The following is a 144,179-nucleotide window of genomic DNA, read 5'->3' as shown; positions in this document are numbered from 1 at the left end:
CCCTACGCTTTCCAAAAACTTCCTAGATTGTCTATGCACCGCTGTATTGCTCTCCCAGCAGATATCAGGAAAATTAAAGTCACCCATGAGAATCAGGGCATGCGATCTAGTAGCTTCCGTGAACTGCCAGAAGAAAGCCTCATCTACCTCATCCCCCTGGTCCGGTGGTCTATAGCAGACTCCCACCACTACATCACTCTTGTTGCACACACTTCTAAACTTAATCCAGAGACACTCAGGTTTTTCTACAGTTTCGTACCGGAGCTCTGAGCAGTCATACTGCTCCCTTACATACAGTGCTACTCCCCCACCTTTTCTGCCCTGCCTGTCCTTCCTGAACAGTTTATAACCATCCATGACAGTACTCCAGTCATGTGAGTTATCCCACCAAGTCTCTGTTATTCCAATCACGTCATAGTTCCTTGACATCACCAGGACCTCCAGTTCTCCCTGCTTGTTTCCAAGGCTTTGTGCATTTGTATATAAGCACTTGAGATAACCTGTTGATCGCCCCTCATTCCCAGTATGAGGCAGGAGCCCTCCCCTCACAGACATTCCTGCCTGTGCTTCCTCCCGGTATCCCGCTTTCCCACTTACCTCAGGGCTTTGGTCTCCTTCCCCCGGTGAACCTAGTTTAAAGCCCTCCTCACTAGGTTAGCCAGCCTGCTGGCAAAGATGCTCTTCCCTCTCTTCGTAAGATGGAGCCCGTCTCTGCCCAGCACTCCTCCTTCATGGAACACCATCCCATGGTCAAAGAATCCAAAGCCTTCTCTCCGACACCACCTGCGTAGCCATTCGTTGACTTCCACGATTTGACGGTCCCTACCCAGGCCTTTTCCTTCCACGGTGAGGATGGTGAGGCCCCATCCTGCAGAGACTTGGACACGTATTTAACTTCATGCACTCTGAGCAGTTCCACTGACTCCAATGGCACTCCTCTTGTGTAAAGGTTAGAATGTAAGTCTGTGCAGGATAGGGCCCTACAGTCCAAAAGTCATCCATGATTCTGACAGGAAGCTACGCACTGCAGTAATTAGTAAATAATCTCTTCAATGCATTGTGCTGTCTGTAAAGGCCTATACTCTAAGAATTTAGGTGTATTCTTATCACTTAGCTAGTTATAGAGGCATAAAAGAAAGAATCAAAATCACTGCCTGCCGGTGTAAGAGCCTTCTCTTACTGTGACAGTCTGAGGCCCTGCGCTTAGGCTAAGATCTTTGGCTAAGCAGGAAAGGCAGCCATAAGCTGGGAAGCGAACAGTCACATCCTTACATTCCAAACTACTCACATTGAAAGAAGGTGCTATTGGGCTGTTAGGAATACAGTCCTGTCCTAGCACCTCCAGAGAAAGGGACGTGCCTAGAACATGTAAAAGGAATCTTAGTTTGATAGCATCCTGTCTGGCAAGAACTCACTTATCAATAGCTGGGATGTGAAATCCTCTGTATTGTTTTGTCATTATAGTTCCCACTTTGCTATTGTTTATTTGTGTGGTCTCTGTCTGGTTCTGTGATTGTTTCTGTCTGCTGTATAATTAATTTTGCTGGGTGTAAACTAATTAAGGTGGAAGGATATAATTGGTTACATAATCATGTTACAATATGTTAGGATAGGTTAGTTAAATTTCAGTAAAATGATTGGTTAAGGTATAGCTAAGCAGAACTCAAGTTTTACTATATAGTCTGCAGTCAATCAGGAAGTGAGTGGATGGGGGGAAATGGGAATAGGGAATTGGGGTGGGGAAATTGGAATAATGTTTTGCTAAGGTGGGGGGAATGGGAACAGGGACACAGGTAAGGCTCTGTTGTGTCAGAGCTGGGAAGGGGGACGCTAGGGAAGGAAACTGGAAGTTCACCCCAATAAACATTGAATTGTTTGCATCTTTGGACTTCGGGTAATGTTGCTCCCTGTTCATGTGAGAAGGACCAGGGAAGTAAGTGGGTGAAGGAATAAGCCCCCTAACAAGCCCCCTAACGTGTGCATTCAGGAACGTTTTTCATACGCTAAGGTATTTCTTTATTCCCCCAAATAATCAGCACATGCTTTCCTTGAATTCTCAATGAAAACAGTGGTCCAGATCCTCAGTTGGTGTAAACTGGCATAGCTCCATGGACCTCAATTGAACTGTACCAATTTACACCAGCTGAAGATCGGGTTCCAGTATGTATTGTATTGCATTTACTCACGCTACAAATTAGGCCATCTGCTCTCCTAGACACTCGTAACACTCAGAAAATGCCCTGGCTGAGGTGGTGAGCACTGTCCTCGGTGGAGAGGGAAAGAGAGAATTTACCAAGACAGACAGAGAAATGGAAACAAGACTTTTAAAAAAAAGTATTTGGGTACAGATTTTAAATGCTTTCCTTGCAGTGGCTGCTGCGGACTGCTTTCTGTCCATTGTAACCTCGTGTGGCTTGCCGGCTTACTCAAACTATTTTACACTGTAGTTTTGCCAAATTATGAGGGGTTTTTATTTCAGATTCTTTTGTGATTCTATAGTTCCAAAGCTGAGTCTTAACCTTTCAATCTGCTTATTAATACCCATGTCATGGCTCTTGTTGAGAAAAAGGTGTCACTGTCCTCAATCAGTGTCCTTTCATTAAGAACCATGCTTTCCTGACAAAGGATAACAAATGGACACTGTTGGTCCCTAATGTGCTTTTTGACTACAGAGCCTATACCATGTCTGTGAAGCAGTGGCAATTATTTGTCATTTTAATGTGACTTGGCAAGGAGATCCAAAACCATAGGACCATTACTCATCAATATGTATATTTTGTGCTTGCATTCATATTAGAATATCATTATTATTATCCTGACATTGTATGGGCTAGATAAAATTACCTCTTGTAAAAAATGTATTAAACTATGTTCAGCTATATTCATATAGCAAGGCAAAAGCAATTTAAAGACCTATAACATTTCTGGGTTGAATGCTGCAATTTATTATGATTAGTGGTGGAGCACCTTTACCTTTTGTACTAATACAGTTTATATCAATATTTCTCCACCACTAATTGGAAGTAGTGTAACCATATGTTACAACCACTATGAAAAGGTACACCAGAGTTTCATCCATTCTCTTCGTTCCTACAATGTTGTGACATCTAATATTTCTATCATTCTAAAGATTAAATTAGCATGTGATAAAAAGGCAATTTTTATTAATGTTGGAGCATTACAAAATGCCATGTATCTGTAGTCTTTCTTCTGTGCAAGAATTTCTGACCTGGGCTTGCGAGTAGTACTTGGGTTCAGGGGTGCTGAAGTTGCTCATTATTCTTCTCACTGATGCATTGTGCTTATTTAGCAGGATTTAGTTTAGAAATGTGTTAAATATAGCCATGGAGGAACAGCTATTGTTCTACTACTATGTAGAGAATTGTATGAAAAATGGATGGGGAAAACTTTCCATTTCTATTTTATACCCTTTCTTTTTCACCCTTTCTTATCACTCCCTGAAAAACAACCCTAGAAAGGGTGGCAATGTAGTCTAGGGGCTACAATTCTGGAAACGGAGTCAGGAGTAATGGATTCTATTCCTGACTCTGCTACAGGGGAAGTCTTCTTTACAAAGTTAATTCAAGTTACTTCTCTTCAGTTAGCCGAGCTCAAGTGAGAGCAGCCAAATGGCGAAATAACACTTGAGCTGCTGTAGCCACATTGGTATTGCAATGATTTGTCTATAATGCTAAACGTCCTGGGACACATCCCATGGTTCTTAGCACTACAGTAAGTTGAGCTATTCTCTGAATTCTTCCCAGTGAATTGTTGGAGAACTTAACTGTCCTTTCTGGACACATGATGTGAGTTGTGGGAAGCACACTGGAGGACTAGTAGCACTCTAGTCTGCACCCACATTATGGAGCGGGTTTCTTTGCAGCTGATGCATTGTGCTGACTTGAGTTTTAGCCTGTACCCACTCTCAGGCCAGCCAGCTCAAGGTAAAAGCCCCCCCCCCAACTTGAGTGATGGGTTTGTGTGTGTGGATGGCACTCAAGTTACAACTCAAGTTAACTCTGCAGTGAAGCCAAACAGATTTACTGTGTGAGCTTGTGACCACTTAACTTCTCTGTGCCTCAGTTTCTAACTCAGTAAACTCAGGATAACACCCACTTTGTGATCCATAGACAAAAGGAGCTGTTCAAATGCAATGTATTATTATTAAGGTTAAGATTTTGTCATGGATATTTTTAGTAACAGTCACCGACAGGTCTCCGGCAATAAAGAAAAATTAACAGAAGTCTGTGACCTATTGGAGACTGTTACTAAAAATATCCATGACAAAATGGGGAGCTCAACTGTGGGGTCCCCCACCCACCCATGGTAGCCTGGAGTTGCAGAGTCCTCCCGATGCCTGCAGCAACTTGGAGCTTGGAACTCCAGGGGCCCCCACTACCTGTGGCAGCTGGGAGCTGCTCAGCAACCAAAATAATTAAAGCTCTGGAGGAACTGATGAGGAAAAATTCAAAAGGACTACATATATCTGAGCAACATGCAGAGAGATTTGGACGTGCTGAGCATTGCTTGGTGCTCTGTATCTGCCTACAGTGTACCCACTGAGATGCACTTATAACACCCCATTGAGCTTGGGTTGCCATTCTTTGGCAGGAAGAAGGGTGTAAGAGAGAACTTTACGTATTGAGGTGTAAACAGACTCACTGTCACCTGAAACGCATCTGGAGATCATCTTCAAAGAGGGAAGAATGGTATAATAATAGACACACAAGACAAATTACCCTTCTCTCCTCCAATCCTCTCTGCTCACAGCAGCAATGACACCTGAAGACACATTGAATGTGGGGAGTGGTCCTGGCCTGGAGGCTTCCAACCAATAAACACAGTAAAGAGTATGTGGTAAGAAAACCCTTTGCTGGCTAATTGGGTATTCATTTGCTTTTTATCTTTTTATTTTTCTTTGTAACCAGTTCTGACTTTTATGCTCATTGCTTGTAATCACTTAAAATCATAGAATATCAGGGACCTTAGAAGATCATCTAGTCCAACCCCCTTGCTCAAAGCAGGACAAATCCCCAATTTTTGCCCCAGATCCCTAAATGGCCCCCTCAAGGATTGAACTCACAACCCTGGGTTTAGCAGGCCAATGCTCAAACCACTGAGCTATCCCTCCCCCCAAAATCTAATCTATCTGTCTATATTTTTGTTTTATTGTTTTACCTAAACCAGTGTGTTTGGTTTGAAGTGTTTGAGAACCTCCACCTGAGATAACAGGATTTATGCATATCATTTTCCATTGATAAAATGGTGACCTTTCTATGAACTTGCATTGTCCAGGAAGGTGCTGGGCAGTAAAAGACACATATTTCTGGGGATAAGTCGGTGACTGGGAGATTGCTGGTGTCACCTGTATATTAATTCATGAATGACTGGCCAAAGTATTCATGTAATTCATCTGGGAGTGATTTTACATGTTAGAGGCTGTGTGAGAGCAGGACCAGGATTGGTTGCTGTTACAGTGAAGCCGTGTAAAAGGCACACTAGGTTGGAGATTTGAGGGGACACAGCTGTCCATCTCTCTAGATTGTACCCTGGATAATGTTACAGATGTATAAAACAATACCTCTATAAGTCAGCTGCAAAAGAACTGAATGTGAAATGCTCATACAGATTCAAACTGATGTGATGAGATGAGACTTCTGCTTTTATGTTAAACTCTGCTCATTTATTGTTAACTTACCCCAATCGCCAAATAATAACAACTCTGTTTGCCTGTTTTGTCTCTTACATCCAGCCTGACACCTAAATTTTCAGCTCTCTGGTACAAAGGATGTCTTCTTTACTTGTTTAGTGGGACTCTGATCTTTGATTAGGGTTTCTAGGCACTACCGTAAAAGAAATAAAATGTACTATTATTATTTTGCAGTGGCATGAAAAGCTTTTTACAGCTGCAGATGATTCCATTTAAGATCATTTCTCTGTCTGGGTTTTTTTTCAAGTTGCAGTGTAAATATTTATATCTTTGGAGGTCAATGACTGGCAAAATAGAAATGGAATTTGCCACACCTGTAAAACTCAAGTACATACTGCTGCATTGAGAACATCTTCAAACTTGCTAGCCAAAGTACATTCACTGTCCTTGACCTCCACATTCCCTTAGGGAAGAGAGAGAGAATTCTGTTTTTAGCTTTTCTAAACAGCAGCAAAGTCTAATCAAACTCACTGTTACTTTATGTTATAGTGTGTGTGTTGCCTTATGATAAGGTCCGCTGTCCACTGGGAGCTTAATTTAAATCGAGGATATTTCCTATAGAATTTCTGATGGTGCTGAAATCTCAGCTCCAGCGGAAGTCCATGTCAAATAATTTTTAGCTGATCTGTGGTCCTCCAGATCTGCAAAGAAACGCAGTCACATTTCAATCTGAACAGCCTGATATTATATTATACCTTTTCAGTTGCAAAGTGATACAAGTCAACTTACTTGCCAGAATGGGAAATTTTCCAACCATAATAGGAAAGATTTTTTTAAATGGTCCTAGTATCTATTTAAACAGAGATATTGTTTATTGCATAAGAATGATCTTTATGTGCTTTCCATTGTGTAAAAAGGAGGGGGGAAAGCCCTACAGTTCTTTTGTCAGCAAAACTCCCAGTGTTTGCTCCCATTTACTTGCATCAGGACAAGTTTGGGCCTGATTTCAACACACAATTTTCTGGAGGTCTCTTAAATTATTTAGAGATGCCAGGGAGATTGCCAAAGACTGGCTGCTGGTGGTGATTATGACCAAGGATACCTTGTTTTCTCCCTGGTGGAAATCAAATAATTACAATCCACTCCACTGTTACTCTGCTATTATAATAGTTGCTTGTTGAGCTTCCCTCTTCAGTTCCAGATACTGTATTTTTAATTAATCTTACAGACTTCTAGACTGTCATCAAGGACATGAAGTTGAGTTCTAACCGGTTTGGAACCCTGTTTCCTGATGAGGAAACATCCAAACGATAGGCTTTCAATTTTCTATATTTTATTAACTAACTAAAAATTAAGCAAAACTATACAATTAGCTGGTTGACTAAATCTTATCAAATAAACCAACAGTCCCTTATAAACTCTATGTAATAATCTGAGAAGGCAGCAGTCTTGTTTAGCTATCAGCCTCAAGTCTCAATGCTAACCCTATATTTAGGTTCAGGGCCAAACAGCTGATAGAGGGAGGGTCAAATCACTTCTAGGTTGAAGCCAATGTTGAGACTACAGCTCTGATGCTAAGAAAGGTAACCTGTCCAAACTGCTGGTGACAGTGAAGCTCTTCTCTCCAAACATAGGGTTACAATGAAACCTTTCATTACAGCTCTAGATGATGGGGCTTCTTACACTTCATATTGAAATGACAAAGTTAAGTGAAAATAATAGGATCTCCAATCTCAGGATCAAACGTACAACTCCTAACCCATCAGATACATGCATATGATGCTTTAGACAGCAAGTTTGTTTAACCTATGGCTGTCTTATGTATTTGGGAAACAATTCTATAGGTTTCAGAGTGGTAGCCATGTTAGTCTGTATCAGCAAAAACAACGAGGAGTCCTTGTGGCACCTTAGAGACAAACAAATTTGTTTGGGCACAAGCTTTCGTGGGCTAGAACCCACTTCATCAGATGCATGGAGTGAAAAATACAGTAGGCAGGTATAAATATACAGCACATGAAAAGATGGGAGTTGCCTTACCAAGTGGGGGGGTCAGTGCTAACGAGGCCAGTTCAATCAGGGTGGATGTGGCCCATTCTCAACTCATTTTTTCATGTGCTGTATATTTATACCTGCCTACTTTATTTTTCACTCCATGCATCTGATGAAGTGGGTTATAGCCCACGAAAGCTTATGCCCAAATAAATTTGTTAATTCTATAGGTGCCATACTAAGATAAATTCTGTGGATTTTAGCCAAACACGGACGTGCATGCTCTCACTACCAGCCATCTGTTAAATGTTAAAAATAAGTGCAAGAATGCTGAGGTAGAGGTATCCCTGTACTAACAGAGATTGGAAAACAAAACCCTAAAGGTTGACACTTATGCAGGATAGTTATTGTGATGCTTGTGGCTTCATTCAGCTTCAGGAAGCTGGTATGTCGTTGAAAAGATAAGCCAGTGATTGGCTCTGATGTTTAACACATATTGGTTCTGTTTAACATTGCAGATTTGCTAAGTGGCTAAAGGTTACTTCCTTATAGATATCAAAGTAGAGACACATGTTGTTGGATTCCTATACCTCAGTGGCCAAGCAGGAGGGTACAGGAAGCATAGGCTTCTTTGTCAGGCATGCTGGCATTGCATAGCCAGAGACCAGCAGCCAAGGGCCATAGGAGCAGCCACTGCAGGCAAAGAAGCCAGAAGCAAGCTTCTTCCTTTCAGTTTTTGAAGATAGGAGCTTGGTTAGTTCCTCCCCTTTGGAATGCCTCTCGTGATCTTCTTGTGAAATCAGAATGGGGCTCTCCTCTTCTGAGGTCACTGGCATCACCAACTGGGGTCCGATTAGGTCACCTTTATGCAAATGAAGAACTTCGCCATCCTGGTAACTTTGGGCTCAGAAATTCCATGGATCCAACAATATACCCAATCAGCAGTTCCATAAGTATTTGGAGACATTTGCGGTCATGGATCACTTTTCCGGCATTATTCCAACCCCCTAAAAAGTCCAGATTCAAAAATAATATTAAAAATGCACAGCTAGCAAAAAGCTGGAATTGAAATCTTAAGAAAACCCCAATCTGACATTCACTCAGCTATGCCCAGAAAGGGACAGTGCCTGTTTTAGAGACGTAGGCTTATAATTTCCCCTTTATATTTGGGTACTCAGCAGCTCAACTTTGAACAGTATCTTTTGACACACACAATCTGGGAGAAAGGTTAAGACTTAAATTCAGTCACAGTAAAAAATATTTTCCTCCTGATATCACAATTTTGGGGTTCAGTTTTTATATGCAGTCCTATCTGCCTCACAGTGATAAAAGTGCCAGATCCTAAGCAGCTGATAGGGGTTAGATAGGGGTTAGATGCTAGAGTTGATAGGGATTTCAATTTTAATTTTAGAGATCAACCACTGAGTAAGGGCTGTAGTACTAGACCTAGAGGTAAGCAGCATATTTGTACTAAACTGCAAAATACAGGCAACTCAAGGGCTTTTGCATTTTATTAACTGCAATCAATACAGAACCTTTTCTAAGAAAACCCTTTCACTAAGGCATGCAAATGTTTTCAATCGGAAATAGGTCATTTTCCACTCAATTTTTCAAGCCAAAATTAGGTCATTTTAAAAGCGAGGAGGTCCATTCTTTAAGAAAAGATGCGTCTTACTTTTTCAAACATGCAAACATTCATATTTTTGGTGAAAAAAGATGAATCGAAATAACAAAGTGCAATCTGAAGGCATAAAAGCACAAAACCCAAACTGTAAATTTAACCTGCTGCCTCAGTGTACACCTCTCTGTTTAGTAGTATTAAATCAGTTTCTTAGAACTGGAGAATTCCTTTCATTAGCTCTCCTGTTTAATTGGGCAGGTGGATTAGCTATGGTGGACTGATCTAGCGGACAGCATGCAAGAACAACTTCTACTGAAGTAAGTGAAAGGGTTGTTTGTCTTACTGTAGTCAGTATTCCACATCATCTTTTCAATTCCCATTTAAAAACAATTGGTGAAATCTGGGCTCCACTGAAGTCAACAGGAGTTTGGCCATTGATTTCAATGGAGCCAGCACTTCTGAAATATCTAAATTTGTTGAACTGTTTAAATTGTGTGCTGGAAATAAAGAACTAGGAATGCAAGCATTAGTGAAATCTACCCCCAGTTTAGATTGTTTAATTAGACAAGTGTGGACTACTTCTCACTTTTTCTGTAAATAAGATCAAGATATAAACTGTTTAACACAAATCACTGAAATACATTTCAGACTTTGAAAGATGAAGGGGTGTAAACACTTCTATGAAAAAAATCTCTAACTATGACAAATTTACACATGCAAAGTCATAGTTGAAATTATTTTCAGGAATATTTTGTGCAGTTGAGGATAAAGTTTCTTTAAAAGGAATTGTCAATACTTTCTAAAATAGACCATAAAAATAACATAGACCTCCTTTTGATCCTCATGAGTATACTTTATTTGTCCTTGAAAAAATATACCCAATGTACCTTTCAAAATGATTTATTATGTGTTATTGTTACAGTGTTCAATATTGTTCAATACTGAACTATTGTACTGATTACCACTCTCCCACTCTGCTTTAGTTCTATCATGTGCTTTTATTTACCTCCTGAGGCAAAAACATTTTAATTGGTTTAGTGAAGCTTGAACTCTCTTTTGTCAATGACAGGTTTCATCAAAATGGAATTAACCCAGGAGCTGTATGTATTCTCCAAGTGTTGAAAAACAATTATTTGTTTTGGGGTTTTAAGGTTTAAAACTGAACTTTTGTAGTGTAGATTACTTAACAATCACTTAAATAACAAACAAAGAAACAAACAAACAATCTCTCTCTTTTTTTAATTTGGAGAATGCTTCTCCTAAATATAACTGGGCTAATTTATTTGTGGTTTAACTTCATTGAAGACAAATACATTTGGCAAACAGAGCATACAAATTCATACTGCAATGTGTACCAAAATTCCAGAATGCAATGCAAAATGATTTATAGTTTTGAAACTTATAAAAGGAATAAATAATTTATGCATTTTCTCCTAGTTTAATGGGTTGGGTTCTTTCCAAATTATCATTACACAAAACGTACAGAGCACTGTGATCTGATATGCAATAGTGTACTATTAATTACAATGGTAAAAACTCTTCTCACACAAAAAATTATCCTTTTAAAAGGCATCTGGTTTTCATAAGGGCTTATTTCTCAGGACTCAAGTGATTTATGAACAATAGAAACTGTCTCCAGTCCTCCTATATGATTAAAATTGTTTGGGTAGGCCTGTATGATACCTGCAGGTCCTCTTTGTGAATCTGAACTTTAGAAAAAGAAGTACAAAACAGCAAGACCTAATTCCAAAGTATGTGTATTATTGTAACATATATTTTAAATATAACATTAAAACAAGGAATTTATTCATGATCCTTATTATTCAGGTGTTTCCAACTGTGATCGTAAACCTTTTACACTGGGACCAGGTGAATATTAAAGTGTGTTAAAAAAACAAATAGAAGGTAACATTCAAACACAAAACCTACAAGGGAAGGCAACAATCTGGGTGTTGGGGAGAACAGGATTTACAGTCCCAACCTGAGGGCAGGTCAGGGGGTGGCATAGCAGCACTATTGCACTCTCTGTTTGCTCCACAGAGTCTGCAGCGCCTTCCTCAGTCCAATCCAAGCTTCCCACCTCCTCACCAGTTTAAAGTGATCCAGTGAGCAGCCCTTCTTCATCAGACAAGAGAGAGACTGCCAATATCTGTCTGAGACACCATTTGCAAATGATCTATAAAACCCCATGTGCACTATTTAAAAGTTCCCAGTCCTCAAATATGTTTTGCAATTGGTTCTTGAAAACCATTTCACTATACAGTGTTTTGTTGGCAGGTGCTGGGCTATGTAAATAAGAAAAAACATCTTTAAAATGGCTATTGTAAACCATTTAAACCTTAGGCTTTGGGCTTAACCTGACTCATAACTATTTATTATTTGTATTTGGCACATGTCCTACCATCCAGTGTTAAATACAGGAGAGGAAGATATTTTACTTATTAATGAGAACCATACTGGCAAGTAAGAGCTAATGAAATGTCTATTGGAAATGTTTAAAAATAAAAGCAGTAGCGTTTTAGTTGAAAAATGCTCAAAAACACACATGCACGTGGCTGGAAAGAATCCAGATGCAGGGAAAAGGGCCAGGTTTGCTCACACCCATTTCTGAGCTATAGCCTAGTGTGCTGGAATACACCTCTGTGGTCACACCCTACATGCTAGTGTAATAATCTTTGCACAAGGTATGCCTTCTAAGGCATCATTTGAAAACTCATAATTTGCTGGTCAGTATTGTCTGATTAAAATATGTGTGGCAACATTGAATGTGAAGTTATAATATGTTATGATGTTATTAACACGTTCCAAACCCCACAACCCTGCCCAAGTAGAAGTCAGGAAACAGCTCTGTCCCAAACAAAGGAATGTGTGCTTGCCTTAATTTGCATTTAAGTAGTAAACAGAGTCATCAAGCAGGAAGGGAAAACAAAAGAAGCTTCATCAGGTGGAAAAAACCAGTAGGGTATATCTTTCCACATACACGCTTTGTCTCATGGTTCTCAGCAGGAAATGTTTTTCAAGAGGGAGACTAAAACTATACAAAAGAGGAGCAAACACCCCAAAGTACCCCTGTCTTGCTCCCTGCCCACCTCATTCTCTGCACCTGAGAAGGCAAAAGGAAACAGCTGTTGGACTCTGGGGGAGGGGTACTGACTTGAAAGTTTAGTTAGTAATCTGCTGGAGCATGTGGTGAGAAACTTTGCTTGAATCTAATATAGTTTGTTAAGTTAAGCACTAGAAAGCATTTTATCTTTATTTTTCTTGTAGCTATGTCTGACTTTTATGCCTCATTATTTGTACTCATTTAAAATGTACATTATTATCTTTGTAGTAAATAAACTTGTTTTATCTAATCCAGTATGTTTAAATTGAAGTGTCTAGATAACTCCATTTTAGGTAATAAAGAGAGTATATTATTCCCTTAAAGGAATAATGGACTTAATATATTTGTATTTATATATGTTCTATCCAGGAGAAGACATGGAGGTACAGGACATACATTTCTGGGGGGAAATCCAGGACTGGGAGTGTGTTGTGGTCACCCTGCAGGATAACTGATGCTTGTGAGAATCAGGGTGTGACGGGCAGACTGCAGTTACACAAACACCTCTGGGAGTGACCTGCATGCTCATGGCTATCTGTGAGTAGTCCAGTTTGGAGGCTACAGCAGCAAGGCATTGCAAGGCATCCTACATTATAGGGCAAGGGTGACCCAGCCCTCCCCGCCCCCCATGCCCTCCACTGGTCTGGATTGTACCCAAGTGTGTCACACCTATGTACATCATTTCTAAATTAGATGATGATTCCAGTTTACTACTGGCCTGCTCCTGTTTCCATCAAAGTCAAAAATTTACATCAGACTCTAATTCTGTTTGGAAGTCTAGAACATTTGTTTGTAACTGGGATGATGTCAGAACTTAAGCATGTGCTTCGGTCCATCTTTCTTCAGCAAAGCATGTAAGCCTGTGTTTATGTCCCACCAAAGTCAATGGAACTTAAGCATATTAAACTTAAGCATGTTCTTAAGTGCTTTATTGAATAGAGATGGAATCATGCATGTGCTCTGCTGAATTGGGGCCTTAGAACCTAAATCAAAAATGAAGCTCAAAATAGAAAACTGTGCAAAAGAAAAAATCAATTTATTTCATGACATCTGTAACCTTTGATGCTACAGGCTAAATTTCAGTACTTTTATTGCCAAGTAACCTCCTTTCTTTAATGCCTCAAACAGATTCTACCCCAACCCTAAGTCTCTTATTATAGATAGGCACCACGATTCCTTATAAAAATAATAGCTTGCTTTGATTTCATACCACACAAAAGTGGAAGTGGAAACCAATTTAGATGTTATGATTTAAATATCTATCTAATCTAATCTATCTGTCTATATATATATTATATAAAATATTCATTTCTTGATTTATTTTTTTGAAATGGTATACTATTTCTGAAATTCTTTTCTCCTTTCTTTCTATTTGTTTATTCATTGCAATAAATTCTTATCCTTTCTCTTTTCTTAGTTTACAAGGTAAAAATTTTACTTAATGCCTTATCTTATGGGCAAAATAAATGGAAGTTGATGGAGTATATTACTGTGATTTATAGATCTTCACTCGGGACTATGCTTGTGAGTGTAGTCCCCTTGCGAGACTATAATGTTTTTTATAACTATCATTTCTTTCTGAATAAAATTATATGAAAAAAAAATATATAACCTCGAAAAAGAGAACTCCCCAAACGGCAAAACAAGAAAGTTAAAATGCTTCTCTGCTATCTATGGAGGCAATAATCCTGTCTGGAATCAGACTTTAACATGGAGGATACATACTGAAATTTCTGTCTCAGGGCTTGCCTTCACTGTAGTGTTAGCTCAAACTATAACTCGAGTGTTCCCCCTAACGAGGCTCCTGTCCACACATACACATCTCTATTTCAAATTGAAGTGAAGTGGTGCTTTAAACTTGAGCTAGCTAGCCTGTCAGGGAGTATGGGTTGGATCTCAAGTGCTGCTGACACGCTAGCTAGTAGTAATGCAGTGGGGATGAAGCTACAAGCTTGAGTTAGCACCACTCATCAGCTGCTACCCCACTTACTCTGTGCTGCTGTTCAAATCCTGTGGTGTAGCTCCCGTGTTGTTTCATGGGGTGGTCACTCTCATTTGAGCTAGGCTAGTTCAAGTAGAATAACTCAAACTAAATGCTGCAAAGAAGACAAACTCTCAAAAAACCCTGACACCAAACTTTCTTCAGTAATGGGAATAATTAGATACCAGAGACAGCTGAATGTAGGGTAATATGCTTAGTAGTATAGGAAGACAGTCTAGGCACCAATAACAGGATTGACATAAGTTCTAAATATTGCCCCAGCAAGGCCAAACATTAAATGAGAATGATTGACATAATCCGTAACTTTTTCACACACTGGCCTACAGACATATGCGTCAGTTGAATGATTCTGCTTAGATTGTCCAAATGAGATAAGGGGCTTGAGATTAACATATAGTCGGAGTGACCCAAGAGCAGTGAGACAACAGGAAGGATTCCACATTTATCTGTATTGGAAGGTACAAAAGAGAATAAGGGTCAAAAGAAATGTCCAGCAGATAATGAGGAGGAAGAGAGGTGAACATGAGGAAGGAGCTGAACAAAACATTTTCTTATTTTGAGAGACCAGGTATTGTCCATGTGCTGACAAGTCTGTGTTCTGAGAGACTATCTAGAGCTGGTCAGAGAAACGTCAATGGAACCATATTCCACTGGAATATGCAGTTCTCTCAAAATCAAAACACTGCACAGAACTGGGTCAATTTTGCCAGAATTTCATTTAGAAAAAAAACAAACAAACAGTGGGGAGTGGGGTGGGGGGAGAGTTCCAATGATGTCAGAACATCCTATTTTGATATTTTTGGAATGAAATGTTTTGATTTTTTATTTTGAAATGACTTTTCATTTTGAATTTTACTTGTATTCTAAGTCAAAATCAAAACAAAACATTTCAAATTTGTGAAACTGTCTTGAATGGCCTGAAACAAACCATTTTTTTTTTAAATTTTCCTTCACAGAGAATTTCAAAATTTTCAGTTTTCACTCTGATATGGAACGAAGTCAAATTTCAAAATCTCAAAATTCTTCATGAACTGGAACTTCCATTCTCTGCACAGCTCTGATAATATCCATTTCCTCTCAGTCTCCTCCATTTCTCTAGATGCCATGACCTTTATATTGTAGGCTTTGAGGGCCAGATTCTCTGACCTGCTCTTTCCCTTTTGTACAGCTTCAGAAGTGCAAAGGGGGCAGTATTTAGACCTAGATGTCTCCTGCTGGGGATACTCACAGCACATGGCAGTCCCTAGCTGGGGAAGAGTTGGCTCCTACACTCCCCCTCCCCACAACCTGCAATGCAGGAGATGTGTTGATGGCAAGAAGAGGGCATGTCAAGAGTGAGCGGGAGTTGCTGGAGCACACTGCACTCTGTCCGTACTCAGCTAGCAAATAGTCTCTTGGGGATTGTTGCCAGGTAGTGCAAATTTGAGCAGTCCCCAGGGCAGAGATCTGGGAAGCCGTAACCAGTTCCTTGATGGATGCTACTGTCTGCTGAGCACAGCAGAGAATCTGGCCCTGAGTATTTATTCCCACGCACATGCCCTGTTTTTTGGGGGGAGGGCAGGGGAGCGCATGTTCCAAAAGATGCTACACAGTGCAGACATATTGCTGAACTGCAAAGGAGACTCAAAAGATTAATTTGTTTTGTCAGTATGTCATTTATGTAGCTACTACAAACACAGCACCTTAAAGATGCAAAACTTAGGGTGAATATTATAACTAATTACAATAAGAAGGATCAGGCTTGTATGATGCAGTAAACCTGGTATGTCCAAAATTTATAAACAGATATTCTTTTTATAGCACTACATGAGGAAGGAGCTATGGAGAGAGCATGCATAAGTGAGTGATATTGTAACACAAAATCATGCCCACAAGCAGCTATTGGCAGGCACTTGTTTTACCCCTACAACTAGCCTTGTTCAGAATGAAATTGTGTAGTGGGGAGAGAGGAAAGAAGGAGGATGTCACTGGAAGCTGAATTTCTTATAGATTTTGCGGCCCAACAGTGAACCGACCCTAGGCACTTTGTAAAAGGCTGATGCCACTGAAAGTATGTTAATGGAAATCAGGGCGACACCCTCGTCTCTGTTTTTGTTAGAGTTAAGGGTTAAGAGGGAGAGATAGATGGAGTTTGAAATTCATCCCTAAACTCCCCATTCTATACTAAGTGTTGTAGAATACTATTCTAGGATGCATAGGTCAAAATGCAATACAATCTCTGATGCAGTTCACTGCCACTCAGTCTCATACTATTCAATAGAAGGTATTTCAGCTCCAGCTATTTCCAGTCACCCAACGGAGTGTCTGAATGTCAGGCTCTTTCTCATCTGGTCTCCAAAGGACAGCTATCTCGGGGAAAGATTGCCATAATGTCTGAGGTTTGTCTTTTCACTCTTTTTCTTTTAGAATAGTGTTTGCAGTGGTAGCTCTGTAGTTACAGTTGAATAGATGCTTTCCTTATTAGCCTCAGTTTCCAGGTGCTTCAACAGTTCTGAAAAAAAATTACCCTTTGGGCTGAAATTTCTCATGCTTGCTCTCAAACCAATGATGATTTCATTTGGAATGTCTGGTAAAACTCTGCTTGGTTGTGACACATGGTGTTTCACATTGGAAGATCACTTTGATTCTTTAAAATAGTTGAAATGTTTCAATAAATTCTTTTCACCTTTTAATAATTAATAATAGAATAGTAGAAACTGGTTGGGGGACAGACTTTTATCCTGATTAAGAGTGAAGTATTCTGGAATTTGCTTTTATACAGTGTCCTTTATTTGAAGATGTCAGAATGTTTTTCAAACATCAATTAAGCCTCATAAAACACCAGAGTTCAGTGAAAGCGAGATGTCTGTGGATCATTTCACCCATAGGTGAAATGTACTTGCCAGTAGGGTGGAACCTGATAGTTATTTAATAGCAACACAATAACACAACAACAATGAGCAGCAGTCTGGAACAGGAGGTGAAGAGCAACATATTCAGTTGAAACTTCAGGAGAAATGCAGGTAGACTATTTTTCCATACAATGGAATTTTACACAAGACCCCTAGTTGTATTAAAAGAGCCATATGATTTTTTTATATAAATTTTCAGAGAAATGAACTTGCATTTGTGTGTCTAATTGGCAGAGTATTACTGTCCTTACTCACACAGTCAGAGTAATTGTGATGGCTGTGACTACATGTCTAAATCAGACATAAAATTGCATGCAGTTTTTGAAAGTTTCTGCCTGAATGATCACAAGTGATTAGCTTTGTCTCATTTGAAAGATGGATTTGGCAATAGAAAACACACTGGATACAAATGAGGAAACTGTAGTTTCAGGAGTCTGGGTATCCTTAGTGCTAAACTCTATTATATTGTCTTTAAAGCAAGGTATGCTGTATATTGGATACTGAATAAGGTTGGTGATATTAGAGTTACGGAAGAAAAGGAAAGAAGTTAATCACATACAGAAAATATTGAAACTAATATTCTAATTTCTTTATAAAATGCCAATATGTGTGTATTGCACTTTACAAAATACATAGCTTAGAGAGGTCCCTGCCCATAAGAAATGTACAATCTACATAGATTGTAGATAGACAGATACAATACAGACAACTAAAAGAAGAGGCATGACAATAGAAACTAACAGAATTATAGTCAATAGGTATAGAAAACTAGGCAAAAACATGAGCTAGTTGACTCATTTGAAAGAGAAGTTGTTCCATGCATAGTGGGCATCATGAGAAAAAGTCTAGGAGTCTAGTGGAAAATGGTATAGGGTACTAAGCAGTTAGGTCTGGGCAGAGCTTAGGGCCAGAGAGTAGATAAAGGAGCAATATAAGTAGGATAGCAATGTTCAGGTTGTAAATTGAAGTGTGTCCCCCTTTCATTGCAGTTCCAAGGTGTAAGCAGTGTCAGGATGAGCTCCACCCTGACATCTGGTGGTGAGGTGTGGCAAGTTGTGGAAAAGAACTTCAGGGGCCGATCTCATTTGCATAGGCACACCCACCACGCCTAGAATGAGACCATAGCTGCCCAAATGGTCACTTTGGCTGCTGTGGGATCCCCAGTGTCTCTGTTATTGGGGCAAGAAGAATAAATTGTTATTACCCTGATTATGGGAACTGTGCTTGGAACTGCACGTGGCCTTTTGTTATGATGGAGGGATTCACCATCAACTAAGTAGCACTCGCTAGGCAAGGGTCATGGGTTCCAAAACTGTGTGAATGGAGAGAGGCTGGGGACAAGTATTAATACTTCGTGGCATGGGCCCCTTGGTGAGGGCCTTACATGCTAATTGCACTTCCTCCTCTCTCCACTGTGGAATATCAGAGCTAATTTTGATTTCATTAGAAGTCTAGTTATAGGCTGCTGAGCTCACTTTGGGCTGACAGTACACCAGCACTGGGGCTCCCCTATTATAAGCTGAATTCACCTAAGAGCTGAAATCACTGAGTGTTGTGTTAAGTAGTGGGGGAGCCTGAAGATATATTGTGGAGCAGTTCGATGCGGTGCAGTGTGTGGATGGCAGGAGCTGCTTGTGGGCCGTGGAGCTGAGCGAAGGAGTTCGCGGGGCGGCTGGCGGAGCGGAGCAGAGCGCAGCTGAGCGAAGGAGTTCGTGGGGCGGCTGGCGGAGCGGAGCGCAGCTGAGCGAAGGAGTTTGTGGGGCGGCTGGCGGAGCGGAGCGCCACTATGGAGCTATGGGGCAGTCAGCTTCAGATCACGTAAGGTGCCTCTTACCCCTGTCCCATTTCCACCCAGGTTGGGAGGTAAAGCTCCGCAGATAAACTTTCGAACTCTGGGGCTGCCCTGACCAGGGACAGAGACTTTTGGGGCATTGGACTTTTGGGACTTTGGGTGATTTGGGGTTGCTGGACTCAAGAACCAAAGGGAAAAGGGCATGCCCCAATTTGCCTGGGGTGGGTTTTTTTGCTCATGGGTTGTGTTATGAATCCTGTTGGTGGTGTTTCCCCAACATAATGCCACGTTGTTTCTCTCTGTTATTAAAAGACTTTTGCTACACTCAGACTATGTGCTTGCGAGAGGGGAAGTATTGCCTCTTGGAGGCGCCCAGCGGGGGTGGTATATATTTGTCCCAGGTCACTGGGTGGGGGCTCGAGCCGGTTTGCATTGTGTTATTGGAATGGAACCCCTAGATATTGAACCCGGCCCTTGTTGCTGCCAACTCTGACGGGCAGAAGGGTTACAGTATCCTCCCCTGAAAAGCTTTTTCCCAAGAATACCTGATGCTCTGTGAAGGCCAGTGTATTTCAAATGGCAGGAGAGCAGTGGGGAGAAAGAAAATCTCTTTCAGAAGCATTTTCATGAGGCCCATGGCTATGCCATCTCTGGCAGGGATGATTTTTCTGTATTCAAAGCCGTGAACTCTATTGAAGGACACCATCACACTCCTTTTGGTCTGATGGCAGAATTTTAACAATGTTCCCCTCAAGAGACCCCTCTCCAGTACATCCTGTGAGGGGCCCCACTAACAAGGCCTGATGATAGTCTTTGGCCTGGTCTACACTACAAGTTTGTCAGATTTAGCAGCATTAAATCGAATTAACCCTGCACCTGTCCACACAACAAAGCCATTTTTTTCAACATAAAGGGCTCTTAAAACTGCTTTCTGTACTCTTCCCCAATGAGGGGATTAGCGCTGAAATCGACATCGCCATTTTGAATTAGGATTAGTGTGGACGCAATTCGAAGGTATTGGGTTCCGGGAGCTATCCCACAGTGCACCATTGTGACCGCTCTGGACAGCACTCTGAACTTGGATGCACTGGCCAGGTGTACAGGAAAAGCCCCGGGAACTTTTGAATCTCATTTCCTGTTTGGCCAGGCGAGCTCTCAGCACAGGTAACCATGCAGTCCCAGAATCGAAAAAGAGCTCCAGCATGGACCGAACGGGAGGTACTGGATCTGATCACTGTATGGGGAGAGGAATCCGTGCTATCACAACTACGTTCCAAAAGACAAAATGCCAAAACATTTCAAAAAATCTCAGAGGCCATGAGGGACAGAGGCTACAGCAGAGATGCAACACAGTGCCCCGTGAAACTTAAGGAGCTCAGACAAGCATACCAGAAACCCAAAGAATCAAACGGACGCTCCGGGACAGAGCCCCAGACATGCCGCTTCTACGCTGAGCTGCATAGAAGCTGCCGCCAGTACCCCACCCCTGTCCATGGACTCCGATGATGGGGTACTCTCCACCATGGCTGAGGACTTTGCAGATGGGGAAGATGAGGAGGAGGAGGACGAGCTTGAGGAGAGCACACAGCACACTGTTCTCCCCAACAGCCAGGATCTTTTTATTGCCCTGACTGAAATACCCTCCCAACCCAACCAAGCCAGAGAAGGGACCTGTGGTGAGCGTAACTTTTTAAATATAATACATGTTATAAAAGCAAGTGTTTTTTAATGATTAAGTAGCCCTGAGGACTTGGGATGCATTCGTGGCCAATACTGCTCCTGGAAAACTCTGTTAATGTGTTTGGGGATGGAGCGGAAATCCTCCAGGGACATCTCCATGAAGCTCTCCTGGAGGGACTCTAAAAGCCTTTGCAGAAGGTTTCTGGGGAGAGCAGCCTTATTCCATCCTCCATGGTAGGACACTACCACGCCATGCTAGTAGCAAGTAATCTGCTATCATTGCATGACAAAACCTGGCAGCGTATGGTCCCAGTGTTTGCTGGCATTCAAGCAACATCCGTTCTTTATCTCTCTGTGTTATCCTCAGGAGAGTGATATCGCTCACAGTAACCTGGCTGAAATAGGGGAATTTAATTAAGGGGACATTCAGAGGTGGCCATTCCTACTAGGCTGTTTGCCTGTGGCTGAAAAGAAATCCTCCCTGCAGTTAGCCACGCGGTGGCAGGGGGGCATTGGCGCTGAGCTGTTCGCGTTTGGCTAGCAGGGATCTTCCCTGATACCAGCCATGCGGTGGGGTGAGGGGTAAAGTGATCATCCCAGAGAATTGGATGCAGGGGGGTTAGTTTGGTTTCTGCTGCTGCGCGTTAACGGGCTTTGCTTGGTATGGGAAAGGAGGGGGCTGCTGTTATGAAGGTTGCAGAAGCCAAAGGACTATGGCCGCCTGCAAGCCGAATCCTGTTGCCCAGCTCTGCATATGTGATCTCTAACACCAAAGCCGCAGGCACTCAATATAAGATGCAAAATGCGACCTTGTACCAAAATCACATGTGCTATGTAATCGTTCACCGTGAAAGAGTATAGCCATTGTTCTGTAAAATGTATCTTTTTAAATACTTCACTCCCTTTTTTTCCTCCAGCAGCTGCAAATGTTTCAAGCCTCCCTCCTCCGTCCCAAAGGCTATCTCAGATAAGGCGGTAAAAAAATGCACGCATGATGAAGTGTTCTCTGAGCTCATGCAGTCATCTGGCACTGACAGAGCTCAGCAGAATGTGTGGAGGGACACAATAGCAGAGTACAGGAAAGCGGCTGATGAACGTGAGGAGAGGTGGCGGCAGGAAGATCAGAGGAGGCAGGATGCAACACTGAGGCTACTGCAGGATCAAAAGGACATGCTCCAGCATCTGGTGGACGTTCATAAATGACAGCAGGATCACAGACTGCCACTGCAGCCCTTGTTTAACAACCCTCCCTCCTTCCCAAGTTCCATAGCCTCTTCACCCAAAAGCCCAAGAACACGGGGTGGGGTGGGGGAAGCTCCGGGCACCCAACCACTCAACCCCAGTGGACAGCTCAAGCAACAGAAGGCTGTCATTCAACAAGTTTTGAAGTGGCTTTTTCCTTCCCTCCTACCCTCCTCCCACACCCCACCTGGGCTACCTTGTGAGTTATCTCCCTATTTTTATAATCAATTAATGAAGAATACATGTTTTTTAAATGATAGTGACTTTATTTCCTTTGCAAGCAAGCTGTGATCGAAGGGGGGGAGGGAAGGTGGCTTAGATGGAACTTAGAAGCAATGAAGGGGATGGGTTTTCATCAAGGAGAAACAAACAGAAGTGTCACACAGTACCCTGGCCAGTCATGAAACTGGTTTTCAAAGCTTCTCTGATGTGCAGCACTTCCTGCTGTGCTCTTCTAACCACTCTGGTGTCTGGCTGCATGTATTCAGTGGCCAGGTGATTTCCTTCAACCTCCCACCCCACCATAAACATCTCCCCCTTACTCTCACAGAGATTGTGGAGCAGACAGCAAGCAGCAATAACAATGGGAATATTGGTTTCGCTGAGGTCTGAGCGAGTCAGTAAACTGCTCCAGCGACCCTTTAAACGTCCAAATGCACATTCTACCACCATTCTGCATTTGCTCAGCCTATAGTTGAACAGCTCCTTACTACTTTCCAGGGTGCCTGTGTACGGCTTCATAAGCCAGGGCATTAAGGGGTTGGCTGGGTCCCCAAGGATAGCTATAGGCATTTCAACATCCCCAACAGTTATTTTCTGGTCTGGGAAGTAAATCCCTTCCTGAAGCTGTTTAAACAGACCAGGGTTCCTGAAGACGAGAGTGTCATGAACCTTTCCCGGCCATCCCACGTTGATGTTGGTGAAATGTCCCTTGTGATCCACCAGTGCTTGCAGCACCATTGAAAAGTACCCCTTGCGGTTTATGTACTGGCTGCCCTGGTGGTCCGGTCCCAAGATAGGGATATGCGTTCCGTCTATAGCCCCACCACAGTTAGGGAATCCCATTGCAGCAAAGCCATCTGGTATGACCTGCACATTTCTCAGAGTCACTACCTTTGATAACAGCAGCTCAATGACTGTGTTGGCTACTTGTATCCCAGCAACCCCCACAGTAGATTTGCCCACTCCAAATTGATTACCGACTGACCGGTAGCTGTCTGGCGTTGCAAGCTTCCACAGGGCTATTGCCATTTGCTCCAACCCCTCAGACAGAGACAAACACCTACAAGATCTCTATCAAGCATTCTTACAACTACAATACCCACCTGCTGAAGTGAAGAAACAAATTGACAGAGCCAGAAAAGTACCCAGAAGTCACCTACTACAGTGCAGGCCCAACAAAGATAATAACAGAACACCACTAGCCATCACCTTCAGCCCCCAACTAAAACCTCTCCAGCGCATCATCAAGGATCTACAACCTATCCTGAAGGACGACCCATCACTCTCACAAATCTTGGGAGACAGGCCAGTCCTTGCCTTCAGACAGCTCCCCAACCTGAAGGAAATACTCACCAGCAACCACATACCACACAACAGAACCACTATCCCAGGAACCTATCCTTGCAACAAAGCCCGTTGCCAACTGTGTCCACATATCTATTCAGGGGACACCATCATAGGGCCTAATCACATCAGCCACACTATCAGAGGCTTGTTCACCTGCACATCTACCAATGTGATATATGCCACCATGTGCCAGCAATGCCCCTCTGCCATGTACGTTGGTCAAACTGGACAGTCTCTATGTAAAAGAATAAATGGACACAAATCAGACATCAAGAATTATAACATTCAAAAACCAGTCAGAGAACACTTCAATCTCTTTGGTCACTCAATTACAGACCTAAAAGTTGCAATTCTTCAACAAAAAAACTTCAAAAACAGACTTCAACGAGAGACTGCTGAATTGGAATAAATTTGCAAACTGGATACAATTAACTTAGGCTTGAATAAAGACTGGTAGTGGATGGGTCATTACACAAAGTAAAACTATTTCCCCATGTTTATTCCCTCCCACCCCATTGTTCCTCAGATGTTGTTGTCAACTGCTGGAAATGGCCCACCTTGATTATCACTACAAAAAGTTCACCCCCCCACCCCGCGCTCCTGCTGGTAATAGCTCACCTTACCTGATCATTCTTGTTACAGTGTGTATGGTAACACCCATTGTTTCATGTTCTCTGTGTATATAAATCTCCCCACTGTATTTTCCACTCAATGCATCCAATGAAGTGAGCTGTAGCTCACGAAAGCTTATGCTCAAATAAATTTGTTAGTCTCTAAGGTGCCACAAGTACTCCTTTTCTTTTTGCGAATACAGACTAACATGGCTGCTACTCTGAAACTTGCTTGTGAACTGTGAGGGCTGCTCTCAGCTTGGTATTCTTGCAGTTCAGGGCAGGGGAAAGTAAGTCACAAAGTTCCATGAAAGTGCCCTTACACATGCAAAAGTTTCAGAGCCACTGGGAATCGTCCCAAACCCGCAACATTATGAGGTCCCACCACTCTCTGCTTGTTTCCCAGGCCCAGAATCGGCATTCCACTGCATGAGCCTGCCCCAGTAACACCATGATCTCCAAATTGCTGGGGACCGCAGTTTTCGAGAAATCTGTGTTCATGTCCTCATCACTGCGCTGCCGTCGCCTCCTCGCCTGGTTTTTCAGGTGCTGGTTCTGCATAAACTGCACGATAATGCGCGAGGTGCTTACAATGGTCATAACTGCTGCAGTGAGCTGAACGGGCTCCATGCTTGCTGTGCTATGGTGCCTGCTTGGGAAATCCAGGGAAAAGGGAGTGAAATGATTGTCTGCCATTGCTTTCACGAAGGGAGGGAGGGTTGACTGACGACATTTACCCATAACTCCCCGTGACAAATTTTTGGCCCCATCAGGCATTGGAAGCTCAGCCCAATATTCCAATGGGCAGCAGGGACTGCGGGAACTGTGGAATAGTTACCCACAGTGCACCGCTCGAAATGTCGACGCTTGCCACGGTCCTGTGGATGGATGCACACCGCCGAATTAACGTGCTTAGTGAGGATGCATGCACTCAACTTTATACAATCTGTTCCCAAAAATCGACTTCTGTAAAATTGGAGTACTTTCGTAGTGCAGACATGGCCTTTGACTTAGTCTATGCTATCAAGTTTTGCCGGCATAGAATCATAGAATCATAGAATATCAGGGTTGGAAGGGACCCCAGAAGGTCATCTAGTCCAACCCCCTGCTCAAAGCAGGACCAATTCCCAGTTAAATCATCCCAGCCAGGGCTTTGTCAAGCCTGACCTTAAAAACCTCTAAGGAAGGAGATTCTACCACCTCCCTAGGTAACGCATTCCAGTGTTTCACCACCCTCTTAGTGAAAAAGTTTTTCCTAATATCCAATCTAAACCTCCCCCACTGCAACTTTAGACCATTACTCCTCGTTCTGTCATCTGCTACCATTGAAAACAGTCTAGAGCCATCCTCTTTGGAACCCCCTTTCAGGTAGTTGAAAGCAGCTATCAAATCCCCCCTCATTCTTCTCTTCTGCAGGCTAAACAATCCCAGCTCCCTCAGCCTCTCCTCATAACTCATGTGTTCCAGTCCCCTAATCATTTTTGTTGCCCTTCGCTGGACTCTCTCCAATTTATCCACATCCTTCTTGAAGTGTGGGGCCCAAAACTGGACACAGTACTCCAGATGAGGCCTCACCAATGTCGAATAGAGGGGAACGATCACGTCCCTCGATCTGCTCGCTATGCCCCTACTTATACATCCCAAAATGCCATTGGCCTTCTTGGCAACAAGGGCACACTGCTGACTCATATCCAGCTTCTCGTCCACTGTCACCCCTAGGTCCTTTTCTGCAGAACTGCTGCCTAGCCATTCGGTCCCTAGTCTGTAGCTGTGCATTGGGTTCTTCCGTCCTAAGTGCAGGACCCTGCACTTATCCTTATTGAACCTCATCAGATTCCTTTTGGCCCAATCTTCCAATTGGTCTAGGTCCTTCTGTATCCTATCCCTCCCCTCCAGTGTATCTACCACTCCTCCCAGTTTAGTATCATCCGCAAATTTGCTGAGAGTGCAATCCACACCATCCTCCAGATCATTTATGAAGATATTGAATAAAACCGGCCCCAGGACCGACCCTTGGGGCACTCCACTTGATACCGGCTGCCAACTAGACATGGAGCCATTGATCACTACCCGTTGAGCCCGACAATTTAGCCAGCTTTCTACCCACCTTATAGTGCATTCATCCAGCCCATACTTCCTTAACTTGCTGACAAGAATACTATGGGAGACCGTGTCAAAAGCTTTGCTAAAGTCAAGAAACAATACATCCACTGCTTTCCCTTCATCCACAGAACCAGTAATCTCATCATAAAAGGCGATTAGATTAGTCAGGCATGACCTTCCCTTGGTGAATCCATGCTGGCTGTTCCTGATCACTTTCCTCTCATGCAAGTGCTTCAGGATTGATTCTTTGAGGACCTGCTCCATGATTTTTCCAGGGACTGAGGTGAGGCTGACTGGCCTGTAGTTCCCAGGATCTTCCTTCTTCCCTTTTTTAAAGATTGGCACTACATTAGCCTTTTTCCAGTCATCCGGGACTTCCCCGGTTCGCCACGAGTTTTCAAAGATAATGGCCAGTGGCTCTGCAATCACAGCCGCCAATTCCTTCAGCACTCTCGGATGCAACTCGTCCGGCCCCATGGACTTGTGCACGTCCAGCTTTTCTAAATAGTCCCTAACCGCCTCTATCTCCACAGAGGGCTGGCCATCTCTTCCGCATTTTGTGATGCCCAGCGCAGCAGTCTGGGAGCTGACCTTGTTAGTGAAAACAGAGGCAAAAAAAGCATTGAGTACATTAGCTTTTTCCACATCCTCTGTCACTAGGTTGCCTCCCTCATTCAGTAAGGGGCCCACACATTCCTTGGCTTTCTTCTTGTTGCCAACATACCTGAAGAAACCCTTCTTGTTACTCTTGACATCTCTGGCTAGCTGCAGCTCCAGGTGCGATTTGGCCCTCCTGATAACATTCCTACATGCCCGAGCAATATTTTTATACTCTTCCCTGGTCATATGTCCAACCTTCCACTTCTTGTAAGCTTCTTTTTTATGTTTAAGATCCGCTAGGATTTCACCATTAAGCCAAGTTGGTCGCCTGCCATGTTTACTATTCTTTCGACTCATCGGGATGGTTTGTCCCTGTAACCTCAACAGGGATTCCTTGAAATACAGCCAGCTCTCCTGGACTCCTTTCCCCTTCAAGTTAGTCCCCCAGGGGATCCTGGCCATCCGTTCCCTGAGGGAGTCGAAGTCTGCTTTCCTGAAGTCCAGGGTCCGTATCCTGCTGCTTACCTTTGTTCCCTGCGTCAGGATCCTGAACTCAACCAACTCATGGTCACTGCCTCCCAGATTCCCATCCACTTTTGCTTCCCCCACTAATTCTACTCGGTTTGTAAGCAGCAGGTCAAGAAAAGCACCCCCCCTAGTTGGCTCCTCTAGCACTTGCGCCAGGAAATTGTCCCCTACGCTTTCCAAAAACTTCCTGGATTGTCTATGCACCGCTGTATTGCTCTCCCAGCAGATATCAGGAAAATTAAAGTCACCCATGAGAATCAGGGCATGCGATCTAGTAGCTTCCGTGAGCTGCCGGAAGAAAGCCTCATCCACCTCATCCCCCTGGTCCGGTGGTCTATAGCAGACTCCCACCACTACATCACTCTTGTTGCACACACTTCTAAACTTAATCCAGAGACACTCAGGTTTTTCTGCAGTTTCATACCGGAGCTCTGAGCAGTCATACTGCTCCCTTACATACAGTGCTACTCCCCCACCTTTTCTGCCCTGCCTGTCCTTCCTGAACAGTTTATAACCATCCATGACAGTACTCCAGTCATGTGAGTTATCCCACCAAATCTCTGTTATTCCGATCACGTCATAGTTCCTTGACATCACCAGGACCTCCAGTTCTCCCTGCTTGTTTCCAAGGCTTTGTGCATTTGTATATAAGCACTTGAGATAACCTGTTGATCGCCCCTCATTGCCAGTATGAGGCAGGAGCCCTCCCCTCACAGACATTCCTGCCTGTGCTTCCTCCCGGTATCCCGCTTTCCCACTTACCTCAGGATAGCATAGTTATGTTGGTTAGGAGTATGAAAAAATCACACACACCCAGCCAACATAGCTATGTCAGCAAAACCCCTGGTGGAGATGCATTGATGCCAACAAAAGAGCACTTTTGTTGGCTTAGCTAATGTCATTGGGGTGGTGGGGTAGCTATGCTGGCAGAAGAACTCCTTATCTTATCTCTGGGACTCCTTATTTTATCTTAACTATCACAATGCAACCTAGGAATAAAGGTGACTCCCTGTCTAGTCAGGGCTTTATAGATCATAACCAGAACCTTGATGCCCACAAGCAGACAGGTAGCTAATGCAGAGCACAGGAGGGAAGGAGGTTTTTATGGGGTTTTTTAAAGAAAGAAAACTAAAGACAAAAAAAACCAAAAAGTATAACGTTATAGTTGGGGAATTTAAAAGTACCAAAGTGAGGACATTCAAAGCCACTGTAGCGCAGTCACATTTTCCATGCAGTGCTACGTATATTGAAGGATAAAACTTATCAGCATATATGCAAACAGTATATGCAAAGAAACAAAGTCACAGCTGCTGTGGGAAGTCAGAACTTTGAAATTCTTTAATTTGTACATTTCAAATCAGATGCTTAGATGCTATAAATTGACGTAGCTTCCCGATCCTTAATTTCTTAGCCACCAGATTGTGTTAAGAGAGACTTTTGCCCTGAACTAAATTAAATAGTATTGTTAAGGACACCTATACTAAGAACTACAACTCCCTCTACTGGGCAGAAAATTCTGACATGAAGAGGAAAAAATTCAGCTAATTTGGATGATCTGAAGTTACTGCTAATTGCACTGTTTTCAAAATGTCAAGTTTTAAGGTGAGACAGGCAAAATTACTGTCATATAAACTATGATAATGCATCTTCATAAAATACTGTGAGTGAGTTTATTTTTCTTGTGGGGTGATGATAGTCCCCTTGGTAATTCAGCTCAGGATGGATAAAGATCAAAATGTTCTGACTGAAAAATGTCCAAAACTGAACCTTTTTTGCTTGGCAGTCCCTTAGCTATCATCTCCATCTCCACAACAGGTTCTCACTTTATGATTCCTTTTCCCAATGTTGCACAGAGGCTTCCTGTGAACCCACTCTAACTGGCTCATCATAATTAGGGCCCTACCAAATTCATGGTCCATTTTGGTCAATTTCACAGTCATGGGATTTTTAAAATAATAAATTTCATGATTTCAGCTATTTAAATCTGAAATTTCACAGTGTTGTAATTGTAGGGGTCCTGACCCAAAAATGAGTTGTGGGGGGATCGCAAGGTTATTGTGGGAGGGGATTATGGTACTGTTACCCTTACTTCTGTGCTGCTGCTGACGGCAGCGCTGCCTTCAGAGCTGGGCAGCTGGAGAACAGCGGCTGCTGGCCGGGAGCCCAGCTCTAAAGGCAGAACCACCGCCAGCAGCAGCACAGGAGTAAGGATGGCATGGTATAGTATTGCCACCCTTATTTCTGAGCTGATGCCTGCAGAGCTGGGCCCTCAGTCAGCAGCTTAAAACAAAAAAACTTCAAATCCAGACTCCAGCGAGAAACTGCTGAATTGGAATTCATTTGCAAATTGGATACTATTAATTTAGGCTTAAATAGAGACTGGGAGTGGCTAAGTCATTATGCAAGGTAGCCTGTTTCCTCTTGTTTTTTCCTACCCCCCCCCCCCAGATGTTCTGGTTTAACTTGGATTTAAACTTGGAGAGTGGTCAGTTTGGATGAGCTATTACCAGCAGGAGAGTGAGTTTGTGTGTGTATGGGGGTGGGGGGATGCGAGAAAACCTGGATTTGTGCAGGAAATAGCCCAACTTGATTATCATGCACATTGTGTAAAGAGTTGTCACTTTGGATGGGCTATCACCAGCAGGAGAGTGAATTTGTGTGGGGGGGTGGAGGGTGAGAAAACCTGGATTTGTGCTGGAAATGGCCCAACCTGATGATCACTTTAGATAAGCTATTACCAGCAGGACAGTGGGGTGGGAGGAGGTATTGTTTCATATTCTCTGTGTATATATAAAGTCTGCTGCAGTTTCCACGGTATGCATCCGATGAAGTGAGCTGTAGCTCACGAAAGCTCATGCTCAAATAAATTGGTTAGTCTCTAAGGTGCCACAAGTACTCCTTTTCTTAAAGTTATAGGCTCCTGAGTCCTGGCTATTCATGCCTGCTTTTTTTCCCCTTTTGCAGACTTCCCACTCCTCTTGATCTTTCTGACAAACGCCTCCAACAGGCTCCCCAAAAACCTCCAAGGTCCTGTAGCACTTCACATGGCCTCCCTGCAATGTTCCCACAACTTGTCCTCCCTCCCTATAAGTGCCCCCAAATGATCTCAGGCCCCTGTAATACTCCCTCTATGATTTTCACACATTCCTATGACACATCCTCAATAAGTTCCCATGTTCTCCTACCTGTCCTCTAGACTTCTAGATCCCACAAAAAGAAGGGAAAGTAAAACTTTGATTACAAAAATATTCACTTCTCACTTAGCTTCAGAAGAAAACAGTACCAGAACCCCAAGAAATTTTTAATGAGTTAAACTATATTTCAGGAAGTCTCTGGTTCTATTTGTATAGTGAAGCAACAGTAATCTTGGGAGAAACCTGCTGAACATCAGTTATCACTTAGATATTCAACTTCATGCTACATAGACATTCATTTTAAAATTAAAATCAAATAAAATACTCTATATAGTACTAGTAACATTAAGATACATAGAACTGGAAGATCCATAATTCATTTCTTACAAGAGAATTTGGCATGATTGATTGTTCTTTTTATTTTTTCTTCACTGCAGAGTTACTACAGGTAATTGGTGCAATTTGCTGAAGAGTATTGCATGCACATGAAGTTATTAGTTGATTCAACGTCTCCTAGAGCTAAAACTTTGTTTAAGCCACCTGTAGTCAAAGAAGCTGAACACACAATATTAATAGTATTGCTCATACATGCATTTAATTCTTGACATTCTTAACAATCAAAATCTTTACTTTTTTGGCAGTTATATTGCCAGTTTCTTTCTCTTACCATTCACAAGAATTGCAGTCCATAACCCAGAGCAATATGCCACAGGTCACATCCGGAGTAACCATGTGAATGTATAATAAAAACTGACTCTACAATATAATTTTATTTTATGACTTTAAAACTAGATGAAGTAGCACTAAGAAACAAACCATAAGCAATCAAGGAACTGAAAACTCCATGCTTGATAACTGAAAAAAAAATGTATAAGGAAGTTTGTCCAATTTCTTGTTTTCAGTGTGATATGTTTTGCCCTTTCTAGCTAGACAATTTGTATCATTCCCTCTGGTAATCCTCAGCATACCTGCTAGATTTTCATGTAACTGCTACTGTACAAATAGGGATATTAATTCTTGTCAATGTTTCCGCAAATGATAAAACTATAGCTCGGTAGGAATCAATTTCAATCAGTGGTGCTGTAGTTTAAACGAAACCAATGTTGTGAAAATATGCAAAAAAAGGTGGCATTCCTGCTTGGTTTGAAATTAAAATTATTAACTTTAATAGAAACTGAGCTATGAATCATATGTCAACATTTAGTAGTACTTCCCCCCCTCTGTGAGAAGGATGACTACCACTAATGCTAATAGCCAATATACACATGCATCAAGGGAAATCAATAGGTTGTTTTATCTCCTTGATAGGTAACACAATTATAATTAAACTGCTGGTGTATGGCTAATTTTATACTATTTCCTATATTAAAAACAATTATTTTCACAAAAAAAGATTGCCTGTTGTGCTTTTTTGGTTTCCGCTAGACCAGCAGTTATCAAATCGTGATACACGTATAATGGTGCAATCCAGTGAAAAATTAGTGGATTTATCAATGTAAGAATCCATTGTAATTACACTGATTAAAATTATGAAGGTGATACTTCAGGTACTTTTTAGGTTTTAGATATGGTACACTAAGTTTTCAAGTGTGAGAATTGCTGATCTATGTGTAGCACAAAAAAATCTTTGCCATTATATTGAGCACTCTTATCTTGTTTTTCTTCCAGCTTCCAAAAGCGCAATCCATCTAGAAAGAGCTTGTCGTTTACCTGAAATACTATTTTTTCTTAAATGTACATTACTTAAATTTAAGAGGATGGAGAGATAAGGTCTATCTTGCAGCCAGGGAACCAAGAGAAGTGATCCGATAATTACTTGCAGTCCAAAAGAGAATTGGGATCCAAAAAATGGGAGTTGACAGCCCTCAGCAGTTCACAGGACTGGGCCATTAGATAATGCAAGCACTTTTCAGGATTAGGCTTTTAATTAGTCAGAAAAAGCAAAGGGAAAAGGGGGGAAGAGGAAAGGAGAATGAACAAGGGCACTTGTACACATTCAGAAAGTATAAATTGTTTATATTTTTCATCCATTTCTTGTTTGCTGTGAGGTAAATTTTGGTTTTTAAATGATCAGAGGTGAATGCAGGAATATAAAGTAGTACAGAGAGGTTAATGGGGGAAAAGCAGACTGAACAAAGCGAGTTTGAAGTAGAGATTTGAAGGGGGAGAGTGGTTGTTTCTGTGTCCTTCTAAGAAAACAAAACAGAATTAAAAAGCAATTAACTGTATCTTACTGGCAAAGAAAAAATAAGTTGAATAGAATTTTGTGTATTCAATAGAAAGGAAAATAGAAAAATTGTGTGTATTGAAATGCAGTAGGTACATTGTAAATTAACAAGGCAAACAGCCACATGATGGCAGCATAGAATAAAAAAATGGGAAAGAGCTCCTATGCATTTAATATAAAAAACAGGCAAAAACAACTCAGATTATCACTATAAAGATCCATCCTTTGTTAAGAAGACTAAATGTGCACGTTAATTTGGAGATATTCAAGCAATGCTGCAGAGTAACAAAATGGCATTTATTTCCACACGTAACTGTCCTCTTCTTAAATTATATTTTCCATGCTGAGTCACACCTTTTACACAGAGCAGAGGTCAGATTCATACTATATACAGGAATGTTCTACTTGTGTGAAGCAGTACACAGTTATCATTATAACATGCAGATCAGTTGGCATATTAAAATTAAGTGAATTATTAGCTTCCCCACTGGACTTCAGAAGTGCCAATCAGTATTCAAACAGGAAAAATAAAAGTACTGGTACATTCTTAACTCCAAAACAGAGTAATAGATCCCTACTCACCTCTTAATCCCTTTGTCCACCAAGTCCAACCTCACCCCCTCCAGTAAATGTGCATGCACGCACCCCCCCCCACTCCTCCATCTAAGTTGTAAATGTCAATGAACAACCAAGACATCATTCACTTAGCATATATTTGAATTCTTTGAACTTGGTATCAACTTTATTGCCCCACTCTATTAAAGGCAACAATACATTTTCTGAGTATCTTGACCTGTATTGCATAAAGTGGCATAAATCTTCTCAAATGCATGTGTCATTTTAGCCCCGTGTGACTATGCAAACACATAACCAAGTGTGCACACAGTCCCATAACATTTATGATGGCACTGGAATTTGTGAGTGCACACTTTTTAAGATATGAATCAGTAATCCTTAGGCAGGCTAACTCAAATGACTTAGACAGCCAAGGCCTCACCTCTTTTATTTTGTATTCTGTGCTGCTGTTAATACAACCTACTATACTGATTGCCTTTTTTCATTGTTGTTACTGATACTGTGCACTGGCCTGATGATGTTTCCACAATAATTCCCTGATGCTTTCCCTGGCCAGTGTACTGGTTGATTGTTCTATTTGGCACATATTCCCTAGATTGGTTTCTTGCTCCCAGACTAATTATTTTGTATTTGTCTACATTGAACTCTATTTGCCATATACCGGCTTCTAGCTCAGCATTCCATGCACTAAATCAGACAAACTGGGGAGCGCTCCTGTGATCATCCTTCTCTCACCCTTATGTCCAGCTTGAAACATTTCCCTCTATGCCTACTCTTTGCCCCCTCCTCCACGAACTGTTTTTAATCCTACAGTCTGTTATATTTGTTATTCCATGACCATAGGCACTTGAAAATTGTAAGGAAAGTGCATTACAATTGCAGGGAATTAACCATTTTGTGTAACATTGTAAAGCACCTTATACACTATGCATCATTGATTCAAAATGGAAAAAAATTGCAGAACAAGAAGGAAAAGACGAATTATTGTAAGAAATATGGGGTCTGATTCTGTTCTTATACTGATCTTACAACAGTTTAATTCCATTAAGCTCCCTGGAGTTACTCCTGATTTACGTTAGTATAAGCGCAAAATTAGGCCAATACTTTCAAGACGCACAATGCCATTGCAGACAGGGAATAAGCTTCAGTTAAGCACCTTATGCAGTTATTCTGCGTAGAAAGACACTGATGAAATATCTTATTAATGTACCCAAACCAGTATCAGAAGTCAATGGGAATGTGGAAATGGCACTGTACTGGAAAACTCTGACACTTCTTACTATAGCAGAAAGAAGTACAACAGTGCCACGTGCTGTTCAATCCTCAGTACTTGCACCCAAAAGAGATTAACAATTCCAGCAAGCGGCTGCTGTACTGGTATCTGCTGAACCAGAATATTGGCAGGCTTGCAAAAGACACATAGGCTAAGCACACTTAGACTATCAATAAAACATTCAGAAGTAGTACTGGGTGATGACAAATTAGACAAGTAAAATATTACAACCCCATTTTTTCTGTCATCTATAAGCAGAACTTTCATTAAAGTTTCTGTGGTAGGTCCACCCACAGAATGGTTAGAAAACTAGTCCCTTTAGTTTTAGCTTTTACAGAAGGAAGACAGCGTTATCAGAACAGTTTTGTTAGTGATGATGATTATTACCTAGGAATATAAATGATTTAGATTAACAGACTATAAAGACAGAAGATAGCATTATCTTCTACATGACACAGGCCATTGGTTTTCCCTGAATTAATTCTTGTTTGACGTAGAACATTTATTGAAAAAAAAATCTGTCTTGATTAAAAAATTTCCAGTGATGGAGACTCAACCACAAAACTAGTTTAAAACTAGATAGTTCTATTCTTTAATAAAATCAATCAGCATATTGGTATATTTAGACAATTAAAAAACGTGTCTCAGACAGAAGAGACACCGTTATTAATTTCAATAAAATCCATGTAGGTCTTTTCCTTTTCATGCACCCATAATAGTACAAAAATGGGTGCTTCCCAGCAAAAGAGTAGTTCTGGAAATATTTTCAACAGTTTATATGAATAACCTAAGAAAGACCAAAATATTTCACTAACAGTCCCTAAAATATCTGCTACACAGACAGGTTAAGAAGCATTCCACTTTGAAATTCTGGTGCTTGAGCCCTTTAAGGTTCTAGTAGTTAGGAAGGCTTTTTGAAATTTTCCGATCAGCTAATACAGTATATATAGAGTATTCTCAAGATTATTAGAGTGTTAACTTTTTCCTTATTTCGCAATTAGTTTTCTGGTATTTGCAGGTCTAAAATTCGTAACATTCTTCGTTTCCTACTTTGTATTAACTGCTGCGTAGCTGCACCTCCTGTACCTTCAACCAAGCTTTGTGCATTCTTTGTGGGCATACTTGGATCAATACCACTTTTTTATTCCATCACAGATCCTTGTAATAGTGGACTGAAAATTGTTGGAGAGAACCCTCTCTTTAGAAGTATAGCTATCATGAAAGACTGCTTTTCTGAGTCACAACATTATCCCCAAATTAAAGCGATTGCTCCACAATTTCTGTGGAATGGTAGGTTTCTGACAAAGGGTCTGTGACAGGGTCTAGGCCCTGCTGTCTTCCAGCAAGCAGAGAGTCCACTCCCTGCTTACCCCTCACAGAGATATATAGCATAAACAAGGCATGGCTGGGGACTAAAGGTCTGATCCAAAGTCCACTGAAGCCAACAGGAGTTTTTTCATTGATTTCAGTGGGCTTTTGATCAGGCCTTAAAGCCCTAAGGCAGAGGTCCCCAAACTTTTAAGAGTTGTGCCCCCTTGCCCCTATCTGCGCCCCCCCCCGCCCCTCTTCAGAGCCAGGGCTCAGGGATGGACAGGGATAAGGGTGCCAAGGCTGCAGCTACAGCTGGGGTCGGTCTGGGTCTTGGAATGGGGCCACGGCCAGGAGCTGAGACAGGGGGTGGGAGCGGAGCCACAGCTGGGCTGTGGTGGGGGCCAGCAGCTGGGGCCGTGACCAGGTACAGCTCCACTCCCAGCCTTGGCCCCAGGCTCAACTCCGGGCCAGGAACGGAGCTGCTGCCAGTGGCCGAGGCGGGGCAAGGCATGGGGCCAGGAATGTGGCTGGGGGTGGTACAGAAGCAGATCTGAGAGCGGCGAAGGGCTGGATGGCGCTCCCTCCACAGCCCCCATGGGGGCTAGCCTGGGCCTCGCCACGCCCCCCAGATGTTCCTGTACGTCTGCCCTAAGGGAAGATGGAAACACTATAAGAACCATAGAAACGTAAGGCTGGAAGGGACCTTGAAAGGTCATCCAGTCCAGCCTCAAAGCCATACTGGTTAAAAAACTGACCTGGTTTAGAGGAGAAGTGAAGGCAGCTATAAAAAAATAATATATAACAAATGGAAGAAAGAGGTGTTGATAGTCATGAATATAAATCAAAAGTTAAGAACTGTAGAAAATTGATGAGGGAAACAAGGGACACAAAGAAATATGGCCAAAAGAGGTAAAGCTAATAAGAAGGTGTTTTAAAAGTATATTAGGAACAAAAAGAATCCTAACAATGGTATTGATATACTACTAGACGGAAATGGAAGAATTATCTATAATAATGCAGAATAGGCAAAAGTATTTAATAAATATTTCTGTTCTGTCGTTGGGTGAAAAAACAGATGATGTAGTGCTATTATATAATAATGACACCCTTTCCATTCCACTAGTATCTCTAGATGATGTTAAGCAGCAGCTATTAAAGTTAGGTAATTTTAAATCAGCAGGTCCAGAAAACTTGCATTGAAAAGAGATGGCTGGACCATAAATGTTCATTTTCAGTAAATTTTGAAACACTGGGGAAGTTCCAGATTACCAGAAGAAAGCTAATGTTGTGCCAATACTTTAAAAGGGTCAGTGGGAATGATCCAGATAATTATAGACCTGTTAGCCTCTCATTGATACCAGACAAAATAATGGAGTGGTTGATATGGGATTTTATTAATAAAGAATTCAAGGAGAGTAATATAATTAATGTCAATTAACATGGGTTTATGGAAAATAGATTCTGTGAAAGTAACCTATCTTTTCTTGATAAGATTCCAAATTTAGTTGATAAAAATAATAGTGTTGATGTCTTTACTTGGACTTGTGTAAGGCATTTGACTTGGTACCACACAACATTTAGATTAAAAAACTAGAACAGTACAAGATTAATATGGCACACATTAAATGGATTAAAAACTGGCTAACTGGTCTCAAAATGTCATTGTAAATGGAGAATCAGCATCATAAAGCAAGTTTGTTTCTAGTGGGGTCCTGCAGCAGGTCATGGCCTTATTCTATTTAAGAGTTTTTTCAATAATAGGGAACAAAACATCATACCATCCCGGATAAAGTTGCTAAATGACTCAAAGATTGGGTGAGTGGTAAATAATGAAGAGGACATGTTTGCGATACCTTGTGACTAGATGTAAATGTTAAAAAAACTTTCCTAGCCACAGCTTTTATTTGATCCTGCAAAAGCATCTTGGGCTCTACCAGCAAATTACACACTCAGATAACAAATGGTGGGTACATTCCCTCAGACAGTGGTTGGTATACTATAATCTGTACCTTATCACTGGTTGCTTCCTTCAACCAAGTATCATTATGTCAGTTTTGGGTGAATTGCGTCTCAACCAGTTTACTCGCAGTCTTGCCCCAATCTCATCCACACATTGGGAAAGACGGTCATCTTCACTCTTTGGAAAACTATTCCAGAATAAATCCAGATGGGGACACTCTTAATCTGGAATAAGAGTGCCTTGTTCCAAATTATCAGAGGGATAGCCGTGTTAGTCTGGATCTGTAAAAGTGGCAAAGAGTCCTGTGGCACCTTACAGACTAACAGACGTATTGGAGCATAAGCTTTCGTGGGTGAATACCCACTTCGTTGGATGCATGTAGTGGAAATTTCCAGAGGCAGGTATAAGTATGTAAGCAAGAATCAGGCTAGGGATAACGAGGTTAGTTCAATCAGGGAGGATGGGGCCCTCTTCTAGCAGTTGAGGTATGAACACCAAGGGAGGAGAAACTGCTTTTGTAGTTGGCTAGCCATTCCCAGTCTTTGTTTAATCCTGAGCTGATGGTGTCAAATTTGCAAATGAATTGAAGCTCAGCAGTTTCTCTTTGAAGTCTGGTCCTGAAGTTTTTTTGCTGCAGAATAGCTACCTTTAAATCTACTATTGTGTGTCCAGGGAGATTGAAGTGTTCTCCTACAGGTTTTTGTATATTGCCATTCCTAATATGTGATTTGTGTCCATTTATCCTTTTATGTAGGGACTGTCCAGTTTGGCTGATGTACATAGCAGAAGGGCATTGCTGGTACATGATGGCGTATATTACATTGGTGGACGTTAATTACCGTCAGCTCAGGATTAAACATAGACTGTGAACGGCTAGCCAACTACAAAAGCAGTTTCCCCTTCCTTGGTGTTCATACCTCAACTGCTAGAAGAGGGCCCCATCCTCCCTGATTGAACTAACCTCGTTATCCCTAGCCTGATTCTTGCTTGCATACTTATACCTGCCTCTGGAAATTTCCACTACATGCATCCGACGAAGTGGGTATTCACCCATGAAAGCTTATGCTCCAATACGTCTGTTAGTCTATAAGGTGCCACAGGACTCTTTGCTGTCTTGTTCCAAATTAGTTTACTCCACTTTGAAAGTGCCTCAAGATAAACCAGAAAAAGGCACTCTTATTGTGGAATAATAGTGTTCACACAGGGAAGTATTCCAGAATACTCTGCTTTAAATTCACACCCTATCTTACTCTGGAATAACTTTTGAATGTACACAAACCCTAAGAGAAAGCAATGGGCAGCCTTTTATCTTTCTCCATCCACAGCTGCCCAACTCCTCCCATGCTCTTTCCCATAATCCCTCCAAGACAGGTCTCCAAGTCGAGGCCATGTCTGCTTTTCACTTTTATCATACCACAGTTAGCACTGAAGCCCAATTATCACAATTGGAACTGCTGTATTAACTATAGCACTGCTGATTATTTTAGTAGAAATGTCCCGCTTTTGGGGGGTGAGGTGTGGGACAAGCAAGGGCAGATTACCATCTCTTCCCTCCTTTGGCCCCAGACAGCCAGAGTACATAGACTAGTAGGCCACAAGTCGCCACAGCAACACGACCTGCATCAATAGCTCTGTGATATGGAAGCTGCTCCTACTCATCTCTGGGGTTGTTAACCAAGCCCTTTTCAAGGCATACTGTCTCCCAATCACGGCTCTTCTGCGCTGGCAGGATCCCTCTGCTCCGATGGTTGGGGAGTAAGTCCTGCCTCCTAAGGCCTGGGCAGGGACCTGGGTACCGGGAGGAACAAGGCCCCAGCCTGTCCAGTAACTACTGTTTTTATTATTATTGTAGTGTCTAGGATCCCCAGTCATGGACTAGGACACTAGGTGCTATACAAACTCAGAAAAGACAGCACCTGCCCCAAACAGATAACAAGCTAAGATAACAAGTGTAGAGAGTTGTCACTTTGGATGGGCTATTACCAGCAGGAGAGTGAGTTTGTGTGTGGGGGGCTGGAGGGTGAGAAAACCTGGATTTGTGCTGGAAATGGCCCAACTTGATGATCACTTTAGATAAGCTATTACCAGCAGGACAGTGGGGTGGGAGGAGGTATTGTTTCATGATCTCTGTGCGTATATAAAGTCTGCTGCAGTTTCCACGGTATGCATCCGATGAAATGAGCTGTAGCTCACGAAAGCTCATGCTCAAATAAATTGGTTAGTCTCTAAGGTGCCACAAGTACTCCTTTTCTTTTTGCGAATACAGACTAACACAGCTGTTACTCTGAAAGCTAAGTATGAGACAATTTAAGTATGAGACAATGGATGGATACAGACAGATAGGGGAGTACAAGGAAATCGAGCAATATTATTCAGCAAGCTAGGCTGTGGTCTCAGTATACCACAAGCCATATCGTTGTCAAATTTTTCAGAAGCATCACAGCAAAGGATAATTTTAAGAAGGGGTTTAAAGGAGGATTATGAGTTAGTTTTGTGGACACTTATGGGGAACTCCTTCCAAGTGTGAGGGGCAATATAGTAGGTGTTTGTTTGAAATTTAACAAGTGAGCAATGGAGGTGGCAGGAACTGACTTTTTGACACTAAATGAAAGATATCAGGTCTGTGAAGGGCCTTGAACATGAAGACAAATAGCTTGTTTGACATGATACAGAAGAGGGAGCCCATGAAAGGATGCAAAGAGTGGGGTGACGTGGCCAAAGTGACAAGCTAGGACAACGATCTTTGCAACGGCATTCAGAATGGACGTGGGGTGGGGGTCAATATTGTTTTTGTCAAGGCCAAAGAGAAAGATGTTGCAGTAACCAAGGCAAGAGGTGATGAGAGCCTGGCAAACTTTTAGCAGTGTGGATGCATAGGAAAGGCTGTCATGTGTAGCCGTGTTAGTCTGTATCCACAAAAACGAGGCATCCGGTGGCACCTTAAAGACTAACTGATTTATTTGGGCATACGCTTTCGTGGGTAAAAAACCCACTTCTTCAGATGCATCCATCCTGCCAGGTACTCAAGTCCACAGCGTGGACATCATCTCTGACTTGACCCTCTCTCTAGGTCCTCATATCCAGGCTAGGTCTAAATCTTGCAGATGCTTTCTGCATAGCATCTGTTGAGATACAGCCTTTCCGATGTGGGTAAAAAACCCACTTCTTCAGATAGACATAGCCTGGATATGAGGACCTGGAGAGAGGGTCAACTCAAAGATAATGCCCACGCTGTGGACTTGAGCGCCCGGCAGGATGGTGGTGGACTCTACAGTGATCAATGGAGGAGGCAAGATGTTTTGTTTTTGTTTTTTTTGGGTGGTGGTGGTGGGGTAGATGAAGAACGCTGTTCCAGACGCATCGATCTTGAGCTGGTAGCTAGACATCCACAAGGAGCTCTCAAAGAGACAGGCTGAGGAGGCAGGTCTGGCACACACAGGTAGACCTGTGAAGAATCTGTGGTGAAGATTACCCAGGGAAGGGGTAGAGGCAGGGTGATGCCCGTGCTGGGCAAGTGGCCCCACAAGGGGTTATGCCTGGGCTGCCTCAGGCTGGCCAGGAGAGGGGCTCTGCCCCGGGACCTAGATCCGCTGCATCACAACCCCTTCCTCGGCCCACACAGCCCGAGCCGCCAGGGCCCACAGGCGCGGGGAAGGGTTTTAGGTGTATCTTCAGCTTCGCCGGGGCCCTCGGACTACAGACTCCGCACCAGCAGCCCCGCCCCGCCCCGCCCCGCCCGCGGGGAACGAGGCGCCGCGTGGCCGAACACAACACTCCCAACGGCTGCTCCCAGCCTCGCGCTCTCGCAGCCTGCGGCACCCAGGGCGCGAGCTGGGGCCACCGCCCAGCGAGAGACAAAACCCACGGAAGGGCTGTGACTGGGCAGCGTCACGGGCTGAGCGGCGCTTCCCCTTCCGGCTCACCAGGGAGAGGAACCGGAAGCTTCTTGTGGAGGCGAGTCCGCTGAGTGAAACCTAGCAGAGCCGGCTCCTCACCCCTCCTGTGTGAGCGGCCGTTTGCTGGACCCTTCCCCCGGTCCCGGCAGCCGCTTCTGCTCCGGCCCCTTCCTATGTTCAGGGAAAGCGGGTTGGTAGCAGCCCCGTCTCGTTCTAGCGCCAGGAGCTGCCGCCTCCGCCCGGCCCGAGAGCCGCCGCCCCGTCATGTCTGAGCTGAGCCAGGAGCTCGTCCACCTGGTGTGGGGCAAAAAAGCCGGGCCCGGCGGGCTCGCTGATACCATCTTCTGCCGCTGGGCGCAAGGTACCTGCCCCTCTCCCCACGCTCTGCCCTGATTCCTCCGCCCCCATCATTTCCCCCTCTCTGCCTCTTACTCTTCTCTCACCTCCCCCTCTTCCTCCTCGCTACCCTTCACTTTGCCCCTCCCCACTCCTTGCCTCTCTCAGCTGCCCCTTACTCTCCTGTGCCCCTCCTCTTCTCCCCCCCCCGTGCCTTCCTCTTCTTCCCCACCCTCTCGCTCCACATTCTTCTTCTCCTTATTCATTTGCCCCTTCCTGCCCTCCTCCCCACCCCCTGCACTTTACTTCTCCTTGCTCTCTTCTCCTGTGCCTCACTTACCTCCTTGCTCTGTGTACCCCTTCTGTCAAGTCCACGCCCTCACTTGCCTTCTCCTCCTCCTATCAGGAACTTGTCTCCTTCTGAATGAGTTCTTTTCTCTTTAGTCTTCTGTCCCTGATTTACTTCTTCCCAATTCAGCCTCCTGGTTAGTTTTACCCAAAGCTAAATCTTCCCTTTATCAACTCTCTATTTTATCTTTTGTTGTCTTGTCAGTACCAGTCCATGGGGTTTTGTTGCTCCTAAAAGGGGGGGGGGGATAAATTGGGAAACAGCATGCTTGGGGGTACCCATGAAACCAATATATACAGTAATGGTATTTATGTTGCTACTAGATCATTTGTGGCCTATGAATACATGATGAAGCAATTTCACAGCTAAAATATTTTTTGTGTTGTCTGGCAATCTCTCTTTAAGATACTGAAAGGGAATTAGAAGAGAAATGGAGGAAATTTACCTACCAAACTACATCCATACAGCAGTATATAAACGTTTTACATGGTCTAGGCTTTTGTTTCCACAATCAATTTTCCAGTGTTTGATGTTTATTCTTATGTGACTACAGAGAAGCACTGGGATCATAAGTAGTCTTACCGAAACTGGGTACGGACTCGGACCCAATCTTGTGTAGACTTTTGCACTAGCTCAGTTTCAAACTCTTATGCGAACAGGGCTGGATTAACTCTCCTGTGGGCCCAGGGCTATTAGATTTTGTGAGGCCCTGTATACAAGTCTCTTTCCTAATTTTAAAACAAAATGATCACAATTATGGCATTGAGGCTATTAACACTACTAAACTTGCCTTTTAATTAACATAAAGCCATTCTGTGATTTCATTTCATTCTTAAAACATGTAGAATATAGTTAAGTTAATTCAGAATAGCCTACTTCTTACCTTATAACATCTATTATATTAGTTTTGGGGCCTTGTCTACACTATGAAATTAGGTCGAATTTATAGAAGTTGGTTTTGTAGAAAGCATTTTTATACAGTCGATTGTGTGTGTCCCCACACAAATGCTCCGAGTGCATGTAGTCGGCGGAGTGTGTCCACAGTACCGAGACAACCATCGACTGCTGGAGCGTTGCACTGTGGGTAGCTATCCCACAGTTCCCACAGTCTCCACTGCCCATTTGAATTCTGGGTAGAAATCCCAATGCCTGATGGGGCTAAAACATTGTCGTGGGTGGTTCTGGGTACATATCGTCAGGCCCCCCTTCCTTCCCTCCGTTATAGCAATGTCAGACAATCGTTTCGCGCCTTTTTTCCTGGGTTACCCGTGCAGACGGCAAGCATGGAGCCCGCTCAGCTCACCGTCACCATATGTCTCCTGGGTGCTGGCAGACGAGGTACTGCATTGCTACACAGCAGCAGTTTATTGCCTTTTGGCAGCAGACAGTGCAGTATGACTGGTAGCCGTCATCAGCCTAGTCCAGGGTGCTTTTTTAACTGACCTCAATGAGGTCGGGGTGCCTGGGAAAACATGGGAGTGACTCAGCCAGGTCATTTCCCTTTTAAGTTTCGTCTCATGGCGATTCAGTCCTACCGGCAGCCAGCAGAAGACAAGGGCCAGCAGTCGTACTGCACCGTCTTCTGCCGAGCACCCAGGAGATGACAATGGCTAGCGTTCGTAGTGCACAGTCTGCTGCCAGCAAGATGTATAAAGATAGATGAAGTGGATCAAAACAAGAAATAGACCAGATTTATTTTGTATTCATTTTCTCCTCCCTTCCTCCGTGAAATCAATGGCCAGCTAAATGCAGTTTTGAGTTCTAGCCTTGAGGGGGCCATTCTGTTTCTCGCAAAGCTACCCCCTTCGTTGATTTTAATTCTCTGTAAGCCATGTTGTCAGTTGCTCCTCCCTCCACCAGAGCAACGGCAAACAATCGTTTGCACCCTTTTCCCTGGATTGCCCGATCAGGAGCAGACGCCATAGCACAGCAAGCATGGAGCCTGTTCACCTCACCACAGCAGTTATGACCATTGTAAACACCTGGCGCATTATCGTGCAGTGTATGCAGAACCAGCACCTGAAAAACCAGGCAAGGAGGCGACGGCAGCATGCCGATGAGGACATGAACACACTTTTCTCTAAAACCACGTTCCTCCGCAATTTGGAGATCATGGTGTTAATGGGGCAGACTCATGCCATGGAACGCCGATTCTGGGCCTGGGAAACAAGCAGAGAGTGGTGGGACTGCATAGTGTTGCAGGTCTGATGATTCCCAGTGGCTCCGAAACTTTCACATGCGTAAGGGCACTTTCATGGAACTTTGTGACTTGCTTTCCCCTGCCCTGAAGCGCAAGAATACCAAGTTGAGAGCAGCCCTCACAGTTCACAAGAGAGTGGCAATAGCCCTGTGGAAGCTTGCAACACCAGACAGCTACCAGTCAGTCGGTAATCAATTTGGAGTGGGCAAATCTACTGTGGGGGTTGCTGTGATGCAAGTAGCCAATGCAATCATTGAGCTGCTGCTATCAAAGGTAGTGACTCTGAGAAATGTGCAGATCATAGTAGATGGCTTTGCTGCAATGGGATTCCCTAATTGTGGTGGGGCTATAGATGGAACACATATCCCTATCTTGGGACCGGACCACCAGGGCAGCCAGTACATAAACCGCAAGGGGTACTTTTCAATGGTGCTGCAAGCACTAGTGGATCACAAGGGACATTTCACCAACATCAATGTGGGATGGCCGGGAAAGGTTCATGACACTCTCGTCTTCAGGAACCCTGGTCTGTTTAAACAGCTTCAGGAAGGGATTTACTTCCCAGACCAGAAAATAAGTGTTGGGGGTGTTGAAATGCCTATAGTTATCCTTGGGGACCCAGCCAACCCCTTAATGCCCTGGCTCATGAAGCCATACACAGGCACCCTGGACGGTAGTAAGGAGCTGTTCAACTATAGGCTGAGCAAATGCAGAATGGTGGTAGTGTGTGCATTTGGACGTTTAAAGGGTCGCTGGCGCAGTTTACTGACTCGCTCAGACCTCAGCGAAACCAATATTCCCATTGTTATTGCTGCTTGCTGTCTGCTCCACAATCTCTGTGAGAGTAAGGGGGAGATGTTTATGGTGGGGTGGGAGGTTGAAGCAAATCACCTGGCCACTGAATACATGCAGCCAGACACCAGAGTGGTTAGGAGAGCACAGCAGGAAGTACTGCACATCAGAGAAGCTTTGAAAACCAGTTTCATGACTGGCCAGGGTACTGTGTGACACTTCTGTTTGTTTCTCCTTGATGAAAAGCCGCCCCCTTTGTTGCCTCTAATTTCCTCTAAGCCACCCTCCCTCCTCCCTTCGATCACAGCTTGCTTGCAAAGGAAATAAAGTCACTATCGTTTAAAAAGCATGTATTCTTTATTAATTGATTATAAAAATAGGGAGATACCTTGTGAGTTAGGCCGGGTGGGGTGTGGTAGGAGGGAAGGAAAAGGCCACTTGTTGAATGCCAGCCTTCCTTTGCTTGGGCTGTCCACTGGGTTGGAGTGGTTGGGTGCCCAGAGCCTCCCACCCCGCATTCTTGGGCTTTTGGGTGAAGAGGCTGTGGAACTTGGGGAGGAGGGAGGGTGGTTAAATAGGGGCTGCAACGGGAGTCTGTGATCCTGCTGCCGTTCATGAACCTCTACCAGATGCCGGAGCATGTCTGTTTGATCCCGCAGTAGCCCCAGCGTTTCCTCATGCCTCCTCAGATCTTACTGCCACCACCTGTCCTCACGTTCATCTGCCACCATCCTGTACTCTGCTATTGTGTCCCTCCACACAGCTCTGTCAGTGCCAGACGACTGCATGAGCTCAGGAACATGTCATCGCGCGTGCGTTTTTTTCGCTGCCTTATCTGAGATCGCCTATGGGACGGAGGAGGGAGGCTTGAAACATTTGCAGCTGCTGGAGGGAAAAAAAGGGGAGTGAAGTATTTTAAAAAGATACATTTTACAGAACAATGGCTATACTCTTTTACGGTGAACAACGCTATCCACATTACATACCAAAATCTCATGTGCTACAAAGTTGCATTTTGCATCTTATATTGAGTGCCTGCGGCTTTGGTGTTAGAGATCACACACGCAGGGCCGGGCAACAGAATTCGGCTTGCAGGCGGCCATAGTCCTTTGGCTTCTGCAACCTTCATAACAGCAGCCCCCTCCTTTCCCATACCAAGCAAAGCCCATTAACACGCAGCAGCAGAAACCAAACTAAACCCCCTGCATCCAATTCTCTGGGATGATCACTTTACCCCTCACCACACCGCATGGCTGGTATCAGGGAAGATCCCTGCTAGCCAAACGCGAACAGCTCAGCGCCAATGCCCCCCTGCCACCGCATGGCTAACTGCAGGGAGGATTTCTTTTCAGCTGCAGGCAAACAGCCTAGTAGGAATGGCCACCTCTGAATGTCCCCTTAATTAAATTCCCCTATTTCAGCCAGGTTACCGTGAACAATATCACTCTCCTGAGGATAACACAGAGAGATAAAGAACGGATGTTGCTTGAATGCCAGCAAACACTGGGACCATACGCTGCCAGGTTTTGTCATGCATTGATAGCAGATTACTTGCTACTAGCATGGTGTGGTAGTGTCCTACCATGGAGGATGGAATAAGGTTGCTCTCCCCAGAAACCTTCTGCAAAGGCTTTTAGAGACCCTCCAGGAGAGCTTCATGGAGATGTCCCTGGAGGATTTCCGCTCCATCCCCAGACACGTTAACAGAGTTTTCCAGGAGCAGTATTGGCCACGAATGCATCCCAAGTCCTCATCTTGGGGATGCGTTTGTGGTTACTTAAGGGCTACTTAATCATTAAAAAACACTTGCTTTTATAACATGTATTATATTTAAAAAGTTACACTCACCAGAGGTCCCTTCTCTGGCTTGGTTGGGTTGGGAGGGTATTTCAGTCAGGGCGATGAAAAGATCCTAGCTGTCGGGGAGAACAGTGTGCTGTGTGCTCTCCACAAGCTCGTCGTCGTCGTCCTCCTCTTCCCCATCCGCAAAATCCTCAGCCATGGCGGAGAGTACCCCATCATTGGAGTCCACGGACGGGTGGGGTACTGGCGGCAGCTTCTATGCAGCTCGGCGTAGAAGCGGCATGTCTGGGGCTCTGTCCCGGAGCGTCCGTTTGATTCTTTGGGTTTCTGGTATGCTTGTCTGAGCTCCTTAAGTTTCACGGGGTACTGTGTTGCATCCCTGCTGTAGCCTCTGTCCCTCATGGCCTCTGAGATTTTTTGAAATGTTTTGGCATTTTGTCTTTTGGAACGTAGTTGTGATCGCTGTATGGGGAGAGGAATCCGTGCTATCAGATCCAGTACCTCCCGTTCGGTCCATGCTGGAGCTCTTTTTCGATTCTGGGACTGCATGGTTACCTGTGCTGAGAGCTCGCCTGGCCAAACAGGAAATGAGATTCAAAAGTTCCCGGGGCTTTTCCTGTACACCTGGCCAGTGCATCTGAGTTCAGAGTGCTGTCCAGAGCGGTCACAATAGTGCACTGTGGGATAGCTCCTGGAGCCCAATACCTTCGAATTGTGTCCACACTAACCCTGATTCGAAATGGCAATGTCAATTTCAGTGCTAATCCCCTCGTTGGGGAGGAGTACAGAAATCGGTTTTAAGAGCCCTTTATGTTGAAAAAATGGCTTTGTTGTGTGGACGGGTGCAGGGTTAATTCGATTTAACGCTGCTAAATCCCACATAAACTCGTAGTGTAGACCAGTCCTGGGAGGGAGTTTGGGTGCAGGAGAGGGCTCCAGAAAAATATGTATAGTGGTGGCAGTGCGCGGAGCCGCCTCCCACATCTCTCCCACCAGGAGCCGCAGAGGTGTGCCAGCAGCCAGCCATTTCCGGGATTGGCATGGGGCCACGGTATGAAGGGAGCCTCCCTGAGCCCTGCTGTGCCCCGCGGGCCCCCCTTAGCCCGGGACCCTGGGCTGCAGGCTCTAAAGCCCCTTCTTTAATCAGGTAGACTTAATTGGGTCTAAACATCTGTACAGGACTGAAAGAAAAGGAGTACTTGTGGCACCTTAGAGACTAACCAATTTATTTGAGCATGAGCTTTCATGAGCTACAGCTCACTTCATCAGATGTTTACCGTGGAAACTGCAGCAGACTTTATATACACACAGAAATCATGAAACAATACCTCCTCCCACCCCACTGTCCTGCTGGTAATAGCTTATCTAAAGTGATCAACAGGTGGGCCATTTCCAGCACAAATCCAGGTTTTCTCACCCTCCACCCCCCCACACAAATTCACTCTCCTGCTGGTGCTAGCCCATCCAAAGTGACAACTCTTTACATAATCAAGTCGGGCTATTTCCTGCATAGATCAAGGTTTTCTCACATCCCCCCCACCCCCATACACACACAAACTCACTCTCCTGCTGGTAATAGCTCATCTAATAGCTCATCTGATGATAAGCTATTACCAGCAGGACAGTGGGGTGGGAGGAGGTATTGTTTCATGATTTCTGTGTGTATATAAAGTCTGCTGCAGTTTCCACGGTAAACATCTGATGAAGTGAGCTGTAGCTCACGAAAGCTCATGCTCAAATAAATTGGTTAGTCTCTAAGGTGCCACAAGTACTCCTTTTCTTTTTGCGAATACAGACTAACACGGCTGTTCCTCTGAAACCTGTACAGGACTGGTGCTTCTTCATAGGAAAACAAGTAACGATAACCATGGAATCTGAGATCTATAGTATATTAAATAAGATTCTCTATACAAAATTATTAACAAGAACTTGCACAAAATCTGCATCTTATCTGGGAACTAAAATTGTAATGTTGGACCCAGATATTTATTTGGTGAAAATAATGAATAAGGAATGAGAAGAAGTTGAAACATTTATTTGGCTTGATGACTGATATGACAAAGAGAAATGCTAATCTCACAAATAGGCAGATTTACAGGAATGTGCTCATAAATTTGGGGGGGGTGCATGTATAGAACTGAATTTTGAAAAGCATCAGACAGCTAAATCAGCAGGAGTATAGAATAATTTTTCACTACTAAAAGGAGGGGTTTTGATGAGGGTGGTGGTATTAGACTGAGCAGAATCCAGATATAAAAGACTCAAAGGAGAGAACTCGGAAGAATGGAATTTTGCTGCTCTAAAGGAATTGAATTGTAGTTAAATAGATCTGAGTGTTTTTTTCAGATAACTGGAAACAAAGGGAAATGATTAATGAGGAATGGAATTGGATTGGGAGGATGGTCATAGAACTAGGTGAGGAAAGGTGGGAAAGCGTTGGTGATTCTGCACCACTGCACACACGCATAATGTGCTGTGTATATTTTTAATTTTTTGCACAGAAAACACTTTCTGCTTGAAAGTGCTGCATTTCTGCCTTTTGCCCACCAAAGGGTGTTGTGGCAATAGAGCAGAGCAGCAGCTTCTGGAAAGCTTGGGAAATCAAAGAGCCTGCCTTCTTCACAGTGCTTGTTTGGCCAGGTCAGGAGACAGCAGCATGGGCTGCGGGGGGATCACAGACTGGCTCATAAGGGCTAGTGAGGGAGGACAGTGGAAGTGGAGGTGCAGGGCCACAGCAGGGAGGGGGGGTGCAAGGCTGTATGGGGGAAAGGGGTGGTTGAGTAGGGGCACAGAGACATATGGGACCAGGGGAGGGGGTGCAGGGACACATGGATCCAGGGGCAGATGTGCCTGACTGAATGAGAGAGTCTAGGGGTCAGTCAGGGTCTGCATGGGGGAAGCTCCCTAACAATTCTGCCCCCCTGCCCCCCCCCACCAAAAACAAACAAAAACAAAACAAAACTGTTCCATACTTTTCCCACCCAAACCCAACAACCCTCCCAAAGTTCACACCTAGGCTCCTTTCCAGAAATTACTTCCCTCTTGCTCAGCTCCTCCGTTACCCCAACTCCCCCAAACCTTTGCATTGCTTCTGAGGGGTGCAGGAAATAAGATTTCGGTATTGTAATAATTCATTTAAACTACTCAGAGTTCTGTATTAATATACCTAGTAAGGAATCTATTTGTATCAAAACATTTTCTGAATCTTTTTTGTTGTCTGTATTGTTAGACATACTTGGTGACAGGTATTTTGAAATAAATTACCAAAAATAATTGAAACTGGTGTGAATATATTGTGTTGTTTTGACAAATGTGCAGAATTTTAAAATATTGTGTGCAAAATTTGTGGTGGTGGTGGTGGTGGTTGTTGTCGCCGAATTCTCCTAGGAGTTAAATAACTTTCATGTCATTACATGTACAGTATTGATTCAGTATCGGTTCACCATGATGCTGTTAACACTCAAGATTGCCAGCAAGGCAATAATAATAATTAATAATAACAACAACAACAACAACAACAGAACTAAATGGCAGCAATGGCTTTAATTAAAATGATATAATTGTACTCTACCAACTTAAATAAACATTTGCCAAATATTCCTTTAGTATAGTATGTCGTCTTAGGGCAGACCAAACTAGTTTGTGCAAATCTGACCTGACATTTTTAGGTCACACGGTTGACAAATGGTATAATAGTAAACAAAAAAGATTCAAACTCTCTAGCAAACCCCTGAAGAATGTAAAACAAATGCAAGGTTTCTTGTGTATGGTGGGATGTGGTACCCCATACTTTTTTTTTTCGTTGCAATTACTGAATCATCAACGCAACTGAATACTACCCTGTACTTTTGAGCACATTGCAATAGTTCTTTTTTTATTTTATTTTATTTTTTAAAGTTAAAGGAAAATTTTAGTCTATATTGGCTCAACCAGGTCAGAAGCTATCTCAGATTGTACATATGAATGCTAGTAGGCTATGGGGTGTTCCTAGCTCATAGCATTGGTGACAATCTATATCATCAGTCTCATTTACACCAGATGAATGAAATGACACCAATGAAACATTTGGCAGCAGGACAGAGTAATAGAGATTTTGGGTCAAATTAAGGGAGTCGAAGTAGGTATAACTTGCGTATACTGGCTCTTGGTATATAAATTATATCAATGTAGACTCAGATCATCTTGAACTAACACCCAGTTACTAACATGTCAGTTACACACTATTATACATCCACCTCTGGGTTTGGCTGACAGACTAAGTAAGATGTGATTTTAATTTCTAGTGAAGGAAGGGTCTAATTTACACAGTGAAGGGTGTCACAAATTACATACTTTTAGACTGGCCTATAAATTTAGTCCATTGTCTAAAAGATTATTAGCTGAATATGGTTCGGTGCTTGGAATACGCTAGTCCACCCTAATTTAAATGGTAGAGTGTTGGAAGTCACATTCTGATGAGACATCTTTATTATGTTCGCTGCTTTACATGTTACTATGTTAAAACTCTAGGGACTAGCCCTTTTTGGCCATGTGTCATTGCTGATATAGGTAATATTGTGGAATGTAATCTGTCCCCTTGTACTCCATACATTTTTTTATTTTCATGTGTCATAAATTAGACTTGATTGCTCTGTAAAAATGGTGTTTTCTGGTCTACAAAACTAACTTGATCTTGATGAATAAGGTGAGTGGAGTGGCATTGCTGTCAAGGAGAATATATGTAATACGTGTGCATGTTTAAGTACATCATTAACCATGGTCTTTTTCATTGTCAGGGTTTGTATATAGTGAATCTGAATCCACTGCATTAGAACAATTTGAAGGTGGCCCTTGTGCGGTGATTGCACCCGTTCAGGTAATGTGCACTGGTTACAGAAATGGTTCAAACTTAACAGGCACAACATTTCACCAGCTTTTACATAATTTATATGGTACCATAGCTGAATTAAAAAAACAAAAACAAAAAACAAAAACAAGCCAAAGATAGAGAGGGATCTCCAGCCAGTTGAATTTACAACATCTGATAACTACAACACATGAAACAACAGTCTAGGACAGGGGTGGGCAAACTTTTTGGCATGAGTGCCACATCGGGGTTCCAAAACTATGGAGGGCTGGGTAGGGAAGGCTGTGCCTCACCAAACAGCCTGGCCCCCACCCCCTATCTGTCTCCTCCCACTTCCCGCCCCCTGACTGCCCCCCTTAGAACCATCCAACCCCCACCGCCCCACTCCTTGTCCCCTGACTGCACCCTCCTGGGGTCGCACGCCCCTAACTGCCCCCCCCGGGCCCGTACTCCCCATCCAACCACCCCTGCTCCCTGTCCCTGACTGCTCCAACCCCTATCCTCATCCCTGCCTCCGATGGGCCCCCCAGGACTCCCACACCTATCCAGTCCCCCTGTCCCTTGACTGCCCCCTGGGATCCTCTGCCCCTTATCCATCATCCCTGCTTCCCGACCCCTTACCATGCCGCTCAGAGCACCATGACTGGCAGCTGTGCTGCCCAGTTGGACCCAGCCACGCCGCTGTCCTGCCTGGCAGGAGCTCGCAGTCCCACCACCCAGAGCGCGGGCGGCATGGGGAGCTGAAGCTGTGGGGGAGGGGAAAAAGTAGGGGAGGGGCCCAGGGCTAGCCTCCCCGGCTGGGAGCTCAAGGGCCGGGCAGGACAGTCCTGCAGGGCGTAGTTTGTCCACTTCTGGTCTAGGAACAAGAAGGGTCAAAAATAGTCTATCAACATAGAGACTTTGCAAAAGTGGTGATTTCCTTCTGGCAAGTAAGAGAGATGAAATTCAAGCGTAGGTAGCTTAAAAGAAGGTATTGAGCAGAGGCTGAGCGGGATAAAAGAGAGCAATTAATGTAGCAAGTGAAAAGAGAGCACAGATGAGGATGTAAGCAAGACTGCTATGAAATTGAAATTTCATAATCCTTTTTACCTCCAGTTCACCAATGCTTTTCTTAAAAGTATTGCTTTCACCACGGCAGTCACAGGCACCACTGCAATAGGTAATTCTGCTCAAAAAATGTAGAGCGTTGGAGTTTCAAGTGCTTACTGAATAAACAAGTGGAAATAATAAACTTTCATATTCCCAAATTATTGGGTCTCAAATCTGTGAAGTCAATATAATTAAGACATTAAAATTGATTATTGCCATTCTTGGGACTTTTATACTGGAAACGTTATATGAATTGCAGTACTCTTGATTGCCTGTGATGATGGTTTTCAAACTTTCATAGTGTGGGTTACATGTTAGTATTTTGTAGCCAATCCCAATGTGAATTAACATACCTGTGATAATTTAAGCAATTGTTTAAATGGCAAAGTAGTAATAGGAAAGTATTTAGTCTATTTTTTTTAGCTCTTTCTAATGTAGCTTCCATTGCAGTCTGTGGTCCACAGTTTGGGAGCCACGGGTCCATGACACAGGAATTATAATACAATTAAGTCCTCCTAATTTGGGAGAAAAGAACACAGGTCAGTCAGCTGCCTATAAATCTAAATAAATGGAAGGGGTGTACCAATGGTTCGAAATCTGTGAGACTGTTCTCATGTCAGTGTATATAGGCTCAATCCCCTTGTCCCTGAATTTGTGTTTAAAAAAAATGTATGGGTGAGTTAAATGGGTTTCAGTTGGGGAAGCTGGAAGGAAGGGATCAAACATGAGGAGTAAGGAGAGAACCTGGAGTAGCTGCTGCTAGCACTGGATGGCTAAAGAGCCCCAATAGGAGAATCTCTAGGGTAAGTGAGCCTGATGCAAGGAAAGGGAGACTATGGGAGTGCTGTAACACTCTGAAATACTATATGGTATGAATATTAATTAGAGCAGGAGCATATAAATCTATATTTACTTTTGCTTTGTAAGTGGCAAAAAGAACATTTTGCATATTTGCTTTTGAAGTTGGTAGTTTTGATATTTGATTTTTTTTTTCTTATCACAAGGATTTATAGAAAAACCTAGCAGATATGTAGAACTGCAATATGTTTTCAGACTGATATGGGGAAACATTGCCCAGGCACCCTTTTAAAGAAAAAAATGTAGCTTGCAAGCTGCTGAGCTGGTTAATTGCTGAAAATGTTAAGTTTGGTCTCTGCATGGAAGGAGGTTAGGGTAGTTTTCTATATAACTTAGGATGTAGAATTATGATATGGTGGTGTACCTTCACTTAAGCAAGAGTCCCATTGGGTAGTAGTCCTTAGTTCGGTATACAGTTTGGCATACAGGTGTGCACTCTGGTAGGCAGTATAGGTATACTTCACACTTGAGGTTTGTACTTAAAACTAGAGAAACTTATTCTGAAGTCACTGATGTAATAGGATTGAGTAGGGAAACCAGAGAACAAATGAAGTTCTGGTATGCTTTCATAGTTTGATCTCAAACATCTGACATTTCAACTGTATATTAATGCTGTCTTTTTAATATAAATATAATGTGAAATGTAGAATTGAATTGATTACTTCCTCTTGTAGTCTAATGCTTGTTGCTTTAATTACATAAAGGCATTCCTTTTGAAGAAGCTCTTCACCTGTGAGAAGTCTGCTTGGAGAGAGTGTCAAGGTAATTAGGATCTGTTTTCATATTTTTTATTGTAGTAATTTGCATTACAAAGGGGTTAAATATTTGTACATTTGCCTGTTAACTGTGCTGCCATGCTATCTTCATAGTGGGGGAAAAACTATACTTATACTTCACGTGGCACTAGTTTGTTAATTTTCATACTTTGATGCCAGTCTGCAATATTATTGATCACATTGGTGGACATCACTGATTGAAACATTCATCTTGGATTAGTTTAAATTCTTATAAATGAAACTGAAAGTGAGGAACACAAATCTTATTGAGATGTATCTTTGGAGGGCTGGTTTTAAATTTCTGTGCTTTAAGACAACTGCCAACGTTAATAAGTGGGTGCATACATCCAGTGCTAATAGCATACTTAAGACAGTGATAAATAGTAATTGAATTCATGCAGGATTCTGATCTTTCAGAGGAAGAACAGAAGAACCTCCTTTGTCATACGTTATGTGACATTTTAGAGATGGCTTGCTCTGATAATTCTGAATCCTACTCTTTGGCAACATGGATAAGAGGAAAAACAACTGAAGAGACTGCTAGTATTTCTGAGAGTCCGGTCGAGTCAAGTCATCAAGAGGAACAACCCTGTAAGATGTATTTCTCTCTAAATTTATTGTGTTAACTCCTGAGCAATAGTTCATTCTTTTAGAGGACCCTAAAAAAAAGGGGGTGGGATGGAAAAAGCTCTCCTGCCAACATAGTGTTGTCTAAACTGGCGCTTAGGTCAATGTAACTTACATCACTCAAGGGGGTGATTTTTTTACTCCCTGAGCGATGTAAGTTATATCGCATTAAAAGCTAGTGTAGACATAGCCTTAGTCTTAAAAGACATATGGTGTGAGGAAGGGTGCACCATCAAGGTAATAGTCATACATTATTTATTCCAGTTTTTGTTGCACATGCATGTACTTGTTTTTTGTAGGCAATATTGCAAGAGAGAGCTTTTAAGAACAGATAAGTCAGGTGACAGTATTGAATACAGTTTGGATCATAAGCTCGTTTTGGTAAGGGTTGTCTTTATTAGCTTCTACTAAGTGCCTCGGATGCTTTTGAATGCTCAGATAATAGTAGTTAAACATACTTGTTCCTAGAAGCTGCTTAATCAACAAAGTTCAACCTCACCATTTAGTGGTTATTAGAAAGATTATAAGTCTATCAGACAGGATCACTTATGAAATTTCTGCCCATTTTTGTCAACAAACATGTTTTTCCACTTAAGACGTAATGTTCATAAAGTTGTATTGGCAACTTATTTCTAGGGATTGGTAAATTCTTTCTTTGAAAGATTATTGTACCCAGGGCATAGTAATATCTGAGTAAAATATTTTCTGTATGGTTTCCGGTTTGTCATGAACATCTTCTTTGTGCTGTGAAATTTCTCTTGTAAGAGATTGGAGCAGATTCTGGTTGCCACAAGGCTTTTCCAAACTTACTCTCCTTGTTAAAAGAAAAGGAGGACTTGTGGCACCTTAGAGACTAACCAATTTATTAGAGCAGCTCTAATAAATTGGTTAGTCTCTAAGGTGCCACAAGTCCTCCTTTTCTTTTTGCGAATACAGACTAACACGGCTGTTACTCTGAAACCTCTCCTTGTTAAAATACTGACCTGTACTGAGGACGATGGAAACATGGAAAGTGGGCTTGCTCGCCACAAAAAGTCCTCTCCTTTCCCCTGCAGCAAGCTTGATAAAAGCAGGCCGGCCACTTAGGTTTCTCTTCACTGCACTGTCAACTCAGGCTCAAGTTTTGCCCCAACCACAACCTGTCCTTACACACAAATCTCTAGCTCAAGTTCAGTGGTACTTTAAGCTCCACCGAGCTAGTCCATAAAGGAGGGTGGTTTGGAGCTGAGTGCTGCTAAAGCTGGAGCTAGTAATGGAGAGGGGATGCAGCAATTCCACTTACAACTAATCAGCTGGTGATCCAATCATTCTCGTTCAAAATGTTCAGTAGTGTGGTCACTCTCACTACAGCTAGGCTAGTTGGAACATATGAGCTAACTGTTGTAGTGAACTAATCTGTCCCAATGTATTCCTATATATAATTTATATATATATATAAAAATATAATTTATTTATTTATTTATTTTTTTATGTTGCTGTACCAGTTTGGAAGTTGTGGTTGATTTTGTCCTTTATAAATGGAATGTGATTTCACATCCCAGCACTAGTCAAAATTTCCCTCTGTTATGAAGAACAGGAATCTTTAATGGCGAACCTCTCTCTCCACTCTTAGGCGCTGAACAGCTCATCTCTTACTTGTACTCTGGAATTTAAGAAGTATTTTGATTTTTACTTCCCTCCTGGTCTCAAGATTTTTTTTCTCCTGTCCTCATTTTCTCCTATTTTAGCTATAGCGGGCTTCCCAGTCCTTATCTGGCCAGACTGTGGACAAAGAGATGGGTTCCAAGGAACTGATGGCAGTGGAAAGTTTCACCACTGGCAGGGTTAAGACATAAATTGAAATTTTCTGCCTTTGCTGCTTTCACCAAATGAACGTTCAAACTTTGCCTTTTCATTTTTCAAGACTTTCGATGTTGCAGAGGACAGGATGGTTTCACAGATGGCAGTCAGCTTGACAGACAGGCTGCTGCTTTTGGGAGTCTAATTACATACTTCCAATGGAATAAAAACTGAAGTATATTCATAATGTTGTAAACATTTCTACTTCTGGCTTAATACATTAATACTATAAAATAATTCCAAATATTGTAAATATATAGTATTTTTTTTAAACTCAGGTTTTCTCTAATCACCTTTTTTCTTATATGGATTTTTTGTATTTCATCTGTTCTTTCCTCTCCTCTTTTTCTCACAACTAAATGTTGTTTCAGTGTGATCTCATCTGAGTTATGCGTGTCTCCACTATTTTTTTAGCACTACCTCTTCTCTTCCAGGCCTCTCATCTGTTATCTGCCTGTTTCCTGCTTTTGTTCCAAATGTTAAGTTTCTGCTATTCCACTCCAAGTATTGCAGAGTGAAATGGTCTAAAATACTATTCTTAGAACTGCCAACAAAGTGGACGCACATATAGAATGGTCACATTTGTTGAATCTGTTTTTGTGGTGTACACTAATGACTTGTTGAGTTTTCACTTTATTATAATAGTGCAAGCTCTCTGGTTCAAATGTTGATTTGTATATTTATTCTCTCTAACTTTTTTCTTTTCCTTTTTTTGGTTTTTAAAAAACTTAGTCTCTTTAGCTACAATAGCAGTTATGACGACTTCTTTAAAGTTACAATAATTTTCGTTATGAACTACTGTTCATGTGTTTTCCAAAATATGTTTTTGTGCAGGAATGTAACATGCATGATTTCTGCCCCCCCACCCCAATTTTTTTTTGACTATGTAAAGCTTTTTAGCCATTAAGTTGGAAGGATTAAATGATCATTTTCCTTTTTAAAAAAATATTCTGGGCAAGTCACTTTTTATGGGGATATCTATCTTGGTATGTGAGTGGTCCACTGACTAGAGAAAAAAGCTTGTACGTCATAAAACAAATAGCTCTGAATTTTTTTACTTATATTAAAAAGGAAATCTATTAAGACAAGGATCCACAGATAACTTAGCCATTTCAGGATTGATTTTAAGGTTCCAACTATTATCCGTCCACATTGCACATTTGTAGTATCTTCTGTTCTAGTTCAAGTATTTGACTTCATACTTCTTCAAAATGATATAGTAGGACATGAGACTTACGAAAAGGTCACATTCTTCTTATAAATATAACTTGCAATTCTTGACTACTTGTGATTTTTAAAACCATTAATATGTAGGTGACAGTGTTGAGGATACTGAAATCATGGTCCGCAAACTCCTGTAGTTCATAAATCTGACACTAGTCATTGCAAAAGTCACCTCTTGACTAGAGAGAGAGAAGCATACTGTGTATTGCAGGCAAACTAAAAAGACCCTTCAAAATAAGAATTTGATATTCAATTAAGCTATTCCTCTACAGATAAATGAGATACTTTGAGGAATGCTTAATGCTTTGTGAACCTTCATACTGGATTAGTAGTGTTGCTTATGACAGTTACACATGTAACTGATACAAGGCTCAATCATGCATCCATTGAAGCAAATGGAAGCACTGCTACTGACTTCTGTGCCTTCAGGATCAAATAGATATTCAGTTTTAATTGAAAGTGGAAGCATCTGTTATATCTATTATACACAAGGAATAAGATAAAACATTTAGGAATATTGGTGGAGTCAAAGCCTGTTAATGATGCTGCTTTTTGAGCGTCTCTTGTAATTTTAAATACTTGTTTTACACATTTTACAGGTATCAAAATAGATTTTAGAACCTACTTATTTAAAAGCAAGTGAAAGTTAAGAAAAGCTCATTTCATCTCCGTTTCAAAAGCTTTTACGAGGGACCAAAGGTCTACACTGAACCTGGGACGACACTGCATGCTGTATTTTTTTTTTTTTTTTTTTCCCCTCTAGCTGTAGATATATTTGAGGAATGTCTGAGGCTAGTTAGTTTAGAGCTATGAAATCTTGTTGCAGGAACAGTGTGCCTAAAACTGTCTGGAACCATTTTAATTTGTTTACAAAACTTAAACATTTGAAAAAAAAGTACAGCTTTCTTACATTGACACTGCTCTAAAACTATTCAAATAATTATGCTTGCTTTCCTCTAGAAAATAATACTTGCAGTTGACTTGCAAAATTATTTGTAGCATGCTTCTGCTTGGTGACTAACCATCATCATCACTTTTGCAAAATCAACAGTTTATATTTTCACAAAATTTCAAGACTACAAACTAGGGGCTCTTGATTTTTTTTGGTTTTGTTTTTTTAAAATTTAAGATACTTTTCTGTAATCTTAATAGTGGTGTATTCACTGATTTGTATGGTGAAGGACCCATATTGTTACAGTGAAGTAGATTACATCATGTAGATACAAAAATTGAAAATAAAATTGAAAATTTCCAAAGGAGGGGAAATTAAAAATATAACTGAAGCTTGAAAGTATACTAGCTTGCTGTGTGTATCTTGTGTCATTTTTTGCCATGTGTAGTGCTGAAAAGTGTCTCTTGTGTATAGCTGCCTTGGCTGCCGAAGAGCTTGGCTTTGAGCGATTTCATGCATTAATTCAGTAAGTAACATGTTGAAACATTTAAAATGCACTATTTTACAGTCTCACTAATATTCAAAATCAGATATATGGCAAAGTGTTGTAAGGGTAGGTCAAATTTGGAGTTTAAAACTTTGTTTTTATCTGTGTATTTATAATTCAAAAAGGAAGTAATAATTTGTTCCAGATTTTATCTAAAATATCTGATTAGCACATGATTATGGGCATCTCTTTGCAGTTAATTAAAAAGCATATTTAATAAATGTTGATTAAAAAGGATATGAATAATTCAATTTGTTGTGATATGGTCTTCACAGATTATGATGATTTTTAAAAAATGCTTGTTTGACTTGTACTGCAAGAAACAGTTTGCCTCACCTGATATCTTTCCATAACTTAGACAGGCCAGGAAATTTTTAAAAGAAATGTTTTGTCTTATATATAAATATAAAATTTGTAGTGACCTTTAGATTATTATATTAGTGACTTTTATTTTATCCAAAATATTCTTAAACTTCTATTACTGTTCTTGTTTTGTTCCTTACATTTTATTCCTGTAAAAGATATAACTTTTTATTTATTTATCTATCTTCAGAGACACATTCAACAGCATTTCATCCTTCAACCCGGCGTTTAGACAAAAACTAGAAAGGATAGGGGTAGAGCTAAAATAGAGGAACATGTATATCTATTTTAGCTTTAGCACTGTCCTTTCTAGTTTTTGTCTAAATGCCGGGTTGAAGGATGAAATGCTGTTGAATGTGTCTCTGAAGATAGATAAATAAATAAAAAGTTATATCTTTTACAGGAATAAAATGTAAGGAACAAAACAAGAACAGTAATAGAAGTTTAAGAATATTTTGGATAAAATAAAAGTCACTAATGTAATAATCTAAAGGTCACTACAAGTTTTTATCACCTTCAAGAGTGCTTACAATAGTCTATGCCAAGAAGTTTTTAAAACATCCTTTTGTGTGATGGAGGAGAGAGGAGGAAAAAATATAACATGTTGCCCGACCTCATAATCAACTCTTGTCTCTTCCTTGGTCCTATCCTAGGTCCCCAGATGTTTACCTAACACATTTTCTCACAAAACACCCCACTGGGAGTGGACATCCTTTCCCATGCCCTGTTGACCAAGTTGATTTGGTGGGTTAGGTTTCTGAACTTTCTGTGCCTCCTGTACCTCTTTTTCAAGGTTGCAGGATGCCTTTTGTTACCAGGAATGGCTTGGGTGAACCTTCCCCTCACAAGCAAATTTGCACCATTGCAATATACATTTCTTAACAATAAATAAGATTTATTAAAAACAGAAAATAGTGGAGTAAAAACAATGGCTTGTTTAGTATATTTAGATTTACACTTAGCCTAACCTCTAATGTATGTTATGCTTTCTCAGCTTAAGTGACAGAAAAGAAACCATGCATATGTGTTAAAAGAAATCTATGATTGTGATTCCATGCTGTCCCAAGAGAAAGCAATCACCTCCCTTATCTGCATTCAGAAATTTCTTCTACCTCTGACTTTCATTTAAGATCTGCCTGCACGTCCAGATATGCCTCCCATCATTTAGATTAGCCACCTTATTCTCCATACCAGTTTTTCCCATTACACTCACTCACACACAAGTTGAGGACTTTTTGCTTCGCTAAGGCTTTGTCTAAGAGGTGGCCCACTGAGGATATGACCTTTTAACAGCAGCCTTTCAAAGGCTTAATGATTCCTCTGAGGCTTCATTCTAAAGACCAGCTTGCCCCTCAAAGAAAGTGGTTTATAATTGTTCATTGAAGGGAAATAGTTTCACCTGGTTGGGTAGAGTTTTTCTTTAGATATAACTCTTCCCCTCTCCCTTCCTTTCATTATTAATTACTGTACCGACAGACCTATTCAGTCCACTGCAACTTCAGATTTGAAAAACTTACTAATTATTTATTCTAGCCACTTTGCACTATTTCAAGTGTACATAATTTATACTAAAATATTTGCATATCAGTAAAAATATAATACTGTAACCAGCTTCTCTAAAGAAACCATTTATTTGCTCTTCTGATAAGTAAATACTAATAGTTATGTCGCAGGTGTATTAACTGCAGAGATTGCTGTGTAACTGTCTGTGTGCAGTAACACGGATGTTACTCCTTTTACTTAAACAACTTAAATTTAGTACCTAATATCCTTTTTACTTTTTACACTATTCTAATGCTACATCTAAATTATTTCTCCTTTTTTCTGTCTTCAGCAAGCAATCATTCCAAAGCTTTCCAGAACTAAAGGATGCACTATGGGATCAGTATTCAGTGTGGACAAATAAATTTGGAGTATTGCTCTTTCTGTATTCTGTGATATTGACAAAGGTTTGTTTTTAAAAGAAAAGATTTGATTATTACCCCTTTTACTTAAAGATAAGCAGCAGGCTCAGAATTTAAAATTTGAGTTAATTCCAGATTTATAGGTAGGATGGGCTCCTCATTAATGTTGTAGTGGGGCATCCAGCACAGAAATAAACTTGTAAATTATTTTTAAGAAAATTCCTTTCTGAACGTCACAAGGTATTTTACAGGGGAGTAGGTGGAAAAGAATCTTTTTATAGAGTTAAAATGTATTTCTGTGTTGACTGCCATCCCATTCCTGCCTGTTTAGTAGGGACATTAGTCCCATAAATCTGTAGCTCCATTTTCATTTTAGTCTTCAGTTCAGCTGGTAGCAGTAAAATCCTGAGGAAGGGGGAAAGTCAGAGGATCTCCTTGCAGCGTTCCCCCACTGATTAACTGTGAGTGTAGTGATTGTTCCTTATCGCATAGACTTTAAGGTCAGAAGTGACCATCATAATCATCTAGTCTGCCCTCCTGCACATTGCAGGCCACAGAACCTCACTCATCCACTCCTATAATAGACCCTAACCTCTGGCTGAGTAAAGTCCTCAAATCATGGTTAAAAGACTTCAAGTTACAGAGAATTCACCATGTACACTAGTTTAAACCTGCAAGTGACCCATGCCCCATGATGCAGAGAAAGCTGAGAAAACCCCAGAGTCTCTGCTATATTTAGGGTCAGTTAAACCTTGAGCAGAGCATGTGGGCAAGACTTACTAACCAGACACCTGGGAAAGAATTCTCTGTAGTAACTCAGAACCATCCCCATCTAGTGTTCCATCAGCAACCATTGGTGATATTTACTGCTAGCAGTCGCAGATTAGCTACATGCCATTGTAGGCAGTCTCATCATACCACCCCTTCCATAAACTTACCCAGCCAGTTATGTTTTTTTGTCCGTCCCTCCTCCCCACAACTCCTCTTGGCAGGCTGTTCCAGAACTTCACTCCTCTGATGGTTAGAAACCTTTGCCTGATTTCAAGCCTAGACTTGTTAATGGCCTGTTTGTCTATTTGTTCTTCTGTCCACATCAGCACTTAACTTCTCTCCCTCCTGGTATTTATTTAATTTAAGTTATCCCCTAGTGATGTATAGAGAGCAATCACATCTCCCCTCAGCCTTATTTTGGTTAGGCTAAACAAGCCAATCTCTTTGAATCTCCTCTCATAAGGTAAGTTTTTCATTCCTCACATCATCCTAGGAGCTCGTCTCTGCACGTGTTCCAGTATAGTTTAATCTTTCTTAAACATGGAGACCAGAATTGTGCCCAGTATTCCAGATGAGGTCTCACCAATGCCTTGTGTAACAGTACTAACACTTCCCTCTCTCTGCTGGAAATACTGTGCCTTATGAATGCGAGGACTGCATTAGCCTTTTTTTCACAGCTGCATCCCATTGGCAGCTCATAGTCATCCTGTGATCAACGAATACGTCCTAGTCTTTCTCCTCCTCTGTTGCTTCCAACTAACATGTCCCCAGCTTATAGCAAAAATTCTTGTTAGTCCCTAAATGCATGATTTTGCACTATTAAATTTCATTCCATTTCTTCTATTCCAGTTTATAAGGTCATCCAGATCTTGTCTGGTGGTCCTCCATATTGGCAATACCTCCCAACGTTGTGTCAGCCACAAATTGTAGTAGCCCGCACACCCTTTTTTTGCCAATGTCAATAACAAAAATGTTAAATAACATTGGTGCCAAGACTAATCCCTGAAGTACTCCCTCCACGAGTAACCTCCCTCCAGCCTTAGATTTCACCTTTTTAGTATGGCCTGTTATAGTCTCTCCTTTAATCGGTTCCTTATCCATCTTGCAATTCTCATATTAATCCCCATCTTCGCTAATTTAATTAATAATTTCCCATGTGGAACTGTATGAAATGCTTTATTGAAATTCAGGTAGATTAGATCTCTACTGCATTTTCTTGACTAAAGAAATCAGTTACCTTCTCAATTAAAATTAAGTTGGTCTGGCACAATATACCTTTTGTAAAACCATGTTATATTTTATCCCAATTGTTAACCTCTAGGTCCTTAACTACTTTCTCTTTCAAAATTTGTTCTAAGACCTTGCGTGCAATTGAAGTCAAACTAACAAGCCTTTAGTTTTCAAGATTACTTTTTTCCCCCTTTGTTAAAAATAGGAACTGTATTAGCAAATCTCCAGTCATAGGGTACGACCCCCAAGTTTACAGAGGCATTAAAAAGCCTTGCTAGTGGTTTTACAATTTCATGTGCCAGTTCCTTTAATATTCTTGGATGGAGATTACCTGGGCCACTTTTAGTCCCATTAAGCTGTTTGTGTCTGACTTCACCTTGGATGTGGTCATTTCTACATCCATATCCTAATTCCCATTATTCAACCTGTCACTACCCCAAGCTCTTCATTAGCCTTATTAAAAACTGAGGCAAAGTATTTGTTTAGATGTTGGGCCATGCCTAAATAATCTAACCTCCACCCATCCTCAGTGCTTAGTGATCCCACTTTTTTTTCTTGTTTTCTTATTTATATGGCTATAGAACCTTTTACTGTTGGTTTTAATTCCCTTTGCAAGGTTCAACTCTGCTTGGCCTTTGGAAGTTCTCATTTTATCCCTACGCTTTCTGACCTCCAACAGGTAGCTTCCCTTGCTGATCCCTCCCTTCTTCCATTCCTTGTAGGCTGTCTGCTTTCTCTTAATCACCTGCTTAAGATGCTTTCTCATCCAGCTTAGTCTGCAGCCCTTCCTTATGAATTTTTTCCCCTTGCTTGGGATGCAGGCTTCAAATAGTTTCTAAAACTTTGACTAAAAGTAATTCCAAGCCTCTTCCACATTCAGATTTTTGAGTTCTTCAGTCTAGTTCACTTTCCTAACTAATTTCCCTTAATTTTTTTTAAGTTAACCATTTTGAAATCAAGGACCCTAGTTGCAGATCTATTTTTATATATCCTTCCATTAGTTATATTGAATTAGCTCATGGTCACTTGAACTAAGGTTGTCCACTGTAACCACCTCTTTTATTTGGTCCTCGCTATGTATCAATATTAGGGCTGTCCATTAATTGCAGTTAACTCATGCGATTTAACTCAAAAAATTAATTGTGAGTAATCGCAGTATTAATTGCACTGTTAAACAATAGAATACCAATTTAAATTTATTTAATATTTTGGATGTTCTTCTACATTTTCATATATATGGTATTCTGTGTTGTAATTGAAATCAAAATATATATTTTTGATTACAAATATTTGCACTGTAAAAATGATAAAAGAAATAGTAGTTTTCAATTCACCTCATACAAATACTGTAGTACAATCTTTGTCGTGAAAGCGCAACTTACAAATGTAGAATTTTTTTGTTACATATCTTCACTCAAAAACAAAACAATGTAGACCCTCAGTGCCTACAAGTCCACTCAGTCCTACTTCTTGTTCAGCCAATCGCTAAGACAAACAAGTTTGTTTACATTTATAGGAGATAATGCTGTCCTCTTCTTATTAACAATGTCACCAGAAAGTGAGAACAGGCATTTTGCATGGCACTTTTGTAGCTGACATTGCAGTGTATTTATGTGCCAGATCTGGTAAACATTTGTATGGATCTTCGTGCTTCAGCCACCATTCCAGAGGACACGCTTCCATGCTGATGACACTCATTAAAAAAAATATGTTAATTACATTTGTGACATAATTCTCCCCCCAAGGAATTCAATGTCCCCTGCTCTGTTTTACCCACATTCTGCCATATTTCATGTTATAGCAGTCTTGGATGATGTCCCAGCACATGTTGTTCATTTTAAGAACACTTTCACTGCAGATTTGACAAACCGCAAAGAAGGTACCAATGTGAAATTTCTAAAAATAGCTACGGCACTTGACCCAAGGTTTAAAAGTCTGAAGTGCCTTCCAAAATCTGAGAGGGACGGGGTGGGGAGCATGCTTTCAGAAGTCTTAAAAGAGCAACACTCAGATGCAGAAACTACGGAACCTGAACCACCAAAAAAGAAAATCTGCTGGTGGCATCTGACTCAGAGGATGAAAATGAACGTGTGTTGGTCTGCACTGCTTTGGATTATCAAACAGAACCCGTCATCAGCATGGACGCATGTTCCCTCGAATGGCATGAAAGGACATATGAATCTTTAGCTCATCTGGCATGTAAATATCTTGTGACACCAGCTACAACAGTGCCATGAGACTGCCTGTTCTCACTTTCAGGTAACATTGTAAACAAGAACCGGGCAGCATTATCTCTTGTTTGTCTGAGACATTGGCTTAACAAGAAGTAGGCCTGAGTAGACTTGTAGGCTCTAAAGTTTTACAATGTTTTATTTTTGAATGCAGGGTTTTTTACATAATTCTACATTTCTAGGTTCAACTTTCATGATAAAGAGATTACACTACGGTACTTGTATTAGTATTTTTCAGTTCACCTATTTCTTTTTCTTTACAGTGCAAATACTTGTAATCAAAAATAAATTAAGCACTGTATACTTTGTATTCTGTTTTGTAATTGAAATAAATATTTTTGAAAATGTAGAGAAACCCAAAAATATTTAAATAAATGGTATTCTATTATTATTTAACAGTGTGATTAATTACAATTAATTTTTTTAATCGCTTGACAGCCCAGGTCAATTTCAAATCTGTGGAATGAGTCATGGGGCTTCCAAGACACCAGCACAATCCATGTGGAGGCCCTGAGCTTTTGCCCTGGCTCTTAAACATCAGCATACATAGCCCTTATTGTCTCTTCTGTCAGGTATGCCACTCTGCTGCGAGGCTGCTAGGGCAGTCAACCTTGATGTTTTATTGTCTGATTGTTTTGTTTTATATCTGCTAGCTTTAAGCTTGTCTTCATTCCTTAACAGCATTTTTTTATAAATACTCCAGTGAGGGCTTCTGCTTTTTCTCTAGGGTATCGAAAACATAAAAAATGAAATTGAAGATTCCACAGAGCCATTGATAGATCCTGTTTATGGCCATGGCAGGTAAGTTATAAATAGTCATTTTAGTGAGATGTGTTTGCAACCTTTTTATATTTCACCAGAATAGCCAGATTATTCAATGGTCTCTGTAGAATGGACTAACACTTTCCCGTGTTTCTACAAGTGCTTATTCTTTTAGAAATAGTTGCTGAGCATTATTAGTCTGAAAAGAATTCAGTTGCTATTCTACAGTAAATAAAAGCAACAACTATTGCAGTAACTTTCTACTTGAATTTTTGGAACCCCTTTGTTCACACAGTTCGCTGCAATTTGGAACAAACCCTTTTAATACTGAACTTCCAGAGGAAGTATTCAGTCTCTTAAGATGGAGATAAATTGGCAATCTTGTGTTAAAAATGTTAGTTTTAAACTGTTTTGGGTGTCACTGAGATATATATTTAAACTGAATTCAAAGTGTTCAGACAGCAAATGCTTGCTAAGATATGAGTTTTCTCCTTTGTTCAGGAATAATTAGATTTGCAGAAATAAATTGCATGTCACTTTTTAATAGGCTATATCTTTCCATTACATAGCCAAAGCTTAATTAACCTCTTGTTGACGGGGCATGCAGTTTCTAATGTGTGGGACGGAGACAGAGAATGCTCAGGAATGAGTAAGTTACTTCCAATTTATAATTTTATCTGTTTTTACACAGCATAACTGTTCAGTGTTAGAAACTTGAGTTGTGCAGTGTTCCTGGCTCACTAGGTGAGATGCTATTTCACTGTCCTTAGGTTCAGTGTAGGCATCAAGGGAAAGTAATATTTAATCCTCCCTAGAATCTTTGAGGCTGGTATTGATTAATCCTCAAAATCCTTGTGAGGCTGGTGTTTAATCAGCCAATATTTATACAGCACTCAGAGATGAAAGGCTATACCTTTTATAATTTTTTAAAAAATCACTTGTCTAACTCTCTTCAATTATATTTTCTATGATACATCTCTGCACCCAACTATTCCTGGGGAAGAAAATATCATCTAAAGTCCTAAGTGTATAGGAGGAAGTAAAGGGAGTGCTTGCATGTATCCCAAAACTCTTCAGATTATGTGGGGTGGATAGTTGCTTGTAATTGTGTAGTAAACATATTTTGATTGGTTACATTCCACAGCCTTAGTAAAGAAAGCGGAGTTACAGCATTGGGAAAACAACTATGCTTTTCCCTTCTACCTCGCTATCTTTGTCCTCTCTCCTTCTTGCAGTACACCTTTTTTTTCCCCTCCTTTGGTCTGTTCACTGTCTTCCTCTGCTATCTCATCACATTTCTTCTTTAGTCAGTCTCCTCAGGGTTGGCAACCGTAAAGTGGTAGCTTCCTCATGTAGAAGGCCTGCAGAAGTTAAATACAAGGACTTTGTATGGTCGAACGTGACTTTTTTTGAAGTTGACTCCATAGGTATTTTCCTACTGTGATTACTAGCCAGTTGCCTAGCAGCAGCTACCAGTGAGAGAGCTGGACAGGGTGCTCCACGTATAGCTGATATCCAATGCCTTTTGGACATCCTATGCATTTGCACAGTAGTTGAGGAATACTGGTTATTTCAACAGTTCTATTTACCGGTTGCATGTGTTTGTTGCCTGACCCTTTTAATAGGTTAATAATCATTGTGATGATTGACAATTGATATGACTGTGATAAGGTTCTTCTCCCAAAATCAGGCTACACAGAACTAATACCAGTGAGTCCAATATCTTGTTGGGAGCCTCAGGATGAATGGCAAGGACATTCACACTGAGAGCAAATTAAAACCTTAGAGACCTTTATTAAAATAACGAATAAAGCCGGAAAAGATTCAAGCCACATAAAAAGGTAGAGATAATACAGTATCAGGGTATCTGTGGTGGTATTCTTTGCATAAGCTCTTAAATTTGCATACACACACCCTTCTTTGAGGACCTGGTGGTAAGAGACAAAGGATCAGCCCTGTCTCTGGCATGACAATGAGTCCAATGATCCAGGTTCCTGAATGAGTTGAAGGCTCAAATGGGGAAAAGCAGAAAAGCCTAGAAGAAAGAACTAATGCCACATGGTGGGTTGCTCTGTTATAGGGCCTAAGCTAATATCCAACCCAGTATGGCTAAATCTAACTTCCTTACCCACATAGTGTTAAGGTGTGCTTATTCTATAGGTTAACATATATTGATATGTGTTAATACCATTTTAGCTCATTGTCATACCCATCACTTCTTGCTGAAGCAGAGTTGCAGCTGTTACTTCCAAGTTCCTTGCAGTTACCATTTACTGTTAAGTTCCAACTTCTGCCATTGAGCAAGCTTTCCTCAGTTCCCAAAATCTGAAGGTAACCATTAGGCCATTTATCTATGCCAAAGGTTACAGGCCTCCTTAACTACGCTTATGTTAACTTGTTTAAGCTAATGTCTTACAGGATACAGACCCGTAGATTCCTTACAGGAATCTTTATATAATAAAGGCAAGCCAGCCCTGTGGGCTACACGTGGTGAGATTAATCAGTGGAAGGACTACCTAAGATATGATAAATTAAATATTGAAAGCACATACTGTTTAAATTAGATACTTGCATTAGCTTCTGAATAAAAGTGCACATTTACGTTTTGCAGACATTTTAATGATCTCCGGTTCAGTTGTTTGGTATAATTTTTAAAAGGAGCTGCCTGGCCACAGACTGCTACTACTATATTTTAAAATTTGTAACCCCAGAGTACACATTAAAGGCAAGACCAAAGTACATTTTTTTTATCTCTAGAAATAATGTCTCTTGTACCAGAATTATCTACTCACAGGTCTTAAGTATGTAAGATGAAGCAGATGCAAACAATGCACATGTTAAATTTATTCCAGTCGACTGATTATCTGTCTCTTCAGCCTCTCAAATATCAGAGAAACTTAAACTTCATAGCATTTCTAATGCTCAGCTCTTCTGAACTCTTCCATTGATTCTGCCTCCTGTATTTATGTTCTAACATATCGTTGAGCCTGGATAATAAAAGCTATCCACTGCTCCTAAATTTTTTTTGTATGCAATACTGTCAAGGTGTGCTTCTTTTAAAGATTCAAAAACCTAAGGTGGTTGTGTTCTGATGTTGTTTAATATTAGTTTATTGTACACATTTACTGTGTATAAAATCAGACAAAATAAATATCTTAATAGTTGATATAATTGTGATTTGGTTTCTGATAACCTGTTTTTGACACCTGGTATCTTGATTAGTTTCAGTGGGAACAGGCGGAGGTCCTAAATCTTAACACTAGAGATTCGTTATTTTAATCAAATTCATGCTTTTGCTTGGTTATTGAAAAAGATCAAATAACAATATTCAAAACTGTTCTGCAGATGGTATACAGTACTGACTTGTGAAATTCCATAAGCATCCACGTGCCATATGGGAATATTAAGTAATTGTTTTCCTGCCCATCTCTCGCCAGTTCAGATTGCCCTTTGTTTTAAAATTGTTTGAACCAGTTCCACTTTACCTCTTTGACTTCCTATCCGCTTACTTCCCACGCTTGCTCTGTTCCTCAATTCTTCTCTCTTCCATCCTATATTCCTGCACAGTTGGAAGATGCCTTTCAGTTGTGAGTACTAAGTTTCAGATTCACAGAGTAGTTACAAAATAAACTATCTTAACTTGCTTGATTTCTTTATGAAGCATTTTAGTGGTAGACTTTACCAGTTTTCATACTGGTTCCTTTTTGTTGACTCAAATGCTGTGATATAGAAAGTAGTAATTCTTCGAGTGCTGTTCCTGTGGGTGCTCCACTTTAGGTGTTGGTGCGTCCCGGCACCACTGATGGGAGACTTTTGGTAGCAGTGCCTGGTTGGGATGCATGTGCGCAGTAGCCTCCTTGTACCATTGGCGCTTGTGCGACCCAACCCCCTCAGTTCCTTCTGAACCATCCTGGGCTGCAGACGGAGCTCCAACAGCGGTGTCTTAAAACGACTGAAATAAAACAATTTAGATAGCAATTAGAGTTTAGTTGGTTATAGTCAGTGTAGAAATAGTCTTGAACTTCAGTTTAAAACTATTTCGACTTCCAAAAAAAAAACCTCTTGAGAGATCCCTCTCCTTTATTTCTGTTTAATTAGAAAATTAGATAAAGATAGTGCCAGGCTCTCCTGGATTCAAAAGATGCACTTTTTGCAAGGATGCGATGCCTGTCTCAGCCAGCCACTCGCAGTGCGTCCGTTGCTTAGGGGAAGCGCACATTCCCCACAAATGCGCCCACTGCAACAACCTCAAAGCCAGAGCAAGGAGAGACAGGGATCTTAAGACTAAAAATTATCCTGACAGAAAAATCCCTTACTTCTCCATCGGATGCTAGAAAGCCCCCAGGAAGGTACTCTCCAGGCACCTCCTCCCTGGATAGAGCAAGTACCCTTTCCTCCAAAAAAATAGAGGAAAAGAGAAGCATCACCAATGTAGAGATAACTGTTAAACAGAAAATGGTCTCCAGCGAGATCACTACCCTCAGTGCCGATGGCCAGCAGGGTGATCATGTTCAATGCTCCGGGCACCTCTGGCACCGCCTGCACCGGGAGTATGAATGGTAAAGGCAAGGAGTCGAGTGGCAGGCATAAGACAGCCTCCTCCTCCACGGCACCTGCCACTCCCAGGAAGGACATGGTGCCCACAGAACTGAAAAAGACAATGCCACCCCCAAGACGTAAACTGCCAACATCTGCACTGACCAAAGCCCCTCACTAGAGAGCGGCACCGATGCAGGTGCCTAAACGTATCTACTCGGCACCGACGACCTCTGCTCCACACATGCCGATGACCTCCACACCAGGATCTCTGATTCTCTGCACCAATGGCTCCCCAATGCTGCTGACATCGAAAAACCAGGACTCGATGTCCGTGCCACACTTCTCAAGCAATGAGGACGACATGGAGGAGGGAGTATTTTACTGCGGACACTCTTCCCCTTCTGGTACTGAACCCCAGCCATCCCACACAGGTACCAGGGACCATCCTCACAGAGACATACCCCCATGACTGGCTAACCAATGGATGTGCCCACCCTTTCCATTCCCGATGCAATGGGCACACTGGGACCCATGGTCGGCATACAGATCACAGTTACAAAGAATTCACACATCTAAAAGAAAGCAGATACGACCCCCTACGGAGATGGCCACAGAACCCTCGGAGGCACCTGAGGACACAATAAAGGAGTTGGAAGACACCACACAGGACCTCTCATCAGAACATAACTCCTCTTCATCACTAGATGAGTCTCTTTCCCCTGCTCCCTCCCTTCCCCCCACCCACAGTAGCAGATGACTCAAAACAATTCCAAGAATTGTTTAGAAGGGTGGCACAGACCCAAAACATCACACACGAAGAGGTAACTGAAAATCAACACCAACTATTAAAGATTCTACATCCAGCATTCACAACAAAAATAGCAGTACTGGTGAATGACGCATTGATGGAACCCGCGGAAACGATATGGCAAACGCCAGCCACCATACCACCTATGAACAAAATAACTGACAGAAAATATTATGTCCTCAACAAAGGCATGGACTTTTTATTCTCCTACCCACAACCAAATTAATTGGTGGTGGACGCCATAAATCAGGGGGATAAATTTAAGAACACACCTCAAGACAAAGACGCCAAGAGATTAGATCTTTTTGGCCAAAAAGTATACTCGTCTGTAAGACTCTGCACGGCAAACTGTACCACCCTATTGGTGAAGTACAACCACGTCAGCTGCCAGAAACTCAACGAGTTCCTACCAAATATTCCGGAGGAAAAGAAAGAAGCAGTTCCAAGCCCTCTTGACAGAGGGACAACTAGCAGCCCGAACAGCACTACAAGCTTCCCTTGATACAGCACACACAGCAACCCATACAACAGCTACTGCCATAGTCATGAGGAGAGCCTCCTGGCTACAAGCCTCAGGAATCCCATGGGAACTGCAAACCGAAGTAAAGGATCTCCCATTTGACCCTGGCAGTAGTAGCAGTATACTTATGCAGACAGGGAATTGTGATATTCCCATGCTTGGATGACTGCCTGTTAAAGGGTTGCACTCGAACAGAAGCAACTAACTTTACACAGAGAACTATAATGCTCTTCCATACTCTTGGCCTACAGATAAATGAGAAGAAATTGACGCTACTTCCGGTGCAACTTCTAGAATTCATTGGAGCTTACATACTCAATACAAGAAAAAGCTTCCCTACCAACGTCCAGATTTTACACAATGACCCGTCTCATATCTATGATCACAAGCAGTTAGACGATCTCTGCACACATCTGCCTGCAACTATTATGACACATGGTTGCCTCTACTTTTGTAGTCAGACAGCGCATGTGTAGTCATGTATCTCTCCAGGGGTGGCTAAGCATGGTATACATACCAGGCAGATATAACCTAAACAAAATCCTATCGCTACCCCTGAAAGTCACACAGTCCCTACAAGGGTGGACAATCCTGAGCAATTGTCCAACAAGTCCCTGCATCCATCCTAATCACCACAGAGTCCTCACTGATAGGATGGGGTGCACACTACAACCCCCACAAAATCCAAGGGAAATGGTCTCCCGAGTCAATATTACACATCAGTCTACTTGAACTACGAGCAGTTCAAAATGTATGCAAACATTTCCTACCGATGATGAGAAACAAATTGGTAAGAATAATAACAGACAACATAGCCTTTTATGTTCTACATAAGCAGACTGGGAGGAGCGCATTCTCATTCCCTATGCACAGAAGCCATGAAACTATGGAACTAGTGCCTTACCCACAATATTACTATTGCTGTGTCTTGCCTCCCAGAACAACAGAACACGATGGCAGACACATTGAGCAGACTGTTTTCCCAGGAATACGAATGGGAGCTGAACAACAAAGTAGCACAACACACATTCCACGTGTCCCACAGTGGGGACTACCAGTCATAGACCTGTTTGCAACAACACAAACGGCAAATGCCGAAGCTTTTGCTCACGAGCAGGACTAGGACCACACACTCTCTAGAAGATGCCTTCCTCATCCAATGGAATGCTTCCCTTCTGTATGCATTCCCACCAATCCAGCTATTATCCAAAGTAATACCCAAGATACAGACCAATGGAGCCAGGATCATACTGATTGCCCCAACATGGTTCCCACACCTGAACCACCTAACATGGTGCCCACCGTACAATTTTCCCATTCAACGGGATCTCCTGTCTCAGGACGAGGGTCTAATCTTTCATCTGAATCTACCAAAACTCCACCTGATGGCCTAGCTCTTTGATGGCTCCAATGCAACAAACTAGCCTGTTCAGAAGAGGTTAAAAATGTATTCCTAAACAGCAGGAAAATCACCACACGCACTACTTACCTGCATAAATGGAAGAGGTTCACTTGGTGGTGTCATGACAAACACATACCTGCACTTACAACACCAATCCATGAGATCCTGGAGTACTTGCTATACTTGAAACACTCAGGGCTGTCCATTAGTTCACTCAAGGTACACCTCGCAGCCATAACCACCTTCTGCCATAAGAATGACTGTTTCCACAGCCTTCATGCATCCAATTACAAAGCGCTTTCTTGCAGGAATTCAGAACATGTACCCTGAAGTCTGCAACCCTACAACAGCATGGGATCTAGACTCAGTCCTCAGAGGACTAACCAGAGCCACCTTCTAACCCCTTGCTACCTGTTCACTACTACACCTATCAATGAAGGTAGCATTCCTAATTACGATCACCTCAGCACATAGAGTGGGTGTGATCGGGACCCTCATGGCCCATCTGCCTTACACTATATTCTTTGTCTTTAAAGTGACTATGCAACCACACCCTAAATTAGTACCAAAGGTACCCTCGTCATTCCATATCAGTCAACTTACACATCTCTCTGCGTTCTGCCTAAAGCCACATGGGTCTACCCAGGAATCTGTTCTCCACACACTAGATGTTAGAAGACACTAGCATTCTACCTAGAGAGAACAAAACCTTTCCGTAAGTCACTGAGACTCTTCATCGCCACCACAACTGGATGAACGAAAGGCATTGCCATTTCGAAACAGACTATCAAAATGGATTTTGACTTACATCCACCTGTGTTATCAGCAACAAAAGATAGAACACCCAACAGGGGATCAGAGCCCATTCAACAAGAGCAGTTTCTACTTCGTCTGCTTTTCTACATAATGTCCCAATCAAAGAAATATGCCAGGCTGCCACTTGGGCTTCAATATACATGTTCACAAACAACTGTGCAATAACAAAAAGCTCTGAGAATGATGCAATACTCAGCCTTATGGTATTATCATCAACTGTGCAACGTACTCCGGAACCCAACTTTCCATAACTGGGTACTGTTCTACAGTCACCTAAAGTGGAGCACCCACAGGGACAGCACTCTAAGAAGAGAAGCTTACTCACCTTGTGCAGTAACTGAGATTCTTCAAGATGTGTGTTCCTGTGAGTGCTCCACTATCCACCCTCCTCCCCTCTATGGCATTCGCTATATGAGCTTCGTGATAGAGAAGGAATTGAGGGGGTCGGGATGCATGAGCGCCAATGGTACCACAAGGCGGCTACTGCGCATGCACGTCCCGACCAGGCACTGCTACCAAAAGTCTCCAATCAGCAGTGCCAGGACGCACCAACACCTAAAGTGGAGCACCCACAAGGGGACACATCTTGAAGAACCTCAGTTAGCGCACAAGGTGGGTAACCTTCTTTTTCATCTGAATGAAACAGCTCTAAACAGAGAATACATTTTATTCATATATACAATTTTGTGCCTTGTCAAAAACAATCTGTGTAATGTCAGAATTTCTGCATTATTTCATATCAACACAAGGTGGCATTTAAGTTACATTAAGCTTGAAGTAGTATCACTAGGTATAATACAGTAAAGGCCAGAAAAAAGTGCTCTTATATAAAGGCACTAAAAACTAGTTACCCAATAAAGTAATTGCAAAAATTCTTTTAGAAAAGGACTAATTTTCTGACAAGAAGCCCCAGACAGCATAGCAGGTTATGAGAAAGCCCTCAACTATCACAGGATCTCTTCTGTTTCCTGTCTGACATAATGTCTCAAAATAATAGGCAGTTCTCTGTCCTGCACTGGACCTTTCACTCAATGCTGGTTTCAGACATTCACTTTATAAAATCAGCTTCTTTAGATACTATATTGAAGCTGGAAGGGAAAGAATCTCTGCCTGAAAAATGTAGTTACCCTTAATCACTCACTAGTAGAGAAGCAAGATACTATACTATATTGCATTTGAAAAAGCCCTCATCTGATGGACTGTTTTAAGACTGATCTCAGTGTAAATTAGATTTTTTTTCACAAAGGGAATTTGATACATGGTATTAACTGGGATTACTATATTGATATGACCTTTTGATAGGCTAGATATTCACCTCTGTTTGTTTTAAGGTCTAATTAAGCTAAAATTACTTGATGGAAGCGCTCTAGCTCTAAACAGAGGCTACACACCTTCTATTAGATTGTGAATTGGACTTGCCACTTTACCTTCTTCCCAAGGAAAGTGTGATTCTGCTCAGTATATTGCCATATATAGCAATGAGGCTGTAAGTGAAGAAGTATGTTGTCTGAACTCCAAAATGTACCAATGCATGAGCAACTTCTTTCCTGTCTGGCTGAATGACAGCCTGGAAAGAATTTTAACAGCCTGTGGTCCAAAGGTACCTCCAAAATAAAGGTTAATCAGGAAGATCCTTTAGTGATGAGCTTTTGATTCTACAAGGTGTAGAATCTTCAGAATACATTTCTTGGGCAGCTCGGAGCAAAGAAGTCTGTCTGTGGGCAACATTGGGAAAGGGAGATCATGCATAATAACCAGATTATATAAATGAAACACACATCATGCCAAACTTACCCAATATCTTCTTTTTGACTTATTGGAATGGATAGATAAAGGAAATGCATGGAAAAACTAACTTCTTTCATGCAATTCCTGTAGTAAATTTACTGCACAGGTGTTGAATTCAAGTTCTTGAAAATGCATTGCACATGCTGTCCCAAGTAAATAAGAGAGCATACAGTGCTGTCACAAAATGCAGGATTGAGTCTAATTGAAACATGAGAGAGAAAATGAACTTTTTTTTCATTCAGAATATTTCCCAGTGTTATCCCAGAACTTGGCCCGTAGGTAAATGCATCAGTTTGTAATCATGAGTTACTATTACTAACAAATATATATTTAAGAGCTACAGTTTCCCAAAATCAAAGTAGCTTCAGTGTAATTCTCTGAAAAGTGACTTTGGATAAATGTCTACACAGCAGTTAAAAACTGGCCGCTGACTCAGCCTTGTGGGGCTGTAAAATTGTAGTGCAGATGTATGGGCTAGACGGGAGCCTGGGCTTTGAGACCCTCTCCCCTTGCAGGGTTCCAGAGTTTAGGCTCCAACCTGACCCCAAATGCATACACCACAATTTTAGAGCCTTGCAGCCTGAGCCTCCCGAGCCCAAGCCAGCTGAATCAGTTCAGCTGCGGCTGTTTGTTTTCTGTGTAGATGTTACCTTAAAGACTTTACCAAAGAGATCTGCTCACTGTATGTTCAGACGTATGCTTGCTTTAGTGTCACAAATGTTTATTGCTTTTGTTCATTTTAGAGTGAAAGCTGGATTCTACTCCTTTTGATCAATAAATTTGTCTACTAAATTTTAATCAGATAGACCTGTGTAAACCTAAGGATGCTGTATTTTTGGCTGCAGAATATTTATAACTGGTAGTTAGTGAGTAGAAAAGAACTCCGCTTGACTTTCAGATCCAAGAGAATGTCCAACTCAGGCAAATAGTTTCCTATTTGTAAATTTTGCACATGTAGTGTGGTTCATTGAGACAATAAACATGGGAGTCCAGAGCCATTTTTAGTCCTTTTCAGAGTTGAACTACATTTCTAAAGATGCTGAAGTCCAAGTTTTAGTTCTACGTAGATTATACTTTTCAAAGATTCATCGGCTTCAAAGTATTTTTCATTCTTATTGTGAGGCTTTCTTTAAAAATGGTACTAATCAGCTGAAGTAGTGCTGATACTTGAGTGCTGGTACTGGTGGTTGCTCGCAGTGAAGTTCTCCAGAGAAAAATGAAATGATGAGAAATAGACATTTATTAATAAAACATTTCAAAACCAGTTGATTTTGCATTGTCCACAGTGTCAATATGATTAAAGAAAAGTATGGAAAGTTTTGCTCGTTTCATTTTCTAAAATGGCAGTTTCAGGATGTAGGGGTTTTTTTTCTTTTTCTAAAGCATACTAGAATACTTCACAAGAATTTGCTTTAGCGTTGTAAATCTAAACATTTTTTTAAAAGGACTGTCAATAGCAGACTTCTAGTAAAATGAATTATTCATTTTACTTGTATTCATTTATGGAATAAACAATTTGGAATTTGGCTAAAGTCATCCTGGAATTTTTTTTTTTTTTTAAAGCTTCCAGTTGACCTGACCTCATTGCTTTTTCAACGCTTGTTTAAGTTGTATGTCTTTGTAAAATAAGGTATCTTATGCCACATCATTTTTTAAAAAATAGAAAATTTATCCAATAAAATGTTTTTGTTTTTAAACAGAATTACTTGGTATACGTAAGCAGGCAACTGTAGGTTTTTTGACATTAATGGAATCTCTAAGATACTGTAAGGTAAGCTGCCTTTTTCCCCCATAATTTTTAAAATGATATTTCTCGTGCGAGTTGCTCCTTAGCAGTATTCCACTAAGGCATCATCCTCTTCTGAAAATATTGCATGTAGGCACTTCATCCTAAACTGTTGAAGAGTACAGTCTAAGAGTTATTAGGTTTGTAGTATTTCTAGCCTCAAAATGAAACCAAGGCTAAAAGTCTGTAATAAAATACATGTCTAACAATAAAGAGAGCGTTAAATACATGTCTTGTGATGAGTAAACATTAAGAATGAATAGTTTATTCTCCATTAATAGAATAACTAATTTATGTATGTTTTGCCCTTTTCTCAGCCAAAAGAATGTTTAAATGTGAGATTCCAACCTTGCTCAAAAATACCATGCATTTTATGAAGTCTTGAATGCTTTAGTTTGTACCAGAATTAAAAAAATAAAAAAGTAGATACTAGCTACCCCATTTGTTAAATTAAAAAAAATCCATACCTTCAGTCATATGGAAAGTAAAGACAAAAATGTAATAGCTAAAATGTGTAACTTTGTCAGGTGTAGCATTTTTAGTAGTGATTTATTTTAAAGCTACACTGGAGTGGTTCATTATTCGTGCATTGGTAGAAAGCTCTTAGATTTGCTTTTTTAGAAATTTGCTTTGCAGCAAATTTAATTTAAGTAGAAGCTGGCACTGTTTTATATTTAAAGTTAAATCCAAGGTGACTTATGACTTTGTGTATGGTAAATTTCTTGTTCCAGTCTATGCTGTGACTTCTAGATTTTTTTTTTTAATTACTTGGATATTTACTTACTATGTCTTTATGCCAAAATATTGACATCAAAGGGCTGGATACTTACTTCATGTTTGCGTCACTGCGTATATCAAAATCTACTTAAATGCAAACTCTGGCTGTTTTGATATGTGGTGATGCAGAATAGAAGTCTTCAACACTAAGATTTTATTTAAGGGGCATTAGTATGCTTTTCACTACACTTGTAATATTTTGGATGCTTTGTTAATGTTTTCTGTCTATTTAGCATGCACTCTTATTATGGTAACATTTGTCAAAGGCTGGCGTGTTTTCATACTACATTGAATCCTTTTGTTTTGATTAATGCTGTATAGAGGATTATGTAGAATTTGCATATATTTAAAAGAATATTGACTACAAACCATGAACGTCTCTTCAAAGTTTAATCACTCAAATAAAAATAGATTAAAAAGATGCAGTGGTAGACTAAGGTAAGCATAACTGCACCCCACATATTGCATGTGGTGGTATGATGCCTTAAACTCATTAATACCCCCTTGGCTTTGTACGGAGAGCTTTCACTTCTGAAGTGAGGGACCGTTATGTTAGGTTGGCTTAATGAGGATGAAGAAATGCACCTGATTGATCTGTTTTGTTTTTTGTCAGGTAACATAAATGAATTTATAATCACAGGATCCATAGCCCAGTGCATAAACCAAATGGACTTCTACCTTAAGGGCCTGAATATACAAACAAACACAAGAGTACAGTTACTTGCATGAACATGTGAAGGATTAGGCTCGAAGATTGTAAGATGAGATATTGCTGCCTTCTCCGACTGACACTTTCCCTTATTGAAATCTCCCGATGTGCCAGTAGCAGCTATATTGTTTTCCAAATTACACAGAGGAGTTTTAACATCCTGAGTATCCGATACTACTTTTTCCTGGACAGTTTGGAGTAGGGTGTTTGAGCAGTACAATCTCTGGAGGTGAAACTGCCACATCTATTAAATTGGGCCAAATTATGTGATATGTGACACGTTCTTTCAGGGGACAAGGTTTAAAAACTTATTAAATATGCCACCTAAAATGTAGACTTATGATGTCTACAAACAAACTACTTTTGCATTAATCAAATTAAACACCTAACCCTTTCTTGTCATTTAATCCACCTTTTTCCAAACAAGTTGGTAATTGTAGCTTTTTTAAAAAAAATAAATAAAAAAAATAGTCCTGCTAAATAGGATCTTTTCAATATAAATAAACAGCATTCATGTTGTAAGGCGCTCTATTCAGTTGCTTTAACCCCCAAATCCCTCCTCCCTCTTTTTCCTACAAGCATAAACAGTGACTTAGGCCTCAGAGTTACAGTATACCACCAGCTCTTGACTTTGGTGGTGATTGAAGGCACTTGGCACTTCACAGTATTGGGCCTAGTGCCATTTAGTTTCCGCTGATGGTTGGATTTACATGGCTAAATCGCAGATCACCAATTATTAAATAGGGGATATGGTAATCAAAAACAGATTTAGTAAAGTTTTTAAATACTACCTTCAAATTGTGACTGAATATTAATTTTTAATATTACAAATTTTGGGGGTGGGGGAGGGTATTGGGGCTTCACTATAGCTGTAAGCTAGTTTATTTGTTTTTACTGCATCTCTTCTAGGTTGGCTCCTACTTGAAATCTCCAAAGTTCCCTATTTGGATACTTGGCAGTGAAACACATCTCACGGTCTTTTTTGCCAAGGTATGATCGCTTTGTTTTTTGTTATACAACTCCAGGCAGATAAATACCATACAAGTTCAGATCTTGCTACAGTGTGATTTTCAGCTGCCTTTAATACAAAAACTGAATCATTGAACATTTAAAATAAGTTTAACAGTTTCAGTGATATCTTTAAAGTGTCTTTAAGCTTAAGCTTGCATTTTAAAAAAAGAGGTTGTTTCAGCTACTAATATATTTTAGGCTTTTCAGTACTATAGATGTTACGTCTGAGATCTTAAATTGCTGCTGTTGTGGGAAGGATTGTTTGTTTGAATAAAATGTATGGGGTCTTTTTGCAACTCCATCTGTTTGAGAATGCTTTTACCCATTTTTAAACCATATGAGCTACAGAAATCTGTACTGTAAGCTCAAGGATACATACTAAATGTTTAGAATTAGTACATCAGGAAACACTTTAACTTTTAGGATTTAAGTTTTAACTACAAACCATTACACTTAAAGTATAAAACATTTGAGTTAACCGTTCCTAATGAACTCGTAAATCGTATGTTGAATTTTCTCTTGACACGTTGTGTTTCCATAGTTGTGGTGGAGACATTGTCCCTTGTAAGTTTAACTTTTTACCTCCTTCTCTGAAAAAATGCTTTCTGCATAAGTGAATCTTTGATTTTAGGAAATGGCTTTTAATTTGTGGAAAGCTTTTTTGCAGTTTTGCCCATTCCTAATTCAACATTTTACAGTGAAGTCTTCTTTTAGATCGTAATTCTGAAACAAAGGGCAAAGTTTAAGTGCGGAATTCTTTAGCTATTAAAAATGGTCTCTGTATTATAGTTTCCGGGAGACTTCTGCCTGCTCTCTGTTCAATCTTTGTGTTCAAATCCTCCTAAAAACTCAATTGTGATATGAAGCCTGCATGAAATGAAGGGCAGAATAGCTAACTTGTCAATAAATAAGAAGCTGGTTTATCAAGATATGTAGAAATGCCATTCTAACCAGTTAAATGATCTTTTTGCCATTTTGCCTTTGGTCTCCCTCTTTATCTGCTCCCTATTTGACCCTCACTTGTCATTACACAAGTGATTTTTGTGAGCGTAGAAACAGGGACTCTTTGCTTGTATGAGGAGTCTCATGTTGTTGGGCATTCAGAAAAGTACTACTTCTGTTAAAATGCCATAAATTTTCCTAAATTAGAATAATAAAAACAGGACTGGAAGGGACCTCAGTAGGTCATCTACTCCAGTCCCCTGCACTGAGGCAGAACTAAGTATTATCTAGACCAGGGGTTCTCAAACTTCATTTCACTGCGACCCCCTTCTGACAACAAAAAATTATTACATGACCCCAGGAGGGAGGACTGAAGCCTGAGCCCACCCTGAGTCCCACTGCCCCGGGTGGGGGCGAGACAGAGCCAAAGCCTGAGACCCACTGTCCCAGGTGGAGAAGGCGTCAAAGCCAAAGCCCAAAATCTTCAGCCAGGGGCCCTGTAACCTGAGCCCCATGGCCCTGGGCAGTGGGGCTCCGGCTTTGGCCCCGAGCCCCTGGAAGTCTAAACTAGCCCTGGCAACCCCATTAAAATGGGGTTGCAACCCACAGTTTGAGAACCACTGATCTAGACCATCCCTGAAAGGTGTTTGTCTAACCCGGTGGTTCCCAAACTTGTTCCGCCGCTTGCGCTGGGAAAGCCCCTGGCGGGCCGGGCCGGTTTGTTTACCTGCCGTGTCCGCAGGTTCGGCCGATCGCTGCTCCTAGTGGCCGTGGTTCGCTGCCCCAGGTCAATGGGAGCTGCTGGAAGTGGCGGCCAGTAGGTCCCTCGGCCCGCGCTGCTTCCAGCAGCTCCCATTGGCCTAGAGCAGCAAACCGTGGCCACTGGGAGCCATGTTTGGCCGAACCTGCGGATACGGCAGGTAAACAAACTGGTCTGGCCCAGCCCGCCGGGGCTTTCCCTGCACAAGCGATGGAACAAGTTTGGGAACCACTGGTCTAACCTGTTCTTAAAAACCTCCAATGATAGAGATTCTACAACCTCTCTAGGTAATGTTTCAGTGCTTAACTACCCTTGTAGTTAAGAAGTTTTTCCTAATGTCTAATCTAAATCTCCCATGCAGCAATTTAAGCCCATGACTACTTGTCCTGCCCCCATTTTCTCGTCTCCAAACCCAATTTTTCAATCTTCCCTCATAGTTTCTAGACCTTTAATCATTTTTGTTGCTCTTCTCTGGATTTTCTCCAATTTTCGCATCTTTCCTGAAGTGTGGTGCCCAGAACCGGACATAGTACTCTAGCTGAGGGCGTTATCAGAGCTGAGTAGAATGGAAGAATTACTTCTGGTGTCTTGCTCAAACACTCCTGCTAATACAAAAAAGAAAACATCATTCTGGAATGTAACAGTATTACATCGTTGACCCATATTTAGTTTGTGATCTGCTGTAACACTCTTCTGTAAAGCCTGTTCTGCAGTACTCCCTCCAAAGTAGTCCTTTCCCATTTTGTATTGGTGCATTGATTATTCTTTCCTAAGTGTAATACTTTGCATTTCTCCTTACTGAATTTTATCTTGTGTAATTCAGACCATTTCTCCAGTTTGTCAAGATCATTTTGAATTTTAATCCTGGCCTCCAGAGTGCTTGCATCTTCTCCCAGTTTGGTATCTCACACTGACTTGAAGTGTACTCTCCAGGCCATTATCCAAATAATTTATGAAGATATTGAATAGAACCAAACTCAGGATAGATACCTGTTGGATCTCACTCACTATACCCTTCCAGCTCAATTATGAGCCATTGATAACTACTTTGAGTGTGGCTTTCCAGGCAGTTGTACACCCAACTTATAGTAGGTTTGTCTGCTATATTTCTCTAGTTTATGAGAAGGCCATGTGAAAAAGTATCCAAAGCCTTACTAAAGTCGAGATATATGACCTCTGCTCCTTCCCCTATCCACAAGGCTTGTTTCCCTGTCAAAGAAGAGTCTGTTGGTTTCACATGATTCGTCTTGACAAATCCATGTTGACTGTTGCCTATCACCTTATTGTCTTCTAGGTGCTTGCAAATTGATCTTTTGATTATTTGCTCCATTATCTTCCTGGGTACTGAAGTTAAGCTAGCTGGTCTATAATTCCCTCGGTTGTCCTTATTTCCCTTCTTATAGATACTATATTTGCCCTTTTCCAGTACCTTTCCTCAGGTATCTCTCCCATCCTCCACAAGTTCTCAAAGATGATTGCTAATGGCTCAGAGATCTCTTCAGTCAGTTCCTTCAGGCCCTGCTGACTTGAAGACATCTAACTTGTCTGAGTAATTCTTAACATGTTGTTTTCCTATTTGAGCTTCAGATTCTACCCATTTTACACTGTTCTTCTGTTAGTTGTCTGATCACTGCTAACTTTTCTGGTGAAAACTGCAACCAAAGGCATTTAACACTTTGGGCATTGCTGCGTTTTCTGTTTTTTCTTCCTCATTGAGTAATGGGCTTACCATGTCCCTTGTCTTCCTCTTGCTTCCCTTGTATTTGTAAAATGCTTTCTTGTTAGCCATTATGTCCCTAGCTATTTTAATCTCATTTTGTGCCTTGGCCTTTCTGATTTTGTCCCTGTATGCTTATGGTGTTTTTTATATTCATCCTTTGTCATTTGGCCTAATTTTCACTTCTTGTATGACACTTTTTTCGAGTTTCAGGTGATTGAAAATCTCTTGGTTAAGCCAGGGTGGCCTGTTACCATACTTTCTCCTTTCAGGAGTGTCCCTGTGGGTGTTCCACTTTAGGTGTCTTGACACCCTGTGCTTGTAATCAGAGATTTGTGGTAGCCGTGCCCAGTTGGGCCACGCACACGCCGTAACTGTCTTGTGCTGCACCAAGTGGTTACATAGCAGTGCACAACTAACCGTCCCCCAGTTCCTTCTCTACCACCTTTTGGCTTGAGTCAGAGCGATCAGCAGCACCCTCTCTTACTTCAGATAATTTTTATAGTAGATAATTCATAGTGATAGTGTTAGCTTAGTTGTAGTTAGCTTCCCTATCCACTTGCCCTACTCTAATTTGTTTAATTTAATAAAAAATATATATATTTTTTTCCTTCTACCTCCCCTGTTTCTCTGGCAGGCATACAGCTTTAGCCTCAAACAGGGTTTACCCCTGTTTTTTCCTCTAAGAAACCAACACTCTCAGGCATGCCTGACTTGCAGACTCTCCATACCAGTTTCTGACAGCCATGCTCAGTGTGTCTGCTGCCTCAGCGAGACACACTTTACTCAAAAGTGCCCACACTGCAGAAAGCTGACAGCCAGGACAAGAAAAACCAGGGATCTTCAACCAGAGATGGAGAAATCTCTCAGGCCAGCTTCCAACCCCAAGTCCAGGCCACCCCCTGGTCAACAGTTGTCAGCAGCAGCAGCCTCTGACATGGGCTCTCCTCCAACAACAGCTGTCAAGGAGCCTACTCATAGAAAGGCTACAAAAAAGTTGTACTGGAGCAGATTTTTCAGTAGGAGATAGCTTTCTTTTGGGCTCAACGATACGATCCAAAGCCGCTGGTCCCCAGCGTAGTCCAACCTGCACATAAACTTACTGGAGCTAAGGGCAGTCCGAAATGCATGCAACTACTTTCTCCCTCTAATCAAGAACAGCGCCATCAAGATCCTCATAGACAATATAGCAGGCAAATTTTATATAAACTGCCAAGGGGGAGCACGATGATACTCCATATGTATGGAGGCAATTCCCCTTTGGAATTGGTGCATCACCAACAACATAAAGATATCAGCATCCTATCTGCCGGGATGTCAGAATTCAACAGTGGATCTACTAAGCAGGGATTTTTCACAAACCCAAAAATGGAAGATGGATCCTGGAATTTTCAAATCTATATTCATACTATGGGAATTCCCCCATCATAGATCTATTTGCAACAGCTCAGAATGTCAGACGCCCACAATATTGCTCCAGAGCAGGCTTGGGACACTTAGGCGACGCTCTCCTCATAAAATGGGAGGCGCCACTGATGTATCCATTTCCTCCAACTCCGCTCCTAAGCAGAGTCATTCACAAGATGAGGCAGGACAAGTCTAGGGTCATTCTCATTGCGCCCACATGGCCCAGACAAACATGGTTCTCATACCTACCAAAACTGCCTTGAACCCTTCCCTTAGTACCTCACCTTATCACAAGATGCAGGACCTGTCTGTCACTCCAGCCTTGGAGTACTCCACTTCAAGGCCTGGTTTCTCCATGGCTGACTGGGGTCAAGAGGGCCTGTTCTGAGGAAGTAAAAGATATATTATTGAATAGTCAGAGACTAAGCACAAGAAAGACATCTATCCATAAATGGAAGCGATTCTGTACCTGGTGCCAAGATAAACACATCTTAGCACAGTTGTCCCTCCTATGGAGGAACCTCAACTGTTTATTAGGACTTAAAATATCAGGGCAATCCACAAGCTCAATCAGAGTACACTTGGCTGCTATTACCTCCTTCCATGACAAGGTGGATGGGGTCACTATATTTGCTCACCTGGCAATTAAACGCTTCCTTTAAGGCATTGAAAACACTTATCCCACACTACACCCCTGGGGGACCTCAACCTTGTTCTACGCGGACTCATGGGAAAACCATTTGAACCCGTTACAACTTGTTCATTGTTGCATTTATTGATGAAGGTGGCCTTCCTCAGTGCCATCATGTCCTCAAGATGAGTGGGAGATTAAGTGCCCTAATGGCACACTTACCTTATGCAACATTCTTTAAAGATAAAGTAATCCTGCAATTGCTTCCTAAATTCATACCCAAGGTTGCCTCCCCCTTCCATTTAAATCAACCTATTTACTTACCTGTATGTTTTCCGAAGCCACATATGGACGGGAGGGAGGCCTCACTCACATGTTCGTTGTTCATAGAGCATTAGTTTTCTACTTTGAAAGGAAAAAAATCATTTAGAAAATCACCTAGACTATTTGTTTCCATAACAGAATGCTCGATGGGTCAAACCATCTCAAAACAGACTATCCAAATGGATATCTGGATGTATCCATTTGTGCTAGCAAAACACCAATCTATAACCTCCACCAGGAATTCACATGCGCTCCACAAGAGCACTGGCAGCATCTGTGACCTATCACTGACCTTTGCAGAGCAGCTACCTGAGCATCAGTCCATACTTTCACTAAACATTGTGCGTTAGAAAAACAGTCCGCATCAAATGATCACTTTGGAGTTACGGTGTTATCCACAGTCAATAGACCAACTACGAAGCCCCTCCCCTCCACTAAGGGGCACTGCTCAACAGTCACCTCAAGTGGAGCATCCAAGGTGACACTTGAAAAAGAAGGTTACTCACCTTGTGCAGTAACTGAGGTTCTTCGAGATGGTTGTCCTTGTGGGTGCTCCACCACCCTACCTCCTCCCCTCTACTTTGGAGTTTCAGGTCAATTCTCTGAGGTTGAGAAGGAACAGGGGGTTGGTTGGCTGCACACTGCTATGTAACCACTTGGTGCAGTGCGAGATGGCTACAACACATGCGCGGCCCAATCAGGCACTTCTACCACAAATCTCCGATTACAAGCGCAGGGCATCATGTCCCGGTGGGTGCTTCACTTTAGGAGTCAACCACCTCAAAGAACCTCAGTTTCTGCACAAGGTGAGTAACTTCTCTTCTATCTTTCCTATACATTGGTATAGTTTTCTCTGGTTCCCCTAATAATATCTCTCTAAAAAACTGCCAGGTCTCTTGAAACTTTTTTCCTTTGACTTGTTTCCCACAGGATTTTACTTACCAATTCATTCAGTTTGCTTAAGTCTGCCTTCTTAAAGTCCTTTGGCTTAATTCTGCTGTTTTCAATCCTACTGTTCCTTAGAATCATGAACTCATCATTTCATGATCAGTTTCACTGAAACTGCTTTGCACCTTCAGATTCTAACTAGTTTCCACATGTTTGTCAGGATCAAATCCAGAATAGCCTTTTCTTTAGTTGCTTTCTCCACCTTCTGTAATTAAAAGCTGTCTCCAGTGCATTCCAAGAACTGGTTGGATAATCTGTGCCCTGCTGTTTTATTTTCCCAACAGATGTCTGGGTAATTGAAGTCCCCGGTCACCACCAAGTCCTGTATTTTGAATGATTTTGTTAGTTGTTTAAAAAAAGTCTCATTCACCTCTTCTTCCTAGTTAAGTTGTCTATAGTAGACCTCCTACCATGGCATCATTCCTGTTTTTTACCCCTTTCAACACATCTGCCTCCCACTTCTGTCTCAACCTCAGTGCAAGTTTATAAATCTTTGCTATATGAGGCAACTCCTCCTCCCTTTTTTCCCTGTTGACCTTCCATAGCAAATGTAGGTGTTATACTTATTCTAAAAATATATGTGTAGGATTCTCACTCATGAGGTCTGTTGCTAGCCCTTGTGATTTCATCATAATGTAATTTTGGCCCCTGCTGGAGCCATTCCTATGTTGAGACTAGACACTTCAGCTTTCATGTGAATTTCAGCCCCGCCAGTGGTAAAACAACTGATTGCCTTCCCCCACTTTTCTGTTTCCTGAGGAGAAAGCAGCCAGTCAAGAAGCAAGCAGTCCCTCTATTTCCCCTGCCCATGACTGAGATGAGTTTATGGTGCGGGGGAGCAGGACCAGGTTGGCTCTAGACCTTCCTGCCCTCACCACTCCTGTGACAAATGAGTCTGCTTCTCTGGGCTCCTTCCCTTCCCGCCCCCTTCATCCCTGTAACACTTGGTGTGGAAAAGGGAAAAGGTGGTGAAGACCCCCTGGATTGGGAGTGGGTTGGGTAATGAAGGATAAGGGTGTTCTCAGCTTCAAGGATTCATTCCTGTTGTCATACTCCTTGGAGAAGGAGATGAGAACCCTGCTGTAGCTGCTCCCTAGGCTTAAGGGGGTGAAGGTGATGATCCCCTGGAGCTGCAGGAGGAGCAGAGTTTCACTTTGTGGCATAGGGCAGACTTGATGTGGGGGTGGAGGGTGCATGATTAATTGATGAGCTTTAAGATAGGCAGATGTGAGCACAGAAGGAGACATAACTATTTTGGAGTTCGGGGAGAAGCTTTACTCCATCAGGCAGCCAGTGAGAGCATCTGCAGTGGGGACCAAAATCACATTATTCTATAAATTTGGCAGAGCTGGCACCGTTTACTGCTGCATGCACACTGGGGGTTGACACGGGAGTTAAATCAAGATAGACCAAACCCAAACATCTCCTAAACAAACCAAAAAAACCCCCATGATTTTTTGGGAGGTCTGATGGATGACTTTTGAACTCTGGGGTTTAGCAGTACTGGGGTCTTGACTCCTTGGTATGAGACTGGGAAAACTTGAGTAGCTCTTAAGGTTTTTTGACTCTTGAAACCACAAGCAGAAGAGTAGTGTGATCCAAGTCCCTATGCACATTTATGAAGAGCCTTGAAAGTAAGAAAAAGAATCTTGAACCTGAAGCAGTAGAAAAAGGAGTCATTGGAAGGATTTATAGACCAGGAAGATGGGAACAGAACCATAGGCAAAAACGACTATCACAGTTTCATTTTGTATTGGCTGAAGTGGGTAATATATGGATGTCTAGGAGGCTGGAAAGGAGGATCTAGGGTCTAGATGAGAGGGACAGAAGGAAAAGATCTGGTGAAAGTGTTAGGATTAAGATGCTGAGTGGATATGAGAGAAGAGACAAAAATTGGCTGATTCTTGAAATCCTAGGCCTGAGTGACAAACAAGTATGTTGAGCACTGGCAGAGAATCATGGGAGTTTTGGAGAAAGATCATGAGGAGGTTTAGCTGTTAGCAGAAGTTCTGATTACTACCAAGTTTGAATTGGATCAGACTGCTGGGGCACTTGCTGCCTCTTGCAAACTTTACAGGTCCCCTGTTTGGATCAGAAGTAGACATGGCTTCATGAGGGATCACTGTCTAGGTATATGAAGAGGAAATACAGTCTCTAGCATTCTTAAGAATCAAGATTTACAAACTTCAACACAGAGGTCATTAAACTGAACAGGTACTGCATATTTTATTAAACAATCTTTGTGGCATTTGCAGTTAGAGAATCAAGTCAGCATGGTGAAAACATTTCTAACTGGTTTCAGAAATCAAAAACAAAGCTGTTGTGAATATGTGTGTTTTCTAAGGTTGCTAACTAACCTTATCACAATGTGCACACTCTAAGTATAAATGTCTACGGTCATTGTTCATGGTTGGGTGATGTAGACCGGGATTCTCAACCTTTTTCTTTGAGGCCCCCCATAACATGCTGTAGAAACTCCAGGGCCCACCAGGGAGGTGGGCCTTGGGGCTCCACAGGGCTGGGGAGCTCAGGATGCTGGGGCTTCAGTCCTGCCAGGGCTCGGGGTGTCAGCCCTGTGGGGGGAGCCATAGAGCCCTGGTTGAAAACTGTTGATGTAGACCATGAAAATGTAACTGTATATACCCTCAGGAGAATAAGCAAATTATTTCTTTTTGCAAAAAGATTTCTTATCCATCTGTTTTCTTTTGAAGATGGATTTTAGCTGTTACATTTAAAGATCCACCTTCCTGGAAGTCCAGACCTGACTGAAGAGGTGTGTTACATATTGCCACATGGAACACATTAACACTGAATGGCGCTGGATACAACGCAGCACTTGTCAAAGAACTCGCCCATTTCGAGATCAAAATCGCTGACATCACAGGACCATCTGTCACAAAGTGATTAAGTTACTGTGGAAGGATCAACCTTTCTCCACTCCAGCGGTCAACACTGAATTCAGGGTGTGGCGCTTTGTTAGAGGTGGTCTGACCACTCTAAGCACACACAACCCCATCTCTCCTCACTTACTCTATGCTTGTCTCCAACATCGTCATAGACACTTATCAGTCATTATGGCCTTCATACAATCAGAAGATCAATTACCTGCGGAAAAGGATGCATTCTGCCACCAGCTGGCAGCAAAGCCAGTCAACTCTGCTAGTGCTAGGAGACTTCAGTGCTGTGACTGGCTGCAAATTAAATGGGTATGAAACTGTGCCAGCTCCCTTCAGTTCAGGTTCCCCAAATAACAATACCATCCACCTTTTGACATTGTGTGCCCATGAGGGCTTGTCTATCACGGGTTTCTGGTTTAGGTACCTTAACCATCACTGGCCTTGGTTTTCAAACAATGGATGTACAATGAAGGAAATTAATCACATCCTCATCAGAAACCACTCCATAGGGAAATCTCCCTAGATTTTTGGTGGCACAGAAGCACCAGCAAACTCAGACCATAGACTAGTTGTGCAGCTCACTGCGTTTTCCAACTCCTCACAAGCCAGGTGTCCACCAACAGTACAATATCCAGCATCTATCCAAGGATCCTGTTGAAGCAGCGAAATACACAAGGCCATCGAGGATGTAACCTCAGTACCCTATCAGATGATGTGGAGATCACCTGGAATTGGTTTACATAATGCTATATTACATGCCAAGGCTGGAAAAATTGGCAGATGCTTGCGCAAGAAACCTTGGCTTTCTGAAGAGGCCTCTGATATATTAGCAAAGAAGATGGGAGCATGCAAGCAAGATGATGTCCAAGAAAGTAAAAGATCGAAAGGCATTTTCTGGGCCACAGCCACATATGACCATGAGATCTACATCAACTACCTGGCTGATGAAGCAGAGGACAGCTTAAAGTACAACAATCTGCCTCCTGCTTGCAGAGCCGTTGCACATAGCTGGCAGCCATAAATAGCCTTCTGACATACCCATCCCAAAACCAGATGGCTCTCCCTGCTCATTGATGGACAAGGCCCTGGACAGAGGGAAAACACATTATGAAAGTGTGCTGACCCACACACCTGCTCACAACTGTCCAGAGCTATGTGATCTAGCAAACAGTGTGGCTGCAGACTTGGGACAAACGCTAATACTCCATAACCTGAAGTAGGCTATCCAAAAGTTATGGAATAGATGTGCTACTGGACCTGATGATATTCCATACAAGCTGTTCAAAGATGCCTTGGAATCAGTGCGCATCGCCTGCATCGGCTGCTTTTAATTTGTGGGCATGAGCCAAAATACCAGCAGAATGGAAAGACGGCATTACGGTGTCCATGTACGAAGGAAAAATCTTGCACCGAATGTAGCAACTGCAGGCTGATCTCATTGTTATCAGTTCCTGGAAAGGTTTTTGCTCATGTTCTGCTTGGTAGGATGCAGATGCTCCTTAACAAATATTATCCACAGCAATCTGATTTCATTGATAAGCAGTCGACAGTGAAGCTGTCCTTACCCTTTGGCTTCTTGCTGAGCTGCACTGAGAATTTAACCACACACTTCCTGTGGCATATAGCAACATCAAAGTGGTATTTGAATCAGTCTACAGGTTAGCACTTTGTCTCATGCAGAGCCGACTTTGTGCACATCTGGAATGCCATCTTCACACCAGTACCAACACAAGAGTTTGCATTGGTATATTGTGTTTCTACACAACTTCAGGTGTGTGGCAGGGATGCATTCTCACCTCAGCATTATTTTGTCAAGGTATCAGCTAGATATTAGGGTTTGCGACTCCACGTGTCCGAATCCAGGTTGCACAAGAAGTGTTCACTGACCAAGATTATGCCAACGACACTAACCTGTTTATGGAGAGGTTATAGAATTTCAGCCCTGCCAACCAGGGTCTCCAGAGTCTGCCCACGCTATCAGGTTGAACATCTCATGGCAGAAGTCAATGTCCAGAACCTTGTTGCTGGGCCACCAGAACCCCAGTGCAGATTGGCTCAGGTATGGGTTCAGGTACCATGGACTATTGACAAATTCATCTATCTACTCTGCAAGCAGAGTTCAAACAGCCTCAGCAAATTAGACATTCTTTGAGAAATAGTTCTCACCGCCTCCTGTGCTAAGTTCATGTCTTCACATTGAGACAAAATTTAGGACCTATCAAACCTGTGTGCTTCCTGTATTGCTAATAGGCATCAGAAACCTGGACACACTCTTACAGGCAGACTTGGCAGCTAGAAACGTTCCATGTCTGCTGTCAGCACCAAATCCGGTGCATAAAATGGGTTGATTTTGTGCAGAATGTCGTCATCTCAGAGATCTGACTGTCCTCCTGTCACTCATTATGGTCAAAAGTGGTGTTGCATGCATTTCAGCTTTGTTGCCAGGATGGACAAAACACACCCCAATACATACTTCTCAAACTCTCCACTGATGCTTGAAGAGGTGCATGCATTGTCCCTACCTGGTGCCACCTGTGGGGCTGCCTCAGATTTGTTGATTTGATGGATTGAGCCAGATCTGGGGATTTCACTACCCTGCTATGATACCATCAACTATGATCACTCTGGTTGGCACAAAAGTCCTCAGTAGACTGTGTTGATTTGATGACTTGAAGTGGTTAATTACAAATGAAATGAATTACATTCATTTACTTTGGGGGATGGGAGAGTATTACTTTGATTAAATCACTTGTCATGCATGTGTGCAAGTTCAAGATGCCTTTAAAGACTAAGCTTTTTGGTTTTCAACTTGGATTCCCTCTCCAAAGCTGTACATCTTAGTACAGTCACACTTAGCTAGAATAGAGATGGAATATCGCTTTTACTGTATCTTCCCACAGGCTTTCCAAGCCCAGATGAAAGTCTTGTAAATCAAGAGTCAAAATAGCCCAGATTTTTTTTCCACAGCTGTTCCCATTTGATCTTCACAGGAACAAAGTTCATTCTAAAAATTCTAATTAAAACTCTTGCTCCAGTTTGTATTTCACAAGGCCCTTTCCAAAATAAACAAACAAATAAAACACCCTTTATAGATGAAACAAGATAATTTCCCATGAGCTGCTAAACAGTCAAGTAAATATAATTAAGAGGCACTTCAGAAATTTGCCAAAGTTATAGGAAAAATGTAATTAAGTGTTTGCTGAAATGTAACCTACTATTTAATCATTTGCTTGAGAGGTTTCTTAAACATTTTTAGTCTATTTAAAATGTGGCTGGAAAAGTGATTACAATTTTTTTTTTTCAGTATGGGTGCTGTCTTCAAATTATATTCTCTACTTAACTGTTGTCATTACAAGGTCTATACAAGTGTGAATCAAAAATATGTTCTGAATTTTCTAAAGCAACAAAATAGTCATTTTCAATTTGAGTTTTTAGTGGTGATATATGAAGGAGAGCATAGTTTAATTTCAGATCAGTTAGCAGTATAGCCAGTTAAAAATACATCTTCTGACTTGTGAAATGGGCAAATCTGATATTGAAGTACATTGAGAATAAATAATGGAACGCCACAATGTAATTTATGGTCTTCTCTGACTAGAACTAAAAGATTAATTGGCACATTCTGTTCTCATTTTATGGTTTGGTGTAATTTTTAAGTTCAATAGGTTGTAGTAATAAGAAATATGTAAAACTACTTTGTCATGAAAAATTTAGCCATCATATAAAATGGAATATTTGAATAAAAATCATTGATGCCAAATTTTTAATGGAAGTTTCTGCACATTTGTAAGCAAAGCAGTATTGAATATTTATATTAATCTTTGGATTTACTACATTGGACTCATTCATAAGTCATATCTCATTCTGTGCAAAAGACATCAGAAGTAGTCAGTTGTCTTAGTAATTAATTTTAATGTAAATTTAATAAGACAACTGAGGTTTTTTTGGCAGAGAATGAGGTAAGATGATTTATGAATGAGTCCAATGTAATTTGAAGTATTTGGCGTGGCCCTCTTTTAGTGGGTGAACAGCATACAATACCTCTATATACCTGACATCTGAGATGTTGAGTTATAAAAACAAACATTTCAGCATTCTCACTTTTTTTTGTAGAATACACAGAATGGCTTGCAAGTACTGAACACATCAAATGCACTGCTAAATATACCTTTCTTACTTGTAAGTCACTGTGTACAGTATATTAGCCTACCACATAGAAGAGAAGGCCGTGAACATCATTGTATCATTCTGTATCCTTTTTTAGGTGTCAAACCAATGTTGGTTCCAGCCATGTTTGGTACAATAGAAGATATTGGGCCTGACTCATCACATGACGGGTAGATATTTTGCTTTTCAAAGTTGAAAGAATAGACATCCCAGTTGACTGAAAATTGATGGTTCTAGCTTAAAATTGATATCTATAGAAACCCAGCACACAAATGTAAATCAATTGTTTCTGCAAATTTGTGCCCCACAAGTGGAAAAGCAAAGCCACTCTTCTGCAAGGGTCCTTTCCCCAATGGTATGTCTGAGTCTTGATTATCAGTGTGGTACTTTCAGTTTAAGTGCTATGGACTTGTGGGTCTTTCTGAATATTTTACAAAACTCCATCTCGTTACTCTAACTACCATTTCAGTTTTTCTCTGTGCATGACTAAGAAAAATGGTATTTTAAAGAAAAATCTGATTTTTTTTAAATTTGACTTTGAGGGTTCATTTAGCATTCTGTTTTTAATACTTTTTTTTTTTTGTGGTTCTCCTTAGCTCTGTTAATGGCTTTCTCCACTCCTAAAAGCTTTCTTGTGCATAGGGATAAAATGATTTTTTTTTAAAGGCAAAATGAAAACTCAGTCTTTGAAAGCCACTTTGATGACTGTCTTCAGAGATGCAAATCTAAAATGGCAGCTAAGATCTCATGGGAGACTACAAAATCCTTTAGCTCAACTGTTGCCTGCTTCAGTTTCATTGTAGCCTATAGGTATTAGCTAGGCAAGGCATACATATAAATTAAAGGAGTAACACAATGAGTTTACAATCCTCAAGACCTACTGTACATAGCTTAGCTAAGCTAATCAAGGCATAAGGCCAAAGCCTTAGTGTAAGCAGCTAACCAGGAGTAACCATAGATCATAACATATCACAAGATAGGATGCTGTAATGACTAAACTGCTCACAGGTAAATACAAGATGCTAGTTTATACCAGCTTGGGATATTTTAAGTTAGGAACATCAGCAGATGTCCAACCACAAGAATAACATAGTAACTAATTGACATATAAGCTAATAAACTTTAAGTAAACAGATTAGTTTCCTATGGGATGGAAGGACACTCCAGCATTCGTAGGGTGAGCAAATAAAATTGAGAAAAGGGGATGAAACACCTACAGAATATTCATTAGGCATAATGATGTTAATGTAAGACATTATAAAAGCTGTATCCCAGTCTGTGTACCTTGGGAGAAGCCAGGGTGTCAATCACTGGTGATGGTGATGTGGAAGATGACGATTGATGAGATAATCAGTATAATTCATATACAATCAATAGATTATGCCAACATGATGTCACTGTAATCCGGTTAATCTTCAGTATTTTTTTTCTATACTTGAGATTAGCCTCCATCTGTGGGCAGCAGCTAGCATCACTGCAAACCCCCCCACAAGAAAAGGTACAAAAGCCATGACTTGCACCAGTTGAGTTTACCTAATTTCAGTGCACAAATGCAGCAACACTGATTGCAGATTACTGTATACCAAGCATAGATAAGGCCTTAGTTCTTGTAAATATTAATCTAGTTTTAAGTGAGTGGAAGGCAAGGAAGTTTTAAGAAGACAATGTAACAATCACATCTTTACCTTCTAAATTTGAGCAATGCAACATTCCATCTTTCAGAGATAGGCAGGTCTAAATGAATGTCCTCGTACTTGTGAAAAGATAAGAGGGAGAAAAGAGAAGCTGTGTTAATCTGTTTCAATGAAAAGGCTATCTCAGCAACCATTGCTAATCTTTTCTCTATTTATCATGCATCGTCTTTCAACAAGCTTTTGAAGTCTGTAGTCTGTAAACTTCATCTAGACTGAGAGTACTCATGCTGCTATATGTATAGTGATTGGTTGTGTTCGTTAGATTATTTCAAATTAGCAAAAACACATTTTAGAAGAGTAAGAATTATTCAAACATTCCCTCTCTTTTCAAGAGATTTTAGAAGTATGTCACTGTACTCCAAAATACTGTTTTTAATAAATACTGTTTTTAATATTTGCTTTATATTTAATATAATATTTAATATTTTAATATTTTAATATTTTAATATTATTATTTTAATATTTAATAATTAATAAATATTTAATATTTGCTTTATATTTAATATAAAGTAAAATGCATACACTATGGGTTCTCAAACTGTCCTAGTGTGGGGGACACCCCTTCCATTCCCAATCGCATACACCACCTCCCCTCTTATTTGCGATCCCTATGGCCACAGCAGTTGTTTACATGATAGTGTTATTAGGAGGCTTTTTACCAGTCTCTTAAAGTTATTTAACAGTTGGAAATGAAGAGAACCAACACAGTGTGACCCGCTAACTCTGCCTGGACTACTTTGAAAACTGATGGCACAACCTCTCTTTGTCTTTTCATTTAGAAAATGAGTGTTGGCTAATGAGTCTCAGTTGGAAAGTGCTGACTATCAGTAGAAGGTTGTCCGAGATTATTTTTCTTTTTTTGATTATAAAATGAAATGGGACACCTCCATCAAAGATGTCTTCACTCCACTTAGCTGCAAGTCATAAATGTAGTGTATAGTTCCAAAAATAAAAGCCTTTGGAATATAATTACTGAATGTCCATGAGTAATAATTTGAAGTGAGAATTTATTGGTTTTCAGAATAAAAAGCGTTAATCTTTAGGGTCTGTCTACACCGCAATAAAAAACGCGGTTGCACCAAGTTTCAGAGCCTAGGTCAGCAGACTTGGGCTTATGGAGTTCAGGCTGCAGGGCTAAAAATTGCAGTGCAAACATTTGGGCTTGGGCTAGAACCCAGGCTCAGTAACCCTCCAACCTGTTGCAAGTGTCTGAGTCCAAACTCCAGTCTGAGCCTGAATATCTACACTGCAATTTTTAGCACCACAGACCAAGCCCTGCAAGCCGAAGTAAGCTGACTCAGGCCAGCTGTGGCTATGCTGCAGGTCTTTTTTTTTGCAGTGTAAACATGCCCTTATGACCACTTACTGTGCCTGTGAACTTTTTCAAATGTCTGTGTACAGTTCTGATATATTTTATATCTAGCCTATTGCCTTACTTTGTCCTTTCTTTTCTTGATCTTTCCTTCTGGCAAAGGAGGGCAGTAGACTTTTTCCTGAGCAGGTCAATGTTTCTCCTTGGTTAGCTGTAGGACATAGTGTGAGGTGACATTCCTTGTTCCGAGACTGCCCTCTCTGAGGCTAAGCCTGCTATATCTGCATTACTCAAACATTTCTGGACTAGAAGCAAGAGAATAAGCTCAGAAAACTAGCTTTGACCCCCAACATGGCAGTATACAATTCAGTGGAAAATCTTTTTTAAAAATCGTAACAAAGGTAGGTTTGGGCTGAAACTTTATGCCATGCTCTGTCCCAAATCCTCTCCTAGTTATAAACTCCTAAACATGTATCCAATGGAAATGCAGAAACACTATGGACATTAGTGCAATTATATGCATAGCAAGAACCTGACAGAAATCAATTTGTCTTTTGGCTGTTGTTTGATCATGAAAACCGTAATGCATGTGACAGCTGTTAAATCCACAGAAACATTAGCAAAAACCTGTATACAGCATCCAATTTCATCCTTTACAAGTGCAGTGACTAATACCCTTGGAAATCCATTTCAGACTCTTTTGAAGTGGTGGGAAATGAGTTTTACATTCCCTTCGTTGTCCCCTTTCATGGTGATAGGGACGTTCATGTGTATAGAATAACACCTTTGACCTCTTCTGATTAAGCAGTTTCACTTTCAGGTGAGGGCACATGAGGGAACACATTGAAAGCCTGAGCTTTTTTTAAAAATTGTAAAGAAAACAGTCTTTAGTGCTGCAGGAAGCTCTTAACCCTCCCTGGGTAAATTGGCAGTGTACGCAGTGGTGTCTGTTACTGAGACCAGATTGGTATTGATGCCTTACATGGCAGATGCCTTTATTTCTTCCTTCCGAGTAACATTAGAAGTCACATTTAATCAAACACCTGGATAACATTTTTGTGTGCCTGCATATCTAAGATTATATTCCTGAATTAAAATAGCTTTTTAAAAATTTTAAATGGTAAATATGGATTTATTTTGCATGTTATACATGAAATCCGCAAACTGTTCAGTAAAAAGTTTTATCAATGACATTTTGATACCATGCATTCTATCAATACAGAAAAAATTGTTAGTAGAAAGAGTCCCTAAACTCTGCAAGCATATGTATTGGCTAATTTACAAAACACATACTCTGAATACTTTGTGTAGTTAAGATCATGAGTGTAAGATATGGATGAGCTAAATACACTTCATGGTCCAGGACTGCCAAGTGAGACAGTTAACATACTCCTGTTAATATACCCCAGAAGGATATTAGCCTTTTTTGCAACTCCATCCCATTGTTGACTCTCATTCAATTTATGATCCACTATAACCCCCCAGATCTTTTTCAGCAGTAGCACCACCTCGCAAAGTTATTTCCCATTTTTTAGTTGTGCATTTGATTTTTCCTTCCTAAATCAAGTATTTTGCACTTGTCCTTATTGCACTTCATCTTGTTGAATTCAGACCAATTTGTCAAGGTCGTGTTGAATCCTAATCCTGCCTTCCAAAGTACTTGCAACCCCTCTCTGCTTGGAGTCATCTGCATATTTTATAAGCATACTCTGCACTCCATTATCCAAGTCATTAATGAAAATATTGAATAGTACCAGACACAGGACTGACCCCTATGAGACCCCACTAGATAGGCCCTCCCAGTTTGACACGAACAATTGATAACTACTCTGAGTATGGTCTCTTAACCAGTTGTGCAATCAACTTATAATAATTTCATCTAGATCACATTTCCCTACTTTGCTTATGAGACTGTCATGTGGAACTTCTTATTTTAGTGAGGTTTTTGATAATTATATCACACCTACTGCTTCCCCCCATGCAATAGGCCAGTAACCCTGTCAAAAAAGATTTGGTCCTTTTTCCAAAAAAAATTTCATCTTTCTGGATTGAAACCAAAGCAGAGTTTTTAATTCAAAAAGATGAATTGTAAATTACGAGCAAGTGGAAAATTGGGTTATGCTGGAAGTTGAGTTGCAACCTTAAATATAACTTTCATTACCATGAAAGTTGTAATGTAACATAGGCACAGCTGGATTCAAAATGGCTTTGATTTCTGCCATATATTTTCATTTACTTTGAACTCTGCTCACACATGACGTGTTCCTGTCACATTTGTTCCACCCCCTCCTGCTTAATGCAGGCTCACAAAATAATGAACATATCCTACCCAGCATGTACTGTGTATTTGATAGTGTGTGGTCGTGTAATCAATTTTATAGGTTGAAATGGTATTAATATCCTGTTACTCTTTACATCTTCAAACCATGTGAAGGCGCTTCTACGGCATCAAAGCCACTGTTTATTCTGAGTGAAGTATCCCTCAAGTATCTGCAACCTGGGGACCAAAAAATCTGCCCAACACTCTTTCAGTTTGGCTCTTAGGACTAAGACTTATGATACCATGAAATAAAAGTGATTCTGTATGTGTGGCAGATTACAAACACATGGAAAAACAGTGTCCTCTCAGGTCAAATTTTAGGCAGAGGGGGATGCTGAATTTATCAGGTTTCAGAGTAACAGCCGTGTTAGTCTGTATTCGCAAAAAGAAAAGGAGTACTTGTGGCACCTCAGAGACTAACCAATTTATTAGAGCATAAGCTTTCGTGAGCTACAGCTCACTTCCTCAGATGCATATCATGGAAACTGCAGCAGGCTTTATATATACACAGAGAATATGAAACAATACCTACTCCCACCCCACTGTCCTGCTGGTAATAGCTTATCTAAAGTGATCATCAGGTGGGCCATTTCCAGCACAAATCCAGGTTTTCTCACCCTCTACCCCCCCACACAAATTCACTCTCCTGCTGGTGATAGCCCATCCAAAGTGACAACTCTTTACACAATGTGCATGACAATCAAGTTGGGCTATTTCCTGCACAAATCCAGGTTTTCTCACATCCCCCCACCCCCATACACACACAAACTCACTCTCCTGCTGGTAATAGCTCATCCAAACTGACCACTCTTCAAGTTAAAATCCAAGTTAAACCAGAACATCTGGGGGGGGAGGGTAGGAAAAAACAAGAGGAAACAGGCTACCTTGCATAATGACTTAGCCACTCCAAGTCTCTATTTAAGCCTAAATTAATAGTATCTAATTTGCAAATGAATTCCAATTCAGCAGTTTCTCGCTGGAGTCTGGATTTGAAGTTTTTTTGTTTTAAGATAGCGACCTTCATGTCTGTGATTGCGTGACCAGAGAGATTGAAGTGTTCTCCGACTTGTTTATGAATGTTATAATTCTTGACATCTGATTTGTGTCCATTTATTCTTTTACGTAGAGACTGTCCAGTTTGACCAATGTACATGGTAGAGGGGCATTGCTGGCACATGATGGCATATATCACATTGGTGGATGTGCAGGTGAATGAGCCTCTGATAGTGTGGCTGATGTTATTAGGCCCTGTGATGGTGTCCCCTGAATAGATATGTGGGCACAGCTGGCAACGGGCTTTGTTGCAAGGATAAGTTCCTGGGTTAGTGGTTCTGTTGTGTGGTATGTGGTTTTTGGTGAGTATTTGCTTCAGGTTGCGGGGCTGTCTGTAGGCAAGGACTGGCCTGTCTCCCAAGATTTGTGAGAGTGTTGGGTCATCCTTTAGGATAGGTTGTAGATCCTTAATAATGCGTTGGAGGGGTTTTAGTTGGGGGCTGAAGGTGACGGCTAGTGGCGTTCTGTTATTTTCTTTGTTAGGCCTGTCCTGTAGTAGGTAACTTCTGGGAACTCTTCTGGCTCTATCAATCTGTTTCTTTACTTCTGCAGGTGGGTATTGTAGTTGTAAGAAAGCTTGACAGAGATCTTGTAGGTGTTTGTCTCTGTCTGAGGGGTTGGAGCAAATGCGGTTGTATCGCAGAGCTTGGCTGTAGACGATGGATCATGTGGTGTGGTCAGGGTGAAAGCTGGAGGCATGCAGGTAGGAATAGCGGTCAGTAGGTTTCCGGTATAGGGTGGTGTTTATGTGACCATTGTTTATTAGCACTGTAGTGTCCAGGAAGTGGATCTCTTGTGTGGACTGGACCAGGCTGAGGTTGGTGGTGGGATGGAAATTGTTGAAATCATGGTGGAATTCCTCAAGGGCTTCTTTTCCATTGGTCCAGATGATGAAGATGTCATCAATATAGCGCAAGTAGAGTAGGGGCTTTAGGGGACGAGAGCTAAGGAAGCGTTGTTCTAAATCAGCCATAAAAATGTTGGCATACTGTGGGGCCATGCGGGTACCCATAGCAGTGCCGCTGATCTGAAGGTATACATTGTTCCCAAATGTGAAGTAGTTATGGGTAAGGACAAAGTCACAAAGTTCAGCCACCAGGTTAGCCGTGACATTATCGGGGATAGTGTTCTTGACGGCTTTATCAGGTAAATGAGACTACCAGGCTTGCCCCTCTTCTGCAATTCCAGCTCTTCATTTGCAAAAATTTGCTTTCAAAGTCAAAGGCTTTCCCTATGTGGATAAAGATCATCTACTTAGCTGGCAAACAAAATCTAAAACAATACAATACCCGTCCCCTACCCCACTTTCTAAAAGTCTTTTTGTAATCTGTCCTCCAAAGAAAGAAATATGGAAATGAAAAGCCATCCTTTTGACAGTCCAGGGAATGAATTGTTGCCTTTGGTATTGGTTGGATATAAAATATTAGACTACTTTAACATGGCCACATATGTTAAATGTTGATGATGTATTCATTGTAGTTTAGGTCTCTTCAAAAGTTGTGCAATCCAGTGGATATTTTGTTGGCTCTCTAGTTAAACCATCCCTCCGGAATAGCAGATGTATTGTGGTTTCTGTAATTGTGTAGAGTGTCTGTTAAGAACATTACTTCCCAGATGGATACTCGGGCATATTATTCACTGCAGATTACTTTGTTACGAAGTCTTGCTCTTTTTTTTTTTCCTCCCCCCACCCCCCCTTTTGGATCATGCATCTCCTCCTTGGGCCGGAGATGTAGGTTGTAATGGATTCTGGCTACTACTTCTGTCCTTCCTTTATTAGGACTAAAGAACTGTAGGAATGTCTTTTTGTACAATAAATCCCAGTATGAAGGGGAGGAGGATATAGTACCTTGGTGGGAGCAGTTTTAAACATGTTCGCATTTTAAATGGTACTTTATTCTGAAAATTATGTATGTAAAACAAACAGTATTTTACTCAATGGATCTGTTCCATGTTTCCATCGAGTCCTGACTGCTTGCTTTAGTCACTAAAGACCCATGTTAGCCTCTCCTCTGAAGAACCCATAGGAGCGGACAGTAGTGTTAATTTAGATGGCATATATGGACCTGAAGTCAATTATTAACATAACCTGGTCGCTGTCCAACATTAAATAGTTTAAACAAGGTTTGTGGTTTGGTATACAGAGACTTCAGCTTAGTACCATAGCAAACACATCATTCAAAATCCTTTTAACCTTTTATTAAAGATACAAAAAAGAAGGAAAACAATTAAAGCATTTGTAATGTAAAGTATTAAGTAAAGCTTTCATTTTAGCAACATAGCTTGTTCCCATTTCCTTTCCCTTTAGTTGAAAGGATTTTTTAAGAAGAAATGCCATTTGACAGTCTCTTAGATATTGTAACTGTCTCTTAGATGGTGTAATAACTATCTGATTTGGGGGGAAGAGAAGAAGGTAGTTGAAATGGGATGGAGCTGTTCTTGCTGCTGCTAAAGTCAGATTCCATTTTCTAGAAGACAAAACAAGACGTGCACAAGAAGGAAGAGAAAAGAACAGCAAAGATTAGAAAATGCAGCTTCTGTCTCTGATGTTGACTTTCATTTGCAGCTTTATGGCTGGCACAGCACGCAATCTTAGCCAGTCTGAGACCTGGCAAACTTGTACTAGTATTGGGCTGTTTAGGACATTGCTTTTAGCTGCCTCTTTTGGTCAGAGCCATACAGCAGTGTTGCAAAATATAGATTCTTGACTGTCTATTCCAGACCCTTACTAAATGGAAGGTAATAGGGGAGAAAGATAGTGAAGAGAAGAAATAATGTGAGGAAGAAAAAGGAGTGGGAGTGACAGTCTCACATCTCAGTGTTTGGGATTCAGCCAGAGCCATTAGAGGTGGCGATGTCACTGGGTCCCTCTCTATGGCCTGGTCTGGTCAGTACATTTCTCTGGATCAAGATGATGAATGTCCAGTGTCCGAGGAGATGGTGGCGGTGGCAGCCATGATGGTGAAACGGACACTTTCCCCATCTCTTGTTTTTCAGCCAGCTTCATGGTAGCAACCTTTTCCTCCCAAAATCTGTGAAGACCCCAAAAGGGAAGTGATATATGGAATAGCTTGTTCACTCAATTAGGCTTAATTTCCAATGCACCAATTTTGGTTAATTGATTTCTAGTCTCCCACTGTTCTGTTTACTAGGCATGATCTTAATACAGTCCTTGAATTATATCAGTAGGCCTTCTTGTTTGGGCTAATCCAGTCTTCCTTTTTATTTTTTTTTCACCTTTCTCACCAATAGTTGTTATAGGTTATTGTGAAATTTTGTTAACTTTCACTCACTCTTCACCGTTGAGCTCATTTTAGGCCCAATTATTACAACAGAACTTAGCAGGAGAGCCTTCATGAGGCTTCAAGAGATCCATTTCATACATGGAGCAGGGGAGATTTGGAAATCCCCCCCCACCCCCCATTTTATTAGACTATGTATCTACTCTTCCAAAGGTGGTGATCCATATAGAGGCCCTCTGCCTCTATAACTAACTCTGACATCTGATGTTCCACCCTGAGTCCCTCAACACTGGTAGTCTGTTATGGGACGAGTCAAAACTAGTAGTCTAGGGCTTGTCTACATAGAGCAGTTGCTGTGGAGTAGCTAGTGTGCTAAATTCACATCCTCGCATGCTGTGCGCTAACTTTCTCTATAGACCAGCCCTAGGATTATGCACTGCTGGGTCCATTTCTGGGAGAGCACTTTGCAGTCAGGACAGCACTAATATTAATTAGTGTAATTTCCTTATGCTTTATAAGGAACAGAATTTTGTGAATCAGAAATTCACCTCTAGGCTGAATAAATGAGACTGTAATTTGACTCCTCAATCATAATTGTAGTGGAGAGTTTTGACCTTTCTTAAGCACTAGTATAGTTAATTGCATTAAGATTTGTTTTATCCTCCTAAGGTGACTAGTTCTTGTGACTTTATTAGGAATAATAGTAACGCATGTATTTTGTAGATCTCTATTACTTGGTGGTCCTTTTGTTCAAAAGTGCTGAAATTGAATGTCATTATTAGTGTTAAGTTATAAAGAGGCACTGTTGAAGCATAGCTTTTCAGAAAGTGCTTTCAATAAGCAGCAATGCTAATCTGTCAAATACAGTGATACTGGATTGGTTTACTTGTTTGGTGTTTGCATTGTTTCACTTATTGGTTACAGAACAGATTATTTTATCGTTACAAATGTAACTTATGTTCGTGTTCAGTGAAGGTAAGAAAGATGAAAACTAATGAATTGGCTAGGAAGCCTTTGACTTTGCTAGGAGGAAGTACTAAAGCCAACCCTGTGTATGTTTCTGATCCGTTTGTACAAAGCATGAACACTTACATCTTGATATGACTATCGGATATGGATATTAGCATGTTTTGCCATATTGAAGTAGACTTGTGGAAGTCTGAACAGATGTAGAATCCCAGGATGCCACCTTAGCAACTTCTGAGTAGAACTGCATGTAAAAGGGGAACCCACACAAATTAAATGAATTATATGAATGCACTCAACTGCTCTTAACACTCTCTTTAGTTTCCCTGGTAGGTTCTTATGTTTTCTTATTTCTTAATGTGACAAAGTTCCTCCTCTACCTTGGTGGGTCTTGTGCTTATTGGTGGATTTGCTCACCTCGGAAATTCACAGCAGCCCTCAGTGTGGCCGTTTTCATGAACCCACAGTCCAGGTCAGCTCCTCCTGTGTCTAACCAGGAGTTGGGAGGTTTGGTGGGAACTTGGGCCTGCCCTCTACTCCGGGTTCCAGCCCAGGGCCCTGTGGAATGCAGCTGTCTGGAGCGCCTCTTACAACTCCCTGGGCTATTTTCCCATGGCCTCCTCCCAACACCTTTTTTATCCTCACCATTGGACCTTCCTCCTGGTGTCTGATAATGCTTGTACTCCTCAGTCCTCCAATAGTACACGTTCTCACTCTCAGCTCGTCACATGTGCACCACAAACTGAAGTGAGCTCCTATTTAAACCCAGGTGCCCTGATTAACCTGCCTGAATTGATTCTAGCAGCTTCTTGATTGGCTGCAGGTGTTCTAATCAGCCTGTCTTAATTGTTTCCAGAAGGTTCCTGATAGTTCTGGAACCTTCCCTGTTACCTTACCCAGAGAAAAGGGACCTACTCAACCCGGGGCTAATATATCTGCCTTCTATCACTCTCCTGTAGCCATCTGGCCCGACCCTGTCACATTACGTTTTGCTTATAAATTGGTTCTCCTGTGTGTACTGTGCTTAACAGTAGAACCTCAAAGTTACAAACACCTCAGGCATGGAGGTTGTTTGTATCTCTGAAATGTTGGTAACTTTGAACAAAATGTTATGGTGGTTCTTTCAAAAGTTTACAGCTGAACATTGACTTAATACAGCTTTGAAACTTTTCTACGAAGAAGAAGAATGATGCTTTCCTTTTGTTTTTAGTAGTAGTTTACATTTAACACAGTACTGTACTATATTTGTCTTTTTGTGGGGAGGGTCTCTGCTGCTGCCTGATTATGTACTTCCTGTTCCAAATGAGGTGTATTGACTGGTCAGATCGTAACTCTTGTGTTTGTAACTCTGAGGTTCTACTATATTTCCTTTGTGGCAGATGGTCTCCCCCCTTCCTTATCTTTTTCAAATAAGGACCCCCAAAATAGGCGAATATTTCACAGTATGGTACAGCTTTTTTTCCAAAGACTGATCTCTAGATTATGTTTCTGAGTCTCTCTTCTGTCCCCTCCAGAGTGCAACTTTCTCACTGGAAAATGCAACATCTCTGTAATAGTGCCTCTGCTCCTACATGGTATGTTTTCCAGTGACGACAGCAACATTTTGAAACCGGTATCACAGGCCTGTGCACTCAAACTGTGCTGTGGCATATCTGGGAAAGTGCAATTGTGTATTGTAGAGCAAGAGATTTTGTTGCTTTACAGATTGTTAACCTAGTAGAAAGTAGTGAGTAAAATGCAGGCTCCCTGCTGTCTGTGATTCCCCTTTAGAGCTCTTTCAGTAGCATACCCTTGTGTCAGACCTTGATCAAGTTACTCAACTTCCACCCTTAAGCAAAACTCATGTTCATGGGCAACAATATGGAGCAACTTTGAATTCAGTATTAAGATTGATCAAATGTGATCATTCAACTTTATTGGTCATGGAGATGTAGTTGAAACTGGGATCAGCTGTGACATGGCCCAAGGTGGAGATATTGAGTAAAATTACCAGACGTTTCTGAAGAATAAAGAACACTGTTGTTTCAGCTTACCTGTTTTTAAAATGTCTAGAATCCATATTTTTTCTGCCTGCTTTTTTGTGTGACAGTAGTATCGTAAAATACTGGCTACTGTGCTGGTGTAAAAAAGCTGCTTTGTTTTTTATTGTGTATTGATGCACATAAACTGCAGAATATCTGCAATAAAAGGTATAGCAGAAAGATCGTGGGTAGTGAATTGCTTATCTATCTAGCCAGTGAATTGAAGGCTAGTATTTTCAGTAGTTATTTAAGAGCAGCTAATGTTGCTACTTTATAAAAAGGTGTAGTGTAGGTAGCTTTTAAACTTTTATACTGATGATGGAGCTACAAGTCTTGGGCATTGAAGAGGTTTTTATTTCAGAAGTTTTAGGATTACAGGAAATTAATTATATCTGGTTTTAGTTTAAATGTGTGAATTAGTCTTTATTTGAATTTTACCAAAGCAAATTTGAAATGACATGGTTAGTCTAAAAAGTTCCCCAGTCAGTAAGAAACTTCTCTAGTTAAATTGTTTTATCAAAAAGGTTTAAGACTTGGAGACAATCAATCACTTCCTGGTGGCCTTACACTAAAGATTTAAAAAGGCAGGCTTTTAAATAAAAATCGTATAATTAAGCATATTTAATCATTACATTACTTTTTAAAATCTTGAGCAGTTGTTAAAGTATTCTGCCAACAAGTTAAAACAGTATCTTATAGAACTTATAAATCTCCCCACTGTATTTTCCACTGAATGCATCCGATGAAGTGAGCTATAGCTCATGAAAGCTTATGCTCAAATAAATTTGTTAGTCTCTAAGGTTCCATAAGTACTCCTTTTCTTTTTGTGGATACAGACTAACACGGCTGCTACTCTGAAACCTGTCATTATGGAACTGAGTGTTGCATTTGAGTTTCAAGATCTCATTACCGGAAATAAAACATAGATTTACCGTGTACACACTTTCACAAGCTAGTATCGCCTTTTTTCACTAATAAGGGTTTCTGTAGCTCCTGTTGGCATTTACAGTGAGTTGCAAACAAACCACCAATATTATTGGAAAAATAAACCTCTAAAAAACTGCCATAGCACTGCATGGAGATTACTTTCTTTATTTTTAATGGGAGAATTTCACACCAAAGCAAAATTGAAAACCGGATTATTTAACCAAAAATCCTCCTTGTTTGTGTTGCATTTTATGCTACTAAACTTTTGTGTTTTAATAAACATTTTTCCTCTCATAGACCAGCTTCTCCTGTTTTATCCTTCTGTGAAATCACAGTCCTGTTCTTAACACTGGTCTGTTGCTATGGAAACAATTGTGCTGACATTGATTCACTGTGGGAATTGGTCCTGCTTTGAGCAGGGGGTTGGACTAGATGACCTTCTGGGGTCCCTTCCAACCCTGATATTCTATGATTCTATGATTCAGCATTGACTATAAGGTCAAATAGAAATGGGCTCAGAGCTTTAGTTAAACAGAAACAATAATATTGGCTATACACACTTTTTTTTGAAAGTGAAAAACATAAAATATGTTTGAACTACATGCTTCTCTTCGTCAAATAAGGTGTTCGTTTGAATGCTACTGATTTGTTACTGATGAACACACTTCTATATGTAATGCAAATCAACCACATAAAAATAACGTTAACTCTTATAGGTACAACTGAACTACAGCTAGTAGACAGGAATTGGCCTTAACTTCCTGTGTATTGGCAATTAGTGCCATAACTGAACTGATTACATGTAAGCTTTTCTGGCTGACCCAGTCTTTTAATGGTAGGGTAACTTGCTACCAGGTAAGGTGATCAGTTTGAGCTTCAAGGGTTTCCGAGTCGAAGCCGTGTTACTCTGTATCCGCAAAAAGAGCAGGAGTACTTGTGGCACCTTAGAGACTAACAAATTTATTAGAGCATAAGCTTTAGTGGGCTACAGCCCATTTCATCGGATGCATAGAATGGAACATATAGTAAGATAAGTTGGAAGTTACCATACAAACTGTGAGAGGCTAATTAGTTAAGATGAGCTATTATCAGCAGGAGAAAAAAACTTTAGTAGTGATAATCAAGGTGGCCCATTTAGACAATTTACAAGAAGGTGTGAGGATACTTATACTGAATCTATTTCCTTAAGTTGTGTAATGACCCAGCCACTCCCAGTCTCTATTCAAACCCAAGTTAATGGTATCTAGTTTGCATATTAGTTCAAGCTCAGCAGTTTCTCCTTGGAGTCTGTTTTTGAAGCTTTTCTGTTGCAAAATTGCCACCCTTAAATCTTTTACTGAGTGGCCACAGAGGTTGAAGTGTTCTCCTACTGGTTTTTGAATGTTCTGATTCCTGATATCAGATTTGTGTCCATTTATTCTTTTGTGTAGAGACTGTCGGGTTTGGCCAATGTACATGGCAGAGAGACATTGCTGGCACATGATGGCACATATCACATCGGTAGATGTGCAGGTGAACGAGCCCCTGATGGCGTGGCTAATGTGATTAGGTCCTATGATGGTGTCACTTGAATAAATATGTGGACAGAGTTGGCATCACGCTTTAACCCAGGAACCTATCCTTGCAACAGTGTTTTTGGTGTGTGGTTGCTGGTGAGTACTTGCTTCAGGTTGGGGGGCTGTCTGTAAGCAAGGACTGGTCTGTCTCCCAAGATCTGTGAGAGTGAAGGGACCATTTTCAGAATAGGCTGTAAATCTTTGATGATGCTCTGGAGAGGTTTTAGTTGGGGGCTGAAGGTTGCAGCTAGTGGTGTTCTGTTGTTTGTTTTGTTGGGCCTGTCCTGTAGTAGGTGAGTTCTGGGTACTCTTCTGCCTCTGTCAATTTGTTTTTTCACTTCAGCAGGTGGGTATTGTAGTTTTAAGAATGCTTGATAGAGATCTTGTAGGTGTTTTGCCTCTGTCTGAGGGATTGGAGCAAATGCGGTTGTATCTTAGAGCTTGGCTGTAGACAATGGATTGTGTGGTGTGTCCTGGATGGAAGCTGGAGGCATGTAGGTAAGTATAGCATAGGTAAGGTTTCCGGTATAGGGTGGTGTTTATGTGACCATTGCTTATTAGCACCGTAGTGTCCAGAAATGAACCGCTTGTGTGGATTGATCTGGGCTGAGGTTGATGGTAGGATGGAAATTGTTGAAATCATGGTGGAATTCCTCAAGGGCTTCTTTTCCATGGGTCCAGAAGATGATGATGTCATCAGTGTAGTGCAAGTAGAGTGGGGGTGTTAGGGGACGAGAACTAAGGAAGCGTTTTAAGTCAGCCATAAAAATGTTCGCAAAAAGAAAAGGAGGACTTGTGGCACCTTAGAGACTAACCAATTTATTAGCTCACCTTTCCACCTTAGTCTCTAAGGTGCCACAAGTCCTCCTTTTCTTTTTGCGAATACAGACTAACACGGCTGTTACTCTGAAACCTGTCATAAAAATGTTGGCATCCTGTGAGGCCATGCGGGTACCCATAGCAGTGGCGCTGACTTGAAGGTATACATTGTCCCCAAATGTGAAATAGTTGTGCGTGAGGACAAAGTCACAAAGGTCAGCCACCAGGTTTGCCATGACATTATTGGCGATACTGTTCCTGATAGCTTGTAGTCCATCTTTGTGTGGAATGTTGGTGTAGAGGGTTTCTACATCCATAGTGGCCAGGAGGGTGTTTTCTGGAAGATCACCAATGGATTGTAGTTTCCTCAGAAAGTCAGTGGTGTCTTGAAGATAGCTGGGAGTGCTGGTAGCATAGGGCCTGAGGAGAGAGTCCACATAGCCAGACAATCCTGCTGTCAGGGTGCCAATGCCTGAGATGATGAGGCATCTAGGATTCCCAGGTTTATGGATCTTGGGAAGCAGATAGAATACCCCTGGTCGGGGTTCTAGGCATGTATCTGCACAGATCTGTTCCTGTGCTTTTTCAGGGAGTTTCTTAAGCAGATGGTGTAGTTTCTTTTGGTAATCCTCAGTGGAATCAGAGGATAATGGCCTGTAGAATGTGGAGTTAGAGAGCTGCCTAGCAGCCTCTTGTTCATATTCCAACTTATTCATGATGATGACAGCACCTCCTTTGTCAGCCTTTTTGATTATGTCAGAGTTGTTCCTGAGGCTGTTGATGGTGTTGTGTTCAGCACAGCTGAGGTTATGGGGCAAGTGATGTTGCTTTTCCACAATTTCAGCCCGTGCAGTTATGGGGCTCGTTCACCTGCACATCTACCAATGTGATATGTGCCAGCAATGTCCCTCTGCCATGTACATTGGCCAAACCCGACAGTCTCTACGCAAAAGAATAAATGGACACAGATCTGACATCAGGAATCATAACATTCAAAAACCGGTAGGAAAACACTTCAACCTCTGTGGCCACTCAGTAAAAGATTTAAGGGTGGCAATTTTGCAACAGAAAAGCTTCAAAAACAGACTCCAAGGAGAAACTGCTGAGCTTGAATTAATACGCAAACTAGATACCATTAACTTGGGTTTGAACAGAGACGGGGAGTGGCTGGGTCATTACACATATTGAATCTATTTTCTTAAGTATCCTCACACCTTCTTGTCAGCTGTCTAAATGGGCCATCTTGATTATCACTACTAAAGTTTTTTTTTTCTCCTGCTGATAATAGCTCATCTTAACTAATTAGCCTCTCACAGTTTGTATGGTAACTTTCAACTTATCTGTGTGTGTGTGTCTGTCTTACTATATGTTCCATTCTATGCATCCGATGAAGTGGGCTGTAGCCCACAAAAGCTTTATGCTCTAATAAATTTGTTAGTCTCTCTAAGGTGCCACGAGTACTTCTGTTCTTTTTGAGCTTCATACTGCACTGAAAGACAGTGAAGCACCAGCAGGGATTAACAGCAATCCATCCAGCCCATTCGGTAGCGGCTTGATAGGCTTCACTGGGTATTGTCTTATTTCCCAGCCAATCATTTTAATATAGGTTTATAGCAAGTTGCTGAAAGACCGTAAGGATTTGGGAGAAGGAAAGAAATTCTTGAAATGAGAACAATCTAGAAAAAACACACTCTATTTCCTTATATACTATAGTGAAAAACAAATCACTCTTTCTTGAATAGTTGTAAAGCAAGTCTGCCTGGCTAAAGTCCTTTAAGGAAAATGCAAGCATGGTGGGAAATCCTCCCTCAAAGCCACCTTCGACCTTTAACTTGTAGTAGTTTCAACTGCCAATTTTTAATACGATCTTTAAGTTTAGACTTATCTCTGCAAGCTTTGTGGGCTCGCAGATCAACCAGGTATTTCTGTTTGGTGTTAAAACACTGTTTCTACTAAAATATACTTTGTATAGCATACCAATATTTCATGTAATTTACTTTGTATTTATACCTTGATGTATAAAAGGACACTAAACAAAAACTTAAACACAAGATCTAGATTTTCTGTGATGCAATGAGTTATATCTTTAGAGGTGAAAGGTTTAGTGCATCTAATTAAAATCATCCTTTTGGTTACACATGATGATCACTTTTAGTCTCAGTCTAGTTTGTCCGTATTGCAAAAGCACTGTATGCTTTTATCACACTTGGTATTCTATATATACTATGATGTTGCCCCGAGCTGGAGTAGCATGGTGTCACTGGTCAGTATTGTGCTGAATTGACAGAATTTTGTGTGTAAGCTTGCACTGAATGTGCTTTGCGTATTGTTCTTGATGTCATCGTGGTTTGCTGGGTATTTAGCACTCTTGAAAATTAGGCTGCTTAGGAGCCTAACCTTTTGGAATCCATTTTTTTAAAACAACCTTCACATCTGTGTCCCTCAAGTGAGAAGACTTGCTGTATTGTATCTTAGAACTAACAACTATCTATTTATTTGAGTGTAGTGAGATGAAAGTTGGTGTGAGCTACACAAAAGATGGCCTTTGTAATACTTTAGGAATGATGTAAATCTACATATTAGCTTGGAATAGTTATTAAAAAAATTACATAATCTATCAAATTTAGGCACTTCTTACATGTATTAATATTTTAATTTGAAATTAGGCAAACAATGTAGAAAAATATTTTACAAGATATTTTAATAGGAATAAAATATTAATGTAAGTCATATACTTATTGTAACAAGGAGTCCGGTGGCACCTTAAAGACTAACAGATTTATTTGAGCATAAGCTTTCATGTGTAAAAACCTCACTTCACTTGTTGTTTTTGTGGATACAGACTAACACGGCTACCCCCTGATACTTGACACCATACTTACTGTAGTATGTTTAGAACTTCTAAATATTTCATATCCAAGTGGGTTTGAACTGAAAGGGTAATAGGTCCTTCAATGAAGTGTGTTGTTAAAACCGGCATGTCAGCGCAGCTTAGTCATTTATAGCAATTCTTATGAGCTGTTTTGGATTTGCAGGACAAACTTCTGGAATGTTTTCATTAGAACTTACTAAGAATATATTTTGCCTTTAAGAATAAACATGAGATCTTAAAATAACTGGTATTATTGAAGAGAACTTTTTGAAAGTTGTAAAAATGGCTATTTGTATATCACCAGAGCCACAGGGTGAAACATAAAAAGAAAAGGAGTACTTGTGGCACCTTAGAGACTAACCAATTTATTTGAGCATGAGCTTTCGTGAGCTACAGCTCACTTCATCGGATGCATACCGTGGAAACTGCAGAAGACATTATATACACACAGAGACCATGAAGATGTCATCAATATAGCGCAAGTAGAGTAGGGGCTTTAGGGGACGAGACTTTGTCCTTACCCATAACTATTTTACATTTGGGGACAATGTATACCTTCAGATCAGCGGCACTGCTATGGGTACCCGCATGGCCCCACAGTATGCCAACATTTTTATGGCTAATTTAGAACAACGCTTCCTCAGCTCTCGTCCCCTAAAGGCCCTACTCACGCTATATTTGATGACATCTTCATCATCTGGACCCATGGAAAAGAAGCCCTTGAGGAATTCCACCATGCTTTCAACAATTTCTATCCCACCATCAACCTCAGCCTGGTCCAGTCCACACAAGAGATCCACTTCCTGGACACTACAGTGCTAATAAACAATGGTCACATAAACACCTCCCTATACCGGAAACCTACTGACCGCTATTCCTACCTACATGCCTCCAGCTTTCACCCTAACCACACCACACGATCCATCGTCTACAGCCAAGCTCTGCGATACAACCGCATTTGCTCCAACCCCTCAGACAGAGACAAACACCTACAAGATCTCTGTCAAGCTTTCTTACAACTACAATACCCACCTGCGGAAGTGAAGAAACAGATTGCTAGAGCCAGAAGAGTTCCCAGAAGTCACCTACTACAGGACAGGCCTAACAAAGAAAATAACAGAACACCACTAGCCGTCAACTTCAGCCCCCAACTAAAACCCCTCCAACGCATTATTAAGGATCTACAACCTATCCTAAAGGATGACCCAACACTCTCTCAAATCTTGGGAGACAGGCCAGTCCTTGCCTACAGACAGCCCCGCAACCTGAAGCAAATACTCACCAACAACCACATACCACACAACAGAACCACTAACCCAGGAACCTATTCTTGCAACAAAGCCCGTTGCCAGCTGTGCCCACATATCTATTCAGGGGACACCATCACAGGGCCTAATAACATCAGCCACACTATCAGAGGCTCGTTCACCTGCACATCCACCAATGTGTTATATGCCATCATGTGCCAGCAATGCCCCTCTGCCATGTACATTGGTCAAACTGGACAGTCTCTACGTAAAAGAATAAATGGACACAAATCAGATGTCAAGAATTATAACATTCATAAACCAGTCGGAGAACACTTCAATCTCTCTGGTCACGCAATCACAGACATGAAGGTCGCTATCTTACAACAAAAAAACTTCAAATCCAGACTCCAGCAAGAAACTGCTGAATTGGAATTCATTTGCAAATTGGATACTATTAATTTAGGCTTAAATAGAGACTGGGAGTGGCTAAGTCATTATGCAAGGTAGCCTATTTCCCCTTGTTTTCCTCCCCCCCCCCCCGACGTTCTGGTTAAACTTGGATTTAAACTTGGATAGTGGTCAGTTTGGATGAGCTATTGCCAGCAGGAGAGTGAGTGAGTGTGTGTGTGTGTGTGTGTGTGTGTTCCCGTGGGGTGGGGGGGGGTGAGAGAGCCTGGATTTGTGCTGGAAATGGCCCACCTTGATTACCATGCACATTATAGGGAGAGTGGTCACTTTGGATGAGCTATTACCAGCAGGAGAGTGAGTTTGTGTGGGGGGTGGCGGGGGGGGGGGGGGGTGGAGGGTGAGAAAACCTGGATTTGTGCTGGAAATGGCCCAACTTGATGATCACTTTAGATAAGGTATTACCAGCAGGACAGTGGGGTGGGAGGAGGTATTGTTTCATGGTCTCTGTGTGTATACAATGTCTTCTGCAGTTTCCACGGTATGCATCCGATGAAGTGAGCTGTAGCTCACGAAAGCTCATGCTCAAATAAATTGGTTAGTCTCTAAGGTGCCACAAGTCCTCCTTTTCTTTTTGCGAATACAGACTAACACGGCTGTTACTCTGAAACCTGTCATTATGCAAGGGTGAAACATGATTTTCTTGCCTCTTGGGACATGGGATACTTTAAAAGTGTTGAATAATTGTTATGATAAACTGTTGATGAGATTTCCTTGTATGGAAGTTTCAATGTGTGGAATGTATCAAATGCAGTTCACAAGGTTGGAGCTTTGTTTTTCATATTTTGGCAGAAATGATGGAATTTCAATTTGGGCAGTTAAAGTACATTTTTGTTTGTCACATTTTTAAGCTTTACTGACTGAAGTTCATATTTTCCATTTATTTTCATTACAAAAACATGGGAGAGGGGTAGTTTATTTTTTTGTCAAGGTCCAGATTTCTTGGTCAAATGTATCGTCAAGGGCCAGCCTCCAGAGAAAATAATAATAAAAAACAAACAATAAGTAAATAAAAAGATTATGAGGTCCGTTCAAAAGTGTCTGGCGGTCCGGATTTGGCCCACATTCCACCTATTGACTATCCCTGCCATAGGGAATGCATATCATATACATATGAAGTTGTTTTAATTTGTTTTTACCTGCTATCATAGCACAATATTCCATCTGAAGTCCAAAGTTACTATGAAGTTTAGGGTTTTTTTGCACTTCTAAAAAACGTACAAGTTTATTTTCTTGACACTTCTCTGTGGTAGCTATTGGTGCTTTTCTGATCTTGCTATTTTAAACAGTGAAAACTGTAGTGTAGAATTAAAGCTTCATGTAAAGCAAATTATGTAATTTCTTTTTGAATGACTTACGTAGAACATCAAATTCCATACTTTAAAAATGTAATGCATAACAAATAGCTGTCTTTATTCCAGTTTACCATTTGGCTTAAAATTGTAGCCATTTACTGTACAAGCATACAATTTATTTCAGATGCCAATTAATGAATGGAAAGACTCATTCCTTGTGTTCTTCCATGGTCACACATATTGAAACTAGAAGACAGACCTGTACATACCCAACACAAATTATGTACGTACATGCCCAACACAAATTGTGAATATTTACATTATTGCAGTTTTGTTACCAAAGGAAGACCATTACACAAGTAATCAAGTCATATATGTGGGAATTTGCAGGGAGATATTTTGGGAATGGGGACTCTTCGGTATCCCGTGCAATTGGAAAACGTTAAACAAGTATAAGATCATATTGTGATGGGTTCAGTCACAGAGACCCCCTTGGGACTGTCACGTGATGTGCTGAAATTACCTCGGTCATAAACATACAGCTAAGGGTAGCATAAATTCCCTCCTTTACCTGTAAAGGGTTAAGAAGCTCAAATAACCTGGTTGGCACCTGACCAAAAGGACCAATAAGGGGAGAAGATGCTTTCAAATCTGTGGGGGAAGGTTTTTGTTTTGTTTTTTCTGTGTGTTCTCTCCGGGTCAGCGAGGAATTAGAGCAGGGAATATACATCCCCTAAAGCCATATCTGAACTAAGCATCTAAGATTACAAATTGTAAGTAATAGGAAGGAAATGCATTAGATTATCTTTTGTTTTAGCTTGTGAATTTTCCCTGTGCTAAGAGGGAGATTTATTCCTTTTTTTTTTTTTTTTTTTTTTGTATCTTTAAAGTTTTCCTAGAGGAAAATCCTGTTTTGAATCTGATTACCCTGTAAAATTACCTTCCATCCTGATTTTATAAAGATGCTGCTTTTATTTTGTTTTTATAATAAAGATCTGTTTTTAAGAACCTGATTGGGTTTTAGTGTCCTAAAAACCCAAGGGGCTGGTCTGTGCTCACCTTGTTAACCTAACCTGTTTGGTTGGTATATTATTTTCAAGCCTCCCAGGAAAGCGGGTGAAAGGGTTTGGGGGGATATTTTAGGGAAACGGGAACTCCAAGTGGTCCTTTTCCTAAATCTTTGTCTAACTCACTTGGGGGTGGCATCAGTACCCTTCCAAGAACAAAAAAGGATTTGTGCCTTGGGAAAGTTTTTAACCTAAGGTGGTAAAAATAAGCTTAGGGGGTCTTTCATGCGGGTCCCCACATCTGTACCCTAAAGTTCAGAGTGGGGAGGAAACCTTGACAATCTCTGAGCCCGTTTTCCCTGCCAGCTTGGGACTCCAGAACCCTTCCTTATTGAGCCAGACATGCTACATCTGCTGCAACACAGACCCAGGTCTGCACCATGCCCCCAAAGCTGCAGACTTTAATCAAAAACTGCTCAGCAAGTCACCTATCTCCAGCACCCAGACATCCAGCTCCCAATGGGATGCAAACCCCAAATAAATCTGTTTTACTCTGTATAAAGCTTATACAGGGTAAACTCATAAATTGTCCACCTGCTATAACATTGATAGAGAGCTATGCACAGCTGTTTGCTCCCCCAGGTATTAATCACTTACTCTGGGTTAATTAATAAACTAAAGTGATTTTATTAAGTATAAAAAGTAGGATTTAAGTAGTGTTAAGTAATCACAGACAGAACAAAGTAATTTACCAAGCAAAATAAAACAAACATGCAAGTCTAAGCCTAATACATATAGGAAACTGAATACAGGTAAATCTCACCCTCAGATGTTCCAATAAGCTTCTTTCACAGACTAGACTCCTTCCTAGTCTGGGCCCAATCCTTTCCCCTGGTACCATTCTTATTAGTTCCAGCTCAGGTGGTAACTAGGGGATTTCTCATGACTGTAGCCCCCATTGTTCTGTTCCACCTCCTTTTATGGCTTTGGCACAAGGCAGGAATCTTTTGTCTCTCTGGGTCTCCATCCCAGAGACTAATCAATTTATTTGAGCATAAGCTTTCGTGAGCTACAGCTTACTTCATCGGATGCATGTAGCTCATGAAAGCTTATGCTCAAATAAATTGGTTAGTCTCTGAGGTGCCACAAGTCCTCCTTTTCTTTTTGTGAATACAGACTAACACGGCTGCTACTCTGAAACTCAGTAGATTATAAGCTTTGTAATGATACCTGATGAGACCTTTTGCATAAAGCATATTCCAGTTACCTTATTCACATTCCAAGCATATTTTCATAAAGCATATGGAGTACAAAGTCACACATACAATGTAACTTTGGGGGAGAGAGTGGGGCATGGCTTTATCCACAGCCACAGTTTACATCAAGTTTTAAAGTAAAATGAATGTTTATAATGTATAAATAGAAAAGATCTTTAAATTATCTTAAAAGGGGGTGTGCTATGAGTTCTACCTTAAAGTGACACTAGCTACAGTCTCCCATAACTTGCCATCATAACTAATTCCACAAATTAATTCCATAATTAAGTTGACGTCACACGCTGTGAAAGTATGAGAGAAGATCGATTAAAAGCATTTGTGTGGAATGGTTGAAATTTGGAAGGGTCTATATGGATTCATACCAGGAAGGAGCATAGTTGATGCCATATTTGCACTATTAATCCTTATGGAGTAGTTCAGAGAAAAGAGATAGCAACAGGGTATTGTCTTTATAGACTTGGAGAAGGCATACAATCGTGTACCGAGAGAACTAGTTATACCTCTTTAATACTGCAATTTAAAAAAAACAAAAAACCTTCATTCATGTATGGGTTTCAAACAGTTGCTTTAGGGTTGGTTATATTGGGTAGTCATTTATCGTGTGTGTGTGTGTGTGTGTGTGTGTGTGTGTGTATATATATATATATATATATATATATATATATATATATATATATATATATATATATATATATATATATATATATATATATATATATAATGTACTGGATGAGATTTACAGGTGACTAAGTCGAACACCTTTGGTTTGAAATAGCTTTTCTTCTACTAGGGGAGCTTCCTACCAAGGCTTATAATCCCCACCAGCCCTGGCAAGACTTATTTTAAGGCAGTCTTTATTTGTCTTGACATCATATAGTGGTAGCTGTACCACCAGCTTACCGCACAGTGCCCCACTGAGAGATGTCGTCAATTGGTCTAAAACTTCTTATTGAATATTCCCAGCTGCCCTGCATATCTGCAAGGAGTTCCCCTGTTCAAGACCTGGGGGATGCATGTGATGAGATTTGGTCGCAGCTGATGCATGGAGGACAATTGGTTCAAACTTAAGTCACCTTTGCTGGAAACAAGTGAATCCACTGTTGAAAGGGATAAGAAGGGAGACTTGGGGGTGGAATACTCATGTTAAAGAATCCATTAGGGGAAAAAGTAACCTTCAAAAAATAGCAGGCCAGGGGTTTGAGGAGTGATAAGATGGCATACATGGGGGCAAAATAGAAGGCCAAAAGAAATGTGACAGCAAGAAGTATGGACTGTGATGCATATATAACTAACTAGGATTACAGGAGGGAGAGAAGACTATTTATGGACTCAAGGCAAGAGAGAAAATGATGAGAGATTTGAACAAGTTTGCTTATGTTAGAAATGAATATAGTATATTGCAAACAAAGGGTCAATCAAAATTTGGAGTGATTATTTTGAAAGAGTGATGCATGAGAACCTAAGGGGGGAATTAAGAATATGTGAGCCAAACTGGAACGCAATAGATTACCTCCAGGACAAAGTGGTTGCAGAGGCATTTAGGAATATGAAAAAAGGAGAAGTGGATGCAGTGAAATCATTGGGAAGGAAAGGCATCAAGTATCTTACAAGTTTGTTCAGTGATATTCTTAAAAAAGGGAAAATGCCAAATGAATGGCATAAAAGCTCTGTTGCCCATTTTTAAACTTTAACACAGGGTTAACATCTCCTTTATTATTGCCCAATTAAGCTGACATCACATGTTATAAAAGTAGGGGAGAAGATTACTGAAAAGCTTCTGTGTGGAATGTTTGAAATTTGGAAGAGTCAGTATGGGTTCATGCTAGGAAGGAGCACAGTTGATACCATACTTGCACTATGAATCCTCATGGGGTAATTCATAGAAAAGAAACCACAACTGGGTATTGTCTTTGTGGACCTGGAGAAGGTGTACAATTGTGTGCAACAAGAACTAGTTGGTGGAGTTTTCAGTGGAGAGGTGAGTGAGAATGATGTGTCAGTCTTTTCCAGGATACGCATGCTGCAGTGACTACCACAGCCAAAACTAAATGAAGCTACAGTAGAGAACTTTTAGTAAAAGCTAGCCTACATCAGGGCTCAGTGTCAAGCCTCATTTTGTTGCAATTGTCCTGGATACAAGTGAGAATATACAAAGGGAGCTGCCTTGGAACATGCTGTTTGCTGATGATTTAGTGATGTGTGAAAGATTGTGAGATCCTGCAAGCTAACTTTAAACAGTGGCAACATAGTTTTGAGCAGGCTGGGCTTAGGGTGACTGTTGGTAAGACCAAGACTCTGATAACTGAGGAAGGAGAACTCCCCATAAAAGGATATAGCAGGGAGAGAGCCAAGAGTGAAAGAATTTAAATTTTAAAGGCCAGTGGTTGCTGACAATAGTGCCTTCCTGACTGATGCCTGGCATCATACCAGAGCTGTATGAAGTAAATGGCCAGTGCGGATTGAAGTTCTCTGTGAATAAAAGATAATGATAAAGTTAAGGTAGCATGTATAAAACTGAAATTTGACTCCTCTTACTGTACGGAATGGAGACTTGGCCAGTTACAAGAAAGGGAATCTGTGTGCTCTTCACTGAAGAAATGAAGACATTAAGATGGTCTTGTGTTTGGACATGCCCTGATATGAAACAAGGTTTAAGCAACCTAAAAATAGCCTCTCCAATCCTGAGTCTATCATTCGCCAGGAAAGAACCCAGCAGCTCCTCAGCCCACTTGCCTTGACAAAAGTTTCTGTTAAACCGAGTGAAGAGTCTTTCAAGCCCTGTATAAAGTTAGGAAGGAGTTGTGTTTGAAAGGTTCCAGCCTGAGTGTCTTTGTGTTGTGTCCTCCACCCCCAAATACAGTTCTGTTAAACTTAATCAGAGCATTCTGGATCTTCATTATTGCTGCAATGTTTCATCTTCTTCGTACCTGACGTTCTTAAGACTGGGTTTTTTCAACTTTTTCAAATATTATTTATTTCTATACTGTAGAGCCTAGGGGCCATAGTCATAGACCAGGTACTAGGTACTTTACAAATACAGAACAACAAGACAGCCCCTGCCTCAAGGGACTTATAACCTGACACGAAATGACAGATGGATAAATTGGTTAGTCTCTAAGGTGCCACAAGTACTCCTTTTCTTTTTGCGAATACAGACTAACACGGCTGTTCCTCTGAAACAAGTAAACAATGAAATAGTATTGGTCATGATAGGCACATGAGCAGCCTAACTATTGTAAAGTTTTTTGTAGGCATTGTGGCAAAGGAGGGATTTGAAGGTGGGTAATCAAGTACGTAGCTTTGTATACATTTATGGGGAGTGCCTTCCAAGCCTATGGGTCAGCATGGGAGAAAGCAATGAAGGTGTGTTAGAAAATTGAACAAGTGGGCAGTGGAGGCAGGCATCACAGGTCAACAGGAGATGAGTGTCAACAGCAAAATAGTGAATGAAAAATGATAGGGTGGGGATTGGCTGAAGGGCCTTGGAAGTGAATATGAGCAGCTTGTTTGATGTATAAATGGGGATCAAGTAGAGGGATTCAAAGTGGGATAATGCGATCAAAGTGATGCCCTAGGAAAATGATATTTGCAATAGTATTTTGCCTGGAAATGAGTGGGGCAAGATTGCATTTGTCAAGGCTAGAGAGAAGGGGTGGATAAAGTAAATAAGGAAGTGTTATTTACTCCTCCTTCTCATAACACAAGAACTAGGGGTCACCAAATGAAATTAATAGGCAACAGGTTTAAAATAAACAGAAGGAAGTATTTCTTCATGCACTGCTCAGTCAGACTGTGGAACTCTTTGTCAAAGGATGTTGTGAAGGTCAAGGCTATAACAGGGTTCAAAAAAGAACTAGATAAATTCATGGAGGATAGGTTGATCAATGGCTATTAGCCAGGATGGGGAGAGATGGTGTCCCTAGCCTCTGTTTTCCAGAAGCTGGGAATGGATGACGGGATGGATGAGTCGAGGAATATCTGTTCTGTTTATTCCCTCCGAAGCACCTGGCACGGGCCACTGTTGGAAGACAGGATACTGGGTTAGAATGACCTTTGGTCTGACCCAGTGTGGCCTTTCTTATGTTAAGGACGTTGCTGTAATGGTGGTGCAATATAAAGAGCTAATCTTGTTCCCTCCATTAAATTTCTGTTACAGTCTTTGATTGGAAGAATTATTTTTTTTTAATCTTATCGTTTGGTAGTGTAACATTTGGTTTTTTGCAAAATGTACAGTTGGGAAAGGGACTCAGATAAAGTAAATAAACATGAGAATGTACTGCTAAAAGTACTGAGATTCTATAACATTGTTCTAGTTATCAGACTTATTACAGTGCCTTTTTATTAGTTTTCCTTAAATAGGAATGCCATTTATTTTAAATTGTACAAATTGTTTCACATATGGGGATTCCTAATATGTCATTGTATGCCAATAAAGAAGTAAATCCTTTCCATTCAGGGAGGTATTTAAGCATATGCCAACCTTAAAAGTTAAGCATATCTTTAAATATCTTGTGCTTTTGGAGCATTTGCAATTGAGACATAATATAAGAATGAAATTCTAGTTGAATGCATTTCACTTCTGTTTTTCCCTGAGCTAGCTTTTTCTTTCCTTAGTCTAAGATGTGGGTCACTGTACTGAAATAACATACTTTATTATCTTTATGTAGATGCATGGCTTCTATTTATGTCTACTTAGTTAAATTGAACAGTAATACAGGCCTGCACAATCCAGACTAAAACCATTTGTCACATACTGAAATCTGCTGACTGAAAGTGTTGTCTTTGAGTTTCTGCTTTAAGAAAAAGAAAAAAATGTTTTGTACTCTGTGGCTCATTTTAACTGGGTAGGGTAACTTTTTTTTTTTTTTTTCACTTGTAACAAATTATTTAGGTTTAATGCAATGTAAACATTAGACTGGAAAGGACCTCCTGGGTCACTGAGTCCAGTCTCTTGCTGTTGCCGTCAACCCTGTCATATAATCCAATTGATAAATTTATTCAGATCAATCTTAAAACTATAGTTAGTTTGTTTGCCCCCACTACACCTGCTGGAAGGCTGTTCCAGAACCTCTCTCTTCTTATGATTAGAAATCTTCTAATTTTCAACCTAAATGTATTCATGGCCAATTTATGCCCATTTGTTCTTGTGCCAACATTGTCCTTTATTTTTAATAGGTCTTCTCCCTCCCTGATGTTTTACCCCTTGCCCCCCAGCGCATTTATAGAGAGCAATCTTATCCCCCCGCATCCTTCATTTTGCTAGGCTAAATAAGCCAAGATCTTTTCTCTAGTAGGATAGGCTCTTCAGTCCTCTGGTTGTCCTAATATCCCTTCTCTGCATCTGTTTCAGTTTGAATTCATCTTTCTGGTTACATGGGTAACCAGAATTATACACAATATTCCAGATGAGGTCTTATCAGTGCCTTGTGCGATGATATTAATACTTCTCTAGCTCTACTGGAAATACCTCACCAGATACATCCCTAGGATTATATTTGCCTTTTTTACAGCCACATCACATTGGTGGCTCAGTCATCCTGTAATCAGCAAATGCACCTAGGTCTGTCTTTCTCCTCTGTCATTTCCAACTGATAAACTCCAGCTTATCGCAGGTATCAGGGGGTAGCTGTGTTAGTCTCTATCCACAAAAACAACTAGGAGTCCGGTGGCACCTTAAAGACTAACAGATTTATTTGAGCATAAGCTTTCGTGGCAGAAATTCTTATATGTCTAGGAATAAGGAATGTAGGCCATACTTTCAAGGTGGAGGACTCTATTCTGGTAATCAGTGATTCTGAAAAAGATTTGGGGGTGGATAATCCCCTGAACATGAGCTTCCAGCATGCTTTGGCCAAAAGGGCTGATATGATCCTTGGGTGTATAAACAGTAATCTTGAGTAAGAGTAGAGATATTTTTATCTGTGTTTGGCACTGATGTGACTGCTACTGGAATACTGTGTCCAGTACTTGTTTCCACAGTTCAAGAAGTCCATTAACTGGAGAGAGTTCAGAGGACAGCCATGAAAACGATGGAAGGATTATAAAACATGATACTCAGTTTAGTTTAACAAAGACTTGATTAGTCTAAGTACCTACATGGGGAACAAGTGTTTGATAATGGGCTCTTCAGTCTAGCAGAGAAACGTATAACAATCTAATGGCTGGAAGGTGAAGCTAGACAAATTCAGACAGGAAATAAGGTATACATTTTTAAATGAAGGTAATTAATCATTCGAATAATTTACCAAGGGTCATGATGATTCTCCATCACTGGCAACTTTTAAATCAAGATTGGATGTTTTTCTAAAAGATCTGTTCTAGGAATTATTCCTTTTTTTTCCATTTTAACTAATCTCTGTATCAAATTCTTTACTAAAGTCCAGATTAGACCCATTGCATTTCCCTTGTCTAAAAAACTCAGTTATTTTTTCAAAGAAAGTTATTGGGTTAGTCTGGCATGATCTATCTCTGATATACCCATCTGCATTTTACCAACTTTTCTGTTTTTTTTTCCATGTCTTTAGTTATTCTTGTCTTTAAAATTTATTTTGAAGAGTAACTTTGATTTAAAGGTGTATACCTTTTTAGGTTCAAAAAGATCTAGTTGCCAGTATAAGCATCCCAATTATCGCACTCTTCGCTCTTGGAATCTGCTATTTCTATGCTAGGACATCTGCATGACAAGCTATATCCATACCAGGATAGTTGTGTGGAAAGCCATGTAAATAAACCGTAACACGCTAACACAACCTTGAAGAATACCACCAATGTGTGGAATTAACTTGAAGCTAATGCTCACCTCTGCCATTATTCTTCATTAATTTAAGGTTTGAAATGTTTCAGTATGGTCGTGTATTTCCATCGTGAAACAATATGTAGTGGTCTGAAATAATGAATCTTGTGGAACTTTCTTGTTTAGGATTTGGCCCTTGTTGCTCCTGAAGCTCCTTCGGAACAAGCCAGAAGAGTTTTTCAAACCTATGACCCAGAAGGTAAGGCTGCATTGTTTAGCTTTGGGTTGAAATCTTTATATTGAGTGGTTTTGAGTGTGAAGAATCTCTCTCGAAAAATAGGGCAACAGTTTTACAATATATGCAAAACACTGCACCTCCAATAGTACAGTCCCCTGCATTATAAGGCACATTGCTCATGATGAGGCTTAAATACTGATCACAGGGTATGTGTACACTACTGCTGGAGGGTGCAAATTCCAACTTGGGGAGACATACATCCGCACTAGCTCTGATTTAGTGAGGTAGTGTGCTATAAATCATACATGGCTGCCCTGTGTATGATCTCATTCAAGACCACAGGTATGTATTTGGCACAGCTAGCCCCTCCCATTGCTTGCACTGCCATGACTATGCTGCTATTTTTAATGAGCTAGCACAATCAGAGCTAGTTACAGGTATGTTTCCTCAGGCTGGAATTCACATCTTCCAGCTCTTGTGTAGACAGACATATCCATAGGGAAATGTGCTACCTACTGATAAAACAGCAACACTTCATGATTTGTTGGTTAATCAACCTAATAATAAAATGGACACGCCCCTTGAAAACTACAGAGCATGAGGAAGTCAAATATAGTGATAGTAGGAAGTAGGGTTCTCATTGTAAGCTTTTCAACGCTGGGGACTTTCTTTGTATGTGAGCCACCACTTTCCCTAATCTTACATTTTCAGAAATGTAAAACTTTCATACTTGATTCATCGTGATCTGATAAGTACTGAAAAATTCCTTAGTTTCATTTTAGAACTCAAAGCTGGCTGATATTCACATTTTATTTTAATTAGAAACAAGTTTAGAAACATTCTCTCACCATTTTAAGGTGGCATTTATATGTCTATTAGTAAAAAATCGTTTTAAGTTTAAAAGGTTCGCATTTACAAACGTTTTAGAAAAATGGCATTTTTAAGATGTGTAAGCCTGAAATTTTTTAATTGGGGGAAATATGTATGGAAATCATGTGTTCTAAGACCTCATCTTGTAACTTTACAGTGCACTCTCAAATTCTAAGATGTGGCTTTGATTACCAGTATTTTGGGTACAATCCATAATCTTGAAATGTTTTCAGTTTATTTTCCCCTACTGAGAAAATTTGTTCCTTTTGCAGATAATGGATTTATACCTGATACCCTTCTAGAAGATGTAATGAAGGCGTTGGACCTTGTATCAGATCCTGAATAGTAAGTATAATTTGTGTAGCTAAATTTTCATTTAACAGATTAGTTATGGGTTGGTTTTATCTTGAATTGTTAGTATATCTAATTCTGTGTAGTGTCCTAAGGATAGTGTCTCAAAATATTGAGTCAGTTGTAAAAGAAAGAAAAAAGGCCTAAAGATAAGATTCAAAATCATTTTTGATTTAGAAAGAAGAGCGTCTTTCCTAGCTCCCAGTTACTAGCTATTTGTGACTCGCGTTTCTGTAAGTGCATGTATTTGCCTATGACAACCCAATACTGCAAGGCGAATCAGTGTGCTGGAAAAAACAAGGTCTCTCAACAGCTGACCACCATGTTACAAGAAGATTTAATACCATCCTAGAGCTCAAAGTTCAAACTGCTTTTCAGATTTTGTGTTTCTGTATGGTTGCATTTTATATAGTTGTACTTTGTTTCCATCAATACCAGATATGTACAGTAACTCCTCACTTAGTCGTCCCGGTTAACATTGTTTCGTTGCTGATCAGTTAGGGAACATGCTTGTTTAAAGTTGTGCAATGTTCCCTTATAATATCGTTTGGCAGCTGCCTGCTTTGTCCACTGCTTTCAGGAAGAGCAGCCGGTTGCAGCTAGCTGGTGAGGGCTTGGAACCAGGGTGGACCAGCAGCCTCCCTATCAGTTCCCTGTGAAGCAGCCACCCAGCAGGCTATCAGTTGCCTGCAGTTCACTGTCCCTCCCCTCAATGCCATGTGCTGCTCCTGCCGTCTGCCTTGGAGTTGCTCCCCAAGCCTCCTCCCTTGTGTGTGTGTGTGTGTGTTGGGTGGGGAGGGGGGCTAATATCAGGGTGTCCCCCTCCCCCTAGCTACTGCACCCCGCTTACTCCATCTCCATAGAGAAGATGGGGGACATGACAGGGCTCAGGATGGAGGAAGCTTCCTGGCAGCAGCTGTGGTCTCAGCTTGCTGATTAACTTAACAAGGCAGTATACTAAAGAGTGGGTCAGCATACTTAAAGGGGAAATGCACATCTCTTCCCCCTCGCCCCCCCCCCACACACACACTTTGCCATGCTGTCTCCCCTCCCTCCATTCCTGCTGCTTTGTAGAGTGTGAGGCTAGATTAACAACGAGTTAATCTCTTGAGGCCTCATCCACTTGCTAGTTCATCATTTAGCGGTAAGGCATTCCCTGGGAAATATCCCACCCTCTGACTTCACCATCTCAACCAAGCTTCACTGTATTAAATTGTTTGTTTAAAACTTATACTCTGTGTGTGTATATTATATAAAAAAATACACATCTTTTTTGTCTGGCAAAAAAAAATTCCCTGGAACCTAACCCTTACATTAATTCTTATGGGGAAATTGGATTCTCTTAACGTCGTTTCACTTGAAGTCGCATTTTTCAGGAACATAAGTACAACGTTAAGTGAGGAGTTACTGTACAGGTTTTAATAGTAGCTATTCAGATAAAACTCTCTTCACTCGGTAATTTAATTCTCATTTGGACTGGCATTGCCGGTAGTGTTTCCCAAATGCTTGGTGGTAGCAAATAACTTCTGCACCAAGGTCTGCTTATGTAGTCATATTTTGCTTCCTGAATACCCAATCCAGAGAGCAAATCTCAGTGTCTGAACTTGTTTTTCCACCTTCCAGGCTTTAACTTTGCTCATTTATAAGGCCAAATTCCATTTTATCCTAATCAAAAGAGTTGTGAACTCTTCCAAAACAAAATTAGGGATGTTAGCTCTGTGTGAAACATATTTTCTCCCTCCAGAGGAGAACAGAATTTTGCAAGTTCTAGGGAAAGAGCCTGATTTGGGAAGCTTGGAAAGGCTTCTTTTGTTCTACTGCCTCTAACAAATTTGCTTTCCCAAAGAAAAGGGAAAAATCTTCCTTCCAAATCCAGCTTTCTTTCAGAATTGGCTGCTTGGGTTTTAAGATATTTGTGGCATAATCATGACCTCTTATTGCATATGGAACATCAGGTGTTGTATGGTCAAGAATCATTCACAAGAAAGGCATACCATATTGAAAAGACTCTTTTCTGCGGATAATGCTGTGGAATTTCTCCATATCCATAGTCTGCAATATTTTCTCTCTGTTAAAGAAGTAGTATAATAGAGTAGGTTCTGACTTATGTAGGTTCACCACATTTTTCAGCTGACATCTAAGTCTCTGTATTTCGGGTTTCCAGTCCATGAAATATGGAACAAACTTAAAGAATGTAAAGAGTATTTGGATTCTTAATTCCTTATATGTCGGTTGCAAATGTGGTGTTCTTCGAAGCAAATAACATCTAAATTATGTATAGTATACATGTAGTTTCCTATAAGCTGCTACCTCAGGCTGTGATCTCTTCAGATCTCAAAACCTAACCACCCTCAGACCTGCTCAGTATTTGGGAGGTGTGCAAGGAAAACCATTTGTGGTCAGATAGTTATGCTGTTGACTCAGTAGATGGAATTATTGTATTTCAATTCTGAACTAATTCCTGCAACATGGCATTGAGGGCACTATTGCTGAAGGTGTCATTTTTAATTAGAGATGAAATGAGATTCTCAAACTCATAGATATTAAGGTCAGAAGGGACCATTATGATCATCTAGTCTGACCTCCTGCACAATGCAGGCCGCAGAATCTCGCCCACCCACTCCTGCAATAAACCGCTCACCTATGTCTGAGCTATTGAAGTCCTCAAATCATGGTTTAAAGACCTCAAGATGCAGAGAATCCTCCAGCAAGTGACCCGTGCCCCACGCTGCAGAGGAAGGCGAAAAACCCCCAGGGCCTCTTGCAATCGGCCCTGGAGGAATATTCCTTCCTGACCCCAAATATGGCGATCAGCTGAACCCTGAGCATGTGGGCAAGACTCACCAGCCAGATACCCGGGAAAGAATTTTCTGTAGTAACTCAGATCCCACCCCATCTAACATCCCATCACAGGCCATTGGGCCTATTTACCATGAATAGTTAAAGATCGGTTAATTGCCAAAATCATGTTATCCCATCAAACTATCTCCTCCATAAACTTAGAGTTTAATCTTGAAGCCAGATAGGTCTTTTGTCCCCACTGCTTCCCTTGGAAGGCTGTTCCAGAACTTCACTCCTCTGATGGTTAGAAACCTTTGTCTAATTTCAAGTCTAAACTTCCCAATGGTCAGTTTATATCCATTTGTTCTTGTGTCCACATTGGTACTGAGCTTAAATAATTCCTCTCCCTCTCCGGTATTTATCCCTCCGATATATTTATCGAGAACAATCATATCTCTCCTCAGCCTTCTTTTGGTTAGGCTAAACAAGCCAAGCTCCTTGAGTCTCCTTTCATAAGACTGGTTTTCCATTCCTCGGATCATCCTAGTAGCCCTTTTCCGTACCTGTTCCAGTTTGAATTCATCCTTCTTAAACATGGAAGACCAGAACTGCACACAGTATTCCCGGTGAGGTCTCACCCATGCCTTGTATAACGGTAATAACACTTCCTTATCTCTACTGGAAATGCCTCGCCTGATGCATCCCAAGATCGCATTAGCTTTTTTCACAGCCATATCACATTAGCGGCTCATAGTCATCCTGTGGTCAACCAATACTCCAAGGTCCTTCTCCTCCTCCGTTATTTCTAATTGATGCATCCCCAGCTTATAACTAAAATTCTTGTTGCTAATCCCTAAATGCATGATGTTACACTTCTCACTATTAAATTCCATCCTATTACTATTACTCCAGTTTACAAGGTCATCCAGATCCTCCTGTATGATATCCCAGTCCTTCTCTAAATTGGCAGTATCTCCCAGCTTTGTATCATCCGTAAACTTTATTGGCGCACACCCACTTTTTGTGCTGAGGTCAGTAATAAAAAGATTAAATAAGATTGGTCCCAAAACCGATCCCTGAGGAACTCCACTAGTAACCTCTCTCCAGTCTGACAGTGCACCTTTCAGTATGACCAGCTGTAGTCTCCCTTTTAACCAATTCCTTATGAACCTTTAAATTTTCATATTGATCCCCATCTTTTCAAATTTAACTAATTCCCCTAATTTGTGATTACTAAAGATCCTATGATACTCTTTAGAAGATCAGTGTTGTTTAGCCCTGGTTAGAATTTGATGGTTACATTTTACCTAACTTCCATCTATATTTTCAGTTAGTTAACGTTTACTTTCTACATAACAGCAGCCATACTGGAGTCAGACCAGTGGTCCATGTAGCCCAGTATCCTGTCTTCTGACAGTGGCCAATGCCAGATGCTTCAAAAGGAATTAACAGAACAGGGCAATTATCAAGTGATCCATTCCCTATCATCGAGTCCTAGCATCTAGTAGTTAGAGGCTTAGGGACACCCAGCGCATGGGGTCACATCCCTTACCATTTTAGCTAATTCTTTTTTAATCCAGTTAGTTTTGTTCTTCACAACGTCCCCTAGTAATGAGTTCCGCGGGTTGACTGCATTATGTGAAGAAGTACTTTTCTTTTGTTTGTTGCAAACCTGCTGCCTATTGATTTCATTGGGTGACTCCTAGATCTTGTTAGGTGAAGGGGTAAATAACACATTCACATTGTCCATATCATTCATGATTTTATAGACCTCAATAATATCCCCCTGTAGTAGTCTCTTTTCCAAGCTGAATAGTCCCAGTCTTTTTAATCTCTCCTCATATGGAAGCTGTTCCATACCCCTAAATATTTTTGTTGCCCTTCTCTATACCTTTTTTCATTTCTAAAATCTCTTTTGAAATGGGGTGACCAGACCTGCCCTCAGTATTTGACGTGTGGGCACACCATGGATTTATATAGTGGTATTATGATACTTATATTTTACTATATATCCCATTCCTAACATTCTAATAGCTTATTTGACTTCTTCCGCATATTGAGTGGATGTTTTCAGAGAACTATCCACAATGACTCCAAGATCTTTCTTGAGTGATAACAGCTAATTTAGATCTCAATATTTTGTTTGTACAGTTGGGATTATGTTTTCCAATGTGTATTATTTTGCATTTATCAACACTGAATTTCATCTGCCATTTTTTTCTTGCCCAGTCACCCAGTTTTGTGGGATCCCTCTAACTCTTTACAGTCAGCTTTGGACTTAATTATCTTGAGTAATTTTGTATTATTTGCAAACTTTGCCACCTCACTGTTTACCTCTTTTTGCAGATCATTTATGAATATGTTGAACAGCACAGCTCCCAGTACTGATCCTTTGGAGATGCTATTTACCTCTCTCTGTTCTGAAAACGGATCATTTATTCCTATACTTTGTTTCCTATCTTTTAACCAGTTAATAATCCATTAAAGGACTATCTTTTATCTCATGACTGCTTAAAACCAGGCTTCAAACTTAGTGTGGCTGAGAGGTTTTTAAACAGTTGCTGTATTATTTTCTAGAGATGTATTTCATTGAGTAAAGGGGTTTCTCTATATTCATTAAGTTAATTGCAGAGCATTTGAAAAGTGGTATACACTTATGGGCTTATCTACAAAGTGGAATAATGCATCTTACAGGGGTGTGATTTCTAATGCGCACTAATGTGTTGCATGTTGACAAGTCCATGTAACCTGCTGCACTTTAACATAGCTCTGTCTGAAACAGTACTATGTTAAAGTGAGCTGTGGAAACTGTAGTGTGCACCAGCAGGCTCTACATGGGCCAATTTAATGCACAATATGTTAGTGCACGTTAGAAATCACACCCTCATGCTGCACATTGCTGCTCCCTGTAAACAAGCCCTAAATATGCCTTATGTGCATTCTGTCCACTAATCCGTCATGCCTAGAACCTGTTCTAATGTTCCAAAACTGAGCAGTTTTCAGACTGCTTTAAAAAAATTAAAATGTCTAACACACCAAAGATGTGGCTTACTAGCAGAATGGTAAATATTCTGTCATGGACCAGTGACAGGTTTAAAATTAATGTTAAAATTCTGCTTGATTTACAGGAGAGCTAGTTTAGATACGGTGTGAATTCTAAAATTTCTCATTCAGAAGCCTATCCTGATAAGCTTTTAGAACTAGACTGAGAGCTAGGAAAAATATGAATACTTTTTAAAGCTCTGCTAAACAGTCTGTAAAATATATTGCATAAATAGAAATGTAAATGTTTTATTGACACTCATTTACAACAGCTGGCAAAAATCCCGCACTGCTGCCAATAAAGCTTTTATACTACTCAGTATACATACAAAAACAGAAAGAATGAGAGTATACACTATCAAAATAAATGTTAAGTGGTTTGGGCTACTTTAATATGAAAGGCATTTTGTAAATATACAATGATAAACATGGGACCTTATTTCAATGAAATTTATTCTTATCAAACTTAATTTTAAAAACCTCTGAAATGTATTCATTGGTGGCTTTTCAAATCTCCACTTAAAAGCAGGTTGTTTGGTCAGAACTCTTCAAAGAATGACTGGCTTGTGTGTTTAAGATGAGGAATGCTTGCAGCATACAGCAAAATGTCTTCTGAGTTAAAGTGTAGGTTTTAGTTTGCATGACTTTCAACTGACTTTACCTAATAAGGCAATCTTTCAAAATTATAACTACTTCCATTTTAAATAACAGATTACTTTGGTTTAAAAATAACTGCATTTTCTCAAATCTGGTGCCGTTCTGGTGCATTTGTCATTTTAAGAGTCTAAATAAAAAAAACCTCAATATATTTGGCAGTCAGAAGTGTTGTAGTACCCCATAACATAGTCATGCAAGAATAAAAATGTGCAACTCATATTTTTGTATCCAATGTTCTTGTTTTAGTGTAAATCTCATGAAGACCAAATTAGACCCAGAAGGACTAGGAATCATATTACTGGGTCCCTTTCTGCAAGAATTCTTCCCTGAGCAGGTAACATAGATGTTTTTTTTTTTTTCTCCTTCTTATGCCATAGAACACTTTGTATTTCACTAAATAGGATTCTTCAGTGATGCATTAAACATTCATACCTCGAATGTGCATTTTTGCAAAATTATTTAGTCTAATAAATGTTACATTCCTTTGATTACTTCGGGTCAGCTGGTAACTCTTAGCACTGTTCAGTTAAGTATAACTGTCCTATGTGATTTAGCAATCCAAAATGTTAAATGAAAAGCTATTCTAATTTGTAGCCTTCGCACCAAAAAGCAATCTCCACTGAAGCTGCCAAGTGTCAGATAAGTAGAGCCCTGTACGGCTGCATCCGAACTATATCCACAAAAATTATCTGTGGATATCCGCAGTTATCCGTGGATTTGCAGGGCTCTACACTGGGGACCAGGCTGAGACTCCAAGACATATTCTCTCTCACTATATAACTTGAAGCTATAGTTAGTAAACAAAATAGCCTTATTAATTTCAGCCATGTTTGAAATACAGGAAAATCAGCATTTGTCAAAGTTATGAAACTTTATTTTAAAGATTCTAAGTGTTACTAAGGAAAAGTGAAACAGCCACAACTATTTTAAAAGTATACTTGGCAATGCACCTTTTAAAGATGTAATATTGATGAGAAAAATGTACTGTAGTAAAACGATATTGCAAAGTGTAACACTAAGGTATGTCTACACACGAAATTAGGTTGATTTTATAGAATTCGGTTTTATACAGTAAATTGCGTATGTCAACACTAAGCGCATTCAGATGGCGGACTGCGTCCTCACTACTGTGGCTAGCATAGACTTAGAGCGGTGCACTGTGGGTTGCTATCCCACAGTTCCCGCAGTCTCCGCTGCCCATTGGAATATTGAGTTAAGCTCCCAATGCCTGATGGGGCAGAAACTTTGTCGCGGGTGGTTTTGGGTACATAGCGTCGGGCCCACCTCCCTCCATGAAAGCAACGGCAGACAATCGTTTCGCGCCTTTTTTCCAGGGTCCTGTCCACCGGCCCCACTCAGCCCGCTGCCTGTCTGGGTGATCGGAACCCCAGGCAGGCCATGGGCTGAGTGCTGCCAGTCTGGGGCTCCAGCCGCTGGCTCCTGCCAGCCGGAGTCCTGGCTGCTGGCCCTGCTCAGCCCACTGCCAGGCTTGCCATACCACGGCAAGCATGGAGCCCGCTCAGCTCATCATTACCGTACATCTCCTGGGTGCTGCTGGCAGACGCGGTACTGCATTGCTAAACAGCAGCAGCCCTTGCCTTCGCAGCAGATGGTACAGTAGGATTGATAGCCGTCATACATCTCCTGGGTGCTCCTGGTAGTCCTTGGTGAGGTCGATCGGGGCGCCTGGACAGACATGGCTATCCTCCTCTTAGAGCACCGAATGAGAGTGACTCCAGGTCATTCTCTTCTTTAAGTTTTGTCTCATGGAGATTCAGTCCTGCCTGGAATATCATGTGAGCTGGAGGCTTCTGCCTCAGGCTGCTCTCCCAGCGGGCAGCACTGCGTGGTCGCATCTACCCCAGCCTGCCCCTTGCTCCCATGGCTCATGGAGCCTGGACAGTAGTAAGGAGCAGTTCAACTTGTGGAATGACAAATCCAGAACGAGGATTGTACTCTATGGGCCACGTTACGATTATTTCAGAGTCCTAGATAGCATTTAGTCCTTACAGAAAGCTTCATGAAAATTTTCCCCTGCCCCTAACAAAAATGTTAATTTATCAGAGCAGCTGAAAGGGTAAGGAACCCGGGACTATAACTTAGAGAGAGCTTCCATATTATTTAACGTATAATTGATATAATTCAAAGTAACATTTCACAGCGCGGTCTGTTCTAAGACTAAAAATGCAGGAGGGGAGTCAGAAAAAGGAACAGGGACCTGTTTCGGCCCAGGTTCGAACCAGGGACTTTTCGTACGTTAGGTAAACATGATAACCACTACATTACGGAAACCCAACTTGAACGTATCCCTCGCGTGGGCCCTATTATACTTTATGTAATGTGTGGTTGTGTATTATTAGTTTGGTATGTCAGGGGGCTTCTCTTTTTTTGCCACAAACTTTGCCAAATGCACAGGAATGTTTTCTCTAGTTACAGAAGCTGCCTGATACAATGTCTATATCTATGGCCTTCCTGCTCGCAAAGCAGTCATGCCCCCGCCCAAGGCGGACACATGTGCCTGTGACACAGCAACCTGGCTCGAGCAGGAACTCTAGCAAGGCATGATACTTTGCTGTTACGCAAACACAGCAGTTCTTTCCTGTCCTCTGCCACTGAATGCCTCCATGCATTAAGCTGTGCCCTATCAGTGTGGGAGGACTGCATGAGCTCGGAAAACATGTAATCGCGAGTGCGGGGGTTTTGCCTTCTAATCTGTGATAACCTCAGGGATAGAGATGATAGGGAGAGCGTAGAAACATTCTGGGGGGACTGCATGGTCACCTATTCTGCTGAGTTCGCCACACTGGCCAAACAGGAAATGAAATTCAAAAGTTCCCGGGGCTTTTCCTGTGTACCTGGCTAGTGCATCTGAGTTCAGAGTGCTGTCCGGAGCAGTCACAATGGAGCACTCCGGGATAGCTCCCAGAAGCCAATACCGTCAGATTACGTCCACACTACCCCAAATTCGACCCAGCGATGTCCATTTCAGCACTAATCCCCTCATTGGGGAGGAGTACAGAAATCAATTTTAAGAGCCCTTTAAATCGACAAAAATGGCTTCTTCGTGTGGATGGGTGCAGGGTTAAATCAATCTAATGCTGCTAAATTCGACCTAAACTCATAGTGTAGACCAGGGCTAACACTACGGTGATTCTAAAATGTAGGCTGCAACATTCATTTTCTTAAGATTGAAAGTTTCCACAGCTGTGGAACCACTAGAAAGTCTTCTGAATTAAATTTTATATCATACGAAAACTGATATGTTGCAATTATTGACAAGTCTGGAAGCAATACACCACTGACAAATTGGAATTAGTTATTTTATTACATTTAAATACCACTCTTTTTAACTCCAGACATGATTCTTCTGCACTTTTTGGTAAGTGAAGAAGGAATTCTTTTTTGGAAAATATTTATTAAATCTTTTACTGAGTACTTAAGCATTCTAACTGTATCAGACTTAACAGTTTTAAGTGGCTAGTATGTTTGGGTGTTGAACATGAGACACTTCGGGAGGCCCAATTCTCAGAGTGTATATGCTCAACTCTTTAAAAAAATAATAATAATTAATAATTCCACTTCCAGATATCCAGTTGGGCACTGAATCATTAGTCTCTTGAACATTTTGGGTTGCCTAATCTATTAACAGGTAGAGGAACTGATTGACTGGGTGTTGTATTTTTCTCCTATGAGGAGCCTGGAAAATCTTCAGTATCTTGTATCTTAACTCACTTCCTCCCCCCCCCCCCCCCCACCTGCTTACCCCTTTTTCATCAAGCAAAGTAATTGTAAAGAGAAAAAGGGTGCACGTTAAACTGGTTTTATGATATAAAATGAACTGTCTTGTTTATACTAGGACTCCAGGATTCCAGAGTCATTCACTGTATATCACTACAATGGATTGAAGCAGTCCAATTATAATGAAAAGGTATGGTGATCTGAGAGAAAATGAATTGAGACCTGCTTAGGAGAAACCAGTAATCATGACCATGTGATAGCAGTTCACTGTCTTATGTGAAATGAGTTTGTCAGTGCCATTCCTTGTGTCCATATTGCAGAACTGCCACCACATTTGACACTGAACAGCTAGCCAAGTAAAAAATTTTCGATAGAAACTTGTTTTGCACAAATTTTCTGCTTTCCACAGAAAATTGATTCTCTCCCCCTTCCCCCCCCTTCCCAAAACCAGAAGTATTTCAATTTGGAAATGCTACCTCATACTCCAGTTCTCTTCTATATACCATGCTCTCTGGTCAAACCATATTTACTGTGATACACCAGTCACTCTTTTGCAGAGAGGAGACAATGCATCATGGGAGATGTAGTTGGACCCAGAGAGGAGAATGGGGTTATGAGACAGATGAACTTAAACTCCCATAAGGCACCACAGCAGCATTCAAAATCAAAATTTCTGGTCTTGGCCCAAAAAAATTGATATTCAAATTTCTGTCAAATCAAAGATTATTCTTCAAAGGAAAAAAACATTTTTCAACCAGTTCTAATTAGCAAATTTTGCTACCAGTCTGAGTAGAGATCACAAGGAATGAATAAACAGAGACAACTACCAGTGAGGAGGTCCTTCCAGAAAATGCATTTTGATTCAATCACCATTTAATGCTGGTTGAAATCAGAATAATTTGGGATTATAAAGTCTTTAGAATTAATTGCTATGGAACTTCCAACAGTCTCATATTCCAAATGTAGGCAAAGGTACTCAGATTATTATGATTGCCTAGCAGGTTGGATTGATTTAAATCTGATTTTAATCATAGGTTGATTATTATAGGTTGTTACATTTGTTCAGATTGTTAATTGTAACATTTTTATTATGCTTCAAAATGGTGAACGAGGCAGTTCTAATTTACTAATTGACAAGCTTTTGCTTGCTTTTTTCAAGTTTCAATTTCAAATGGAAATTCAATTTAAAATGCACAAATATAGCATTAATTTTTTTATTAAATTATTTTAAATGTGCTGCTTACATACAAGAGAAGTTACCAACCTTTATTAAAACTAATTTATTAAACAAAGGAAGCATTTTCTGTAGTTAGTGAATTGACTGATTATTTCTGGTTACCATGTCCTTCAAAATTTTAGAACTAGTAGATCTCATTCTTTCACATTTTGTTTTCCTTTCCAATCTATGAATAATAACCATCTTTCCTGCTTTTTCAATACATAATTGGCTTCTTAAGTTTGAATTAGGTCATTGAACTGAATTTATTGAATGAACTGAATTGAATAAACTGAAGTGAAGAAAACATTCTTTCTGCACCTTGCAAAAGAGACTAGTGCTGTCAAAAGCTGATTTCGCATTTCCAGCAGACTCTGGTGTCAGGTGTTTGAACTGGTGGCAGTCACTGGCTAATGGTTTGACTTTCTTTAAAAATTGTCAGCAATCGTGTACTGCTTAGTATTATATTACAGTATTTAATTTTAATGGATTATAATAAGTTTGAGCCTTAACATAGGATGACAATTTCAAATTTAATTGTAAATTTTTTTAACAAATGGATATTTTTATTGAAATGAAAAGTATTTGATTTTTTTAATCTGTTTTTATCCACTCTGTTGCCTGGTTATTTTGTATACATATTTTTTAAAGTTTAACCTTACCCACCATATATTTGTAACAATGATCTTCTAGAGAATTCTGGCTATTATCTTTAAACAATATTGCTGAATTAAACTGACTACAACAAGGGCTTCATAGTATGAATCTAATTAACTCTAGTTGCCTTGAACCCAGGGAATAGGGGACTAGCTGATATTTTGAAAATAAGAGTACATTTAACTTTGGGACAGGTAAGCTGTAGCAGTAGAAGTTATTTTCCTATACCTTTTGTCTACTTACTTTAAGACCAAAATATTCAAACATGTTTTGCTAAAGTTGGGCATCTAAAGAAGTGACCTGTCTTTCAGAGGTGCTGAGCACCTGCAGCTCAAATTCAGTGCAATGTGTGGGTGCTGGTCACCTCTGAAAATCAGGCCACTTAGTTGGATGGTTAAATTTTATTCTGTGTGTGCTTATTCATGAAAGCATGAAATACGAAATATAAGATTTTGTTCATCCTCATTGTTAACCCTTATTTTCTTGTGCACATTTGTATTGGTTGTCAATTTCTTTTCATTTGTTCTGTCTACTGACACGTGTTATGTTAATTCACTCCTCCCTCTTTTCTGTTGCATTTGAATGAAAAATATCAGATTATTTATAGTAACATGTACCAATATGAGCAAATTTCAGTGCTCTAACTTCATAGTTTCAGAGTAGCAGCCGTGTTAGTCTGTATTCGCAGAAAGAAAAGGAGTACTAGTGGCACCTTAGACTAACCAATTTCTTTGAGCATAAGCTTTCATGAGCTACAGCTCACTTCATCGGATGCATTCAGTGGAAAGTACAGTGAGGAGATTGGTTAGTCTCTAAGGTACCAGTAGTACTCCTTTTCTTTTTGCATAACTTCATAGTGTTTCCATATATAGAGACGCAGACTTTGGTGCTGCAAAACTATGCTATTACTCACCTGAAAATTTGGTCAAAACATGATTTCTGACTTCCTTGTAAGACTCGTGCTCTACTATAAGGAAAGATTTGTACATGTTTTGCCTGTTGTGCTTTTTCATCTTATCTAAAGCAAATTGAGTTTGTTCAATGAATGGCCTATTGCCTCAGACTTTTTGCATCATTTAAGTTTTCAATTTTATTTTTTTTCTGCTTTGGCCTTTGTCAGTATATGAACAGCATGACTAATCTGTGACCTGAATAGAAGTTTCAGGCATCAACACCTACTAGTTAGATACTCTGGATCTCATATTTCAATAAATGTGAACCACTTGTGTAAAACTTTAATTTGATTTGAGTTTTTCCTTTTGTTATGAAAAGCATGCTTTGTGACAAGTGGCTTCCTACACTGTGAAAACAACATTCTATGTCTATCTTTAAAGGTATCTCAGGAAATATACTGAAGTAATCGTTTTATTTTGACAGGTCATGTATGTAGAAGGCACAGCAGTTATTATGGGCTTTGAAGATCCAATGCTACAGACTGATGATACTCCAATAAAGCGCTGTTTGCAAACCAAATGGCCATATATAGAATTACTCTGGACCACGGATCGATCTCCTTCATTAAATTGATGTGTTTAGAAGAAATGCTATATTACTGTCTAATGCTTTACTGGGGGATTAAGAATTGGCATTTGCTGAAAGCAGTATACTTGACTGTATGAAACTGTACACTGCTATCATTGATAAATTGTAAATAATGATTACAAACACTTTTCAGTGTTAATTGAAATATTTACTTTTTTTAATCAGATTGATTTCTCTTTACAATAGTTTGTCATTTTTTTGGCCATTGTGGTAGTATTGTGAGTTCTGTTCTTTTAAAAAAGGCCTACTTATACCATCTGAATTTGCCATCTCATAAAGATTTGAAAAATGTCTAATACTGCAGTATCTGCATGTTAGGTATCAAATTAATCTTTCAACAGTAAAGTCATTCTCTGTTTGCTTCCTCTTGAATCTTTTGGGCACGTTTTATTATTTAAATTATACTGGCTTATGTTACAGTATCAGTTTGTGGTCTGGACTGGCCTTGCACTGAATGTTTAAATGAGCTTAAACTCTCTGCAGTTTTTTTTTAAATTTGGCTCTAACTAAACAACTTTTACAAAAATGGTAAAATTGGGAATAATTTCTAGGCTCCTACTAAATATAAATCATAAAAGCCGTTTCTAGGCGGTTGTATATTGCTATGGCTTAGCTATCTGGCATGTTAAAAGTGAAGACAGTATGAGGAAAAATAAGTGTGTTAATATTTATTCAAAGTTGTATAAAGGAAATGTAAAAAATCAACAGCAGGAAGAATTTGTTCTATAATCTTTAAATTGTTCAGATATATAGTATTGCCAAATACCTCTTCTCAGTTTGTCCAAACAATGTAAGCCAGCTTTATTGTATGTGTTAAGTGCATGAGAACATCTGTTATTACATGAGTATATGCCTTTATTTATTATCTAGTTGTTAGCCCTAAATAAAAACTTTTCCCTGAACTATGACCTAGCACTTTCAAGTTTATTTTTTCAATCTGACCTGTTTACTTCCTCTTCAATTTCTTTGTATTGAAAAAATAACTGGAGAGTAGAGGAGCTAAAAATGGACAACTTTTGAAGTAGAGTGATCTCTTGTGGATATAAACACAAGTTAAAGAAACTAAAGGATCACTTTAGTGCAGTTGACCCACTTAAACTTTCTGTTCACAGACCATAAATGCATAGCGTATATTAATATCAAGAGGGCTGAGAATTCATGTTTAGAAATTTATTTTCTCCACAATGTTTAGGTGGGGATACTTTCTTTTTATGTATAAATAACAGCATGAGTTAGCTTGTTTCCCCATTAAGCAGACTTGTGCTGTTTGAATTGTCAAACCAAAGAATCTAACAAAACACCTGTATATTGGAGTATTTTCAGTGTAAGTTATGTAGTAATGGCAGAGAGAAATAACAAGCTTGCCTGCATGGCATTTTCAGTTATATCCTGTATAAGCATAGAACCAGCTACTAGATTTACATCTGGAAAATGTCAGCAGTGAAGTGCTACTCCTGGCCACATCCACATATTCATTCCAAATACTTAACTCTGTAATTAACACTGCTCCTGAGTGCAATATTGACAGCACTGAGTGTATCTCAGTTTCAAAAACCAAGAAAATAATGCAGAATTATATTTTCCTGAAAAATTTTCTCATGGTCAGTAACAATTTGAGAACTTTTTAAAAAATAGCCTTTCATGTATCTGGAACCAAGTTTAAAATGTCCATTTATCTGATTCAAATTGGAACATGAATATTTTTCACATGTGAACCTGATCACATAAATGGGAATAGCTGTAGTGCATACCCTCTCTATCGATGGAACTGTCTTGTAACCAGCTTAAGTGGTCTGGCACATCCCAGCTTTCTGTGCCCCTACCCTGAACCGGGCAGAGTGCCACTACTTCATGCCATCTAAGGGTATGGACTCCTTGTTTACCCACCCACCCCCCAATTCGCTCGTGGTTCACACGGTGACTGACCAAGCCTGCCAGCAACATCCCAAGGCCCTCCTGATCAGGTGATGAAGAAATTTGACCTTCTGGGGTGCAAGGTCTGCTCTTTTTCAGGCCTTCAGTTATTCATTGGCAACTACCAGACCATCCTGGTGAAGTACGACTTCCTCTCTTACTCCAAGTTGGTGGAGTTCCAGGCCTTTCTCCCACCAGAGCAACAGCAGGCTTTTCAGGCCCTGCTGGATGAGGGCAAGCTAGTTGCCAAAGTGGCCCTCCAAGCCACGGTTGACACTGCATCATGCTCTCTGGCGCACAGGATGGTGCTCTGCCGGGATTCCTGGCTTCAACCCTTCAGCTTTCCCAAGGAGATCCAGACTGCCCTAGAGGGCATCCCCTTTGACAGCCACAAACTTCAGTGATTAAATGGACAAGTTCTCCACTCTTAAGGACTCCTGTGCCACCCTCTGGTCACTCTGAATCTACACCCTTGCCCCAACTTGCAGGCAGCAGTGCTTGTCCTCCTGACCATGCCCTTGCACTGCCTACCAGCCCTACCCTCAACACGGCAAGATCCATCTCGCCAATACCCGTGCACTACTCTGCCACCACCTGCACCTTCCCTCAATGTCCATCCAAGTAATCCTTTTGTTTCTTCCCCCAAGATCCAAGAAACTCACTCCACCCCTTCTGCAGCACCTCAGATTGTTTTGGGGGGCTGTCTTGCCCTGTTTGCCCACATTTGGAGCAAGATCACCACTGGGTGCTGGATATTGTTCACCAGTTGAGTTCCTCTCCTTGTCGCCCACCCCATGAGGACCCTGGGGATCCTTCCCGATGCAGTCTTGGAGAGGAAGCAGACACCCTCCTCTGGAAAGGTGCCATAAAATGCGTCCTGCACTGCCATGGCTTCTTCTCCCCTTATTTCCTTGTTCCAAAAAAAAGGGGTGGCCACCGTCCCATTCTGGATGTCTGGTCGCTGAACAAATGCATATGCAAGTTCCACTTCTGGATGGTCTTGCTCCCCCTCATTATCCTGGCCCTCCCCCATGGAAGCTGGTTCGCAGCTCTTGATATGAAGGATCTATATTTTCATATAGACATCCACCCCACTCATCACAAGTTCCTCTGCTTCACCGTGGGACACTCCCACTACCAGTTCTGGGTCCTCCCCTTTAGGGCAGCCACTGCTCCCTGCATCTTCATGGGTGTAGCGGAGTACATGAGCTATCTAGA

At 40.9% G+C, this 144,179-nt stretch overlaps 1 protein-coding gene across 2 annotated transcripts; it reads left to right on the top strand.

The window, feature by feature from the left end:
* Positions 1-41,789: 41,789 nt before the first annotated feature.
* MINDY3 (MINDY lysine 48 deubiquitinase 3) lies at positions 41,790-141,949 on the top strand. 2 transcript variants are annotated; one of them, XM_073334110.1, is made up of 16 exons: positions 41,790-42,119; positions 52,014-52,093; positions 54,736-54,793; positions 55,225-55,398; positions 57,162-57,257; positions 59,864-59,915; positions 62,134-62,248; positions 67,163-67,236; positions 67,767-67,846; positions 78,771-78,841; positions 81,252-81,332; positions 126,142-126,214; positions 127,336-127,408; positions 134,141-134,228; positions 137,751-137,822; positions 140,883-141,949. In XM_073334110.1, the coding sequence occupies exons 1-16, from the start codon at positions 42,023-42,025 to the stop codon at positions 141,030-141,032; spliced, it is 1,434 nt and encodes a 477-aa protein (XP_073190211.1). In that variant the 5' UTR covers positions 41,790-42,022; the 3' UTR covers positions 141,033-141,949. The 2 variants fall into 2 exon arrangements, with proteins under 2 accessions (XP_073190211.1, XP_073190212.1); XM_073334111.1 differs by lacking the exon at positions 57,162-57,257.
* Positions 141,950-144,179: the final 2,230 nt, after the last annotated feature.

The sequence above is a fragment of the Lepidochelys kempii genome, chromosome 2 (assembly GCF_965140265.1).
Source record: "Lepidochelys kempii isolate rLepKem1 chromosome 2, rLepKem1.hap2, whole genome shotgun sequence".
Taxonomy (NCBI): Eukaryota; Metazoa; Chordata; order Testudines; family Cheloniidae; genus Lepidochelys; species Lepidochelys kempii.
This window is presented reverse-complemented; position numbering and strand designations above follow the sequence as displayed.

Excerpts from the sequence above, each read along its gene's own strand:
- MINDY3 (XM_073334110.1), top strand. The coding sequence starts at position 42,023 with ATGTCTGAGCTGAGCCAGGAGCTCGTCCACCTGGTGTGGGGCAAAAAA. Across the intron at positions 54,794-55,224 it reads TGCTTGGAGAGAGTGTCAAG|AGGAAGAACAGAAGAACCTC; the intron begins GTAATTAGGATC and ends CTGATCTTTCAG. Across the intron at positions 78,842-81,251 it reads AATCTCTAAGATACTGTAAG|GTTGGCTCCTACTTGAAATC; the intron begins GTAAGCTGCCTT and ends CATCTCTTCTAG.